The 114612-nt window shown below is 44.4% G+C and overlaps 1 protein-coding gene across 4 annotated transcripts; it reads right to left on the bottom strand.

Moving 5' to 3' along the window:
- Positions 1-21935: 21935 nt before the first annotated feature.
- Positions 21936-99504, bottom strand: abch1 (ATP-binding cassette, sub-family H, member 1). Of its 4 annotated transcripts, XM_041208924.1 has the most exons (19): positions 82990-83113; positions 82195-82354; positions 79792-79946; positions 77970-78077; positions 74362-74455; positions 65883-65957; positions 65632-65794; positions 56643-56739; positions 55985-56150; positions 48519-48619; positions 45581-45651; positions 37410-37459; positions 37250-37306; positions 35428-35498; positions 34226-34314; positions 33181-33284; positions 31198-31357; positions 29916-30020; positions 21936-24509 (listed from the first exon to the last, which is right to left on the bottom strand). In XM_041208924.1, the coding sequence occupies exons 1-19, from the start codon at positions 83109-83111 to the stop codon at positions 24403-24405; spliced, it is 2055 nt and encodes a 684-aa protein (XP_041064858.1). In that variant the 5' UTR covers positions 83112-83113; the 3' UTR covers positions 21936-24402. The 4 variants fall into 4 exon arrangements, with proteins under 4 accessions (XP_041064858.1, XP_041064838.1, XP_041064847.1 ...); XM_041208904.1 differs by lacking the exons at positions 77970-78077; positions 79792-79946 and adding an exon at positions 99323-99504 and having other exon boundaries at positions 82990-83139; XM_041208913.1 differs by lacking the exons at positions 77970-78077; positions 79792-79946 and adding an exon at positions 99323-99504 and having other exon boundaries at positions 82990-83136.
- Between the last annotated feature and the right edge of the window lie 15108 nt (positions 99505-114612).

The following is a 114612-nucleotide window of genomic DNA, read 5'->3' as shown; positions in this document are numbered from 1 at the left end:
ATCCACAGAAGCCTCTTCCCACCCCTTCTTCATCTCAGCTTATCTATTCCTTTCTCCTTCATGTGTTTATTTAGTTTTTCATTTACTTCAACCAGTCCCTAATGAGTTCCACATCCTCATTCCCTATCCACAAACATTCACTCCCTCCACCACTGACAAACAGTTGCAGCAGTGTGTACCATCTACAAGATGCACTGTAGGAATTCACCAAGGCTCCTTAGACAGCACCTTCCAAACCCACGACTACTACTAGTTAGAAAGACAAGGGCAGCAGATACATGGGAACACCACCACCTGGAAGTTCTCCAAGTCACTCACCATCCTGACTTGGAAATACATCACTGTTCCTTCACTGTCGCTGGATCAAAATCCTGGAACTCCCTAACAGCACTGTGATTATATCTACACCACATGGACTGCAGCGGTTCAAGAAGGCAGCTCAGCACCACCTTCTCAAGGGCAATTACGGATGGGCAATAAATGCTGGCCTAGACAGCGATGCCCCCATCCCATAAATGAATAAAAACATCTCCCCACTCTCTGGGTAAAGAAGTTTCTCTCGAATTCCCTATTGGATTTACTAGTGACTATCTTATATTGATGTTCCCTAGTTTTAGATTTTCCAGAACAGAAATGTTTCCTCTACCTTGACTCACTACATCCTGTCTTCTGGAATTCTGCTCCCAAACCACTTTGCCTTCCTAGTTCAAAAACTGTCCAAAATTCCATCTCATTGATAGTCCATGGTTTTATTCTGCCTTATTCCACCTTGCCATGCACTCTGAAATTGGATTGATTCTTGAAAAGGAGGAATAGGTAGGGCTATAGGGGATAGAGCAGTAGAATAGATTAATTAGACAGCTCCTTCAAAGAGCCAACAAGGCACACTGGCCGAATAGCCTCCCTCTTTGATTTATGACTCTCTCATTGTGATTTAGAGAGAGGTTCTGTTCTCCTAAGGAATCCAATGAAATGATGCAGAACAAAATGAATGGGAGCAGGGAGCCATGGTAACGAAACGTTTAGAGAATGGAATCCAAACATCTGTTTAACATACCTGTTCAGTTTCACTTATTTAGAGTGAGTTTCAAATATTTTGTGTGGAAAGGTAATTTATTAGAAAACCGCATCTATAATGTATCTCATTCCAGAGGATAAACAGTGTTCCATATATGAAGATGTTTGTCAAGTCTCACATTTGTGATCATACAATTTTCATCTTTAATAGTTTCCTGACATGAACAGCAATTCAATGCTTCAGCTTCTAAACTGTACCAGGTGCTTTGAGATCAAGGCTACAATGTGGTTGGTCCCAGTTCAGGGGGCTGGAGCTTGCAATGGGGGTTGGTTATTCTAAACCACATGTTGGAGTTGGTGGAGTTCATATGCAGAACACATGTGCCTGGAACAATAAGTGAGGTGCAAACTTCACCTTCAAATCTTTTACAAACCCTTAACACATCCAATAGTTCATTAGGGTTTGTCAGTGAGCCAGTCTATCGCTCTCTCTCATAATAAAAGCAAAAGCTCTGAAGAAGAGTCATACAAATTTGAAACGTTAACTGCTTCTCTCCCCACAGATGCTGCCAGATCTACTAAGCTTTTCCAGAATTTCCTCTTTCTATCTCTGTCTCTCTTTTTCCCTATAAACTACATTTATATTGCTGAAATGTCTCTTTCTCTCTCTCTCTTTGTTGTCAACTCTGGTTAGACATATTGCAGAAGATTTTATCACATGATCACACTCAAACTACCCAACCCCATGATCCCACCATTGGTCACCCAACATGGTCATCCTCTCACTCATTGGACAGTGAACAGACTCTGATTGCCAGTCAGGGAGATTCTTGTCTCAGTCAAACAGGCTTCTCTCCCACACAATCTGTTTGATACCTCTGTGGTTTACTCTCGGTGTTGCTTGCAGCAGTGTCCCAGAGATTAATCTTTCATTCCTGGAGACCCAGGAATAATCTGGGATTGAAGGCAACCTTGTCCCAAAGGAATTTAGCAGATTCACACGGGATTCCCGCCTTAGTGTTCCTTCCTGCTTTACACAATGATGATGTATGAAGCTCTTAGGGAAATAATTCTCTCGGAAGAATTTAAATATTCACTTCATCTTGTAGTTAGAATCCATGTTGAAGACCAGTAGGGTAAAACAGCTAGACAGGCAGCAAAAATGGCTGATGATTATGAACCGGTCCATAAATCTAAATCCTTTTTCTGTCATCCCCATAAACCTGAGAAGGATAGAAGATGGGAAGGTGAAAGAAAGGCAAGTAGTTAGGGAAGAGAAGGGGCCATTGGGAATTCTCAGGAAATGTCTCCTCAGACCAGAAAGGAAGGTACTGAAGGTGGAAGGGACATTCGAAAACCTAAGTGCTTTTATTGTAACAAGTTGGGACATATTAGGGCAGATTGCTGTAGGTTAAGTGGTAGACGTATTGCAGTACTGGGAATGCCAAAGAAATCCTCAGGAAAGGTAGCATCAGAAAAGGAAATGGTTGTTAAAACTGTAGCAGTGGTACAGGTGAAAGGTGTTCCCTCAAAACATACAGGAAAAGGGGATATGTTTCAGGATAGTCCAGAGAATTCTTCTTTGATTACTGGGGAAGGAATTCAGGCTAACAGAGGTTCTGGATGTTTGTGTCAAAAGGAGAAGTGTTCCCTTTCTCCTCCAATGAAATAAGCAAACAGATTAGAGTTTTGAGAGACACAGGGGCAGGTCAATCATTGATAGTGGCTGATGATGCAATTTATGTTCCAGGTAGTCTTATGAAGGAAAAATTATTGATGAGGTATTAATAGAATTTATGAACCTGTTTCTTTGTGTGAAGTTAATTTACAAAGTCACTTTCTAAATGGAATTGTTGTGGTGGGAATTATTCCTAAATCACCTATTGAAGGGGTGGATTTTATTCTGGGTAATGATTTGGCTAGTGGAGACAGTAATGTTGCAATGACTGTACTGCAGCAGGTGGATCATCATGCTAATCTTAACCAACTTCAGAAAACTACTGGGACCAAAAATGAGATGCTTATTGCCGATAACAAGCAATTGAAGGAAAACCTGATTAACATAGAAAATCAACTTTCATGTATGAAAGAAGAGTTTGCTAATTAAAGAAGAAAATTTGTGAGAACAATTGAGAATTAGTCATGGAAAGTAGAATCAGAAAATGATGGAAAAACTCAGCAGGTTTAACAGCATCTGTGGAGAGAAAAAAAACAGAGTTAACGTTTTGAGTCCTTATGACTCTCCTTCAGAGATAAGGAGAAATGAAAATGCAATGAAATTTATACTGTTTAAAGGGGGTGGAGCAGGTAAAGCTGGATAGAAGGCCAGTGATAGGTGGAGCAAAGGAGAGATTGCCAGAGATATTATGGACAAAAGGACAAAGGGTTGTTAATGATAGTGGTACTGGCTAAAGGAGGTGCTGATGGTCAGAAGGTCAGAAAGCAGAATGTGATAGTAGCAGGACAAGGGTAAGCACTCTGGAAAGAACAGATGGTCCTTGTGGGAGTGGGGTGAGGGGAGGGGACAGTGGTGGGAAAAAAGATTGAAAATAGGATGATTTCATGTGCTCTCATGCCCACATGTCCATCCTTGGCCTGCTGCAATGTTCCACTGAAGCCCAACGCAAACTGGAGGAACAGCACCTCATCTTCTGATTAGGCATGTTACAGTCTTCTGGATTTAACATTGAGTTCAATAACTTCAGATCATGAACTCTCTCCTCCATTATCCTTTTTTATCCCCTTTTTTATCCTTTCTTTTAACATTCATTTTCATTTTTTAACTTTTATTTTTTAATTTTTATTTTTTATCCACTTTTTTATATTTTTAATTTATTTTCATGTTTATTCATTGTTTTATCCCCACCTTTTATCCTATTTTCAATATTTTTTCCCAACTCCCCTCCCCCCACCCCAACAAGGACACTTGTTCATGTTGTTCTTTCCAGAGTGCTTCCCCTTATCCTGCTATTATCACATTCTGTTTTCTTACCTTATTGCTACCATCAGCACCTCCTTTAGTCAGTACCACTATCATTAACACTCCTTTGTCCTTTTGTCCCTGGCATCTCTGGCAATCTCTCCTTTGCCTCCGCCTATCACTGGCCTTCTATCCAGCTTCACCTGCTTCACCTCCCCCTTAAACAGTATAAATTTCACTACATTTTTACTTCTCTTTAGCTCTGAAGAGGAGTCATAATGACTCGAAACGTTAACTCTGTTTTTTTCTCTTCACAGAAGCTGTCAGGCCTGCTGAGTTTTTCCAGCATTTTCTGTTTTTGTTTCAGATTTCCAGCATCTGCAATATTTTGCTTTTACCTTATTATGGAAAGTAGAACACTTGACTGAGGACTTGAAATGTCTAAATGATAAACTTTTAGAAGCAATCTTCACAAAGGTCAATCTTCATTTGAAACTTGATGAACTTCAAGCATCGGAAGCTGCTATGCAACATTGTGGAAAATGCCGTAAATAAGAAAAGGAATGGTTGGTAAATCAGAATAATTGGTTGAATGCAGAATTAAAAACCAAAGCTAATGAACTGTTAGAATTTCATCGTGGAAAATGCTATGAGATTCTCAAACTTCAATGCAAACTGGAGAAGATGAAGGGGAAGATGTGTGATACGGGGTGTCATGGTTCGAAAGTTGTTCCTGTGAGTAAAAACTCTTTGCTGAATTGTGGTCCAGTTAAGCAAGGAACTTGACCCAAGTAAAATTATTGATATATCAACCCCAGTAATGGACAATATGAAAACAATTAAAGTGCCTGCAGAATTGGAAATCAAGAATTGCTAACAAAAAGGACTGAAAGAGCAAAAGGTTCTGGAAAGGACAATGACCAGAGACACTGATTTACAAGTGATTGCCGGTGATAATATACAAAATACAGCAGTTGGAATCCAGGCAAGTAGACAGTTTGCAAAAGACCATCCAAAACCTAGAAAAGAGTGGAATGATATAGTTTGTGGATTATGCAAAAGAATTGAAGGATTGGAATGAACTATGAAACTCCACGAGGAGAACATAATTGACACTGCTCAAAAAGACGTGGAAAAGACCTGTTTGAAATGGGATCTGGAAAAACAACAACGTCATAAAAAGTTGAAAGATCAAACCAAGCAGGAGTATGAAATGCTTTTGTATGAACATAAGAAGCTCTCAATAACATCCTTGAAACGGCAAAAAGAGATTTTGGCCAAAGAAGAAATGAGATATTAATGCACAAAAATGACATTTTGTCTTTGCTAAATTGAACTGAGAATTTACCACACTTGAGTTTGGAAAGTGAGCTTGAAGATGGACTTAAGCCGACAACAAATGAAAAGGATGATTGGGCTGTAGACTTAAATGAAACATTCTTTGCTCAATTAAAGACTGGGAATAAGAGGGAAAAGAAACATAAGAGTTGAGTTATAATAATACTATGATGTGCAAATTCTACTCATCTTATGACATTGATCGAATTTGTTTTGCTTAAATCTTTGTAGTTGTACAATATGATGTGTAGTTGTGAAACAAAATAAAACATTTATTTTGTATAGTATGTAATAAGCTATTGTTAGAAGTTTATGATGTTGAGTTTGTGTGAGGTGGGTGTAAAGCCATTGTAAAGAAACTTTCACTGTTGTGAAGCTTTCTATTCTCTAAAGGGGAAGGTGTTAGGAAATGGAGACAGTGTAAGTAAGATATATTTGTATTTTGTAGGTGTTAGGAATGGGTTTTAGCTTTAAAGTTTAAGTTTGATTTGTATTTCTGTATTTGTATGTTAAGAAAGGTCATATTGAGTTTTAGTTTCACTTTATAAGGTGCTTGCATTTCTGATGAGAGTTTTACGACTGTAAGCTAAGTTAAGCAAACAAGAGTAGAAAACAACAGTGCTGTTGCCCATCAACAGGGGTCCAGAGCAGCAGGTCTCTCCCACACACACACAGAAAAAGAGAAACAGTTGGTTTTGAGAGTACCTCTAGGAGAGACTGGAGCAAATGGGACAGATAGCCAGTCTCAAGCTAAAGAAAACAGGGGAAAAGGAACAGGGGAAAGTCTGAAGCAGACCTTCTTCTAAAAGGTAGGACAGGAACCTGGAAAAGGTCTTGTTAATGAAGTTAAGAGTGAAGGCCAGAGACAAAGTTCCAAGCTTCTGATTTAAAGAGACAAAAGCTGAAGATTTAAAGTGAGAACAGCTTGCAAGAGTCAGGAAATTCCAAAGAGACAACTGAAGGCCTGTAGCTCTTTGCTATGGGCACGTGAAGCAGTGGTGTACTGTTGGCTGAGTCAGAGAGAGTGTGTGGAAGACAGCTTGAACGTATGCAGGGACCCAGGGAAGTGAAACATTGGAAGGAGAGTTCAAAACCTTAGAGATGAACCCTTGTGGAAGGCATCTGAGAGAAAGCGCCAGTTTGGGAGAAGATTCCAAGGTGAGATCTTAGAGAGTGGAGATTGGAAACACCCATGTGAAAGATAGAGTGCAGTGAGATTGGTTGGCTCATGGTGTGACAAGAGTGTCAGGGGAGTTGTGGAGAGATCCATAACATCTGTTTGAGGTTGCACCTGTCACTTGGTTTCAGAGTGTGGTGTGTCTGACCACAGTGTGCCTATGGGTACGTGGACTGTTAACTTACTGTGGGCATTAAAATATAAGATAGCTTTTGTAGCTTGTGTTACCCTTATAAATCTGTATATATCTGTAAATGTATAGTTGTGGGTGAAGAGATATTTAATATAGTCCCTTTTTTCTTGTTCAATCATAAGATTGTTAAAAGTTCATCAGTTGACACCAGTGTCTCTATTCAGTAGACCCTCTCCACATATCAAAACAAACAAATAAAAGTTAGGATTTATCAAGCTGGGTTCCACCCTGGGATCAGGATTGTCCAGGAGTAACATCAGCTGGGGATCAGAACAGTGGAATGGGCAGACACATGGGAGGTGAAATTCAATGCAGTAAAGTCTGATACATTTTTATAGGAATAATAAGACAAGACAATACATGCTAATGAGTACAGTTTTAATAGGGTTCAAGAACAGAGACCTGAGGAGTGTTTGAGCAGAAATCTCTAAAGGTGGGAGGACAGATTAATAAAGCAGTTAAGAAAGTGTTTGGGATCCTGGGGTTTTTAAATAGAGACTAGAGTACAGAGTACAGAGCCCAGGAATTTTGTTAAACCTGTACAAGCCATTAGTTCAGGCCTAGTTGGAGTAATTCTGGGCAGCACACACCAGGAAGGACGTGAAGATCTTTGAGAAAGTGCAGAAGAAATTTCCTGGAATGGTTCAAGGGATGAGATTATTCCAGTTATGTGGAGAAGCTGGAGTTGTCCTTAGAGCAGAGGAAGCTTGGAGGAGGGTTTGCTAGAGATACTTCAAATCATGAGTGGTTTAGATAGAGTAAATAAAAAGAAACTGTTTCCAAAGGCTGGTGGGTTGATAACCAGAGGGCACAGATTTATTGATTAAAGAACCAGATGCAACATGAGGAAAACCTGTTATGCAACAAGTGGTTGTGATCTGGAAAGTGCCGCCTGAATGGGCAGTGGAAACAGCTTCAGTAGTAGCTTTCAAGAGGGAATTAGATGTTGCTGCACAACAGACATGTGAGCAAAGTTATAGTTCATGGAATAAAAGGGACGGTAGCAACATGGATACAAAATTGGCTGAGTGACAGGAAACAGCCAGTAGTGGTTAATGGATGTTTTTCAGACTGGAGGAAGGTTTGTAGTGGAGTTCCCCAGGGGTCAGTGTTGGGACCCTTGCTCTTCTTGATACATATTAATGACCTAGACCTTGTACAGGGCACAATTTCAAAATTTGTGGATGATACAAAACTTGGAAGCAATGTGAACTGGGAGGAGGACAGTGTGGAAGTTTAAAAGGACGCAGACAAGTGGATGGAATGGGCAAACAGATGGCAGATGGAGTTCAATGCAGAGAAATGTGAAGTAGTGATTCATTTTGTAGGAAGAACATGGAGAAGCAATATAAAATAAAGGGTACAATTCTAAAGGTGCAAACACAGAAGGACTTGGATGTAGTATATGTGCATAAGTCATTGAAGGTGGCAGGACAGGTTGACAGATCAGTTAATAAAGCATACAGTATCCTGGGCTGTATTAATAGGGGCATAGAGTACAACAGCAAGGAGGTTATGTTGAACTTATACAGGACACTTATTCAGCCTCAGCTGGAGTATTGTATCTAGTTCTGGGCACAGCACTTCAGAATGTGAATGCATTGGAGACGGTGCAGAAAAAATTCACGAGAATGGTTCCAGGAATGAGGAACTTCAGTTATGAGGATAGATTGGAAAGGTTAGGACTGTTTTCCTGAGAGAAAGAAGGTTGAAAGGGGGTTTGATAGAGGTATTCAAAATCATGAGGGGTCTGGTCAGGGTAAATAGGGATAAACTGTTCCCACTCATGAAAGGATTGAGAACGAGAGGGCACACGTTTAAAGTAATTGGCAAAAGAAGCAAAAGCGATATTAGAAAAAGCTTTTGCATGGAGGGAGTGGTTAGGTTTGAAAGGCACTGCCTGAGGCAGGTTCAATCGAGGCATTCAAAAGGGAACGAGACAGTTATCTGAAAAGAAAGGATGTGCAGGCCTGTGGGACGAAGGCAGGGGAATGGCATTAGATGAATTGTTCATTTGGAGAGCTGCTGCAGACACGATGGGCTGAATGGCCGTCTACTGTGCTGTAGCAATTGTGTAATTCTGGATAAATACATAAAGAAGAAAAATTGTAAGGATATGCAGAAAGATCAGGGGAGTGAGACTAACTAGATTGCTTTTAGAACGAGCTGGCAGAACTTGATGTGTCGAATGGCCTCCTTCTGTGCTGTCTGATTGTGTAATTCTATTCTATGAAATATAGTCACATTCCCATGTAGTTGGTGATGAGCGTAGTCAATGCTCAGCAACAATATCATTAGGTTGAATATTTCATGTCCAATGTATGTTTTCTTTTTACAGAACTCAGGTTACGTGACAGAGCTTATAGGGTTAGTTGATTAACATTATAGGCTGGGATTCTAGGGTCACATCATAAACAAAGGATGTTATGTCAACATCCTGCACAAAACGTTCCCAGTATTCCCAAGAAAGGGATCAAGTTGATAATTATTAAATTGTGTGGTGAGACAAAGCTGTCTCCTATAAACAGCTCTGTCGGAAAGCAAAAACATAAGAAAACAAGATTCAGACCAGCATGTGGCAAAAAGCAGAATCAAAATGGAGAGGATTCTTACCTTCTCTTGATCTTTTCATTGAGAACTGTCGGCGTGATATTAGTCATCTCAATTTCTCTGCTCCTCTCACCCATTCTAATCTGTCTCTCTCTGAACTTACTGCACTCCGTTCTCTCAGGTCCAACCCTGACATTGTCATCAAACCTGCTGACAAGGGTGGTGCTGTTGTTGTCTGGCGCACTGACCTCTACCTCACGGAGGCTGAGCGTCAACTCGCAGACACTTCCTCCTACCTCTCCCTGGACCATGACCCCACCACTGAACATCAAGCCAATGTTTCCAGGACTGTCACTGACCTCATCTCCTCTGGGGATCTTCCTCCCACAGCTTCCAACCTGATAGTCGCCCAACCTTGGACGGCCCGCTTCTACCTCCTTCACAAAATCCACAAACTATTCCGGAAGACCGATCGTGTCAGCCTGTTCCTGCCCCAGGGAACTCATTTCTCGTTATCTTGACTCCCTTCTCTCTCCCCTTGTCCAGTCCCTTCCCACCTACATCCGTGATTCCTTTGACACCTTACGTCACATCAACAATTTCCAGTTCCCTGGCCCCAACCGCTTCCTCTTCACCATGGACGTCCAATCCCTCTACACCTCCATCCCCCACCAGGATGGTCTGAGGGCCCTTAGCTTCTTCCTCGAACAGAGGCCCGAACAATCCCCATCCACTACTACTCTCCTCCGTCTAGCTGAACTTGTTCTCACACTGAACAATTTCTCGTTTAATTCCTCTCACTTCCTCCAAATAAAAGGTGTGGCTATGGGTACCTGCATGGGCCCCAGCTATGCCTGTCTCTTTATGGGGTATGTGGAACATTCCTTGTTCCGGTCCTACTCTGGCCCCCTCCCACAACTCTTTCTCCAGTACATCAATGATTACTTCGGTGCTGCTTTGTGCTCTTGTCAGGACTTGGAAAAATTTATTAATTTTGCTTCCAATCTCCACCCCTCCATCATTTTCACATGGTCCATCTCTGACACTTCCCTTCCCTTCCTTGACCTCTCTGTCTCAATTTCTGGCGATAGACTGTCCACCAATATCCATTACAAGCCTACCAACTCCCACAGCTACCTTGACCACAGCTCCTCACACCCCGCTTCCTGTAAGGACTCCATCCCATTCTCTCAGTTCCTTCGCCTCCGTCGCATCTGTTCTGATGATGCTGCCTTCAAAAACAGTTCCTCTGACATGTCCTCCTTCTTCCTTAACTGAGGTTTTCCACCCACGGTCATTGACAGGGCCCTCAACTGTGTCCGGCCCATCTCCCGCGCATCCGCCCTCACGCTTTCTCCTCCCTCCCAGAAACATGATAGGGTCCCCCTTGTCCTCACTTATCACCCCACCAGCCTCCGCATTCAAAGGATCATCCTCCGTCATTTCCGCCAACTCCAGCATGATGCCACCACCAAACATATCTTCCCCTCACCCCCCTGGTGGCATTCTGTAGGGATCGTTCCCTCTGGGACACCCTGGTCCACTCCTCCATTGCCCCCTACACCTCAACCCCTACCTATGGCACCTCCCCATGCCCACGCAAAAGATGCAACACCTGCCCCTTCCCTTCCTCTCTCCTCACTGTCCAAGGGCCCAAACACTTCTTTCAAGTGAAGCAGCATTTCACTTGCATTTCCCCCAACTTAGTCAACTGCATTCATTGCTCCCAATGCGGTCTCCTCTACATTGGAGAGACCCAAACCTCCCCGTCGCTTGCCATTTTAACACTCCACCCTGCTCCCTTGCCCACATATCTGTCCTTGGCTTGCTGCATTGTTCCAGCGAAGCCCAGCGCAAACTGGAGAAACAGCACCTCATCTTCCGAGTGGGCACTTTACAGCCTTCCGGACTGAATATTGAATTCAACAACTTTAGATCTTGAACTCCCTCCTCCATCCCCACCTCCTTTCCATTTTTTCCCCCTTCCTTTTGTTTTTTCCAATAATTTATATAGATTTTTCTTTTCCCACCTATTTCCATTATTTTTAAATCTTATATGCCGGACTAGTCTTTCCACCCCACCCCAACTAGAGCTGTACTTTGAGTGCCCTGCCATCCATTCTTAATTAGCACATTCGTTCAGATAATATCACCACCTTCAACACTTTGTTCCATTGTCTGTGACATCTTTTGATTATCTGCTCCTATCACTGCTTGCTTGTCCCTACAACCACACCCCCCCACTTCTCTCTCCCCCCCTACACCTTAAACCAGCTTATATTTCACCCCTCTTCTAAACATTCAATCAGTTCTGTTGAAAGGTCATGAGGACTCGAAACGTCAACTCTTTTCTTCTCCGCTGATGCTGCCAGACCTGCTGAGTTTTTCCAGGTAACTCTATTTTTGTTTAAGAGACTTCATGGTCTGAAGTTGTTGAACTCAATGTTAAATCCAGAAGGCTGTAACGTGCCTAATCAGAAGATGGGATGCTATTCCTCCAGCTTGTGTTGGGTTTCACTGGAACATTGCAGCACGCCAAGGATGGACATGTGGCCATGATAGCAGGATGGAGTGCTGTAATGGCGAGTGACAGGAAGGTCTGGGGCATGCTTGCGGACAGACCGAAGGCGTTCCAATTTGGTTTAATGGTCATTTTTATCCTGAATGTTTGACAAAGTAGAGTTTTAATATTTTAAATCAATGTTCCGATTGCTGAATAGTTAAAAAGGCAAAATATAAATCCAACTGAAGTGTCCTCATTAGAGGCAGACCTACATCACAATGAAATACTTCAAAATAAAACACAATAATTCCCTATACACTTCATTTCTCTGAAAAAAAGTGTTGCTCCTTTTGGTTTCACTGATCAGATACTTTTTAAATCAGACTGACTGATGTGTCCTAGCAGTGAAAATACTGGTACTTGGCAATCCCACTCATACTGGTATTCTAATTACAGCCTCAAATGAGATTAGCAGTTGTTTTCCCCTGGGAGTTTGCAAATCTCAGTCACATTATCTGTGGGAGGATGGTGTGAGATTACAAAGCATACTGTACAGCTCTCCATTTCTGCTGCAAACAGTTAAATATTTTCACAACAGATGGTGCAAGAACAGTCTAATTTTATCTAAATCCAGTTTGCTCCAATCTATAGGTTAAAGCAATTGAATTATCTTCAAGATATGATTCAGCTGTTTTTAGTATAATCATCAAAAATGTCAATCTATTGAAATTCATTTTTTTAAATCAAGAAGTACTAAACATGATCAGCTTAATTTCTTTGTAACTGTAACTCCAAAGGTTTTGAATATAAATTCTGTTACCTGACTTTAACACCAGCTAGCTCCACAGTTTGATTAGAGTTACCTTTAGGAGAAAAGTTGTTCCTCTTTTATCTATTCTTCCTTATAGGTACACCTTGTCCTCAAGCACTATACTCTAGCCAGGAGGGTGATAGTTTGGATAGTTGATTTACTTCCAGTACAGTTGTAACACTGACAATGGATAATTGCCCAGGTATGTCCTGTCCACAAAAAGCAGAACAAATCCTATCTGGCCAATTACTGCCTTATCAGTCTACTCTAAATCACTAGCAAACTGATGGAAGGGGTTGTTGACAGAGCTATCAAGCGGCACTTACTCAGCAATAACCTGCTCACTGGCACCCAGTCTGGGTTCCGCCAGGGCCACTCAGCTCCTGACCTCATTACAGTCTTAATCCAAACATGGACAAAAGAGCTGAACTCCCGAGGTGAGGTGAGAGTGACTGCCCTTGACATCAAGATAGGATTTGACCGAGTGTGACATCAATGAGCCCTAGCAAAACTGGAGTTAATAAGTATCGGGGGAAAACTCTCCGCTGGTTGGAGTCATACCTAGCACAAAGGAAGATGGTTGTGGTTGTTGAAGGTCAGTCATCTCAGTCCCAGGACATCAGTACAGGAGTTTCTCAGGATAGTGTCCTAGGCCCAATCATCTTCAACTGTTTCATCAATGACCTTCCTTCCATCATAAGGTCAGAGTGGGGATGTTCGCTGATGATTGCACAATGTTCAGTACCATTCGCGACTCCTCAGATACTGAAGCAGTCCGTGCCCATATTCAGCAAGACCTGGATAATATCCAGACTTGGGCTGACAAGTGGCAAGTAACATTCACGCAACACAAGTGCCAGTCAATGACCATCTCCAACAAGAGAAAGTCTAACCACCTCTGATTCCCATTGACTCCAGTTTTGCTAGGGCTCCTTGATGTCAAACTCAGTCAAATCCTGCCTTGATGTCAAGGGCAGTCACTCTTACCTCACCTCTGGAATTCAACTCTTTTGTCCATGTTTGGATTAAGATTGTAATGAGGTTCAATGGTATTGCTATTGCTGAATCCCCCATTATCAACTTCCTGGAGGTTACTATTGACCAGAAACTGAATTTGACCAGCCATACAAAAACTGTGGCTACAATAGCAGGTCAGAGGCAAGGAATCCTGTGGTGAGTAACTCACCTCCTGTCTCTCCAAAGCCTGTCCACCATCTACAAGGCACAAGTCAGGAGTGTGATGGAATACTCCCCACTTACCTGGATGAGTTCAGCTCCAACAGCACTCAAGAAACTCGACACCATCCAGGACAAAACGGCCTGCTTGGTTGGCACCACATCCACAAACATTCACTCCCTCCACCACTGACGCACAGTAGTAGCAGTGTGTACCATCTACAAGATGCATTGCAGGAATTCATCAAGGCTCCTTTGACAGCACCTTCCAAAGCATCGACCACCATCTAGAAGGACAAAGGCAGCAGATACTTAAAACACCACCACCTGCAAGTTCCCCTCCATGTTACTCACCATCCTGATTTGCCAGAAACACCTACATTCTGAATTTTTAAAAGTCACCATCAATATTATTCGTTGATTGGCCAGCAGGGAACATGATTCCAGGAAGTAAGTAAGAACTTGCATTCCTGTAGTGACTTGCACAATCTTTGGATGTCCATAAAATGAATCAGCACCATCAAAATACTTTTGAGTTGTTATCACTGTTGTAATGTAGGAGAAGGTGACAGCCTATTTGCTTACAGGAAACTCCACTGGAGAACAACCAGATTAAAAAAAAACAGATTACCTGATTTTGGTGGCTCTAGTTGAGGGATAACTGGTGACTGGGATACTGGGATAATGCCTCTGTTCTTCAAAATGTGCACCAGAGTGCATCTGAGATGCAGACAGGCCTCAGTTAACCATCCAATTCCCTTAATGCTGCACTGAAATACTAGCCTAGAGGACTCAAGCCTCTAGAGTCAGACTTGAACTCAGAATTCTCTAACCCAGAGTTGAGCCAAATCTGAACTTATCCCAGATTCCACATAATTAAATGAATTGTCCTGACAAAGTACTGAAGATGAACAGAGCTTGAGAAATTCTGGCATTAATGTGATGCCGTTGTGTCAGCATTAGGCTCCATGGGTAGGGGGAACAGGATAAAACCCATAATTCTCCACCCTGAGCTGCTAATCTTTGTGAGATTTTCAGGGAAAATGCTGAGAATCAATAAAATGGAGAGGCATTTTAAATAGAATGAGGGAGGTCAATGCAGCTCACTGCAGGCCCGGTTGTAAAATGGAATTGGGAGTGTCCAGTAGATCATAGGCCTCCCCTTGCTTGCCTCATATTGGGGAATGATGCATCCAGCAGAGAGGCCTGAGAGGAGTGAAGGCAAATCATGAATTGGATGGGGGAGATTAGGGGAGAAACTAGTCAGCAGCCTGATGACTAAGCAGTCAAATTGCTCAAGCTATCAATATGTCTGGATGGTCACTACCATTTCTGAAGCTTACTGTGTATTAAAATAATTTGGAAACAACTTAAAGCCCTAAGAAGCAGCAATTTAGCACTTCAGATAAAGTTACATGACTGAATTGCAGTTAGATACATGCCTGTGTTTACACCACACAGTTGCTCCAACAGATGAACTGAATATAACCAGTGTTCTTCATCACGTTGTTTTGGTACAGACTCTGATCTGTTGTCGTATCACCATGGATACAGTATCCAGGCAGACGGAATGTTTACATGCTGTTTTACACACTTAAAGCTTTGAGGAAGTGAAATGCCACTAGCTCAATTGCTGATGTATTAAAAACTGATAAATATGAAAGGTGCTGATTTCATTCTTCCAGTTGGATCGTTTAAGGTTAAGATTGATAACGCCTGATATTACTTCATAATGATATTACTCCATATTACTCCACATCCATATTACTTCATATTTCGTGTCTTTAAATTCTAACCACATATTGCTGGCAAATGCATCATCCCTTATCAAACATACCGACAGAGCAATAGGAACGTAAAACTAACAATCATTTACAGCAAACAGCCTGGGACCTGCTTCCTTCCCTGGTTAGTTAATATGAAGTTAAAATGTCTCAATTTTGTAATTTCACAATTGCTCTTTTATGATTATGCTATATGAGTGATAAATATGAAAAATTGAAAGGAGGAATATTTGGTGATGAGGTTTCTTTGTGGATCAGTGTCTGTAGAGTGCTGCTTTAAATTCATAATTCCCCAAGCATTAAGTTCCTGATCTTATGTTGGACCATTAAGGAGTGGTAGTGGCAACAGGAGATGAAGCATTTCCATAGAGAGTGGGGAGGGGAATCAGAGGCAAGCCAAGTAAGGAAGGTTAGGCTGGTGTCCAGTGACTGAGCAACAAAGGCTGAAATTGGCATTTCCTTATTGTGTGATGTGAGGGGGCAGAAACAAACCTGCAAAATGAAAACCTGATTGAATAGCATTTAATATACTCTAATGTATATCATTTCATTATAGTTATAAAAGAGCAAAGGGAGCAGACATCTTCAGTGTTTTAACACAGTTTAGTTTTTATGTCTTAACTTACAATCAAAGAATGAAAGCAGCTATCCTGCACTTATTTCAAATGGTGCAAATTGATGGGCAGATATGATGGTTTTGAAGATTGTAATTTTGTCCCAAATGAAGCATTTCTGTAATAAACTTGTACTGCAGGGCAAGTTTCTTGTAAGAAACAGTAAACTTTATTTACAGAGCTCCTGATGAAGCTACATGCTTGTTCCAAGATCGAGGCTAGAAAACTCCACCCCTAAGATTACCTGTGCTTAGGGCTGTTTAGTTTCTACAGTCACATGATCCCCATAACAGTATGAATATTCCCCTTAATATTATAAAAGATTCAACTTACAATTGATATATACCTCCCCCTTTAATTTTGTTTTACATCTCTTATTTACAAAAATATCTTAACACATATCACATACAAATATATACAGTTCATGCAATTATAGATTTAGTTTTTGAGGTGGTCCTCTGATTTGGTTAGAGCGACGCAACTCTACAACCTGAGATTCTTCCATTGGATCAACTTGACCAGGAGCTGCAGCATCTGTGACATCTTTAGACAATGACAGTTCAGAATTATTTACTTCAACAGTGACACCAGGTTTGTCTATTCTTTGCTGATCCAGCACCTCAGGGATCAAAGGTTTGATTTTGATTTCATGTGGATTAACTGGTTGTCAGAGTGTGTCTCTGACATCCAGGTGTTTCCTAACAATCCTTCCACTTCTACCTGATAAGATAAAGGTCCTATTTCAGAGACGATTGTACCAGGGACCCCTCTTGGTCCAGTTGCAAAAGTTCAAACAAAAACTGTCTCTCCCACAGTAAATTCTCAACCTTCACTGTGAATATCATGATTTACTTTCTGACTACTCTAGTTTTTCTTTACCTTCCCCTCTAAATTAGGGAATACTAGACTCAATCTTGTATGAAGTTGGTGCTTCATTAGCAATTCAGAAGGTGTTGAACCAGTGCTTGCATAAGGAGTTGTGTGACAACTGAATAGAAATCTTGAAATTCGTGTTTCTAACATTCCTTCAAATAGTTTCTTCATGCCTGTTTTAAAGGTTTGTACTGCTCTTTCTGTTAACCCGTTGGATGAGGGAAGATACAGTGCTGTTCTAACACGTTTAATCCCATTAGGCTCGTGAATCTTTGGAATTCTGTACTAGTGAAAGCAGTACCATTATCTGACACAATAACTTTCGGTAGACCGTGTGCACTAAAACATTGGCGTAGCTTTTCAATAGTTGCACACGATATAGATGATCTCACTTCAAACACATCCATCCACTTTGAATGTGCATGGTAACTAGAAATGAACCTACATAATCTATATGTAGTCTAACCCAGGGTCGACCAGGCCGCTCCCACAGATGCAGTGGAGCTGAAAGAGGAAACTTCTGTTGTTGCTGACAATGGAGACAGTGTTTCACCATTTTTGATATATCACTGTCCATACCTGACCACCAGATATAACTTCATGCGAGCACATTCATTTTCAAAATACCAGGATCAATAGCGGTTCTCTTCCTTGCAAAGGGACAACAACCCTTGCTCCCCATGACAAGATACCACCTTGACAACTCAGTTCAGATTTACGGGCATAGAATGGTTTTAATTCCTGAGAAACTTGTGTAATTGACCATCCTTGCAATACCTGTTCGCAGACTCTTGATAAAATTGGATCCTGGTTTGTCCAATTCTTTATCTGTCTCATGCAGATTGGTGAGGAGTCCAGGAAATTCAACACAAGTACGACCTCTTGAGTTACTGATACACGTGTAATAATGCCTGGCAAAGGGAGATGACTGAGGGCATCTACATTTGTTATATGCACACCCAGGCAATGCATAAATGTGTATTCATATGCTGACAAAATTAAAGCCCATCTTTGGAATCTGGCAAAGGTTATCGGTGGGATTGCCTTATCTTCACCAACCAAACACAATAGTGGCTTGTGATCTGAGATTATGGTGAAGTGTCAACCATGCAAATATTGATGGAACTTCTTTACTCCAAATACAATAGATAAGCCTTCTTTTTCAATTTGTGAGTGACCTTTCTCGGCTGCAGAGAGGGTTCTGGAGACATATCCTATTGGACTTTCAGATCCATCCTCCAACTTGTGTGACAATACTGCTCCCACCCTATCGGGAAATGCATCGTAAGTGAGTATTAATTCCTTAGATGTGTCATAGTGCACTAGCAGATATGACAAGTGTAAAAATTTCTTGACTGTTGAGAAGGCTTCCTCTTGCTGTGCCATCCAGGACCATCTGTGGTTCTTCTTCAATAATAAGTGTAAAGGGGCTAATACCGTAGATAGATTAGGCAAAAATTGACTGTAATAGTTTACACTGTCTAAAAAAGACTTGAGCTCCTAGCCTTCTGGGCCAAGACGTTGATAGGAGATGGTGTTTCCTTGATTGCCCTGACTTTCTCCTCTAATGGATGCATCCCTTGGACATTCACTTGATGACCCAGATGCGTGACTTCAGTTGCTTGGAAAGTGCACTTCAGACGAACTCCAAAAATCTCTTCAGAACCTCTTCTGGCTGACCAAATGTTCTGCTTCCATTGATCCTGTGATCAGGATGTCGTCCAGGTACATTATAACTCAGGGAAGTCCTTGAAGTAGGCTTTCCATGGTTCTTTAGAAAATCGCACAAGCAGATGACAAACTGAAGGGTAGGTGTGTATATTGGTACAGGTCCTTGTACATGTTGATGGTGACATACCCTCTTGATGTGTTGTCCAGCTCTAGCTGTTGGTATGCATGGCTCATGTCCAGTTTCGTGTAGGATCTTTCACCTGCAAGTTTAGCATACAGATCTTCAAACCTTGGGATTGGCCATTTGTCTAATGTTGCAGCGTTGTTCACTGTTAATTTATAATCTCTGCAGATGCGAATAGTTTGTTCTGGTTTCATCACAGGGACTATGGGTGCTGCCCATTCTGAAAATTGGACTGGCTGGATCATGCCACTTTCTCTAAGCGGCACAGTTCTGCACCCACCTTCTCCTTTAGGGTTTAAGGCACAGATCTGGCCTTAAAAAACTGGGGTGTTGCTTCAGAATTCACATATATTTTTAGCTTGTGGACCTTTTATTTTTCCCAACTCATCTTGGAATACTCTGTCATACTTTTTAAACAACTCAGCAACTCCTCCTGTTCTGACTTGAAAAATTTCTGACCAGTTGAGTTTAATTTCCTTCAACCAATCACGGCCCAGACAGCTAGGTCCTTCACTTGTTACAACAATTACTGGCAGCTGGGCTGTCTGTTGCCTGTAGGATACAGATACGGAGGTGATTTCTTTCACCTGTATTGCCTCTCCAGTTTACGTTTTAGCTGAACTATAGTTTACTTCAAACTCTGTGGTTGGGTACCTTCCCTGAGGTATTTAAAGGTGTGTTCTCCCATCACTGTGGCTGATGCTGCTGTGTCCATCTCCATGAGCAGAGACTTTCCATTTACTTGAAGAGTCATGGTGACTGGTTCAGCTTTCCTGGGCTTCGGATTGTATAGGGAACAGACATCAGCCTGTTTTACAACATGCCCTTTTTGTGACAGTAGTGGCATTCTGCATCTTTAAATCTGCAGGTTTCCGGTACATGATTACCCCTGCTTTGGTAATACTTTAATTTTGGAATTACTGGTGAGCTGCTTCCAGTGTCTCTTTTTGTTTTTCTAGCTGTAGGGACTGTGACCTGCTTCGCAGTTGCCTCCCTGGTCTTTGTGCTGAACGCAGAGGCAGGTTCCCACCCTAACTACAGAACAGTGCCATGTTGCACACTCAGCAAAGCCTGCAAGTCCCCCTCAGCACTGTTCATTGCTAACACTATGTCCATGGTGCACTTCCAGTCTATATTAACTTCTGCAAGTAAACAGTGCTGAATGGTGTCGTCGTGTATGCCACAAACCAAACGATCTCGCAACGTGTCGTTTAGCATATTACCAAAGTCACAGTGCACTGTTAACTGTTTTAACGTTGTGATTGATTCACTGGGGACTCTCACTCTAGAGTTTAACTTGAATCTTTGCATGATCACTTGGGCATGTTGTAAAACAGTGCAGGGTGAGATCAAGACAACCATTCAGACAGCAGGTCAAGTTAAATGACGTGCAATATAGATGAACCAGAAGCTAAAAACAAAAAAACTGCGGATGCTGGAAATCCAAAACAAAAACAAAAACAGAATTACCTGGAAAAACTCAGCAGGTCTGGCAGCATCGGCGGAGAAGAAAAGAGTTGATGTTTCGAGTCCTCATGACCCTTCAACAGAACTTGAGTTCGAGTCCAAGAAAGAGTTGAAATATAAGCTGGTTTAAGGTGTGTGTGTGGGGGGCGGAGAGAGAGAGAGAGAGAGAGAGAGAGAGGTGGAGTGGGGGTGTGGTTGTAGGGACAAACAAGCAGTGATAGAAGCTGCTGAGGCTGATGTCTGTTCCCTATAAAATCTGAAGGTTTAGGCTGAAAATGTGCCCTCACAAGGTTCACTAGCTCGGTAAAGTATCTGGAATCCAGCATGTTCTGAGCCGTCAGACTACGGATTAGTTTAAACGTTTTGCTCCTGCAGACACTTGGAGAATTGCCTTCTGTTCCTCCTCTGCTGCTATTTCATTCACTACAAAGTAGAAACCTAGTCCCTTTATTGCACTGACTCCAGTCCTCGATGGGTGAGTTGTACGGGTCAATTCTGCTGAGGAGAGGCATTGCTGGTGAGTATAATTTCTTACCTTAAAAATCGAAATACTGTCAGTCAAGACATGAGGTGTACTGTTGGAGCTATTTATCCTTGTCGCAAATTGTAATAAACTTGTAGTGCAGGGCAAGTTTCTTGTTAGAAATAGTAAACTTTATTTACAGAGCTCCTGATGAAGCTACACGCTTATTCCAAGACCAAGGCTAGAAAACTCCACCCCTAAGATTACCCGCGTTTAGGGCTGATTCACCTCTAGTCACATGATCCCCATAAGAGTATGAATATTCCCCTTATCAACATGAAAGGTTTAATTTACAATTACTGCAGTTTCCACTGAATCAAGCTACGTCACTCCTAAATTTAGAGAGCATAGTGCTGCCAAGAAAATATTTAAATCTTTGGAAACAAGATCTAAATTATGGATGCCTTCAGTTGCACAATTTTGACAGTGTAATATTGTGGTAGTTGCGAAATCTGGAATGTTTCTTGGAATCACTACACACACACACGCACAAACACGTGCACACACGCACAGATGCACACACACATGCATGCATATACGCCCCTCAGCTGAGTTTCAGTGAAAGAAACAGATGATTCAAATGCATTTTTAACCTGGCCTGAAGTCTTTATGTATACAGCTTATATTCCAGTTTGGCCACTAATTATCCCTCAACCAACTGAAAAACAGATTATCTGGTCATTTACCTTAATGCTGTTTGTGGGAGCTTGCTGTGCACAAATTGGCGCCATGTTTGGCTGCAATTTAGCAATAGCTAATCTTCACAAGTGACACTTTGATTGGAGTGCATTGTAATATCCTTGATGCCATATACATGCAAGTTCTTTTCTGTTAGAGATACCAAACACTCTTTCATGACGGCGTTACTCTTTAAATGTTGAACATGTGTGTGGTGTGTTTTCTAAGGGTGACAAGGATCCACATTGGAAGGAAGCGACTGGTTTACTGAAACAAAACTGAAATATTGATTAAGGGACTGACGCCTGGAGGCAGGATGAAAATTAGTTTGATAGTAAATCTTTCACATGAAACCACTGTACATAAACAAACAATTTTTCCTTGTGCTATCTGCAGATTTGAGGACTCATTTAAAGATTATTTTAACACAAACAGGTTTGCTTATAAATGTATTTATTGAATGAAGCTGCATGAGTGGATTTTCATCACTGGAATTTAACATTTATATAAAAAAGCGAGGCAATTTTCAAATCACTTCCAGTTTGTCAGGCATGTTGGCATGAATATAATTCAAAGCTTTTTGAATTACAGTTGCAGCTTGGTTTTGACAAATTGTCTTTTTTGCGTAGATGACATGCACAAAACTTGGGATGTGACGGCGGTCTAAATAATGATTAAAAATGGACTTTGAATTCCTGGTCACTCATATTTCAGAAAAGGACACCAATAAAGTTTTCTTTTCTTCCCATTTGCACTTTGCAAGCTACTGCCTCATTCAATTAACAAGGTGAGGAGAGCCTGGAGCCGTCATTAACACTCAATAACTTGACAATAGTCACCAGGCCGTACAGTTTCAGCTGCACCTTTTGATGTCAGTGTCTGCTGTTCCCTGAATAAAATCTCACTGCCTCAAGGCATTCCATGGAACAGCAGAATTCAGACCAAATGGTCAGAACTAAACTATAATTTATCCTGGGCACTACAGTCTGGAAAAGGCTGAATTAACACATTCCACTCTGTTATCTGAATAGAGACAGTAGACTGTAAAACTTTCCTAAAATTTCACTGAGTCAAAAGCTATCCAAAAGGCATGCTGTTATAACATTATTTACTATTTACTTAGCAACATAGTCTGTCTTACTAGGCAGCTATCTTAGCAACAGGAAGATGTTATTGCACCATTAATTTTTGCAGACATACCCAAAACTGGCAGTGAAATCATTTGTTTCAGAATTGTTTCATGACAAACTTTTTGGAAGATCCTCTGATTATGTCAAAGGAAATGGGAGCTTCTGTTTACATCAGAGTGAAGTGAGACCCTCAGATGAGATAGTTGAATAGTGAGGTGTGGTTGTCCCAGTATAACAGTGAACTCCACCTCAGTGTACATGTAACCTCCCCCATTACAACTCTTTATATTGCTCTAGTCTTACATTAGCATAATAATGTGCATCAGGCTGATGTGTCAATCAGTAGATTTAATAGGCTGTGCCATTTTGCTTTAGAACTCAATGTGTCATGGAGTTTGCATAGGCATGTAGGCATTATACCAGTTCCCTTAATTCTTTCAGTACCCAAAAATCTATCAACCTCTATACTGAATATACTCAATTACTGAGCTCCATAGGCTTTTGGGGTAGAGAATTCCAAAGATTTACAACCCTTTGAATGAAGAAATTTCTCATCTCAGTTTGGAATTGCCAACCCGCTTATCCTGAGACTGTGACCCAATGTTCTAGATTCCCCAGCCTTTCTCAGGAAATAGCCTGTCACGCCCTTTCAGAATATGATATGTTTCAATGAGATTACCCCATTCTTCTGAATTCTAGGGAATGTAAACCCAATCTACTCAATTTCTCCTCATAGGGCAACCCCTTCAAAGTGAATCTTCATTGCACTCCATTGAGGACAAATACATCTTTCCTTAGGTAAGGAGACCAAAAGTGTACTGAGTACGCTAGGTGTGGTCTCACCAGGGCTCTATGTAATTGCAGTAAGATATCCGATTGCTTTATAATAAAGTCTAGCATTGAATTTGCTTTCCTAATTGTTTGCTGGACCTGCTTGTTAACTTTCTCTGATTTAGGTACAAGGACGTCTAGGCCTCTCTGAATTCAAACTTTTCTCAGTCTCTCACCATTGACAATATTCTGCTTTTCTATTTTTTCTACCAAAGTGGATAACTACACATTTCACCATGTTATATTCCATCTGCCATGTTCTTTCCCTCTCATTTAACCTGCCCAAATTCTTTTGCAGCCTCTTTGTGTCCTTCTCATAGTTTAATTCCACCTAACTTTGTATCGCCAGCAAATTTGGATACGTTACACTTCGTCCCCTCATTGAAGTGACCATCTCCAACCAGAAACATTCCAACTTTTAGAATAACCCCGAGGCTCATAACTACAACCTAGTGGGTGAAAGTGGTGTGATGTTTCATTATTTAAAAGGCCACAGTGTTTTTGTTGCTTTTCTTGCAAGAGCTATGGAGTTTAAACTGGAGTCTTTAATAGCTAGAGCACAATGTCCAGGCATAAACCTGCCTGGATTTCTTTAGGAAAGGAAGCGCCTGATTGAAGGAAGAGGAATCTTGCTGACCAGAACATGCTATCAGGAAAAATCAGTTCAGCAAGTATAAGACGAGGCAATCAGATGTATTCCACAGATGTACGTTGTTAGAACAGCAACACTCATGTTAATTAAAAATAGTTTCCATCGGAGCATTTCATAAAAACAAAATCATGTGAAAATGGTAAAAGCAGCAGAATAATCATGAATTTTCACATTTGGAATCTAGCCAAAATTCAACTTAATGGCCATTCTCTGAGACGACCCCCTCAGCCCCTGGATGGTTCAGTTGCTTGGCAGCTGATCCACTCCAAAATGCAGACGTGGTAAATCACTCCTTCCTGTTGTTCTGTTGCTATTTTCTTATTTTCGTAATTATTGTTGCCAATAAAAGGAAAAATACATTCCAAGCCAGGGTAATTAGAAATCCACTCCACACCGGCCAGTGAGTGAAACCCCATCCTGCAATATTAAAGGAACACAGAGCAAATAAGAAAGACTGAAAAATCTTTATAACGCTTGATCAGCTTAATCCTTCTAACAAAGCTTTGTAGAGTTAAGTTGAGGGAGCTGACTTTTTCTAAACCTTGAGCGTTGAAATTTTCCACGATAAGCAACTTAGTCTTCTTGTAAAAGTAAACATGAATGGGATGTATATGATGTGGTAAAATGATGTCCTGCGCTCAGTAAGATGTTTGTATTATTTCAAACTACTTGACATTTGAAGGTTTTTTTTTAGTGAAGGTGATTTGGTATTGATGCAGTTACTGGTTCAATTGACAACCAGCACATAGCAGTAGGAAACAACTGTTGCAGCTGTTAAGTTGTCACGTTACAAAGCGATACCAGGCACCCTCTGTAATTAGAAGTGCACATTTTTAATTATAGAATCTGTAGCAGCCACTTTCCTACCCGTTGCTGCTTCTTCAAGTCGCAAAAACTATTCATTTTCATAACAAAAAAAAACTAAAAACGGAACTTCAGACATTTCTTTTGTAAAAGGCTGATCAACAAATAAAGTGAATACCCGATGCAGGTGTTTGAACAGGAAACCGCAGTTTAAAAAGGAAACAGACAAGTAAGTTCCTGCCCTTTGATTCATAATTCATTCACTTCATAAATGACAGAAATATATTGAGTAATCTCACGGGAAGAACATGGTAGGCTAGAGGTACCAACAGTCTTCTCTCTGAAATATGTAATTAATGGTTTTCTCTCTTCCCAGGTTTCCACTGAAATCCATATTCCAAACTTTCAAACACAAAGTTCTGCATTGAGCTACATTTTTTTTATTCTTTCATGAGATGTGGGCATTGCTGGCAAGGCCAGAATTTGATGTCCATCCCTAACTGACCAGCTTGTTCAGCGACACATTGCTGTGGATCTGGAGTCACTTGTAAGACCAGGTAAGGATGGCAGATTTCCTTCCCTAAAGGAGATTAGTGAACCAGATGGGTTTTTACAACAAGCAATGATGGTTGTCATGGTCACCATCATGAGAACAGCTTTATATTCTAGATTTATTAATTGAAATCCACAAGTTGCCATGGTGGGATTTGAACCCATCCCCCCAGAGCATTAGCCTGGGTCTCTGGATTACTAGTCTAGTGGCATTACCACTACACCACTGTCTCCCCCATTTTACTCATCTCCAGGTTGGCTCTGGTTACGTCTTATTTTTGATGTTCATAAGTTTAAAATTGGATCATGGCACAAGGGAGACAGTGCACTGAAGTTCAGGCTTGTCCGAGAAGGGAGAATTGGTTCTTGATCATGCTTCTCTTCATAACAAGACGTCTCAGTTAGGACAAGTGTGATGTGGTGATCGGTGTGGTGGAGAGAGTTTAACCTCATCATGTCAGGGAGAGAGATTAACCTCGTCACGTCAGGGAGAGATTTTAAACCTGTCAGGTCAGGGAGAGAGAGTTTAACCCTGGAAGGTAGAGAGAGTGAGTTTAACACTGGAAGGTAAGGGAGAGAGAGTTTAAATCTGGAAGGTCCGGGCGAGAGAGTTTAAACTTGGGAGGTTGACACTCATCACATTCAACACATAAATGACCATAAATTATGTTCTCACTGAGCTTTCACAATGAGATCGTTGTTTCTCCAATCTGGTTTCTTCCGCATCCCTGATTTAATCACTCCACCATTGGTGCTCTGGAGTTCTCTCTCTAAGCCTGTCTGCCTCTCTGCCTCACTTTCTTCCTTTAAGTTGCTCCTTCAAACCTACCACTTTGACCAAGCTTTGGCCATTGGTTGAAAGTTGTTCCTGTCACATCTTTTTGCAAGCTGTGTAACCACAGGCAGCACAGTGTTTGACACCATCAGTAGAGGTGTGCCAGGAGAAGGGTGAATGCAGACTTAATTTGACCAAATTCCTGATCTCAGCCCTCGCTGCTTCAGGAGGTTAACTGTCAGCTCTTTATAAAAAGGGAACCAAGACTAGAGAACGTTTGGGGGGAGGGGTGGGGTGTGGTTTGGTCTGGGTCATGTCCGAGCAGCTGCCTCAAGATTGTCTTTGGTGGCGACCTGTTCACAATGCAGCCACACAACTGCCTGATGCTGAAGGGACTAGTGAAGCTGGGGGTGGGGCAGGGGGGAGGGGCAAGTGGGAGGACACAGAGGGGAGGCAAGGTCTCAGAAGAGGAAATAACAAAAATGCACATCTGTGACTACGTTGGTAAAGGTTGTATGCAGTTGAACTGTAGTTTTTAGAAGCTCCAAGGCATGTTTACCCAGACGGTCAGGGGGTCTGCATTTGGTTTTCAGGTTACAAAGGAGAACAGAAGCCCGAGTTGTGTCCTGTTTACTGCCCAGTGAGCTCTGCCTGTTTTAAGTAGCATCTTAAAGAAGGACAGGGAGGTAGAAAGGAGGAGGGGTTTAGGGAGGGAATTCCAGAGCCCAGGGTCCAGGCAGTTGAAGGCACGGCCGCCTATGGCGGAGGGATTAAAATGGAGGAGATGAGCAAGAGACTAGGATTAGAGGACTGCAGGGATCACAGAGGGTTCTGAGGCTGGAGGAGGTTACAGGGATATGGGGGATGATGTCATTGAGGCATTTGAAAACAAGGATAAGAATTCTAACATCAAGGCATTGCTGAATTGGGGACCAGTGTAGGTCAGTGGGCACAGGGGTTGTTGGGGAATGGAAATGGTGACTTGTATAGATATCTTTTTTCTGGCTTCCATATTAGCCAGCAGGGTGAAGCTGTTGTTAAAGCCCTTTTAAAAAGTTTTAGAAATGGTGATCCATACTCTATAATATAAACACACAGGGACAGGTGGCTGACAGTACAGAAACCATCAAATGGACACGAATGTTGCAGCTGCAACTGAATGACACCTTTCTGTGATGTAAGTGGTTTTGTTTCCATAAAGCACGTAGTATATAAATTTACAAATGTTCTCGTTAACCCTAAATTCTAATAGCTAGTCAAATGGAAAGGAAGTTATGTTGTTTGCTTCTGGTGTCACTGACTGGGTCAGCAGTTCTTTTTAATCCATCATTTTCACTGATGTAGATATCTGAATTCCTGAACTCCGCATGTACCTTTGTAGGACACTGAAATTCTAAGAAATGCCTGGCTTTTCATAGTCACGGAGAATCCATGCCTTAGCCAAATTGGGCTGGGACCCAGGATCTGGAGGTCTGCCCCCATTTTCACCGGGTTGGGGATGTGATCCACATAAGGGGGAAACCTGAACCCATGCTGAGTTCAAACAGACTGCATTTTTGCTGGAGCAAAGTCCATTTCCTGCAGTGTGTGACCGACAAGTTTTAAAACTAGATGTGAATATGCATAAAAGGGGGATAAGGTATTTGGAACTGTCAAGCTGTCAAGTTATTTAAATCTCCTGCTCTTTAAATTTTGAAAAAAAAACACAGCCTGCCGTGGCTCCCAGTTGAAAAAATATCAGTGCTTGCAATTTCAATCACTGTTTGTTGGTATAAGCCTGAGGGCTATCATTACTCCTTGACTGCTTCCACAACCTATTATTATCACAGTGGGAAGTCTGTAAATTCACAGTTTTATGACAGCTGTGAGAGATTATCATAAGATTAGCTATCTTTGTTGTGGGGTTATGAATACAAAGGTTTGTTTTGATAAGGGATTATGTACTTGAAGAGATTTAAATGTATTAAATAAGTTTTTATCAAGAAAGTTTAATTTTATATGGTAAAGTATGTAATAGATACTTAGAACACTTTATTTCAGTTCAGCATGGCTCCTGAGGCCTGCCCACGGTGGATACTGGGTGAGTTGGCATGGAGCATGTAAGTGCAAAGGGTAGTGGGTAGAGGGGCACAGGTTGGCATGCATGAGGCATGGGGAGTGGGTAGGGGGCTGAGGGGGTGGTAAGCGGTGAGGGCTAGAGGACCTAAATGCTTTTGTAACAAAGTCTCAGAGCACCACGGCCTGCCTGTTAAACAGCCTGCCTTGGCACCCGACTGTCCCTGTGGCTGCCTCCGATCTATGTCCAGGAGCGGCAGGCCTGACTCCCCAAAAAGAAAACCCAGCCATTCGTGGTTTTTTCCCTCCCGAGGCTGTAGCGGCGAGCAGAATTTTTCCCGGCTGTGCACACCTGCCTCGGGAGCAAAAATCCGGGCCAAAGTTTCCAATGGCTGCTCTTGGGACAATCGGTATAATCATTGGATCTGGAGGCTGCAACATTAGTGTTGGAAATGAAGAAACTGTCACTTCAGTAAAATATAGCATTTCAGAAGATTTATACCATAGTGTCTGGAATGCTCAACCTGAAAGGATGGTGGAGCAGATTCAATCATAACTTTTGGAATAATACCTGAAGGGAAAAAATTTGCAGGGCTATGGGGAAAGAGCAGGGGAGTGGAACTAATTGGATAGCTCTACCAAAGAACTGGCACATAATCCAGGTTGACACTCCAGTGCAGTACCAACAGGGTACTGCACTCTCGGTGGTGACATCTTTCAACTGAGATGTTCAAGAATGATCCCTTCTGCCCTTTCACGTGGGCTCCAAAGATCCTATAGCATTATTTCAAATAAGATTAAGGAACTTCTTTCACCCCACTCGCCAGCCCCCCATCCCCAACTGCTTCCTGGTCAAAATTTATCCCTCAACCAAATTCATCTAAACGGATCATCTGGTCTGTTTGTGGGAGCTTGCTGTGTACAAATTGGCTGCCAAGTTTCCTACATTAAAACAACAGCTTCAAAAGTACTTACTTGGCTGCAAAGCACCTTGGGAAACCCTAAGGTAATGAAAGGCACTTTATAAATGCACATCTTTCTTTTTCTTTGTTAACAGGTACTTAAACAAAACTGAGAAGACTCTTTTCAAGCTCACGTTTTTTCGTAATGGCCACCCATTCATTTTTAGAGAAAAGCAGCAATTCTCAGATCTGAACCAGACAAGGTGAATAATCAGCTGCTGAAACAGATCATTATCTGGTCATTGCTGCATATAGGATCTTTGCTTTGGGAGTGGAAAAATGGAAGATATAGATTTTGGATAAGTGAAACCATTTTTATGATGGCCTTGTCATGTTTTCCCACCGTTTTATGCTTCAGGTAAATGTTTACTTCCACAGTGTTATCCGATTCACACTCTTGTGGTTACACGTTCGAACATAACTCTATAATCCAGAAAATTCCAAAATCCAGAAATGACTTGGTCCCAAGCATTCCGGATTGGAGATGTTACATTGTAATAGAAAAAACATACACAAAATATTCAGAAAATTCTACATGATCATGGCTCAAAATTAACGTTTTTACTTTTTAACTTTGAAATTAGTTTTCAGGTTTAAAAATTAGTTTTTAAAAGACTAACTTTTTCAAATGAACGGAGTGTGTGTGTTCTGAAGTGATTAAATCTGTCTTCTTACCTCGGTAAAGTATACCCCGGAGTGCTTCAGCTGCATACGTCTGTGGCAAGATTAAACTAAAACACCTCAGGGCGTAAGGGGTACTTTCAATTGGCCAGATGATTCCTGAAACAAAGGGAGGTGAATTTGGAATATGATTCAGCCGCCACTCATGCATCTCTGGCAAGAATAAGATGAACACGAGGAAAACATTTTCTTACAGAATGGGTTGTTGTGATCTGGAACCGCCCTACCTGAAAGGGGCGGTGGAAGCAGATGCAATAGTGACTTTCAAAGTGCAATTGAATAAATACTTCAAGAGGGTGAAGTTCAGAAACATCACCACCTGCTTTTATTAAACTGTCAATCCAACTGTTAACAGTTTACTGGAATTCCATAGGAAAAGACTTCCGGGAAATGATAAGGCACTGTTGTTACTGAGAAGATTATTTAGATTGTTAGGAGTTACACAACAGGAAAGTGAAATGGGAAATACATAAGGACACCAGATGCAGAGCAGGAAGTAGTGGAGACTATCAGGAACTGCCTCACTTTGGACAGAAGGTGATGACAAGCTGATGAGGACAAGTGAAGGTTAGGGCACCTCAGGGAGGACAGTCGTAATGTGCTGAGTTAAAGGTAGACCCAAAACTTCATTGGAAGTGGGATTCTGAAAGAAAAGCAATTCTGGATAACAGAAAGTGTTAATCTACAGCCATCCCCATGCACTTCTTAGTTATTTGATAGAATTTTATTTTCCACATAAATTAGAATTAAGTTCCTGAGCTGAATATTATTTGATTCTATTTTCTGATGTTATCCCATGTCCTAAATTGCACTAAGTACCCTTCTCCTATCAACCCTAATCCTAACCTTTCCCCTGTCAACCCTGTGGTTCTTGATCTACTTCTCAATTTTAAAATCTGCATTGTGATTTTCAAAGCTCTCCATAGCTTCACACCTCCCTACCTCTGTAATCTCTGCCACCCTCTGAGATATCTGCATTGCTCTACTTCTGGCCTTTTCAGCAAACCCATTTTAATCGCTGCACTATTGGTGTGCCTTCAGCTGCCTGGGCCCCAGCTCTGGAATTCCCTATCTAAACCTCTCCACCTTGCTTTCCTCATTAAAAATACTCTTTAAAACCTACCCCTTTGACCAAACTAAATCTGCCCTAACATCACTTTGTGTTGCTTAATGTCAAATTTTGTTTTATAATCACTCCTGTGAAGAACCTTGGGATGTTTATTACATTAAGGGTGCTATATAAATGCAAGATGATGTTCCGTTAAAACTCACTTACCACTCAGAACAATGTCTGGATAGAAGATACCCAATGCAACCTGGACTGCTGACTGCTCATCATCAAATGCAGCTGAGATAACGAGGCCCAGGGACATTCCAGTGATGCCTTGCATTACGATAAGAATTACTATCAGGAACAAGTTCCCTTCATTGGGAATCTATGGCAGAAAGCATGGATAAAAATGATTAGTTCAAGGCAATCAATTGTTCAATGTATTTTCTACTTGCACATCTCTTCCAAAACAGAGAGAACCAGTAAGTTTATATACACTGTAAACATTCACTCCCTCCACTACTGATGCACGGTAGTAGCAATGTGTACCACCTACAAGATGCACTGCAGCAACTCACCAAGACTCTTTCTACAGCACCTTCCAAACCCACAAACTACCAGCAAGTAGGACAAGGGCAGCAGACACATAGGAACATCACCACCTGGAAGTTCCCCTCCAAGTCACTTACCATCCTGACTTGGAAATACATTACTATTCCTTCACTGTCGCTGATTCAAAATCCTGGAACTCCCTCCCTAACAGCACTGTGGGTGTACCTACATGACATGGACTGCAGCAGTTCAGGAAGTCAGCTCACCACCACCTTCTCTAGGGATGGGCTATAAATGCTGGCCTAGGCAGTGATGCCCACATCCCATGATCAAATAAAAAAAAACTTATTTCAATTCCCTTTTTTTGGGATTAAATTTTATTTAAGAATAGGTATTGATGTAAAACAGTATTCGGTATAAATTGTGGTGTTATTGTGCTAGCAGCTGCTCTGATCTTCAGTTGGAAATTTGTTCATTAGATAGGCCTACATCGCACTGTCGAACTTCAATCAAGTGCTGACTGAACAAAGCAACGTGGCTTAGAAGAACCACTTATTCCAAAATCTGCCAAGTTCAAACATTGTTTGGTGGTAATTTGGAAATAAAAACTAGCACTTTAGAGTTGTGCAGCTTTAGCGTTGTTCGTGGAATAATATCTCTTTCCAAAGTTTGCAACATTCAACAAGGTATTCTCAGTGAGTAAGCCGGTTTAGCAGAACCTGTCGATTCACATTGACCAAAGTTAAAAACAAATATCAGAATTCAAGAAAACACACAGCAGTAGGATGAGGCTTCAAGCCCAGGATTCCCCGCAATTAAAATCCCAATCTCAGCCATTCAGGAGGAGATAACAAACAAATGTTGCTCTCCAGAAAGAGAGGTTAAAATTCTAAAGGCTGTTCACCTCGATTCTTCCTGCTCACTAGTAGCTGGCGGTGGAGCAGGGCTGTCAGCCCCTACTTGTGTTTGATGGTTCTAATGCATATATTTGTCAGGATCTTCCTGATGGCAGACTGGGCCCCCCAACCCCTACTGAAGCTGAAGCCTGTCAGATAGCTCACTGGCCGGGCGTGGCAGCAAGGCCTCCTTTAATATCCCACATACCCCACTCCTCAGGGCCAGGTCTGCCCGAGGGTCACAGCTCTAGCCAGAGGCTGTCCTGTAGAGGAGCTCCCCCTCCACAATGACCACCTGACAGCTGTGGCCACACCTGATTGTACTTTTTTGTTGAAATCTTCAGAGTGCGCTTCCATCTTGAGGCACCTTCATTCTCTCTCTCCTACATCAGCAGCTTTCACCTCCCCCGGTGGGAGTGCCAGCTGCAGAGAGGGCTATCGGATAGCGCTTCTAGAGGTGGCCTGTTAATTGGCTGCCTCTGGTAAGACCTCACAAGTGGACGGGCCTCAGAAACCATTGGAGCCGGGTTCTGGAAACAGTCCCATCCCCCATTTAAAAACTTAAGTGGTAATGATTCTGAACATTGTTCAGACGTCTCTATCCTTCAATAAACATGAGTTGGCGACAGGCTTGTATTTAACTGCCTGATCATAGCATTTATGTCAATAATATGCAGCCAAGCCGCAGGTTTCATAGATTGTGGGCAGACTCTTCAATAAATTCCCATTGGAAATTTCCATAGGAAAGTACAGAACTGACCTTGAAAACAAGGAATGTAAAGATGAGTAACAATGTTGTCTGAATAATCATAGTCAGCAGGTGGGAGAAGACATGAGCTAATATTATCTCCAGGGAACTAACACCTGAATAAAAACAATGAATAAAGATGTACACAAAAATATTTACTAACAAAAACAGAGTTAATCCAAGTTTCTTTCAAACAATAATATCCTACCTGGAATATGACTTAAAATTTTACTTCATAAGATACACACATAATGATGACTGTCCAGTTAACATCTCAAACCTGCACTTTATGAGTTATCCTCATGTTCTCAAATCCTACAACACAAACACCTTATTTATCTACATAACTTCCTTTAAAAATGATAACTATATTGTTTGTTTCTATATGTCAAGAATACATACTCAAATTCCTGCTGAAGTTGAGGGAGTTAATCAGTACCATGAAAATCCACAGAAATGATTGATCAGAGAGGGTGGTATCTTCAAGAACATGCTGAACTGTAAATCAGATTGTTTCAAGGATAATGGGATCTGTGGACACAAGCTGCAGCTAGGGGCCAGTTTATTCTGATTGAGTTTGGCAGATATAGTATTGTAACTTACACATCTTCACTGTAGGGCCAATTTATTGCCCAGTTTGCAAAAGTGGATATATTTCTGATATTTTCTCAATGAGAGTAGTTCATTGAGATGTCTCCAACACCTAACTGCTTGACGGGAGAGTTTTGTCAACGTGCAGATTCCTGCACTGTGTTACCCTCAAACTACTCATGCAGCAGCACAATGTTTATTCAATAACTAGTATGTGGCATGAAATGTAAACACAGCCAGTCCAATGTATGTTCTTCAGAATCACACCTGAAGTGTTACCCACAAGGTGCTCAATATGGTTCCTCTGTGAACAATACATGATCTTGTCAGAGATTATTACAATCAGATTTTAACAGCCTGTGATTTTAATCTGATCCACAATGTAATTTGAGGACTTGCAATGAATGGTTTTTGTTTGTTTAAGAGGTTATAGTTTAATTAGTCACAATAATCATGTCACACAAACCTGCTACCCAGCTTCTGTCCAGTAAACCTTCTCTCCGTTCTATTACAAAGGAGAGAGCAGTCAAACCAACAGCCAGGAAGAAAGCGATGCTGTGAAGATTTAAAGTAAGTATTTTGTTATAATGACATTCTGATGGTGTTTTGAATGTGTTCTGTACAGCAATTAGTGAGAAAAATACAACAATGTCACTCCGATGGCTCCATTTAAACACACTGGCCAATGTAGAGGTGGACATACAAAGCAAAAGGCTTGGGATTTGATCTTGTGTCCTTGCCAAGGCAGTGAGAGGAGCATCACGGGGTGGTGGTGGTGGTGGGCGGGGGTGGGGGGGGTTGGTGGGGGTGGGGGGGGGGAGGGTGGTTTAGTATCAGCATCAAGGGTATCTGGAGAGAGTGAAAGTAGCACCTACACAAAGACTTAGCTCTATTTCTATTGCAGCCAGAAATTAGAAATTAAAAAAAAAAATCAAAAATCAGAATTCCAAGATGCATAATAGAGAATGATTTTCCTATTGCTTTCTAAAACAAAATCCCTGCATTTGTGTAAAACATTTACAACCTTAACAGATACAATCAGGTATTAGGTCAATGAAATTATGGTGTTATTTTATTGATAGATTTGCAATAGGTTTATTATTGTTGATTACCATTCAGAATGTTAAATAATATTGAATCGTAGAAAATATTATTTGACAACAATGTAACTGTAAGCTGTATTGATTGATAATATTATAATTGTAAGCTGTATTGATTGATATTATAACTAAGCTATACTGTATTGATAAAACTGTAAGCTGACTGTATTGATATAACTGTAATCTGTATTGATTGTTAATATTATAACTGTAAGCTATATTGTATTGATAATATTATAACTAATCTGTATTGATTGATAATATAACTGTAAGCTGTACTGTACTGATAATATTATAACTAAGCTGTATTGATTGATATTATAACTGTAAGCTGTACTGTATTGATATTATAACTGTAAGCTGAATTGATTGATATTATAACTAAGCTGTACTGTATTGATATTATAACTGTAAGGTATTGATTGATATTATAACTGTAATCTGTATTGATTGATAATATAACTGTAAGCTATACTGTATTGATAATATTATAACTGTAAGCAATATTGATTGATAACAATGTAATTGTAAGCTGTACTATATTGATAGCATTGATTTTACAGTTCACCTTAGAATTATCCCAGGAGTAATGAATGTTGTAAAATTGAGATGTTTATCCCCATGAATTGGCTCTTCAATCTACAACAAAACAATGCTGTTATTAGCAGCATAATTATTTGTAATCATACATCACCTCAGAATCTCATACTGAACTCTTAGCATCAAATTTAATGTCAAAATTCCCCAAATAATGAATGTATTCTACTGACTTCAGAAAAACTTTCCATCTACAGCAGGGATACTATCATATGTCAAAACTTTAAAATGCTGGTAAGGAGGACATATTAAAAAAAGGATTACTTTCTTGATGAGTTTACTCTCTCTATAAGATACCTGAACGTGGTAATACTTTAAACTGTAGCTCCCCTCATGGTGTGGTGGGTAGGTGGCAGTGTTAAGTCATAGAATAACAGAGGGTCTCAGGTTCAGCTCATGCCCAAGTGCAGTTTGCTGATGTTAGCTGAGGCAGCAGTAAAGTGTCTACCATTGGGTTCAATGCCCCTGGGCTGAGACCAAACCATCAGGAAGGACTGAGTATGAACCGGTGGTCCATGTTAGAAAATAAACCAATGTGGAGAGCAGGGTCAGGCTGAGTCATAAAAACAGAATTACCTGGAAAAACTCAGCAGGTCTGGCAGCATCGGCGGAGAAGAAAAGAGTTGACGTTTCGAGTCCTCATGACCCTTCGACAGAACTTGAGTTCGAGTCCAGGAAAGAGCTGAAATATAAGCTGGTTTAAGGTGTGTGTGTGGGGGGCGGAGAGATAGAGAGACAGAGAGGTGGAGGGGGTACCCCCTCCACCTCTCTGTCTCTCTATCTCTCCGCCCCCCACACACACACCTTAAACCAGCTTATATTTCAGCTCTTTCCTGGACTCGAACTCAAGTTCTGTCGAAGGGTCATGAGGACTCGAAACGTCAACTCTTTTCTTCTCCGCCGATGCTGCCAGACCTGCTGAGTTTTTCCAGGTAATTCTGTTTTTGTTTTGGATTTCCAGCATCCGCAGTTTTTTTGTTTTTATCAGGCTGAGTCATGGTGCTTTTTATAAGATTTATAACTGTTAACAGTCCCAGTTCAGCCTCAAACACAAATGGCTGTCAGAGCAAAATTTAAGGTAGACAATTGTTTTATTGCTGGAATCTTCTAAGGTTGCAAATGGAAGTTGTACCTATCAGTTGAACTGGTGAAATATTTTCCCTCCATCAGCTCACAGTGGCATGGGAGAGGGAGCAGGCTCACTCTCTTGCCCTTGGGCCAGCCTCCTGCCTTCGGGAGAGGGCTGTGGGAGAAAGTGATGTTACTTTTAATACTAGATATGAAAGGTGAGGATTTGGAGTTTTGAAGGTCACAGCAGGCATGGTGAGTGTGCAGTGTCAGGGTGATCGACAATCACAGTGAGACAATGGACAGTGACTGGAGACCAATAGGAAACTGACCATCAAACATCAATAGCAAGTGACCAAACTACCAACTAGAACTGACCAGCATCAAACTCTCTCTCTCTCTTCTCTCTGATTCTGTGTGATTTTGAGTTTGTATGAGAATTTCAAGCAGATAATATTGATTCACTCACCAGATTCCCACTCCCAACTTCCAAATCCATTTCAAATCAATGGATTTGAAAATCCGTTTAAAGGATAACACAAAAACTTAAGGCATTAATAAAAATAAGAAATTCACACCGCAGGAACCTGAGTAGCATCAAATAATTTGATCAATTCTAAATGCTGGGCATGAATAGTTTTTTTTGTAACCACTGTCTGTGACACACTTACTTTGTGCTTAATTAAGTAAAGGAAGCTTTCTGATTAACAAATTCTTTTATTTACCTTTATTGGAACAGAAGCTAAGTATGAAAACGTTCCCAGGACATCCTTAACAAAATCCTATGATGAAAGATTCAGACAGAGGATTTAGAGTGTGTAAAATGTGGTCAAGTTAGACGGTGAAAGATCTGAAAGCTTCCACTGACATTTCCTCTAAAAATACCTCGAATGCTTCTTGTAGCTTGAGTTGGACGGTGATTGAAATTTCTGGGTCTAAAAGTAATTTAAAACATCAACATATCAATTCCATTTCATCAACAAGAAACCATAACTGAGTCACAGAGTCATAGAGTCATAGAGGTCTACTGCACAGAAAAAGGTCCTTCGGCCCATCGTGTCTGCGCCAGTCAAACAAGTACCTAACTATTCTAATCCCATTTTCCAGTACTAGGCTCATAGCCTTGTATGCCATGGCATCGCAAGTGCACATCAAAATACTCCTTAAATGTTATGAGAGTTTCTGCCTCTACCACCCTTTCAGGCAGTGAGTTCCAGATTCCCAGCACCCTCTCGGTGAAAAAATTCTTTCTCACATCCCCTCTGAACCTCCTGCCCCTTACCTTAAATCTATGCCCCTGGTTATTGATCACTCCACCAAGGAGAAAAGTACCTTCCTGTCTACCCTATCTATGCCCCATATAATTTTATACACCTCAATCATGTCCCCCCTCAATCTCCTCTGTTCCAGGGAAAATAACCCCAGTCTATCCAATCTCTCCTCATAACTAAAACTCTCCAGCCCAGGCAACATCCTGGTAAATCTCCTCTGCACTCTCTCTAGTACAATCACATCCTTCCTGTAACGTGGATTCCAGAACTGCACACAATACTCTAGCTGTGGCCTAACCACAGTTTTATACAGTTCCAGCATAACCTCCCTGCTCTTATATTCTATGCCTTGGCTAATAAAGGCAAGTATCCCATATGCCTTCTTAACCACCTTATCTACCTGTCCCGCTACTTTAAGGGACCGGTGACATGCACACCAAGGTCTCTCTGATCCCCAGTACTCCCCAGGGTCCTACTATTCATTGTGTATTCCAGTGCCTTGTTTGTCCTGCCCAAGTGCATCACCTCACACTTGTCCCGGTTAAAATTCCATTTGCCGCTGATCAGCCCATCTGACCAGCCCATCTATATCCTCCTGTAATCTAAGGCTATCCTCCTCGCTGGTTACCACCCCACCAATTTTCATGGCATCTGCGAACTTACTAATCAACCCTCCTACATTCAAGTCTAAATCGTTTATATATACCACAAACAGCAAGGGACCCAACACCGATCCCTGTGGAACCCCAATGGACACAGGCATCCAGTCACAAAAATACCCCTCGACCATCACCCTCTGCTTCCTGCCACTCAGCCAATTCTGGGTCCAATTTGCCAAATTGCCTTGGATTCCATGGGCTCTTACCTTCGTTATCAGTCTCCCATGCGGGACCTTATCAAAAGCCTTGCTGAAGTCCATGTAAGCTATGTCAAATGCATTGCCCTCATCTACACATCTGATCACCTCTTTGAAAAATTCAATCAAATTGGTCAGACATGACCTCCCCTTAACAAAACTGTGCTGACTGTCCTTGATTAATTCCTGCCTCTCCAAATGTAGATTAATTCTGTACCTCAGAGTTGCTTCCAATAGTTTCCCCACCACTGAGATTAGACTGACTGGCCTGTTGTTCTCTGAATTATCCCTTCCTCCCTTCTTGAATAACAGTACCACATTGGCTGTCCTCCAGTCCGCTGGCACCTCTCATGTGGCCAGAGAGGCATTGAAAATTATTGCCAGAACCTCTGCTGTCTCCTCCCTTATCTCACTTCACAGCCTGGAATACATTTCATCCAGGCCTGGAGATTTATCTACTTTTAAGCCTGCCAGACCACTTAGAACATCCTCCCTTTCTATGCTAATTCCTTTCATTATATCACAGTCCCTCTGCCTGATTTCCATACCCCCGTCGTCCCTCTCACTTGTGAACACCAACACAAAGGATTCATTTAGAACCCTACCTATGTCTTCCGGCTCCACACACAAATTACCACTATGGTCCTTAATGGGCCCTACTCTTTCCCTAATTATCCTCTTGCTCTTAATGTAGTTGTAAAATAACTTTGGATTTTCCTTTATTCTACCTGCCAATGTATTTTCATGCCCCCTTTTTGCTCTCCTAATTTCCTTTTTAAGATCCCCCTCCACATTCTATACTCCTCTAGGGCTTTCACTGTTTTGAGCCCTCGGTATCTGCCATAAGCCTCCCTTTTTCTCTTATCCAATCCTGTATATCCCTCGGCATCCAGGATTCTCTGGATTTGTTGGTCCCACCCTTTGTCTTTACTGGAATATATTGGCCCTGTACTCTCCCTATTTCCTTCTTGAATGAGTCCCACTGCTCTGACGCAGATTTACCTAAAAGTAGCTGCTGTGACCAAATCATAACTGATCTTATTAAAATCAACCCTCCTACATTCAAGTCTAAATCGTTTATATGTACCACAAACAGCAAGGGACCCAACACCGATCCCTGAGGGGCCAGCTGATCTCTGGCCAATCCTTGTCCTTTTCCATAATGACCTTGAATCTAATGGAGTTATGATCACTGTCTGCAAAATGCTCACCCATTGATACCTCTACCACTTGCCTGGCATCATTCCTTAAAATTAAGTCCAGAACCACCACCTCTCTTGTAGGAACTTCTACATACTGGCTTAAAAAGCTCTCCTGGATGCATTTTAAGAATTCTGCTCCCTCTAAATCTACCACACTATGACCAACCCAGTTAATGTTGGGGAAGTTGAAATCCCCCATTATTACTGCCCTATTATTTTTATACTTCTCTGATATTTGCCTACATATCTGCTCTTCTCTTTCTCTCCGACTGTTTGGGGGCCTATAGTACACTCCCAACAATGTGATTGCTCCTTTTTTGTTTTTCAGTTCTACCAATATGGCTTCAATTGAGGAGCCTTCTAAGATATCATCCCTCCTTACTGCTGTAATTAATTCCTTGATCAATATTGTGATACCCTCTCCTCTTTTACCTTCTTCCCTGCCTCACCTGAAGACCCTACATCCTGGAATATTGAGCTGCCAATCCTGCCCCTCTCTCAGCCATATCTCTGAGACAGCAAAAACACCATACTTCCATGTGTTAATTTGTGCCCTCAACTCATCTGCCTTATTCATCAGGCTCCTAGCATTAAAATAAATGCCATCCAATCTTGCCAAACTCCCTTGTGCCTTAACTGGCCTGTAATTTCTATGCCTTCCAGACTCACTTGCTCTCTTTTCTAATTTTGGCTGTGCATCTCCCTCTGCTGAACCTCCTCTCAGGATCCCATCCTTCTGCCAACTTAGTTTAAACCCTCCCCAACAGCACTAGCAAACCTCCCCGCAAGGATGTTGGTTCCATTCCAGTTCAGGTGCAACCCGTCCGCCTTGTACAGGTCCCACCGCCCCCAGAAGTGGTCCCAATGCCCCAGAAATCTAAAGCTCTCCCTCCTGCACCATCTCTCCAGCCACGCATTCACCTGGACTAACCTCCTATTTCTATACTCACTAGCATGTGGCACCGGAAGTAATCCAGAGATTACTACCTTTGAGGTCCTGTTTTATAATCAGCTTCCTAGCTCCCTAAATTCTGCTTGCAGGACCTCATCCCTCTTTCTACCTATGTCATTGGTACCAATATGCACCACGATCTCGGTCTGTTTGCCCTCCCCCTTTCGAATGCCCTGCGGCCATTCAGTGAAATCTGTGACCCTGGCACCAGGGAGTACACACACCACCCTACAGTCATGTCTACAGCTGCAGAAATGCCTGTCTGTTCCTAAGATGCAAGCTGCCTTCACAAATGATCAGTACTAAACTACTAAAGGGAGAGGGAAAATAGGGAACTACAGATCTGTCAGCCTTGCATCAGTAGCGGGGAAAAGGCTAGAACCTATTCTAAAGGAAGTGATAAATGGATACTTGGATAATCACGTCCTGATTGGGCATTGTCAAGATGGATTTGCAAATGGGAAATCATGTTTGACGAACTTGGAGATTTTTGAAGATGTTATGAACAGAGTTGATAAAGGGGAGTTGGTGAATGTTGTATACTTGGATTTTCAGGAGGTGTTTGATAAAGTTCCCTGCAGGAGGTTGGTTAGCAAAATTAAAGCACCTGGGATAGGAGGTAATATACTGGCATGGATTAAGGATTGGTTAACAGGCAGAAAGCAGAGAGTAGGATTAAACAGGTCATTCTCGCATTAGCAGGCTGTGGCTAGTGTGGTACCGAAGGGATCAGTACTTGTGCCCCAGCTGTTCACGATATATATCAATGATTTGGATATGGGGACCAAATGCAATATTTCCAAATTCATGGATGACACAAAGCCAGGTGGGAATGTGTGTTGTGAGGAAGATGCAAAGTGGCTTCAAGAGGATTTGGACAGACTTAGTGAGTGGGCAAGAACATGGCAGATGGAGTATAATGTGCAAAAATGTGAGGTTATCCACTTTGATAGAGGAACAGATGAGCAGAGTATGCCTTAAGGTGGGCGATTAGAAAGCGTAGATGTACAAAGGGACCTGGGTGTCCTCATCAATAAATCACTGGAAGCTAACATGCAGGTGCAGCAGGCAATTAGGAAGGTTTATGGAATATTAGCCTTTATCGCAAGAGGATTTGAGTACAGGAGTAAAGAAGTGTTGTTGCATTTGTATAGTGCCTTGGTTGGACTGCACCTGGAGTATTATGCACAGTTTTGATATTCCTTTACCTTAGGAAGGATATTATTGCCATAGAGGGAGGGCAACAAAGGTTCACCAGACTTGTTCCGGGGATGGTGGGTCTGTCCTACGAAGAGAGATTAGGAGACTGGAACAAAAACAGAATTACCTGGAAAAACTCAGCAGGTCTGGCAGCATCGGCGGAGAAGAAAAGAGTTGACGTTTCGAGTCCTCATGACCCTTCGACAGAATTTGAGTTCGAGTCCAAGAAAGAGTTGAAATATGAGCTGGTTTAAGGTGTGTGGGGGGGCGGAGAGAGAGAGAGAGAAGTGGAGGGGGTTGGTGTGGTTGTAGGGACAAACAAGCAGTGATAGAAGCAGATCATCAAAAGATGTCAACAACAATAGAACAAAAGAACACATAGGTGTTAAAGTTGGTGATATTATCTAAACGAATGTGCTAACTAAGAACGGATGGTAGGGCACTCAAGGTATAGCTCTAGTGGGGGTGGGGAGAGCATAAAAGATTTTAAAATATTAAAAATAATGGAAATAGGTGGGAAAAGAAAAATCTATATAATTTATTGGAAAAAAAAGGAAGGGGGAAACAGAAAGGGGGTGGGGATGGGGGAGGGAGCTCACAAATTTTGCTAACCAACCTCCTGCAGGGAACTTTATCAAACACCTTCTGAAAATCCAAGTATACAACATTCACCAACTCCCCTTTATCAACTCTGTTCAGGCCTAGGAGACTGGGCCTGTATTCTCTAGAGTTTCGAAGAATGAGAGGTGATCTCATTGAAACCTACAAAATACTTAAAGGGATAGACAGGGTGGATGAAGGTAAGATGTTTCCCTTGGTTGGGGAGTCAAGAACCAGGGGAAGCAATTTCAAAATAAGGGGGAAGACACTTAGGACCGAGATGAGGAGAAATTTCTTTATTCGGGGGTTGTGAATCTTTGGAATTCTCTACCCCAGAGGGCCGTGGAAGCTCAGTCGTTGAGAATGTTTAAAGTAGAGATTGACAGATTTCTAAATACCAGTGACTAAAGGGAAATGGGGATAGTGTAGGGGGGGAAAGGCATTAAATTGGATGATCAGCCATGATCATATTGAATGGCAGAGCAGGCTTGACGGGCTGAATAGCCTACTCCTGCTCCTATGTTCCTATAAGTAAATATTACACATTTCATCTTTTAATCAAATAAAATCTTTTTCAAACTTGCGTTTCTCTAATGCCTTTAACATACTAAAACTTCGAGGCACGTGACAGGAAGAATAAAACTTGACACAAGCCGTATAAGATGACAAAAAGCTTGGTCAGAGAGATAGATTTAAAGGAGGAGAGAGAGGGAGAGAGGCAGAGAGGTTTAGGAGGAGAATTGCAGAGCTCAGGGCCCCAGGCAGCTGAAGGCATGGCCATCAATGGTTGAGCAACTAAAATTGGGGATGCTCAAGAGGCTGGAATTGGAGAAGTGTAGATATCTGAGGTTTGTGGGACAGGGGGAGGTCACAATGCTCGGAGGTCCCTGATTTTCAATGCTCCATAGTTGGCGGCTGTGCCTTCAGCTGCCTAAGCCATCAGCTCTGTAATTCCCCCCCCTTAAACCTCTCAACCTCTCTACCTCCTTCTTCGCATTGTAAACACTTCTTAAAACCTACCTCACCTGTCCTAATATTTCCTTATGTGACTCAGTATCAAATTTTGTCAAAAGGTCTTGGGATACATTCCAACATTGAAGGTGCTGTCTAAACACAAGTAGCTGCTTTTATTAAAAACAAAAAAACTGCGGATGCTGGAAATCCAAAACAAAAACAGAATTACCTGGAGGGGGTTGGTGTGGTTGTAGGGACAAAATAAGCTGGTTTAAGGTGTGTGTGTGGGGGGGGGCGGTGTTTGGGTGGGGGGAGAGAAGTGGAGGGGGTTGGTGTGGTTGTAGGCTTGTTTGTCCCTACAACCACACCAACCCCCTCCACTTCTCTCCCCCCACCCAAACCCCACCCCCCACACACACCTTAAACCAGCTTATATTTCACCCCTTTCTTGGATTCACTCAAGTTCTATCGAAGGGTCATGAGGACTCAAAAAGTCAACTCTTTTCTTCTCCGCCGATGCTGCCAGACCTGCTGTTTTTCCAGGTAATTCTGTTTTTGTAGCTGCTTTTATTGTTGTTATGCTCAGACACACTAACACATCACTTCTCCTATACTTTCCCTACATTATAACAGTGACAACACTTCAAAAGTACTTCACGGCTGTAACACACTGAGTCTTCTTGAAGTTATGAATGGCGCTACATAAATTCAAGTCTTTCTTGTTTTCCATCAACGTCACCAGGGCTCAGAGGATAAAAGTATTTTATACTTTAAAATCCAAAAGGAAAAATAACATCACTTGTGTTGAGTATCACATGATTTATGATGATGCAGCCTGGACTTAGGTGATTTGATTATTTCTATAATGACCTTTAGGGAAAGAAATCTGACGTCCTTATCTGGTCTGGCCTACATGTGACTTCAGACCCAGAGCAATGTGGTGAACCCTTAACTGTCCTCTGAAATGATCTAGCAAATCACTCAGTCAAGAAGGCGGCTCACCATAGCTCCTCAAGGGCAATTAGGGATGGGTAAAACTCTGATGAACATATCAGTCATCACTGTGAGAGAATTAGATGTTTGCAACATTTACCTGAGGTCAGACTGTGACACTGAGTCACCGCTTGGGAATGGGAGGAGAAGGACCAGCAGGAGCTCTGGTTGATTTCATGAATGCTGGTATGACTCATCTCAAACTGTCTCCAGAAGACAAACAAGAGACTAAACACAGCCTGTTCTATTGTACTTTTAAGAAATAATAAATGATCCCTCATCACTAATAACTTACAGCAGTGTTGGTATCTTTCCCTGACTATTGCTGAGTCTGGGACAGGTATGAGTTGTACCAGTCTGACTGCGTCCATTGTGAGATCGCTGCAATCATAGAGTCACATCTTGTTTTCGGAAACATCTCAGATCTGGGGGGGACGTTTAGCAGAGGAAAGGTAACAGATAAGCTCCACATCTGTTTGTGTGTTAACCAGGGCCAGTGTTCAGTGGAATACTGAAGGCACAGGAATAGACAGGCGCACATATGGTGAAGCAAGTAACAAGTCCAGTGCCATGCAGCACCTAGCCGAATTGTCCAGGTAAGGTCCTTTTAATGGTGTAAATAAAAATGACACATGGCACAGTGTTCGGACCGTGTAGCTGTGCCGTATAAAGCTTGATGGACAGTGCTCCATAAGCGGGGAGCAAAGCCTCCAGGGACTAACACAACCAGTACAGGGCTTGAACCCACACTGTCAACATCATTTTACATCACACTCTAACCAGCTGAGCTAACCGACCCCCCTGCAAGCCAAAAGCAGAACTGCAAAACGTTGTCAAAACAAAGTCTTGTATAATCCACAGACTGGGCAACAGCAACAAGCTTCCAATTCTTGAGGATTTCCCTCCAGTTGGACAGTGGCTGTTCTGTTTGTGTATGGAGGTTGAGAAATAAAGGATAAATAAACTTCATGTTTCTAGCCAGTCAAACATTCTCCTTTGCCGCAGTGGGAAAGTTTTAATAAACTTACTCGTCATATCGAGCCAGACATGGATTGAACCCCCATCAACTACGCTTTGCTTCACTATCTTCTCATATATCCTAAAAGGAAACCAGAGACACATATTACTACAGAAAGACCAAGACAGAAACGGTATTTGAAGTAGAGTTGAGGTTACAATCAGGTCAGCCATGGAGCCAGGAGCAGGCTCGAGGGGCTGAGTGGCCTATTTCTGTTCCTAATTCCTATGTACATATGTTTGTGTACATATGTGTGTGTGTGTACATATGTGTGTGTGTACATATGTGTGTGTGTGTGTACGTATATGTGTGTGTGTGTGTACGTATATGTGTGTGTGTGTGTACGTATATGTGTGTGTGTGTGTACGTATGTACTTCCAGTAGCCCTTTAAATCACGAGGCCAGTTATCGGGAATGGTAGCATGGTGGTTATGTTAGTGGGCTAGTAGTGCCGAGATCAGAACTTAATGATCTGGAGTATCGGGGCAGAATATTGTGCTTGTCAGGTGGACGCGTGCCCGACCCGAATGAGCATAAAATTACGTGCGATGATGTCAGACGAGCGTCCCGATGTCATCATGCACTCGCCTGATATTTCAGTCGGCAGGTGCAGGCGGGAATGGGCAGTGCGCCCGCCGACAAATAACAGGCCTATTAAGGCCATTAAAGTTCTAACTAAATTAAACTTTTCGCTGCTTGTCCAACCTTACGGCTGGTGGGCAGGCGAAAAAGTCAAGCCGCCTTTGAATTCTTGCGAAACCTCATCCAGTGAGTAATAAAAAAATGTAAAATTTTCAAACTGATTCCTAACGTGTCCCTGCTCATGTGACTGAGTCACACGAGGGGACACGTTATTAACGTTTTTGAATTCTTTTTTAAGTTTTAATGCAAGCACCAGTGCACACTTCCACGCTCGCTCTCCTCCCACCCGCACCCCAGCAGCGCTGAGCGTTGCTGTACGTGTTTCATGCTGGCTGTTAATTGGTCAGCCAGCATGAAACCCATGTCGGGGTCCGATCGCGGGCAGCAGCCGGCTTTACAACCGCTCCCGGGCCTGCCCAATGCACCCGCCTGGCGAGGGCAAAATTCTGCCCACGGATTCAAATCCCACTGCAGCAATTTGGTTGATGAGGTACATCCGGAATTGTTACAGTCCCTGTAAAAACCGATAATTTTAAGAAATATATCTGAATTCCGGCGACTGACTGAAAATATTACTCAAGGCTTCAAGTTTTAAGACACCTACTAAAACAAACAAACTAAAAGCAACATTAGTGTTTAAACACTATTCAGGGGGCAAATTATACTCCAACCCCATTCAACTTTTAAAAGTGACCAAAAATCCCGCTCACAGAATCACAGAATGGTTACTGCACAGAAGGAGGCCATTCAGTGCCACAGATATACTTTACTCTGACTCTTAAGTGACTCTTCATTCTCCAGGAATCAGTCCAAAGCTATTCACAGCTTTTGGTCGTTTGCTTCCTTTTTCCTTTTCCAGCCAGATACCTTGTAATTCCAGAACTGACTTCCACAGCAAGGGTTACCCCTAAGATTCCTCTCTCTAGCCAAAGTTAGGCAAATCTTTCAGCCTCATTTAAACCTTCAAGAACTTGGTCTCTTCAAACCAAGCGTGAGTTCCCACCCACATTCAGCCTGATGAACAAAAAAAAACTGGCTGCCTCTATCTATCTGCTCGCTCTCTCTCTCTCTCTCATATCTTGCAGACTAACCTGTCTGTATACACCACTCGCTGTGCGTGGTGGTGGTCGAATTTGTTGAAACAGGGTGCGATGTGAACGCTTCTACCTTGGCCCCCAGGAGCTAATTGCAACTGGGCAACCTGGAAGTGCCTTAACAGACTTAGAACTGGTGTAGGTCGTTCAAAGGTGTCACTAAGCAAATGGGGATATACAACCAGCCCGACAACTTGTGATTGTGGAACTGAGCCACAGACTATGCAACATCTCCTGAAATGCCTATCGCTAGAGGAACCCTGCACTGTTGCAGATCTTGCTGAATTCAACAAGATGCAAAAATGTGTTCAGTTCTGGCTGGGCCATGTATAGACTGTCCGTGGACATGATAAGAAGAGGATCTGTCTGTGAGGCTCAGGGATATCTTAAGAAAACTCTGTAAGGCAATACAATGGCTTTCTATGGACTATTCCCCTCTCAAAGCCCCTCTCTATTGCAATGTGAATCACATGGGTCTTGAATCTGGGTAGAAATGCTGATTAACTAACTTTTAAACCTTTAACTTCATTCTATCTTGGCATTAAATAGACAGTTTTAATTATAACCATTTACAAAACTTGATATTCCTTACACCTCCTTGTGACATGGAGACTGGCAGTCTATCCACCATCAGCACAGCAGCCCTGGTCATCGTTTTCAGGTGTGAATACTGCATCTGTTTCCCAGTAAGACAACCTGGGCACCTCCCTTCAACCTTTAACAACCAGGCCACCCAAGCCTGTTGTCAGGCAGAATTCAGAGCAGGTCACATGACCCCCCTTCATTCCTCCGTTTTACATAAATTAAAGAGACAGCCCCAAAGCCTTACGATCTTACAAACTTCATATTTGTAACAAAATAAAAATCTAGCCTCAGTGATGGTGACCATGGAATTACTGGATTGTCGTAAAAACCCATCTGGTTCACAAATGTCCTTTAGGGAAGGAAATCTGTCATCCTTACCCGGCCTGGCAAGCATGTGTCTCCAGACCCACAGCAACGTGGTTGACTCTTAACTGCCCCCTGAAATGGCCTAGGGAAGTACTCAGCTGTATTCAAGAAGACGGCTCACCACTAACCTCTCAAGGGGCAATTAAGGATGGGCAATAAGTACTGGCCTTGCCAGCGATGCTATCACCCCATGAATGAATTAAAACTGGCCTTACAGTTAAGTTGCTCAAAATAAACCAACCTTCATAAATTTCAGTTTACCTTGAAAGGAAATCTTGTGAGAAGTTTGCTGCAAAGCCTATTACACCCCAATATTTACCATCTAATACTCCCTTAATGGCATCAAACTGGTTTAAGTGAATCTGTAAGATACAACAGCAAACAGAAATGCATTAGCTTTATGGGGATCAATAAAAGTAGCAATAAGAGTAGCAATAGCCATTTTGAAATATAGCCAAATTGCTGAACATGTAAAATCTTTTCTCCAAGGAATTAAGTTGCTTTCTTCAGATGAACAGCAAAGTAAAAATATTTCCAAAACCCTGTAATATTCCCCACATGGAGCAACAATCAATGGGAATGGAGATCAGAGAATTGGACGTTGGATTCCCAACATGCCCAAATCTTCCAGTAGGAGGGGAACCATGCAGAATTCACCACACAATATTCACCGTGCGATATTCTCCATGCAGTATTCACCATGCATTATTCACCATGCAAAAATTCACCATGCATTATTCACCATGCAGTATTCACCATGCAAAAATTCACCATGCAGTATTCACCATGCAGTATTCACCATGCAAAAATTCACCGTGCAGTATTCATCATGCAGTATTCACCATGCAGTATTCACCATGTAAAAATTCACCATGCAGTATTCACCCTGCAAAAATTCACCATGCAGTATTCACCATGCAGTATTCACCCTGCAAAAATTCACCATGCAGTATTCACCATGCAGTATTCACCCTGCAAAAATTCACCATGCAAATATTCACCATGCAGTATTCACCATGCAGTGTTCACCATGCAAAAATTCACCATGCAGTATTCACCATGCAGTATTCACCATGCAAAAATTCACAATGCGGTATTCACCATGCAGTATTCACCTGCAAAATTACATAAGAACATAAGAACTAGGAGCAGGAGTAGGCAATTCAGCCCCTCGAGCCTGCCCCACCATTCAGTATGATCATGGCTGATCTCATTTTGGCCTCAACTCCAATTTCCCACCCTCTCCCTATAACCTTTCAACCCATTATTAGTTAAAAATCTGTCTATCTCCTCCTTAGCTCTTTCCAGCGTCCCGGCATCCACTGCACTCTGAGGTAGTGAATTCCACAAATTCATGACCCTTTGAGAAAAGTAATTCCTCCTCATCTCTGATTAAAATCTACCACCCCTTAGCCTAAAACTATGGCCTCTCATTCTAGAATGCCCCACAAGGGGAAACATCTGCTCCACATCTACTTTGTCTATCCCTTTTAGCATCTTATATACCTCAATTAGATCTCTACTCATCCTTCTAAACTCTAGAGAGTAAAGGCCTAAATTGCTCAATCTCTCCTCATAAGACAAGCCCCACATCTCTGGAATCAATCTAGTGAACCTCCTCTGAACTGCCTCCAATGCAACTACATCCTTCCTCAAGTAAGGGGACCAAAACTGTGCACAGTACTCCAGATGCGGTCTTACCAATGCCTTGTATTCACCACGCAATATTCACAATGCATTATTCACCATGCAATATTCACAATGCATTATTCACATTGCAAAGTTCACCACGCATTATTCAGCGCACAGGATTCACCATGCAGTATTCACTGTGCAATATTCACCATCCGGTATTCATCGTGCAATATTCACTATGCAGTATGTGCTATGCAGTATTCACCGTGCAGTTTTCACTGTGCAATATTCACCATGCAATATTTACCATGCAATATTCACTGAATAGTATTCACTGTGCAATATTCACAATGCAACACCCACCATGCAATATTTACCATGCAATATTCACCGTGCAATATTCACCATGTGATATTTGCCATTGTATTACTAGATTTAACGAAAGTGAACAACCAGGAGAGATTGGCAGAAAATAAACCCCATTATGTATAATCCTAGAATTCTAATTGCACCTTATCGGTGGGAACACATTTCATTTTATCTCAATGACATGTATACAATTCTTAGAGGGTCTGACGGGTTAGGTGCTGAGATTCTGTTTCCCCTGGACTGGAGAGGCTGTAACTGGGGACAGAATCTTGCTCTCACCAGGCAGGCAGGTGGGAAGCTGCCTGCCGCCTGCGATTGGGGCTGGACCGCGAATTCACGCTGGAGGGCGAGAGCGCATGTTCATGCATGTGCGCGCTGGATAAGTTCCCTGAGGCACAGAGCTGCCTCAGAGAGATGAAGATTTTAAGAATTAAAAATAAACAATTTGAATTTGTTAAAAAAACACATCCCCTCATGTGACTCTGTCAGATGAGCAGGGACATGCTATCAATGAAATGTTTACATTTTTATTTTATTTTTATTTGCTGTTAGAAGCCTCATCCCGCCCGTGGATGAGGTTTCCTAAAAAGAGCAAAGGCCATTTGACCTTTTCACCCACCCGCTAAGCGCCGACTCCAGCGCGTGCCCACTGACCGTAAAGTTGGATGGGCAGCGAAAAATAACATGTAATTGGGACTTTAATAGCCTTAATAGGTCTGTTCATTGTCGGCAGGCGCGCTGCCGACTCTAGCGCATGTCTGCCAACCGAAATATCGCGCGAGTGAGTGATGACGTCTGGGCGCTCGCCCAACGTTATTTTACGCTCGAGCGGACCTGGCATGTGCCCGCCCGCTCAGCGAAATAATCCTGCCCTAGGGGTTATAGGACTGAATTTTGTCACTAGCCTGCTGATCCTGATGTGGGAGGCGAATTCTGGTCAGTGAAACCAGGGGAAGCGGTCATGGTGGAACATTAAGCACAATCTGCCTGGCTGCCTCCAGGAGCCCCGTCCAATCAGGGAATGACGGGTCATGTTCCTGCCTCGGGAGGTCCAATCAGCGCAGCCTGCCTCCGCCGGCAGCCTTGGCAGTGCGGGTGATACCAGACCATCAATGGGAGAGGCAGTGTCGTCTTTGGAGGGGCCTTTGGTGAGAGGGAGGTGGTTGCCATTGTAGCAGGGGCAGCGTTAAAGGAGACCTCAGTCTCCGTGAAGTGGCTGCCAGGGCTCATGCTGCCTGCGATGGACTCTCTTTGTGCCTTACTGAGAGAAAATAAATTTAAACCCTCAAATGCCTCACAGCTTGGAACCTCTCACTGTGAATTCACCTCTGCCCCATTTTCAGGCTCCTGACACAATGGGGGTGAGGGTGGGGGGGTGGGGGGGGGGATGCGGAGAGGGGCCCGTGCACCCCAGGGAAAATCTCACACGGTGTGGGAAAATTGCGGATTAGGGGCTCAGTACCTCAGTTAGACTCCCGCCGCTGTGCACAGCCTCAGGATAAGTGGCTGATCATTTAGGACAGAGATGAGAAATTTCTTCACTTAGAAGTTAGTGAATGTTTGGAATTCTCTACCCCAGGGAGCTGTGATGAGTCAATCATTGAGTATATTCAAGATACAGGTCAATAGATCTTTGAGCACGATGGGAATTAAGGAGTATAGGGAGTAGGTAGGAATATGGAGTTGAGGTAGAACATCAGTCATGATTGTATTGAATTGTGGAACAGGCTTGAGGGGCAGAATGGCCTCCTCTTGTTCCTATTCTTTATGTTTTTATGTTCTAATCATCCTGTTACCCAAACAGGATCCAAATCGTTTTATGGTTTGCCTAATTATTGGACTTAGAAACATACATAGAAAATAGGAGCAGGAGTAGGCCATTCGGCCCTTTGAGCCTGCTCCACCATTCAATATGATCATGGCTGATCATCCAACTCAATAGCCTGCTCCCCGCTTTTTCCCCATATCCTTTGATTCCTTTCACCCCAAGAACTATATCTAACTTCTTCTTGAAAACATACAATGTTTTGGCCTCAACTGCTTTCTGTGGTAGCAAATTCCACAGGCTCACCACTCTCTGGGTGAAGAAATTTCTCCTCATCTCAGTCCTAAATGGTCTACCCCATATCCTCAGACTGTGACCCCTGGTTCTGGACTCCCCCACCATCGGGAACATCCTTCCTGCACTTACCCTATTTAGTCCTGTTAGAATTTTAAAGGTTTCTATGAGATCTCCCCTCATTCTTCTGAACTCCAGTGAATATAATCCTAACCGACTCAATCTCTCCTCAAACGTTAGTCCCGCCATCCCAGGAATCAGTCTGGTAAACCTTCGCTGCACTCCCTCTATAGCAAGAACATCCTTCCTTAGATAATGAGACCAAAACCGCACACAATATTCCAGGTGTGGTCTCACCAAGGCCCTGTATAATTGCAGCAAAACCTACCTGCTCCTGTACTCGAATCCTCTCACTATGAAGGCCATCATACCATTTGCCATCTTTACTGTCTGCTGCACCTGCATGCTTACCTTCAGCGACTGGTGTACGAGGACACCCAGGTCTCGTTGCACATTCCCCTCTCAGATAATAATCTGCCTTCCTGCTTTTATTACCAAAGTGGATAACCTCACATTTATGCACATTATACTGCATCTGCCATGTATTTGCCCATTAACTCAGCTTGTCCAAATCACACTGAAGCATCTCTGCATCTTCCTCACAGCTCACCCTCCCACCCTTGTGTCATCTGCAAATTTGGAAATATTACATTTAGTTCCCTCATCTAAATCATTAATATTTATTGTGAATAGCTGGGGTCCCAGCACCGATCCCTGTGGTATCCCACTAGTCACTGCCTGCCATTTGGAAAAAGACCTGTTTATTCCTACAATTTGTTTCCTGTCTGCCAACCAGTTTTCTACCCATCTCAATACACAACCCCCAATCCCATGCGCTTTAATTTTACATGCTAATCTCTTATGTGGGACTTTGTCGAAAGCCTTCTGAAAGTCCAAATAAACCACATCCACTGGCTCCCCCTCATCAACTCTACTAGTTACATCCTCGAAAAATTCCAGTAGATTTGTCAAGCATGATTTCCCTTTCGTAAATCCATGCTGACTCTGTCCGATTCTGCCACTGTTTTCCATGTGCTCAGACTCCCGTTCTCTTTTTGAACACATGGGGCAGGATTTTTAGGTCGACGAGCAGGTGTGACCAGCGGGCCTGGTAGCGGCCAGGGAATGGACCAATGCCAGTGATCGGTCCCTGACCGTGATTTCATGTTGGCTGGCTGACTAACGGCCAGCCTGAGTGAAAGGTGCGCTGAAATGTGCAGCGCTGCCAGAGTGGGTGGGGGGGGGGGGGGGGGGGGGGGGTGGGGGGCGGTGGGAGGAGGGCGGGTGCTGACCTAAGCGCGGGGGTGGGGGCAGTGTGGAATGAAAGCTCCCTAAAGGCAGGGAGCTGTTTTGGGGGAAGCTGAATAACTTAAAAGCAATAAATAAAGATTTTAAAGTCTGGAAAAAAATGTCGACGTATCAGAATCAGTCACCTGAACGTATACATGGGGCGGAATTTTGCCCTAGGCGGGCAGGCTCAGCAGGGTTGGTCGGGAAGCTGCCTGTTGCCCACGATCAGGGACCGGACTGCGATTTTGCGCGGGTGGGCTAATTAAGGCCCATCCAGTGTGAAACGTGAGCGGCAGCACTACGTGTGCGGGCAGGGGGAGGAGGGCAAGTGGGCTGGGCATAAACTCCCTGCATGGGCGCGAGTGAGCGCTTCATAATCTCCCTGAGGCACAGAGCTGCCTCGGAGAGATGAAGGGTTTTTAAGAAAGAAAATAAAAATGTAATAAAACATGTCCCCACACGTGGCTCTGTCACATGAACAGGGACATGTTATTAATGAAACTTTAAGACTTTTATTTTATTTTTATTTACTGTTGGAAACCTCATCCCACCCGGGGATGAGGTTTCCAAAATAAAACGCAAAGGCCGCTTCACCTTTTCGCCTGCCCGCCAACCGTTAGGTTGGGACGGGCAGCGAAAAATTTAATTTAACTTATTATATAATGGCCTTAACCAGGTGTTTCAATTGTTGGCAGGCGTGCTGCCAACTCCGGCGCATGCCCGCTCACCGAACTGTCGTGCGTTGACATCTGCACGCTCGACCGACGCCAATGCACATCATTCCACACTCGAGTGGGCGGGCCATGCACCCACCTGCTGAGTAAAAATTTCTGCCCGTGATGAAAATTCTGTCCATACATTTTTCTAAAAATTTAATAATTGGAACCTCATTCCCCCCTCAGATGAGAGTTCATCAAAAAATGCCAAGTCCACCTGGCAGATTCGCCCATACGCCAATTGCAAGGTCCGAAGGACCATGAAAAATTCGGGACAATTGGAACTTTAATGGGCTTAGTTGCCCCCTTAATTGCTAGGAGGCACAATATCGCTTGAGTGCAGGATGACATCTGGATGCTTGCCTGACATCATCATGCGTTATTTCATGATCAAGCGGGTTGCGCATGTGCCCTCCACATTAAGCTAAAAATTCTGCCCATAATGTTTCAGATGCTCCCCTTATAACAACACAAGAAACAGGGGCAGGAGGAGACCATTCTGCCCGTCAAGCCTGCTCTACCATTTAATACCATCATGGCTGATCTTGGGCTTCAACTCCATTTTCCCACCCATTCCCCATATTCCTCGATCCCCAAGGCACCAAAAATCTGTCTATCCGAGCCTTAAATTTGTTCAACAATGGAGCATCCACAATCCTCTGGGGGAGAGAATTCCAAAGATTCACAAGCCTTTGAGTGAGGTAATTTCTCCTCAGCTCAGTTCAAAATGACCGACCCCTTATCCTGAGCCTGTGTCCCCTGGTTCTAGATTTTGCAGCCAGGGATAATAACCTCTCAGTGTCCACCCTGTCAATCCCCTTCAGAATCCAGGTCACCTTTCATTCTTCTAAACTCCCGAGAATATAGACCCAATTTACTCAGCCTCTCATCATAGGGTCATCCCCTCATCCCAGGGGCCAATCTAGTGACATTCACACCATTCACTGGCCTAATGTTAAGAACTTTCAACAACAACAACCCCACCCCCCCACCCCCGACTTGGTTTCTTTGTAAAATGAAGTTGGCTCAATCTTTCAGTCACCAGTCTTATTAACAGCAGCAAAAAGCTCACAACGGCTATTTTTATTAATGATTCAGCAAGATCGTTAAAGGTTTAATAATGTCCTCAAATTTGAGATTAGCCCTTGTAGTTCTCTTAACAAAAGGAATGTGCACACACACACACACGCACTACACACACACACGCACACGTGCACACACACATGCACACGCCCGCACACACACACACACATGCACTACACACACAGACACACATACACACATGCAGACAAACATATGCACACACAGACATGCATGTACACAGACACGCAAGCACACAGACACACACACAAAACTTGTTTACCCAGAGAGCGGTGAGAATGTAGAACTCATTACTACAGCAAGTGGTTGAGGTGAATAGTTTAGATGCTTTTTAAGCTGTTTAAACACAGGAGGGGAAGGGCAATAAAAGGAGATGATGAAAGGGTGAGGTGAAGAGGTATGGGAAGAAGCTTGAGTGGAACATAAACACCAGCAGAGACCAGTTGGGCTGAATGGCCTGTTTCTATTGTGTAGACTCGATGTAACATGGAAATAACCTGGGTAATTGTGTTGTCAAAATGTGACAAAAAGATCTGGCTCATGGCTGGTTGTCCTGTGTCATTGTTCACCACGGCAACAGGCAAATTCTCTGGAATGCCTCCAATGCAAAGGCATACGAGTGAGATCTGAATCACTGGCAGTAAGAACTGGAAAACAAGAAACCTGTGGAACAGAGAACATGATGCTCAGCAAAAACAAAACCACTGAAATGATCTGTAGCCTCCCAAATATTTTACATTTCTGAATACAGGGCATTTGGTTACGGTGAGTGGTTGGTGTATTGAACACTATTTGAAGGTTGTTTTAACATCATACAGTGGATGTTAACAAGTCCAGTGGTGAAGTTGTAACACAGTGATTCTGTGTCTGCACAAAATTATACTTTAAATATAATCATGTTGATTTATTCCTCCCTTCAACTCATTACATGAAACTCATTAAATGAACCTTTTATATAGTATTCACATCTGAAATAATCTCTTCCTGTTGGAATTTCAAATGTAGGCTTATGTAAGACAACCTTGAAATGGATCTTACAATATTGATTAATTACATCACTGATTAATTACATTGCAGGTTAATTACATAATTGATTAATTACAGCATTAATTGCCACATAGACAAATTATCTTGGAAAATAAATGCAGAACTTACCCAGGCATCCTCCTGATTCTAATGAATGTTTTAATCACTAAAGCCATGATATTCCTCCATCGAGGGACCATGCTTTTCAACAACAAATTCCTGTCCACTAGCAAAGAACAGATAAAAAGGAATTAGACATTAAACTTCAAACAAAACTATTGTGAACAATTTAGAACTGAGATATTACATTTGTGACTAATACTACAATAATAATGATCTTTCTGCTCCAGAGTCAGGGACAATTACAAAAGTGGATTACATTACTATGCAGAAAAAAGAAATTCCAGATTTTAATTTCAAAAAGGGCCTTTTGCAGCAGGACTGACAGTAGCAATACATAATATTGAGACTGACAGCAACAATACGTAATATTGAGGCTGACAGCAACAATACGTAATATTGAGGCTGACAGCAAAAATACATAATATTGAGACTGACAGCAACAATACGTAATATTGAGACTGACAGCAACAATACGTAATATTGAGACTGACAGCAACAATATGTAATATTGAGGCTGACAGCAACAATACGTAATATTGAGACTGACAGCAACAATATGTAATATTGAGACTGACAGCAACAATACTTAATATTGAGACTGACAGCAAAAATACATAATATTGAGACTGACAGCAACAATATGTAATATTGAGACTGACAGCAACAATATGTAATATTGAGACTGACAGCAACAATATGTAATATTGACACTGACAGCAACAATACGTAATATTGAGACTGACAGCAACAATACGTAATATTGAGACTGACAGCAACAATACTTAATATTGAGACTGACAGCAAAAATACATAATATTGAGACTGACAGCAACAATACGTAATATTGACACTGACAGCAAAAATACATAATATTGAGACTGACAGCAACAATACGTAATATTGACACTGACAGCAACAATATGTAATACTGAGACTGACAGCAACAATATGTAATATTGAGACTGACAGCAACAATACGTAATATTGAGACTGACAACAACATTATGTAATATTGAGACTGACAACAATACGTAATATTGAGACAGACAACAATACGTGATATTGAGACTGACAGCAACAATACATAATATTGAGATTGACAACAAGAATACATAATATTGAGACTGACAACAATAAAAATATTGAGATTGACAGCAACAATATATAATATTGAGACTGACAGCAATAATATATAATATTGAGGCTGACAGCAACAATATGTAGTATTGAAGCTGACAGCAACAATATATAATATTGAGACTGACAACAACAGAACATAATATTGAGACTGACAACAACAGAATGTAATATTGAGATTGACAGCAATAATAATATTGAGACTGACAGCAACAATACATAATATTGAGACTGACAGCAACAATATAAAAAATTGAGACTGAGCAACAATATTTACTATTGAGACTGACAACAACAGAACGTAATATTGAAACTGACAAGAAGAATACATAATATTGAGACTGACAGCAACAATATATAATATTGAGATTGACAACAAAAATAGATAATATTGAGACTGACAACAATAATAGTATTGAGATTGACAGCAACAATACGTAATATTGAGACTGACAGCAACAATATGTAATATTGAGACTGACAGCAACCATATATAATATTGAGATTGACAACAAGAATAGATAATATTGAGACTGACAACAATAATAATATTGAGATTGACAGCAACAATATGTAATATTGAGGCTGACAGCAACAATACGTAGTATTGAGGCTGACAGCAACAATACGTAATATTGAGACTGACAGCAACAATACGTAATATTGAGACTGACAGCAACAATATGTAATATTGAGACTGACAGCAACAGTACGTAATATTGAGGCTGACAGCAACAATATGTAATATTGAGACTGACAGCAACAATATATAATATTGAGTCTGACATCAACAATACGTAATATTGAAGCTGACAGCGACAATATATAATATTGAGACTGACAGCAACAATACGTAATATTGAGACTGACAGCAACAATATATAATATTGAGACTGACAGCAACAATATGTAATATTGAGACTGACAGCAACAATATGTAATATTGAGACTGACAGCAACAATACGTAATATTGAGACTGACAGCAACGATACTTAATATTGAGACTGACAACAACGATACGTAATATTGAGACTGACAACAAGAATACGTAATATTGAGACAGACAGCAATAATAATATTGAGACTGACAGCAACAGTATGTAATATTGAGACTGACAGCAACAATACATAATATTGAGATTGACAACATGAATACATAATATTGAGACTGACAACAATAATAATATTGAGATTGACAGCAACAATATGTAATATTGAGGCTGACAATGGCAATACGTAATATTATGACTGACAGCAACAATACGTAATATTAAGACTGACAGCAACAATACGTAATATTAAGTCTGACATCAACAATACATAATATTGAATCTGACATCAACAATACGTAATATTGAAGCTGACAGCAACAATATATAGTATTGAGACTGACAGCAACAATATGTAATATTGAGACTGACAGCAACAATATATAATATTGAGACTGACAGCAACAATATAAAAATTGAGACTGACAGCAACAATATATAATATTGAGACTGACAGCAACAATATGTAATATTGAGGCTGACAGCAACAATACGTAATATTGAGGCTGACAGCAACAATACTTAATATTGAGGCTGACCGCAACAATACGTAATATTGAGGCTGACAGCAACAATATATAATATTGAGACTGACAGCAACAATATGTAATATTGAGACGGACAACAACAATATGCAATATTGAGACTGACAGCAACAATATGTATCCAAACACACTGACTGAAAGATTTCGGCTTCACTCCTAATCTGTATTGACTGAACTGATCTCAGCGTCTGGCACAGACTCAATGGGCCAAATGGCCCACTCCAGCGCAATATCTTTCTATGCATTAGTTTCATCAACTTTGAAATAGGAAGTGAAAAATAAACTTTGATTCCAAGTTCCAGTTGATACCCAGGTGACTGTGACTTGAAAGGACCTGGATGGAGACCAGGGGGTTAGGATTGAGCTCAGGTTTCTTGACGAGAAGAAACTATTTACCAAATAGATCAACATTTTTAAGAATGTACAGGAAAAATAATTTTCCTTTTATTGGTGCTGGGGCATGAATATCAGATTGTTTAAACTCTTCAGATGTGTCTTCTCTCATTCAGAAGTTTACTTTTTGTAATCTTTACCTCAACCAGAAAATTGCGATTCGAAACAGTAAAGGGCTGGAATAAAAGGAAGAAGTTTATTCCCTATTCCTGTCAAAAAATAATTATTTAAAGATTTTGTCCTTGGGACTAAATCTCAGCTGACATTTACAAATTAGCTTTGGCCTCACACTGTTTAATGTCGCAAAAACTGAAAATGCTGGAAAAGCTCAGTCGGTCTGGCAGCATCTGTGGAGAGAGAAACAGAATTAATGTTTCGAGTCCGAATGATTCTTCTTCGAAGCTCACACGAGACTACCCCTCACACACCTGGCTGAGCTCTGAAGAAAAGTGATACGGACTCGCAATGTTAACTCTGTTTCTCTCTCCACAGATGCTGTCAGGCCCTCTGGGTTTTTCTGGCATTTTCTGTTTTTGTTTCAGATTTCCAGCATCTACGGTATTTTATTCCTATCTTAGTGTTTAATGCAGCCCTGTGTTACTCGAGTTTGGATTAGCAAACCCTGCAAAGAGCTTCAATGTTCTAACACACGTGAAAATAAAAAGCAGGATTCCTCGGTGCAAGCTTTTCACGTCAGATTTGTCATTGAGTAGGGAGTCAACCTCAAGCAAATGGTGAGGGAAAGCAAAGAGAAGGAGGTAAAGAAGTGGTTTGGTCATGTAACTCCCAGTAACAAATGGCTTTCCCTGGTCTCCAGGTCTACCCAGCACATCCTGGTTTAGCCTGGATTATGGTGCTGTTACATTAGCATGTGAATGTCAATGTGTGATCCACTGCACATGTGAATGTCAGTGTGTGATCCACTGCACATGTGAATGTCAATGTGTGATCCACTGTACATGTGAATGTCAGTGTGTGATCCACTGCACATGTGAATGTCAATGTGTGATCCCCTGTACATGTGAATGTCAATGTGTGATCCACTGCACATGTGAATGTCAATGTGTGATCCACTGCACATGTGAATGTCAATATGTGATCCACTGCACATGTGAATGTCAATGTGTGATCCACTGCACATGTGAATGTCAGTGTGTGATCCACTGCACATGTGAATGTCAATGTATGATCCCCCGAACATGTGAATGTCAATGTGTGATCCCCTGTACATGTGAATGTCAATGTGTGATCCACTGTACATGTGAATGTCAATGTGTGATCCCCTGAACATGTGAATGTCAATGTGTGATCCCCTGTATATGTGAATGTCAATGTGTGATCCACTGTACATGTGAATGTCAATGTGTGATCCCCTGAACATGTGAATGTCAATGTGTGATCCCCTGTACATGTGAATGTCAATGTGTGATCCACTGTACATGTGAATATCAATGTGTGATCCACTGTACATGTGAATGTCAATGTGTGATCCCCTGTACATGTGAATATCAATATGTGATCCCCTGTACATGTGAATGTCAATGCGTGATCCACTGCACATATGAATGTCAATGCATGATCCCCTGTACATGTGAATATCAATGTGTGATCCCCTGTACATGTGAATGTCAATATGCGATCCCCTGCACTTGTGAATGTCAATGTGTGATCCCCTGAACATGTGTGATCCCTTGAACATGTGAATGCCAACTTGTGATTCCATGTACACGCTGTTAAAAACTAAACATAGTTTAAGTAACTTGCATTCATATTTGTGGGTGATAGGAATAAGCTATGGTTTTAAGCTTAAGTTTCAGTTTAATGCATATTTTTTATTTGTGGGTTAAAAAGGTGAAATCTGGGTCCAGTTTCATTTTAGAGTGCAGAAAGCATCTCTGGAGCTATTTATATACCTGCCTTTTAATGAGGTTTTTTATGACCCTTGAAGTGGAGAACTGTGTTATCAAGGGAGGGGATAGTGGTTTAGGGAAGTTAAAACAAAGTAGAAAAAACTGGTCTGTTGCTTAGCAACAGGGGACCTGCATAGACACAGGGAGAAACAGAATGTGATTTAATTCATAAATAGTTGTTTGGTGGTACAGAACTTGAGTATTGCTGAAAAAGAGACATGTCAAAGCTTTTCATCTTGTACTCATCAGGACACTTTGCAAGAATACCAATATAAAGGAAAAACAACAATTTATAATGTATTTGAAGCCGGGGCTGATTGGTTGGCAACTGGACTCTGATTGGTTGAGGCATTGCCATGGAGAATGCACCAGTGATGGTGACTGACAGTTAACTGCCAAAAACTGCCATGAAATTTAAACCAGGCAGCTTGACCCTGATTGGTCAAGGTGTTGCCCTAAGGAATGAGTCAGCGAATGGCTGTCACTTATTTTGTTTAGCTGAAACAGGCGCAATGTGTGTAGATGTTCTTTCTGTCTGCAAAGAACAGGGCCCTGTGTATTAATATACGTAGCTTTCAGTACACAGGCATGTGCCACACTGCGAGCCCGAGTGACAATCTTAAATTGGTCGTCAGCGTAATTCTTAGCACATTGAAGTTCATTTAGCAAATGTTGTCCAATTGTGGATTTATACATAATGTTGGACACTGTGTTCTGAGTTTTGCAAGCACAGGCTGGTTGGGTACAGTCTGTAACCTGCACACTGTGAACAGTGGCTGGGACATGCTGTTTGATATGATCCATCAATCTTTGGGACATATGGCCTACGTACCTAGCATCACATTGGCACTGAAATTCATACACCACATTACTCATTTGTGTGATAGGCCGAACGTCCTTTTGGCTTGTCGGCAACATCCTGTTAGTGGTGAACACCACTCGTATTGATACGCATAGTAGCAGTGTGAAACAGCTAGCTTCGCCTGTTGCTCAAACTTTTGAGATACCTTAACAAAAACAAAAATACCTGGAAAAACTCAGCAGGTCTGACAGCATCTGCGGAGAGGAACACAGTTAATGTTTCGAGTCCGTATGACTCTTCAACAGAACTAAGGAAAAATAGAAAAGGGGTGAAATATAAGCTGGTTTAAGGGGAGGGTGGGACAAGTAGAGCTGGATAGAGGGCCAGTGATAGGTGGAGATAACCAAAAGATGCCATAGACAAAAGGACAAAGAGGTGTTGAAGCTGGTGATATTATCTAAGGAATGTGATAATAAAGGTACAGATAGCCCTAGTGGGGGTGGGGTGGGGGGAAGGGATCGAAATAGGCTAAAAGGCAAGGATAAAACAATGGATGGAAATACATTTAAAAATAATGGAAATATGTGGGAAAAAAAATCTATATAAATTATTGGAAAAAAGGGGGATCGGAAAGGGGGTGGGGATGGAGGAGAGAGTTCAAGATCTAAAATTGTTGAACTCAATATTCAGTCCGGAAGGCTGTAAAGTGCCTAGTTGGAAGATGAGGTGCTGTTCCTCCAGTTTGTGTTGAGCTTCACTGGAACAATGCAGCAGGCCAAGGATGGACATGTGGGCATGAGAGCAGAGTGGAGTGTTGAAATGGCAAGCGACAGGGATGTCTGGATCATGCTTGGGGACAGACCGAAGGTGTTCTGCAAAGCGGTCACTCAGTCTGCGTTTGGTCTCTCCAATGTAGAGGAAACCGCATTGGGAGCAGCGAATGCAGTAGACTAAATTGAGAGAAGTGCAAGTGAATTGCTGCTTCACTTGAAAGGAGTGTTTGGGCCTTTGGATGGTGAGGAGAGGGGAAGTAAAGGGGCAGGTGTTGCATCTTCTGCAGTTTCATGGGAAGGTGCCGTGGGAGGGGGTTGAGGTGTAGGGGTTGATGAAGGAGTGGACCAGGGTGTCCCAGAAGTAACGATCCCTGTGGAACGCCACCGGGGGGTGAAGGGAAGATGTGTTTGGTGGTGACATCATGCTGGAGTTGGCAGAAATGGCGGAGGATGATCCTCTTCATTCTCTCAGTTGCTTCGCCTCCGTCGCATCTGTTCTGATGATGCCACTTTCAAAAACAGTTCTTCTGACATGTCTTCCTTCTTCCTTATCCGAGGTTTTCTACCCATGGTGGTTGACAGGGCCCTCAACCATGTCTGGTCCATCTCCCGTGCATCCGCCCTCACACCTTCCTCTCCCTCCCAGAACTATGATAGAGTCCCCCTTATCCTCACTTATCACCCCACCAGCCTCCGCATTCAAAGGATCATCCTCCACCATTTCCATATTACAGTATCTTTTTGTTTTACATGTTGTGACCAAAGACCTTCAATTCATCTGCAAGTTCGTTAAAGTTTGCAGTCTTCATTAATTAAGTCAATTAGTATCAGTAATTCTCCCACTGTTGACACCTGAGTGTCCCCAGTATCTCCTGCTATTTTGACACTATCCTCCAAACCAATACATACCTGTTATTTTCTGCCCAAGAGTTAATTCTTTATCTAAACCCACATTCTGCCCTGAAAAACTTACAGCTTTGAGTCTATTTAGAGACATTTGTGTGGAACTTTAACAAATGCCTTTGGCCTATCACGATGCACATCACCTGGAGCGGAATTTTAGGACCTCGTCGTGGCGGGGGAGGGGGTGGGGCTGGGGCGGCGAACTGCTCAAAATTCCATTGGCTTCGGCAGGACCGTAAATCCTGCCGGCCTAAAATCCTGCCCCAGTTTACCAAAATCAATTTGAAGCTTAGTGAGGCAGGATCTTCAATGTCTAAGGCATTCTGTCTGCTGCTCAATCACTTACTGTTGTATAGATAACTCTCAAGTTTTCTCCTGAGCATCACTTTATTATTTAACATGTAATGACTAACAGTTTGTAGTTATTGGCTTGGCCACTTGTTATTGAATATTGACCCCTCATTACTTTTAATTTACCAGCTTCTCTGGTGGCTCTGTCACGGCAATTGTCAATGCCTCACTAACCGTCCTGCTCATCTCTCTCAATATTCTGGGATAAAAACCATCCAAGGCTGGGAAATTGTTTTAAGTGTTTTCAGCTTGAATGACACTGTGTCCTTTAAATTGAAGTATGGAATTTTGCCTTTGAGCATTTCTTTAATGGGGGCTCATTGATTATGCGAAACAGCAGGTGAATTTGCAGAGGAAGATGAAAAGAGTGAGAAACACTCCTAAGAAAAAAGAGACAGGCACACGGAGGGACAGAGGGACGAAGCGGCAGAAATGAGTCAGACTTGGTGAAGTGTGAGCTACATGAGACCAAACTGATGATCAATGGATATTGGATTTCAGTAATCATTATTTTGTCTGACTTGGCCTGTGCTGCCATTGAGATCTCCTCCGCCTGGCTCCTCAGAAAGGGCTCGTTTTAAAATAAACACTGAAACGTACCTTTCATCAGTGACCATGAGGGTCACACCTATAGTCACCAACTTTACCAAGGGGTCACTCTAACAGGCAATCGGCTTTTAATGAACCCATTCCAGTGACCTAATGAGGGTCACGGGGTCAGGGGTCAATCTGCCAACGTATTGGCCCCACCTGCTAATTTCATGTGGCCCATTTTCGAATTTGGACACAGGAAAAACAGGCACATTACAGAGCAATTCCTACACCAGAGGCAGACAGAATGGACATCATACAGAGAGAGTGAGCGGGAGGGAGAGAGTGAGAGTGAGAGAGAGAATGAGAGTGAGAGAGAGTGCAAGAGAGTGAGTGAGAGTGTGAATGAGAGTGAGTGCAATAAAGTGAAAGTGAAAGAGGAAAAGAGAGACAGCGAAAGAGAGAGAGAGTGAGAGTGAGATAGAGTGAGAGAGGGAGAGTGAGATGAGAATGAGAGTGAGAGAGAGAAAGGAAAAACAAAGAAAGGGAAGTGTGAGAGGCAGACAGAGTGAGCAGCAAACAACAAGTTTTATATCTCACCTCGGAGTTTGGGTTTATTGTAAACATCTTCATGAATTTGAATTGGAATTTGCTCATTGTTCTCTCCAGGGTTTAGGTTCGTCTTTTCACCAACAGCAGAGATGGGTTTTGCAGACGACTGATCAGAAGCATTACACAGATTTAGAAACACTTTCTCCAAGGTCTAAAATATATAAATGTAAAAAAAGTTATCAGTGTGTTATAGTACAACTCACATAATGGTAATTAAATTACAAATCATCATTACTTACAGATACATCATGGAGCCTCATTAACTCGTCAGGTGGAGCTTCTGCAAGGAGATGACCATCCCTCATTAATCCAACCTGAGTGACAGAAGGAGTACTTTAGATAAAAGATACAAATGCAGAATTTATTTGAGGTATTTTGGTGCTAGAAAGCAGGAGTGTACCTGAGACAGTCCCACAGGGAGGTAGATCAAAAGGAACCCTTCTTGTTAATCACTGTCTGTACATGGGTTCTCAGTCCTAAGAGGGTCATTGTTTGAAGAAATGCCAAAGAGAGGAGAAACCCTTATCCAGAGAAATCAAATGCAGGGAAGAAGGGAATATAAAGGAAAACAGACTCTCAAACACCTTTCAGTAAACAGCTTTGTAACAAAACTCACACAATTCTGGGAATAACCTGTGCTGTTTGGTTAGAGAACATGAGTGTCACATGTTTCAAAACCACCAGCAAAAGTGGGATAAATTAAAGAACAAGGAAGATGGTTGTGGCTGTTGAATGTCAATCATCTCAGCTCCAGGATATCACTGCAGGAGTTCCTCAGGATAGTGTCCTTGATCCAACCATCTTCAGCTGCCTCATCAATGACCTTCCTTCCATCATAAGGTCAGAAGTGGGGATGTTCGCTGATGATTGCGCAATGTTCAGCATCATTCGCAACTCCTCAGATGCTGAAGCAGTCCATGTTCATATGCAGCAAGACCTGGACAATATCCAGGCTTGGGCTGACAAGTGGCAAGTAACATTCACGCCACACAAGTGCCGGCAATGACCACCTCCAACAAGAGAGAATCTAATCATCATCCCTTGACATTCAATGGCATTACTATCACTGAATCCCCCACTATCAACATCCTGGGGGTTACCATTGACCAGAAACTGAACTGGACCAGCCATATAAATACAGTGGCTACAAGAGCAGATCAGAGGCCAGGAATCGTGCGACGAGTAACTCAACACCTGACACCCCAAAACCTGTCCACCATCTACAAGGCACAAGTCAGGAGTAAGATGGAATACTCCCTGCTTGCCTGGATGAGTGCAGCTCCAACAACACTCAAGAAGCAGCCCACTTGATTGGCACCACATCCACAAACATTCAATCCCTCCACCACCGATGCACAGTGTGTAGCACCTGCAAGATGCATTCACCAAGGCTCTTTTGACAGCACCTTCCAAACCCACGACCACACCTTCCAAACCCACGACCACTACCATCTAGAAGGACAAGGGCAGCAGATAGATGGGAACTCCACCACCTGGAAGTTCCCCTCCAAGTCAGTCACCATCCTGACTTGGAAATATATCGCTGTTCCTTCACTGTCGCTGGGTCAAAATCCTGGAGCACCCTTCCTAATAGCATTGTTTTTTTTTAATTCATTCATGGGATGTGGGCATCGCTGGCCAGGCCAGCATTTATTGCCCATCCCTAATTACCTTTGTTCAAAGGGCATTTAAGAGTCAACCACATTGCTGTGGGTCTGAAGGCACATGTAGGCCAGACCAGGTAAGGATGGCAAATTTCCTTCCCAAAAGACATTATTGAACCAGTTGGGTTTTTACAACAATCGGCAATGGCTTCATGGTCACCATCAAACTTTTAATTCCAAATTTGTATTGAATTCAAATCTCACCATCTGCCTTGGTGGGATTCGGGCCCAGGTCCCGAGGCCAGTGACAATACCACTATGTCACCACCTTGCCTGTGGGTGTACCTACACCACAGGGACTGCAGTGGTTCAAGAAGGCAGCTCACCACCACCTTCTCAAGAGGAATTAGGGATGGGCAATAAATGCTGGCCTTGCCAACAATGCTCATATCCTGAATAAATACATAAAAAAAAATAATCAGAATTAAATTGGCTTGCATGGTTTTCTCATATTTGTTATTAATTGTTTAAGCAAGAAACTGAAGTTCAAATGGAAACTGGCCCACAACAGTGTCTATATTCAAAAACAACACCATAACTATCAATAAACAGAAATCAACAGAATGAAAAAATCTAACTGCAACAAACTGCTCAACTCCTTTGAGGAATTCATGTCCAAAACATGGAGGCTATCCCAGGAACAGGGAGTCTGTCCCGAGATAAATGGAATCTGTACCGAGAACGTGGAGTCTGTCCTGGGAATGTGGAGTCTGTCCCAGGAATATGGAGTCTGTCCCAGGAACATGGAGTCTGTCCCAGGAATATGGAGTCTGTCCCAGGAATATGGAGTCTGTCCCGGGAATATGGAGTCTGTCCCGGGAACATGGAGTCTGTCCCAGGAATATGGAGTCTGTCCCGGGAATATGGAGTCTGTCCCAGGAACATGGAGTCTGTCCCGGGAATATGGACCTGAATTTTGTGCTGGTTGGGCAAGGGCGATCGGTGGGCCCCGAAGCAGACCCGAAATACGCTTCTGTCAGCGATTGGCCCCCAAGCACAATTAGAGAAAGGCTTGGCACTGCCTTTGGGGGTGGGGAGAGGGCAGGCGCCGGTGTCACCGCGGGTGCAGATGGGCGCTTCGAGAGAGCTTCCTGAACGCAGGCAGGATGCCTCGGGGAGCTGCTGACCTCCAAATATTAAAAGAAAGTCCAAAAATGCTGCAGAAAGTGTCCATGCAGCATTACCAAGCACCTGAAAGCAGACCTCATAAAAATGACAATCCTCCGATATTTATTTTTATTTTAAATCCTAACGGAGATTTCATCCCTCCCTTGGATGAGGTTTCACCAAAAACATAAAGGCCGATTGGCCCATCTGCTGACCGTAAAGTTGGACGGGCCACGAAAAGTCACTGACAATTAATGGGCTTAATTACCCTCTTAATTGTCAGCGGGCGCTCTCCCGACTTTTGTGCGTGCCCGCCAAGCGAAATATTGCGCATGTGCACGATGGCGTCGGGATGCTTGCCTGATGTCATCCCACGTGATGTCGGGTCAGGTCTGGTGCCAGTCCCACAGGACGTAAAATCCTGGCCCTCGGAATCTATCCCAGGAACACTGGGGGGGACTTTCCGCACGCCCGACCCGACCAAGCGTAAAACGCCGCGTGATGATGCCATCGCGCACTCGCCCGATATCTCAGTCGGTGGGCATGGGCTGGGGTCGGCAGGTGAAAAGGCCAAGCGGTCTTTGGGTTTTTTGTTTAGGAAGCCTCATCCATGGATGGGACGAGGTTTCTAGCGGCAAATAAAACGAAAATAAAAGTTTTTAAACTCATTAATAACGTGTCCCTGCTCAGGTGACAGAGTCACATGCAGGGGGACATGTTTCATAACATTTCAGAAATCTTTATCTTTAAATGTTTTAAACTCTTCACCTTCCTGTGGTAGCTGGGTGCCTCAGCGCGCTGTCCCTACGTACACACACGCACATGGGCGAGCTGGCGTTCTTGCCCTCCTCCCCTCACGCACACACATACATACACACACACACACACACAGGCAGTGCTGCAGCACGCATTTCACAATGGGTGGGCCTTAATTGGCCCGCCTCAAATCGCGGACCGGCCCCCCCCCCCCCCCATTGCAGGTGGCCTCCAGACCACTCCCGCCCGTCCCCACCGAACACGCCCTGCGAGGGAAAAATCCTCCCCATGGAGTGTGTCCCGGGAATGTGGGGCAGAATTTTCTTGTTGGCGTGCGGGGGCCCTGCATGTGAGAGCGTTAAATAACGCGTCGGGCGAGGGTCCTGATGTCACCGCGTGCCATTAAGATATTTCGTTGGACGGGCATGCGATGATACCTGATGCGTGCCCGCCATTAAGTAACCGGCCACTTAAGGCTCTTGACTCACTAATCGATGCCAACTTTTCAGTGCCTGTGCAATCTTCAGGTCGGCGCACGGGTGCAAAGGGCAGGACACATTTGTATAAACCTCATCCACGGGCGGTATAAGAGAGCTCAGTGGGATCACGAGTGTGCTTTGTCAAATGTTGATTTCTTTAAGTTCCTGATACTTGCCTGTGTGATTTGCAGTACTTCAAAACACATACCAGCTTCTTGGTCTGGACTCACAACCTTCAGGTCAGCACTCTGCAGTGAGGAACCCTTTTTGGGCCTGCGGGTTTCAGGAAGCCTTCCCTTAGCCTGGGAATGGGAGCTGAACTCTCCAAGGGAAGCACCTCCTCTGAGGAGGAAGGAAAGGTTGTAAGGAGGAGGAGGCCAGGAGTGCACATTCAGCCTCCAGGGCAGCTACCTTAGGGAGGCAGGTACAAGGGGTGCAGGGCCAAGAGGTAGTCCAAGGTGGAAGGGGCCTCAGAAGACACCACTATCCTGCTGACAGGGTATACAGGTAGCGAAGCAGCTACCTCAATATGTCTGAGGTGCAGTGCCGAAGGAGGCTCCATCTCTCAAGGAAGACAGTCAACTATATCTGTCAGATGATTGGGCCTGAGATCTCTGCTGTGTGGGGAGAGACGCCATGCCAGTGGCTCTAAAGGTCACAGCTGCCCTCAATTTCTATGCCTCTGGCTCCTTCCAGGGCTCAGTGGGTGATCTTTGCGGTATCTCCCAAACAGCTGTCCGCATTTGTGTCAAGCAGGTGACAAACGCTCTGTTCAGGCATTGACCTTCATCCTCTTCCGTTGGGACCAGGCAAGCCAGACACAGGGAGCCAGAGGTTTCGTGGTGATTGCTGGCTTCCCCTGTGTCCAGGGTGCAATAGACTGTACACATGTGACCATCAAGGCGCCAGCAGGTGAGCCCGGTGCCTTCGTCAACAGGAAGGGCTTCCACTCCATGAATATGCAGAAAGTGTGTGACCACAGGATGCTGATTCTACAAGTCTGTGCAAGGTACCCAGGCAGCTCCCACAACGCCTACATCCTCAGACACTCCCAGGTGCCGGGGCTCTTCACTGCTTCAGCCCAGTTTGATGGATGGCTGCTGGGTGACAAGGGTTATCCCCTCAGAAGGTGGCTCATGACGCCTCGCTGCCATCCAAGAGCAGGAGCTGAACAGCGGTACAATAGGAGCGATGCCTCCACAAGGGCTGTGGTGGAGAGAACCATTGGTCTTCTCAAGATGCACTTCTGATGCCTGGACCACTCAGGGGGCGCACTCCACTACCCCCCCAGATCGTGCCTCAGTGATAGTGGTTGCATGCTGTGCTCTGCACAACCTTGTGCTGGGAAAGGAGGATGCAGTGGACGATGAAGACATCGACACAGTGTCTGTGGCTGCATACAATGAGTCCAGCAGTGAGTCCGAGGATGAGCACACACAGGGAAATGCTGAGGGGGTAGACACTGACCCAGGCATACTCCAGGGAGGCACAGACAGCCGGGAGGCTTTAATCCAATGAACCTTCAGCTAACACACCACATATGGACCTCCAGGACAAGCCTGGCTGTAGGCTCCATACTCGATACCTAAGTGCAAAATCTGCCTGGTTAGGAACATCAACTAAGGTCCTTGTTAATAAAGCTGAATGTTCCACAAAACACTCATAACATTTTTGGAAACCATCCACCTGCAGAAGAAAAGAGGCACCCTCAACCATGGTGACATGTCTGAATTTAATGTCAAGCAAACCAAGTTATTCCAAAAAGAATACAACTGTGTTACAAATCAAAACAAATCATAAGGACCTCATTGTGGCCAACACAAAAGCACCAGTGATAACCCCGTGTTGTGCCTAAGGTGCCTTATGTTTATGTTTGCGGGTGCTACATCTCGGTGCTGACCCCTCGCTGGGAGTGGCATCTGAGACACCTGCTGACTCTGCTGTCCTGTTGGCCTCGATGACCTTGGCTGTTGTCCTCTGGCCCCTGGAGCCTGTGTTGGCACCGCCTGGGAGTGAGCTGCCAGTTCCACAGCTGGCATCTCCCCAGTCGTCGCAGCCTCACCAGATGCTATGGTCACTGGGAGAGGAGCAGAGGAGATGCTGCCCTCATCTGGAGCGCCCTGAGAGGAGCCCACAGAGACGACAGGCAGCTGCTGCGCCAACGTGAGGTCGCTTCCAACCTCCCTGCTCACTGTGGATGGATGGGCACTGAGCTGGGAAACTTGGTGCCCAGACCATCTCCTACACTGGCACTGACCAGCTGAGGTCAATGCCGATGTGAGGGCTTGCTGGTCAGAGCGCATCCCCAGGAAGCCCTGATGGGTCTCCTGGAGGAGCCTCTCCACGAGAGTTGCCACTCTTTCCATGGAGGATGCATGGCGCTCGGCCATGAGGCTCATTGCTTCAGCAAGCATCTGTGTAGACTCCTCCACCACGTACACCAAGCCAAGCATAGCCTCATGTATCTCTCCCAGATGCTCCCGCACACCCGGCCGCATTTCCTGCATTGCTGCGTCGTGGACAACTCCAGAGGCACAACATCAGGCACCGACTGAGCATGTAGCTGGTCCCCTGCAGCCCTCCAACTGCTGGCGCCATGGGCACTCTCTGTCTCTGCCAGCTCCTCCAGCGACTGTGAAGTGCCCTCTCCACTGTGCCCTGGGACACTAGCCGATGTTCTAACTCCCACCCAGGTGCCAGTATCTGTGCTGGTGCTTGCCTGGCAGAGATGGTGTGACGCTGGTGAGACTTCAGGGCCCTCAGGTGTAAGATGGGGCATCTGCTGCTCCTGCTCCCAGCCCTGCTCCGCTGATGCTGAAAGGAAGAACAAGGACATTGGATCAGTTAACATGGAGACAATGTCAATGTTCATCCCTGTCCCCCGGATCATTATGCGCTCATCCTTCAATAAGCAATGGTCAAGCCATGTTGCAAACTTCAATCACTGAACATTCAGCACTGCAATGGCTGTTGGGAGAACAATGCTGACCTCACTACTGGCCATACATACCTGACTGTGGCACTCCAGCCTCACCGACACCAGTGGACCTGGGTGCAAGGCGCCTCTCCAAATCCAGGGCCTCCTGGTTGAAGTGGCTGAGAATGGCTAACTGCCAGGCTGCCAGTCCTCACCTGCTCGGCGGCATTATGAGCATTCTTCACCTGAAAATGAGAGAAGAGCATTGATTGGTGCTACTTGTACCTGGAATCTCTTCGCGCACGGCCCACCCCAACCAGAGTGGGACATATCAGGGCTCCAGTGCCTCCTCACCCCGCTGCTGCTGAACACACAAAAAGATGCTAGGCCTGCTCCCCACCCCCCCACCACCCCCCACCGCCCCCTTGGACACATGCTGCCTACATCACATTAGGCACCACACGATATATCCTTCCATAGCAAGGAGGCGCAAGCATGTGGAGCACAGAGGGCAGCAGATAGTTCACTGCCACACCCCCTTGAAGCTCCCCTCCCAGCATATCATCACCCTGACTTGGACATGTCCTGCAGTTCAAGCACAGCGTTTAGGTGCAGCTCTTCCAGGTCGCCCCCAACAGTCATGTGGGTCTCAGTGTACCACATGCTGCGGGGGCAGAACCCATCTCTTCACCACCCTCTCAGGGTGACCTCGGCATGGGCAATATCTGCTGGCCTACCCAGCAAAGGACACGTGCCATCAATGATTCAATGCAGTCACTACACACAGACTTGGGGTGGGTGGGTGCTGTGCACCGGGGGAAGGCCTACCTGCTGGGTTAAGTGACCAATAACAACGTGGTGCTCACCCTTCCTAAGCGGAACAGGTCGTTGAAGCGCTTGCGACACTGGATCCGGAGCTCGATGGCCCTACCCTCCGGCCTGCCCTGCCCCGATGCCCTACCCTCCGGCCTGGCCTGCCCCGATGCCCTACCCTCCAGCCTGGCCTGCCTCGATGGCCTAACCTCCGGCCTGGCCTGCCCCGATGGTCTACCCTCCTGCCTGGCCTGCCCTGATGGCCTACCCTCCGGCCTGGCCTGCTTCAATGGCCTAACCTCCGGTCTGGCCTGCCCCGATGGCCTAACGTCCTGCCTGGCCTGCCCCGATGGTCTAACCTCCGGCCTGGCCTGCCCCGATGGCCTGCCGGCTCTTAATTGGCCCGCCTGTGAAAATTCCCACCCGTGCCCACCCACTCCCTCTCCCGACCCCCCCCACCAACCAGAAAATTCAGCCCCATGAAATCTGTCCTGGGAATATGAAGGCTGTCCCAGGAACAAAAGGCAAATATTCAAATTAATTCAAAGCTCTGGGGATTCAGTGTGATTGGAGAAGGGATTGGGGAAAGGGATGTGAAAGATTAAAGAATTATTCGTGTGGTTTGGTTAGGTTCGGAGTGGGTGGAGAGTGAGAAATATCTGCTCAGAAATATCTGCTCAGAAATCTTGGAATTTTCTGCACAATATTGCAACATTTTGGACACAGCTTTGAGCACAGACCCACCGACTGTATACACTTGCTGATGTCCGGTGCGATGACACCCTACAAAAAATAATTTGTCCTCATCAATATAAATTTATGAATGAGGCTGTGCAGGCTGATTGATTTCATTCATTCACACACTTTTCAGTTTATGATATGGAATAAGTTTATTTAATAACACTGTTGGGTAATTCTAATTAATTCAGACATTCACATAAAGGTAAGTATATTGTCAAAGAGCAGGAAAGACAAATCCTACCATGTTGGCTTGGCTTGCTTCTTCTATGTAATGAGTTGTTATGATCACTGATACTTTTTGATCTTTTACCACATCGGCCAGATGTTGCCATATCCTCCAAATATAAAGGGGCAAAGTTAATAAAAAGAAGTTCAAAGTATACACCAAGTACATTCATTTATCATTTGTGATATTTCTTAATACTTGATAAAGAACTACTGAACTATCGGAAACAGCATTTTCAGTTAGAAACTCCAGCGTCCATTTCCTACATTAAGTTTGGTCCACTCCTAACTGGAGAAATAGTGAGGTTTTAAAGGGAGTTCCTCTTTCTAAATTCTGGCACCTATTCTTCCCCGATGTACTTCCCTGTTTCTGTGAAACAGGTATCCCAATTGTGGGTGCCCAGGCTCATTGTGTGATGGGGTCTGGTTCACTGTGAAATTAAATGACATCAGCTCATGAAGACAGTGAGATTTCCTCAGCTATTTCAATATCCCAGAAATAGGGGCCAGAAATTGAACAACCAACTGAATAAAGATTACATTGAAAGTTTCACAATGTATTTAATATCAAGCTGTTGTTGGAAATGGCGACACCTCCCGTGGGCTGGCATACACCACCACCATGACCAGCGGCTACAGCAACTTGGCAACAGGTGTCAACACCAAAAACAACAGCCCACAATGCCACCTGGTAGCTTCATATGTGGCACTTGTAGCAGAACCTGTCTCTCAAGGATTGTCCTTTTCAGCCACAGCAGACGTGCACCATATGAAGACACCCCAATGAAACGGATTGTTTGCTGCACATCCACCATCTTCTGTAGATGGAAGGATGTCGGACAATACTCTTTTGGATGCTGAATGAACTGATGTGCATTTTAGAATCAGAGACTGATATAGCAAAGGAGGATGCCATTCAGCCCATTGCATCTGTGCTGGCTCTTTGAAAGAACTATCCAATTAATCCCACTCCCCTTGCTCTTTCCCCATATCCCGTAAATTGTCCTTCTCAAGTATTTATCCAATTTCCCTTTGAAAGTTATTATTAAATCTGCCTCCACTGCCCTTTAAGCAACGTGTTCCAGATCACAACAATCTGCTGCTTAAAATAAATTCTCCTCATCCTCTGCCTAGGTTTGAGATAAAATGTTCTATTTTATTATATACAATATGTTTCTGCTTTATTCCTGTTTTAAGTGTAACTGTTGTGTGGCAATTTTCCAGGATGCTGACTCACTCTCTTGAACCTGGCTCTACTTCTGACTGAGTTTCACATTCAGCTTATCTATTTTAGCAGCTACCCCCTCTAAAGTGACGACGTGTTTTATTTATCAGTTCTTTGTACTGAAGTGTTGATCACAATTCAACACCCACTCACAGCGGAATATTAATGCTGAAAAGGAGACTTTAAAATAGATAATAAAATCAGGCTGCATCAAGCTGTTAAACCCAGAAATCAAGAAGCCAAAATGTCCTGGAAGAATTTTCATACAACGGTGAAAACACGAAGAAAGCTGAATCCCAGTATAGATATTTCAATATATAATTCCAATTAAATACAAATATTAAACATACAAGAGCAAAACATTGCAGTTGTTGAAATAAAAAAAACTGAAAATGCTGCAAACATTCAGCAGGTCAGGCAGCATCCGTGGAGAGACAGACAGAGTTAATGTTTCAGGTCAATGACCTCTCATCAGAATTGGAAAAGGTTAGGGAAGTAACAGGTTCTATGTAAGTACAGAAGCAGGGAAAGGGTGGCAGGTTCCCATCTTGTAAAACAATGCTTTGTGCCCTGGTGGTAAACTCTGTGCCTGGTGTGGCTCAGGAGGCCCTGCTCTGATGTAGCGGTCTCTGCTGCGCTTGCTGCAGAGGAAGACAGTGGGCGGAGGAGGTGCACAACTTGCTGGCCTTTGTTTTCTCTGGGCCCTCTTAGCCAGTTGAGAGTTTTGCTTCTGTTCCCTGCTTTCCATGCCCTTCCACCAGCCGGCCTCCAGAGGGCCTTACCTAAGAAAGGATATACTTGCCATAGAGGGAGTGCAGCAGAGGTTTACCAGACTGATTCCTGGGATGGCAGGATTGTCGTCTGTGGAGAGATTGGGCCGAGGAGGCCTGTATTCACTGGAGTTTAGAAGAATGAGAGGGGATCTCATTAAAACATAAAATTCTGACAGGGCTGGACAGACTGGATGCAGGGATGATGTTTCCTCTGGCTGGGGGGTGTAGAACAAGGGGTCACAGTCTCAGTATACGGGGTAGGCCATTTAGGACTGAGATGAAGAGAAACTTCGTCACTCAGAGAGTGGTGAACCTGTGGAATTCTCGACCACAGAGGACTGTAGAGGCCAGGTAACTGAATATATTTAAGAAGGAAATAGATTTTTAGACTCTAAAGGTGTCGAGGGGTTTGGGGAGAGAGCGGGAGTACGGCATTGAGATAGAGGATCAGCCATGATCATATTGAATGGTGGAGCAGGCTTGAAGGGCTGAATGACCTACTCCTGCTGCTATTTTCTATGTTTCCATGTCACAGCCATCAGCGACTGTTGCCCTGTTGGCAGTATCAATATCCGCCACCTTCATATCTCGCTTGCAGGTGTCCATGTTGCAGAGAAATGGACACCCAGGAGGTCATGACTCAGAGGTAGTTCACCGCACAGAAGGTCTGTGTGTATACGACCGTCATCCATCTGATGAATGTGGCCGAGCCAGAGCTGATGTCGTTGGCTTAGCAATGAGTGTATGCTGATGGAATCAGCAGACTCCAGGGCCTCTGAGTTAGTGACCTTGCCCTGTCAAGAGAGGCTGATGATATGTCGAAGACAGAAAAGGTAGAAACTGTTCAGCCTTTTCTCCTGCCTAGTATATGTTGTCCAGGTCTCACTACTGTAAAGGAATGCAGTGAAGATGCAGGCTTGGCTGACTCAGGGTTTGGTGCTCTCGGTCAGATTGTTGTTGTTCCACACTCTCTTACTCAGCTTGGACAACAACTGCAGCTTTTGCAATTCATGTGTTGATTTCAGCATCAAGTGACAGATAAACTGCTGCTTGTGGAGCTTGGATATGTGAAGCTAACAACCTCCAGCATCACATTGTCAATGCTGATAGATAGGAGGGCAACATCCTGGAGCACATGTGACTTGTTATCAAATGTTGTTTGATAATTGCTCCCGTAAAGCTTCTTGGGATGTTTTGCTTTGTTAAGGTGGCTACATAAATGGAAGTGGTTTTTGTTGTTATTATAAACATCTCAAGTTCCTGTTAAGCTGAATATTTTCCTGGGCTATTTAGGATCTGTTGCCTGGTAACCATCTATCATTGGGCTGATGCTTTCCTCAGTTATGCATCACTGGTTAGTTCCCAGCCACAGCAGCAGCTCCAGCAATACTGACTCAATGGGAGGTGAGTCTAATGGGTGTCCCAGATAGGTCTGTGTCCAACAGCTGATAGACACAAAGACTCCCAACAAAGACACTTGCAACAGGCAGTTTTAAGATGTAATTCGCTACAAATATTTAATTTTCTCCCAAAAATTTCCACACAAGTAAAAGTCGATGAGAGGAAACTGCATTTTGGCTTCTCAGTAAAAGCTCCAGGTTGGATAATCTGGCTCCTAATTAATACCTGGCTCGTAATATGGGATCCACTCCAACAGTTGGTTCATCCAGTAAGAGGAGCTGGGGTTTATGGAGTAGAGCAACTGCCAACGATACTCGCCGTTTCTGACCGTCACTGAGAAAAATCAGAACCCACTGATCAATCAAACCATTTATTATTGATAATTAGAGCGAGTTTCTGATAGAAAACTCCTTGGAGATAAATGCCAATGTAAATGGATTCTTACAACAACATGACAGGCAAGTGGCTACATGTTAAATATAAAACATGTTGACTGCAAAAAAGCTTCCCAAACCTTTAACCAAACTCGGCTCCATGGAAACGTCAGTGGATTTCCTGCCATGGGCGGGAGTTCGAGTTGGGGAGGAGGTCAGTGTTAATTTTAATATCAAATCTTCCACATGGATTTCACCACAACACTTTGGAAATGTGACAGCAATTCTGCTATCTTCACTTTTTAAATAATGTGGAACTTTAATTTCTGCATTTAGGTATCAGAAAATGTATAAATTGATGATTATTCGGATGGCAATTTGCATGTTTTGAAATTTAAATGAATGTTTTGGTAATCCAGACCAGAAGCATCTCTTTGGTGTCAAACTGCTGACACACTCTCCTTCCTTTCCTCTGGGTACTGCAGCTGAACAGATTAACAATCTTACACCAGAACTTGCTGCTTTGATAGAGTTTATACCCATCAAATTCTCCTCCACCCCAATATTCCACCTCCCATATTTACCTCTTTATAGAAAGCCTGACTAGGAGTGAGCAGGTGCACACCCCACCCCCCATCCTCCCATCCCTGTCCTCTCCGCCTCATCTGCATCCCCTCACTTCCCTCCCTGGCTTCCCTCTCCCCCTCCCCTCCTCCCCTCCTCCCCATCACCTCACTCCCCTCCCCTACCTCCCTCTCCCCCTCTTCTTTCCCTTCCCCTCCCCCTATCGCCTCAGTCCCCTCCCCTCCACTACCTCCCTCTCTTCCATCTCCCCTCCCCCACATCCCCATCCCCTCACGCCCCTCCCCTACCTCCCTCTCCCCCACCTCACCCTTCTCTTCCCCCCTCCCTCCCCTACTTCCCCCTTCCCTCCCATCCTTATCCCCTCATCTACCACCCCCTCCCCTTCCCCTCCCCACAACTCCCCCTCCCATCCCTCTCACCCATTACCTCTATCCCTCCCTTCCTTCCCTACCCCACCTTCTCTTCCCCCACCCCGCCTCATCCCTCTCCCCTCACCTACCTCCCCTCCCCTTCCACTTCCTATCCCTCTCCTCTCCTCTTGTTTCCCCCCTTCCATCCCTCTCACCCACCTTCCTCTCCCTCTCCCATCGCTCTTCCCTCACCCACATTCCCATCACCCTCCATCCCTTCCCCCTCTCCTCCAGTTCCCCCTTCCCTCACCCACCTCTCCCACAGCCGTCTCCCCTCACTCACCTCTCCCTATCTCCCTTCCCTCACCTACCTCTCCCGCATCCCTCTCCACTCCCCCCTCCCTCCACCTTGTCCTCTCCCCTCCCCCCTCCCAGATGTAATTGAAATGTTTTTTCTAAGTTGCCTCCTCTTGTTCTTCATTCTGAGAGTGAAGTCAGGAAAAATGTGAGAGTATATCATTTCAATCCCTCGCTTCCCGGAATATTAAAGGTCATTAGATATTTAGTTGAAATTTCATATAAACCACAATTAGTACAAGGTGAGGTTTCACTGCTAATTCTATGGGATGAGATAGGAACTTGTGGAAAGACAAAGTCACAGGTTGGAGCTGGGGGTGTGATGGGTACACTCCTCCCCGAGGAGCTGCTGCCTCTTTAATTCAAATACACTTATCATACCTGAGATGTTTGACAAGTTGATTCTTGTCAGGAAGATTGAGAAACTTAACAAGGAATGAGAGACGACTTTCGATGTCTTTGCTGTTCAGGCCATGTATTCGCCCAAAGAACCAAAATGTGTCTGTAATGCTGAACTCATTGTATAACGCTAATTCCTGTTTGAGGTCAAACCAAATGAGTATTTATTGATATCATACAGGAGCAATTTGGAACAAAGAAACTTCATAGGATCATACAATAGTACAGCACGAAAGGAGGCCATTCAGCCCAGCCAGTCTGCACCAGCTCTGTTAGAGAGTGTTCCAGTTAATCCCACTCCCCCACTCTTTGTCTATCTCCCTGCAATCTTTTTCACCTTTAAGTATTTATCCAATTCCCTTTCGAAGAATACATTGAATCTTCACCATCTTAACAGGCAATGCATTTCAAACCCTAAACACTCTTTGTGCAAAAGGGATTTTCCTAGTGGTTCTTCTGCCTAACACCTTAAATCAGTTCCCACTGCTTATCAGCCCTTCAGCCATTGAAACAGTTTCCCCTTATTTATAAAAACAAAAAAACTGCGGATGCTGGAAATCCAAAACAAAAACAGAATTACCTGGAAAAACTCAGCCACCGATGCTACCAGACCTGCTGAGTTTTTCCCCTTATTTACTCTATCTAAACATTTCATGATTTTGAACGCCTCTATCAAATCTCCTCTTGACCTTCTCTGCTCTAAGGAGAAGAATCCCAGCTTCTCTAGTCTCCCAGTCCTGTAAACCGCTCTGTTCTTTCTTCACAGCTTTCACATCCTTCATAAAGGGTATTGCTCAGTGTTGTTCATGACACTGTACAGTGTACACAATGAGTGTTTTAAAAAGGTTTAATTTAACTCTTTGGTTTTTGTCCTTTTTGCTGATGTTTATTGTGCTTTATAAGGTGCTTTATAAACTGGTCTATTAACTTGTCCTGCCTGCTTCAAGAACTTGCACTCAAACACCCCCAGGTCTCTCTCTCTCTTGCATCTTTAAAATTGTTACCCATTTGTTTGTATTGTCTCTCCTCACTTTTCCTATCAAAATACATCACCCACTTGTATCTGCGCCCACCAGAGTCACAGAATGGTCACAGCACAGAAGGGGGCCATTCGGTCTGTCATGTCTGTGCTGTGCCACTCCCCACACTTCTCCCCTGAGCCCTACACATTCTTCCTTTACAGATAATAATTCATTCCACCTTGAAAGTCTCTGCCTCCGCCACAATCTCAGGCAATGCTTTCCAGGTCCTAACCACTTCTTCTTCATGTTGCCATTGCTTCTTTTGCTAATTACCTTCGACCTGTGCCCTTGTGTTCTCGACCCTTCCGTAAAAGGGGGCAGTATTTCACTATCTACTCTCTCTAGAACCCCCTATCAAATCTCCTCTGAACCTTCTCTTCTCCAAGGAAAACAGTCTCAAACTCCCTAATCTATCTTCATAACTGAAATTACTCAACCCTGGAACCAGATTCTCGTGAACCTTTTCTGCGCTCTCTCTAATGCCTTCACATCCTTCCTAAAGTGCGACATGAGAATTGGACGCAATACTCCAGTTGAGGCAGAACCAGTGTTTTATACAGGTTTAACATAACTTCCTTGCTCTTGTACTCTGTGCCCCTATTAATAAAGCCCAGGATGCTTTAACCATGCTGTCAACCTGCCTTGCCACCTTCAACAACTTGTGCACAAAAATACCCAGGTCCCTCTGCTCCTGCATCCCTTTTAGAATCGTACTCTTTATTTTATATTGTCTATCCATGTTTTTCCAACCAAAATGAATCATTTTCCATTTCTCTGCATTAACTTCATCTCCTACTTGTCCTCCCATTCCACCAACCTATGACCTTTTGAATTTTTACAATATCCTCACAATTCACAATGCTTCCAAATTTTGTATTGTCCTCAAATTTTGAAATCATGCCCTGTACACCAAGGTTTATGTCATTAATAAACATCAGGACAAGCAAGGGTCCCAACACTGACCCCTGGGGAACTCCACTACAAACCTTCCTCTAGCCTGAAAATCTTCCACTAACCATTACTCTCTGCTTCCTGTCACTCAGCCAATTTCGTATTCATGTTGCTACTGTCCCTTTTATTCCACGAGCTGTAGTCTTTCTCACAAGTGTGTTGTGTGGCACTTTATCAAATGCCTTTTGGAAGTTCATGTACACCACATCAACAGCATTACCCTCATCAATCCTCTCTGTTACCTCTTCAAAGAACTTAAGCAAGTTAGTTAAACGTAATTTTCCCTTAAGAAATTCAAGCTGGCTTCCCTGTTTTATGAGTATTTTCTATAACAGAATATATAATCATTGGCTGTCTGAGCCACTGAAACTAATAACCTTTTCAAAGTTTAAAGACACATGAAGATTTGTACCTGAGGCATGTATCCCACCATCCTGCCTGGTACCTCATGTCCTGGGAATGCTGGAGGTTTTCCCAGGACTGTAATTGTTCCCTTTGAGATGCATAATCTTCCCAAAGCACAACGCAAAAATGTTGTTTTCCCACAGCCACTGGGACCCAACAGTCCGTATCTATGTGAAACAGATTTATCAGTGCACACACTTCATACACATTCTGCATATCCCTGCTAACTCACTAGAATACGTTATACTGTTCACCATAACCTGGGATGCAACATGTTATGTCTTTAGACTCTTTCTGTATTAAGAGGTTTAAATAAAACATCACCACACTTCCTCTCTGCTCCTTAACTTTGGAAATGCTCCAAGCCTGAAAAAAAACGTCAACAGAGCTAGAAAGGGGGAGAAATTCCACCTCATTTTGACATGTTTTCTGGTGTAAAATGAAGGGAAAAAACTTATCCTCATTGGGCTGTGATTTCCTGTGCCTGAGCTACACCTGAGGTGTAGTGACCTCCATATTGAGCTGGGCATGCATAATGGCTCAGAGCCCAGGTGAAGCAGGTTTGATACAAATGGGACTAACGTCTCAGGCACTGACCCAGGACACATTGTTCAGCCTTTCCAGCCTGGAATGCCCCCCATATTGGATGCTTATGTGCCTGAATTACATCAGTAGAAAAAGGGGCAGAGAATGAATTTTGAAGCCAGAACTTCTAGGTCAATTAACTGAAAGAAGTTTCTTAAATAAATTTGTGATAATGCAACAGCAATCCTTTCAGATATAACCCAGCAGCAATACTTACATCTTCCCCTGTGACAGAGTGAGGTTAAGGTTATTGAGCACATTCAGCTTTCTATAGGACATACAGACTCCCCTACACTCAATAACAGGCTGGCTGATGTCATTGGTTGCGCCTGGATACATTGGCATAATGTCCTGTTCATCAAAACTGCTAAAGTAAAAAAGAAATTAAAGATAAATTTCAGTAGAACTGGAAACAAATTAAAACATAAGGAAAGATTGTTTATGTTTCTTAGCAAGCATAAAAATGTGTTTTCAATGCAGAGCAGTGAATCAAACCTGCACATTAAAGCTCAAATTGTTAATGGTCAATTATCCCATCACCTCAGATCCATAAAAGAAAGTTAAAGATCCAGCGATAATTGTTTCAATTGTTAGGGCAACTTCATTTTTAAATTTTTTACACATTCATTGACTCAGTGACTGATTGTAGTTATTGCACCAATTACATGGGGCTACATCCATCTTTCTGCATTCTGTAACATCACAGAATCACAGAATCTCACAGTGCAGAAGAGGCCCTTCAGCCCATCGAGTCTGTACCAACACGTGAGAAACACCTGACCTACCTACCTAATCCCATTCACCAGCACTTGGCCCATAGCCTTGAATGTTATGATGTGCCAAGTGCTCATCCAGGTACTTTTTAAAGTATGTGAGGCAACCCGCCTCCACCACCCTCCCAGGCAGTGCATTCCTGATTGTCACCACCCTCTGGGTAAAAAAGTTTTTCCTCACATCCCCCAAACATCCTGCCCCTCACCTTGAACCTATGTCCCCTCGTGACTTACCCTTCAACTAAGGGGAACAGCTGCTCCCTATCCACCCTGTCCATGACCCTCATAATCTTGTACACCTCGATCAGGTCGCCCCTCAATCTTCTCTGATCCAATGAAAACAACCCAAGTCTATCCAACCTCTCTTCATAACTTAAATGTTTCATCCCAGGCAACATCCTGGTGAATCTCCTCTGCACCCCCTCCAGTGCAATCACATCCTACCTATAATGTGGTGACCAGAACTGTACACAGTACTCCAGCTGTGGCCTCACCAAGGCTCTATACTACTCCAACATGATCTCCCTAGTTTTGTAATCTGTGCCTTGACTGATAAAGGCAAGTGTCCCATATGCCTTTTTCACCACCCCACTAACATGCCCCTCTGTCTTCAGAGAGCTATGGACACACACGCCAAGGTTCTTTGTTCCTCAGAACTTCTTTGTCAAATTACTCCTTCCAAAGTGTATCACCTCACACTTTTCAGGGTTAAATTCCATCTGCTACTTATCTGCCCATTTGACCATCCTGTCTATATCTTCCTGTAGCCCAAGACACTCAACCTCACTGTTAACTACCCGGCCAATCTTTGTGTCATTAGCAAACATACTAATCCTACCCCCCACATAGTCGTCAATGTCGTTTATATAAATGACGAATAATAGGGAACCCAGCACAGATCCCTGTGGTACGCCACTGGACACTGGCTTCCAGTCACTAAAGCAGCCTTCTGTCATCACCCTCTCTCTCCTACAACTAAGCTAATTTTGAATCCACCTTATCAAATTACCCTGTATCCCATGTGCATTTGCCTTCTTTATAAGTCTCTCATGTGGGACCTCGTCAAAGGCTTTGCTGAAATCCATATAAATTACATCAACTGCACTACCCTCATCTACACACCTGGTCACCTCCTCAAAAAATTCAATCAAATTTGTTAGGCATGACCTCCCTCTGACAAAGCCATGTTGACTATCCCTGATCAAACCTTGCCTCTCCAAGTGCAGATAGATTCTCTCCTTCAGAATTTTCTCCAATAATTTCCCTACCACTGAAGTGAGACTCACTGGCCTGTAGTTCCCTGGTTTATCTCTACAACGCTTCTTAAATAGCGGAACCACATTAGCTGTTCTCCAGTCCTCTGGCACCTCCCCCGTGGCCAGAGAGGAATTAAAAATTTGGGTCAGAGCCCCTGCGATCTCCTCACTTGCCTCCCTCAGCATCTGGGACACAAATCATCCAGACTTGGAGATTTGTCCACTTAAGCCTGCCAACACCTCCAATACCTTGTCACTCCCTATGTCAATTTGCTCAAGAACCTTGCAGTCTCTCTCCCCGAGTTCCATACCTTCATCCTCATTCTCTTGGGTGAAGACGGATATGAAGTATTTGTTCAACACTCTAGTGATGTCCTCTGGCTCCACCCATAGATTGCCCTCTTGATCCCTAATGGGCCCTACTCTTTCCCTGGTTTCCTCTTCCCATTGATATACTTATAGAATATCTTGGGATTTTCCCTACTTTTACCAGCCAGAGCTTTCTCATATCCCCTCTTTGCTCTCCTAATTGCTTTCTTAACATCCTGGATGTTATAAATATGGGTATAGGGTGAGAAAGTGTAGTTATGGGAGAAGATCAGCCATGATCTTGTTGAATGGTGGAGCAGGTTCAAGGGGCTCCTCCTTCTCCTATTTTTTATGTTCTTAATTCAAATCCAGTGCATTTATTGTCAAAGGGCCATTTCCACCATTTAACAGGGCAGAAATCCAGTCTGTAGCATCAACACCTCATTCTAATCAGAGAGGGAAAGGGTCAGTGTTACTGTTGTGAGCTATCTCCCTACTGACAGCTCCACCAAGTCAAAAACAGAATTACCTGGAAAAACTCAGCAGGTCTGGCAGCATCGGCGGCGAAGAAAAGAGTTGATGTTTCGAGTCCTCATGACCCTTCGACCGAGTCATGAGGACTCGAAACGTCAACTCTTTTCTTCTCCACCGATGCTGCCAGACCTGCTGAGTTTTTCCAGGTAATTCTGTTTTTGTTTTGGATTTCCAGCATCCACAGTTTTTTTGTTTTTGTTTTTAGCTCCACCAAGTGGTTTGATTGCCTATTGCATGTGCAGCACTCACATATTCTGCAATTCATGCTCATTTTCATTTTTCGTTTCGCAGCGGCCCACGCCTTCTGTTCTCTCTCTTCTGCTGACCCTTCACCCAGTTTTACAGAGCCTATCAGAAACTGCAAACAACCTGCACAACAGGGAGACAGTTCCTCAGTGATATGGAGGAATCAAACCACAGACAATGCTCGACTTCTCCAGGCAAAGGGTTTTCTCCTCTTACACAGCCTCGGGAGCTGCTCAATCCCTCTCTGGTGCCACTCATATTCTCAATAGGGGCATTATCAAGCGGTTGTAACCAGGACTACGTGATAAGTGGCACACTAAAGCTTGGAGCAGCCACTGCAAAGGCTCAGTGGGGAAAGGTCACAGTGTAAGGCTCACTCACTAGGGTACCCTGAGGGGCTGGAAACCGGTTAATGCCCTCAGGCTGCAGGCAACAGAGATTGCCTGATATGAAATATAAATGAAAGTTGTAAATATAAGCTGTAATTGTTAGTGTAATGAGGCAACTCAGAGAGTCACATATAGAGAGAAGTTGAACTGTATCGCATTTGATGTAATGTCAAACTTGAACTGGTCTGTAATGTACTTTTACAAGTTTTATGAATAAAGTATATTCTTTGAAGAAACTATTATCTTGTGACTGGAAGCTACTTCATAAATCCAGAAATATTTTAAACTGATTATTTGCTTTTAAGAAAGATTTTGAAAATGATATTGTTGGTTGATAATCACCTATCCTGCACAGACTCTCCTGAACTCACTCAAGTTCGGCATGTTACTGAGGCAAAACAGCTTCACAAAACCAGCCAAGTATCTGCCCAGGAATTGTTTCTTCAAACCCAAGATTGAGAATTCAGACTCTGTTTAGAAATCTGTCCAGAAATTACTGGTGTTGATCTTCATGCAAAAATTATCTTATTTACGACCCCATTTCACCCAGCTCACAATGATCACTTCCAAATCTTTTCTCTGTTTTAGTCTCGGGTGAAATCCTTCAGCTCCTCTTATTTCAAATGTTTTGCTGTGTTCATTAATCTTTGGGGGAATTAAATGTTTCTGTTTTTTTTGATTTTATCTGACTCCTTGGACGGTTCCCAGAGAACTGAACCAGGTAATATTTCACTGAGAACTCATGGTCACTGCTGCAGAGGTAGATGCCAGTACAAGCCCTTCACTCTCCCGTTCATGTACTCTCACCCCCTGGGTAGGCCCTCCCTCCACATCATGCTTTGTTACTCAGCTCCTTACTCTGCTGATGAAATGGCGCCATCCACCTGGTATCCTTCCGACATTGTAAGAAAAAATGTGCTTACGACAGGTGTCTGGTAGAAAATACAATTTGAGAACCGAGCTGAATATAGAAGGTTCAGAAGGGATGTGCAAAAACAAATACGAGAAGCAAAGAGGGATTATGAAAAAAGACTGGCAGCTAACACAAAAGGAAATCCCAAAGTATTCTATAAGCGCATCGATAGTGAAAAGGTGGTAAAAGGAGGAGTAGGGCTGATTAGGGACCAAAAAGGGGATTTACACAGAGGTAAGAGGCGTTAAATGAATCCTTTGCATCTGTCTTTACCAAGCAAGTAGATGCTGCCCAGGTCATGATGACAGAGGAGGAAACTCAGTCACTAGAAGGGTTTAAAATGGATAAGGAGGAGGTATTGGGTAAGCTGTCGGTACTTAATCTTGATAAGGCACTGGGACCTGATGAGATGCATCCAAGAGTACTGAAGGAAGTGAGAGTGGAAATTGCAGAGGCACTGGCAATAATCTTTCAATGTTCCCTGGATTCGGGGGAGGTGCCAGAGAATTGGAGAATTGCAAACATTACGCCCTTGTTCAAAAAAAACTTGTAAAGATCTGCTCGGCAATTACAGACCAATCAGTTTAACTTTGGTGGTGGGGAAACTTCTAGAAACAATTATTTGGGATAGAATTAAGAGTCACATGGAAAAATTTGGATTGATTCGGAAGAGTCAGCATGGATTTGTTAAAGAAAAATCATGTCTTACTAACTTGCTGGAGGTTTTTGAAGAAGTAACAGATGGTTGATGAGGGCAAGGCCATTGATGTGGTGTATATGGACTTCCAAAAGACATTCGATACTGTGCCACACAACAGACATGTGATGGAAGTTATAGGTCATGGAATAAAAGGGACAGTAGCAACATGGATACAAAATTGGCTGAGGGATAGGGGAAATAGAGAGTAATGGTTAATGGGTATTTTTCAGGCTGGAAGAAGGTTTGTAGTGGAGATCCTCAGAGGTAGGTATTGGGACCCTTGCTCTTCCTGATATATATAAATGATCTAGATCTTGGTGTGCAGGGGACAATTTCAAAGTTTGCGGATGACACAAAACTTGGGAGAATTGTAAACTGTGAGGACAGTGTAGAACTTCAAAAGGACATTGACACATTGATGGAGTGGGCAGATAGGTGGCAGATGAAATTCAGTGCAGAGAAGTGTGAGATGATACACTTTGGTACAAAGAACATGGAGAGACAGTGTAAAATAAAGAATACTATTCTAAAGGATGTGCAGGAGCAGAGAGACCTGAGTGTATATGTACATAAGTCATTAAAGGTGGCAGGACAGGTAGAGAGAGCTGTAACTAAAGCATACAGTATTCTAGGCTTCATTAATAGGGCCATAGAGTACAAGAGCAGAGGGATGATGATGAACTTATATATGACACTGATTACTCATCAACTGGAGTAATGTGTACAGTTCTGGGCGCCACACTGTAGCAGGGATGTGAACACATTGGAGAAAGTGCAGAAGAGGTTTACGAGAATGGTTCCAGGGATGAGACACTTCAATTATGAGAAAAGATTGGAGAGGTTGGGACTGTTTTCCTTGGAGAGGAGAAGGCTAAGAGGAGACTTGATAGAAGTTTTCAAAATCATGAGGGGCCTGGACAGAGTAGATAGTGAGAAACTGTTCCTGCTCGTAAACAGATTGAGAACCAGAGGGCACAGTTTTAAAGCGTTTTGCAAAAGAAGCAAACACGAGGTGAGAAAAAACTTTTCCACACAGCGAGTAATTAGGGTTTGGAATGCACTGCCTGGAAGTGTGCTGGAGGCAGGTTCAACTGAGGCTCTCAAGAGGGCATTGGATGATTATTTAAATAGAAACAATGTGCAGGATTACTGGAGAAAGGCAGGAGGTTGGCACTAAGTTAAAATGCTCAGAGACATGATGGGCCAAATGGCCTCCTTCTACACAGTAACAATTCTTGGATTCTGTATCTATTGGACAGTTACAGTGGCCCAGAGGATTACCTGCAGCTGTCAGTTCCCCTCCCCCATCCCTTGAATAATCCTCGACCCTCCTTCCACACAATCCCTCTGTCTGAACTCTCGTATTAGAAAACCACTTCCTGCAGAGTCCAATCCACAATCCTATCTGGTGTGGGCAATTCCTGTTTTTGCACAGATATGCAACAACTTGCGTTTATATAGCACCTTTAATGTAATAAAACACCTCAAGGTGCTTCACGGGAGCAATTATCAACCGGGCCACAAACGCTTGGTCAAAGAGATGGGTTTTAAGGAGAGTCATAATGAGCTGAGCGAGTGGCGGGGGGGGGGTGGGGGTTAGGGGGCGGCGGTGTGCGGGGGGGTGTGTGCAGGGGGTGGTGGTTAGGGAGGAAAATACAGAACTTAGAGCCCAGGCAGCTGAAGGCATGGCTGCCAGTGGCGGAACAATTCAAATTGGGGATGCTCAAGAGGCCAGGACGAGAGTGTGGATATCTTGGGAGGTTATGCGCCTGGAGGTGATTACAGGGAAAGGGAGGGGCGAGGCCATGGAGGGATTTGAAAACAAGGATGAGACCAGGTGTAAATTGTGGTGCCCATGGAAACTCTGAGGGTTCAGGAGACAGGCAAACATATGAATTAAGAGGAGTAGGCCACTTGGCCCCTCAAGCCTACTCTGCCATTTGATAAGACCATGTGGCCTCAACTCTACTTTCCTGTCATTCATGATGACTATTCAGACTGCACACACGCATCAGCAACCTTCCCTCTGCTGTCAGCCCTTGGCATTCACCTTTTATTTTAATGATGTTAATCTGAAATCGCACTAGCACCAAAATGCTTGCAAGACACATATCATTTCACATGGCTATTAACTTAAGGGAAAAACATTCCTGTTTGGGAACACCTTAAGATTTGTGTGAGGCTAAACATTGGTTATTGACAGTCTCACACTGACACAGTGGACGGGGGCTGAGATTCCCACTTTGCTCAAATGTAGAACAGCACAGATATACCACTGGAATACAGAACGAGCCTTGTGAGACACGACTGACACTGGAAGACAGGGCTGACACTGGAAGACAGAACTGACACTGGAAGGCAGGACTGACACTGGAAGACAGGACTGGCACTGGAAGACAGAACTGACACTTTTTACAGGACTGGCACTGGAAGACAGAACTGACACTGGAAGACAGGGCTGACACTGGAAGACAGGACTGACACTGGAAGACAGGGCTGACACTGGAAGACAGGGCTGACACTGGATGTCAGGGCTGACACTGGAAGACAGAACTGACACTGGAAGGCAGGACTGACACTGGAAGACAGGACTGGCACTGGAAGACAGAACTGACACTGGAAGACAGGACTGACACTGGAAGACAGGACTGACACTGGATGACATAACTGACACTGGAAGGCAGGGCTGACAATCAATGACAGGGCTGACACTGGAAGACCGCACTGACACCGGATGATGGGGCTGACAATCGATGACAAGGCTGTCTCTGGAAGACAGAACTGACACCAGATGACAAGGATGGCACTGGAAGGCAGGGCTGACACTGGATGACAGGGCTGACACTGGAAGACAGGGCTGACACTGGAAGACAGGACTAGCACTGGAAGACAGGACTAGCACTGGAAGACAGGACTGACCCTGGAAGACAGGACTGACACTGGAAGACAGAACTGACACTGGAAGACAGAGCCATTCTTATAAGACAGGACTGACCCTGGAAGACAGGACTGAAACTGGATGACATAACTGACACTGGAAGACAGGACTGACACTGGAAGACAGGACTGACACTGGATGACATAACTGACACTGGAAGGCAGGGCTGACGATCAATGACAGGGCTGACACTGGCAGACCGCACTGACACTGGATGATGGGGCTGACAATCAATGACAAGGGTGTCTCTGGAAGACAGAACTGACACCAGCTGACAAGGATGGCACTGGAAGGCAGGGCTGACACTGGATGACAGGGCTGACACTGGATGACAAACCGACACTAGATGACAGGCCTGACAACTTTGTTCTCGCTAAAGCAGATCACTGTCATGTTATTCGAGGATCTACTTCTGTAAAATTCCTGTGACAATGAACTGACTGCTGGGGTAGAACAGGAATAGTTCTGCAGAATGTCACAGAAACAATTGACAGTTTGAATACAGTGCTCACTGAGGACATTAAAATGCTGCTGACCTTTGACAATTATATCCTGTGTCACCTCAAACAGCAGGAGAATTGCTCATACAATGAGAACTGCTGATATTCATCTGGATAGATCTTCCATGGAAAACCCCATATTGTTTCAACCAGCAGGAGCTGATGACATTTGTCTGGACTTTGCGTGGAATAAACTAAATAGACATTGGAACAACAGGAAGTATGTTTTGACATGTCTGAATTAAATTATTATAAAAGTTGAGCAGCTCTGAGTATCTGGGCTACAGTTGGAAGGAGGGTCAGGGCTGGACTCAGGCCTACATTCTACACCGAACAGACCAGCCATGTTGGGGATTGTAAGTTTCAGCCATGTCATAGTGATATTGGTTTGAGAGTTTGGTGAAGGTTTTGGGCATAAACTTGGTGTTTTTTGCAGGTACCTTATAACTTGTTTCAGCTGTATCTTGGTGATATTGGTCTGAGGATGTTTTCTTGAGGTTTCAGGACAGGACGTGGCGTTTTGCTTGTGTTTTTATAAGTTTAAACCCAAGTCGGGGGGATTTTGTGTGGCGTAAGCATTTTTGTAAGCTTAACAAAGACTTTCTGTCTGGGAATAGGACGTTTTAAATTTTGTACTGTGGGGTTGTGGGTGATTCAGTAAAGCAATTGTGAATATTCAGAGGAAACTTGTCTCACTGGTCATTCTGTTCGAGCCATACACTTGTGAATCTGGTGTCACGAACTTGTGTGTGGGGAGGGTTGATGAGGGAACCCCTAGAACAACTTCCCTCAGTTCTATGTCTTACTCACAATCTATATTCTCCCGCTCTGGTTTCCTGTGCATTCTCTCACTGCTAGCAGATCCTTCTGGGACTCACTTTGTAAACCTTTTTGTTGTCCTGCATCTCTCTCCACCTTAAAAAGCCTCCTAGAAGCCGATGATACAACTGCACTCTCCACTTTCCCCTCCAGTCTTCCTCCTTCCACCTCGTCACAACTCTGAAGTACTTGAGAAAGACTTCTCTGTGCTAAAAATATGATAATTATTGTAAAAGGAATTGAAGAAAACCATTGTACTTTTATTGAAGCACATTTAATGTCCACTTATAATCTCAGTTTTTTGGGAAAGGCTCCTTCTGCATTTACTTTCTTACTGAAATTGTTTTATTTCAGAAAGCCTTCAGCTTATATTTTGTTTTCTCTGATTCAGAGCTGATGCCCAATATTATTTTATTTGCAATCATTTCTAACAAGGGAGATTTTATAAATTATCCTCAATTTCTTCCTGTGCATCCAATGGAGGTATTGCTTCAAGAAGTTGATTTTGCTCTACCACTTTGCCTAGTACAAAGCCGCAGAGTGACATTTAACAACATTCTGGACCTCTTGATTCCCGATATTCATCACTCCACCATTGGCGGCTGTGCTTTCAGCCGCCTGGGCCCTAAGCTCTGGAATTCCCTCCCTTAACCCCTCGGCCTCTCTCTCCAAATCTAAACCCTTCATGATTTTAAACACCTCTATCAAATCTTTGCTTAACTTCCTCTGCTCTAAGGAGAACAACACCAGCTTCTCCAATTCATCCATGTAACTGTAATCCCTCATACCTGGAACTATCCTAGAAAAGGCAGGAGTTTTTTTATCATCGAAGGAGAAGAAAAGAGTTGATGTTTTGAGTCCTCGTGAGCCTTCAACAGAACTGGGTGAATCCAAGAAGAGTGGTGAAATATAAACTGGTTTAAGGTGGGGGGAGAGAGAAGTGGAGGGGGGTGATGTGGTTGTAGGGACAAGCAAGCAGTGATAGGAGCAGATAATCAAAAGATGTCAGAGACAAAAGAACACAGAGGTGTTGAAGTTGGCGATATTATCTAAAAGAATGTGCTAATTAAGACTGGATGGTAGGGCACTCAAGGTATAGCTCTAGTGGGGGTGGGGGGGCATAAAAGATTTAAAAATAATGGAAATAGGTGGGAAAAAAAAAATCTATATAAAGTATTGGAAAAAACAGAAGGAAGGGGGAAGAAACAGAAAAGGGGTGGGGATGGAAGAGGGAGTTCAAGATCTAAAGTTGTTGAATTCAATATTCAGTCCGGAGGGCTGTAAAGTGCCTAGTCGGAAGATGAGGTGCTGTTCCTCCAGTTTGCGTTGGGCTTCACTGGAACAATGCAGCAGGCCAAGAACAGACATGCGGGCAAGAGAGCAGGGTGGAGTGTTAAAATGGCAAGCGACAGGGAGGTTTGGGTCATTCTTGCGGACAGACCGCAGGTGTTCTGCAAAGCGGTCATCCAGTTTACGTTTGGTCTCTCCAATGTAGAGGAGTCTGCATTGGGAGCAACGAATGCAGTAGACTAAGTTGGGGGAAATGCAAGTGAAATGCTGCTTCACTTGCAAGGAGTGTTTGGGCCCTTGGACGATGAGGAGAGAGGAAGTGAAGGGGCAGGTGTTGCATCATTTGTGTGGGCATGGGGCGGTGCCATAGGTGGGGGTTGAAGAGTAGGGGGTGATGGAGGAGTGGACCAGGGTGTCCCGGAGGGAACGATCCCTACGGAATGCCACCGGAGGGGGTGAAGGAAAGATGTGTTTGGTGGTGGCATCATGCTGGAGTTGGCGGAAATGGTGGAGGATGATCCTTTGAATGCGGAGGCTGGTGGTATGATGAGTGAGGACAAGGGGGACCCTATCATGTTTCTGGGAGGGAGGAGAAGGCGTGAGGGTGGATGCGCAGGAGATGGGCCGGACATGGTTGAGGGCCCTGTCAACGACCGTGGGTGGAAAGCCTCGGTTAAGGAAGAAGGAGGACATGTCAGAGGAACTGTTTTTGAACAGATGTGATGGAGGCGAAGGAACTGAGAGAATGGGATGGAGTCCTTACAGGAAGCGGGGTGTGAGGAGCTGTAGTCGAGGTAGCTGTGGGAGTCGATAGGCTTGTAATGGATATTGGTGGACAGTCTATCACCAGAGATTGAGACAGAGAGGTCAAGGAAGGGAAGGGAAGTGTCAGAGATGGACCACATGGAAATGATGGAGGGTGGAGATTGGAAGCAAAATTAATAAATTTTTCCAAGTCCTGATGAGAGCATGAAGCAGCACCGAAGTAATCATCGATGTACCGGAGAAAGAGTTGTGGAAGGGGGCCGGAGTAGGACTGGAACAAGGAATGGTCCACATACCCCATAAAGAGACAGGTATAGCTGGGGCCCATGCGGGTACCCATAGCCACACCTTTTATTTGGAGGAAGTGAGAGGAGTTGAAGAGAAATTGTTCAGTGTGAGAACAAGTTCAGCCAGACGGAGGAGAGTAGTGATGGATGGAGATTGTTCGGGCCTCTGTTCAAGGAAGAAGCGGAGAGCCCTCAGACCATCCTGGTGGGGGATGGAGGTGTAGAGGGATTGGACGTCCATGGTGAAGAGGAAGCGGTTGGGGCCAGGGAACTGGAAATTATTGATGTGACGTAAGGTGTCAGTAAGGTGTCAGAGGAATCACGGATGTAGTTGGGAAGGGACTGGACAAGGGGAGAGAGAAGGGAGTCAAGATAACGAGAAATGAGTTCCGTGGGTCAGGAACAGGCTGACACGATATGTCTACCGGGACAATTCTGTTTGTAGATTTTGGGTAGGAGGTAGAAGCGGGCTGTCCGATGTTGGGCAACTATCAGGTTGGAAGCTGTGGGAGGAAGATCTCCAGAGGAGATGAGGTCAGTGACGGTCCTGGAAACAATGGCTTGATGTTCATTGGTGGGGTCATGGTCCAGGGAGAGGTAGGAGGAAGTGTCTGCGAGTTGACGCTCAGCCTCCGCGAAGTAGAGGTCAGTGTGCCAGACAACAACAGCACCACCCTTGTCAGCAGGTTTGATGACAACGTCGGGGTTGGACCTGTGAGAATGGAGTGCAGTAAGTTCAGAGAGAGACAGATTAGAATGGGTGAGAGGAGCAGAGAAATTGAGACGACTAATGTCGCGCCTATTGTTCTCAATGAAAAGATCAAGAGAAGGTAAGAATCCAGAGGGAGGGGTCCAGGTGGAGGGAGAATATTGGAGGTGGGTAAAAGGATCCGTTGAACGGGGAGAGGACTCATGCCCAAGGAAGTGAGCCCGGAGACGAAAACGGCGGAAGAAGAGTTCAGCATTGTGTCGAGCCCGAAATTCATTGAGGTGAGGGCGTAAGGGTATGAAACTAAGTCCTTTGCTGAGCACTGAATGTTCAGCGTCGGAGATGGGAAGGTCAGGGGTATAGTGAATACACGGCTGGGGCTGGGATTGGAAGATGGGGTGGGGACGGAGGGGCAGGCCGGGGTGGAGGGTCCTAGATGGGTGTTGGTGTCGATGAGTTGTTGGAGCTTGCGTTCCTTAGCACTTGAGAGAAAGAGAAAAAGTTTCTTGTTGAGGTGTTGGATGAGACGAAGAATAAAATGAAACTGGGGGCACGTGCAGCTTTGAAAAAGGGTACGGTGGTGCTGCTGGAGGGAGAGGTCGAGTGTGTTCATATGGCGGTGCATGGCACTGAGTGTGGATCTCAGAATCTGATGGGAACAGCAGTCCGAGAAACGTTTTATGTCCCGGAGATACCTATAATCCTGGGTGGGTTCGAAACAAGAGGAATGGAATTTCAGTTGAAATCCACGTGGGGTAAGTCGGAGACAGAGACAGTCACTGAGAAAGGAGATATGGCTGTGAAAGCGGGTTTTAGTAAACACCTTGTCAAACACTAGGAGAGAAATGGAAAGCAATGAAGGTGAACAAGACAAAAGAGAGATACGGAAATCTTGCCGCAGAGACGAACAAAACTTCTTCAAGGTAGGCATTTCTTGAAGAGGAGTGGCAGTCAATTAAACAAAGAGGTCTGAGGGCCCTTAGCTTCTTCCTTGAACAGAGGCCCGACCAATCCCCATCTACCACTACTCTCCTCCGTCTGGCTGAACTGGTTCTCACACAACAATTTCTCCTTCAACTCCTCTCACTTCCTCCAAATAAAAGGTGTGGCTATGGGTACCCGCATGGGCCCCAACTATGCCTGTCTCTTTATGGGGTATGTGGAACATTCCTTGTTCCAGTCCTACTCCGGCCCCCTTCCACAACTCTTTCTCCGGTACATTGATGATTACTTCGGTGCTGCTTCATGCTCTCATCAGGACTTGGAAAAATTTATTAATTTTGCTTCCAATCTCCACCCCTCCATCATTTTCACGTGGTCCATCTCTGACACTTCCCTTCCATTCCTTGACCTCTCTGTCTCAATCTCTGGTGATAGACTGTCCACCAATATCCATTACAAGCCTAACGACTCCCACAGCTACCTCGACTACAGCTCCTCACACCCCGCTTCCTGTAAGGACTCCATCCCATTCTCTCAGTTCCTTCACTTCCGTCGCATCTGTTCTGACGATGCTACCTTCAAAAACAGTTCCTCTGTCATGTCCTCCTTCTTCCTTAACCAAGGTTTTCCATCCACGGTCGTTGACAGGGCCCTCAACCATGTCCGGCCCATCTCCTGCGTATCTGCCCTCACGCCTTCTCCTCCCTCCCAGAAACATGATAGGGTCCCCCTTGTCCTCACTCATCACCCCACCAGCCTCCGCATTCAAAGGATCATCCTCCACCATTTCCGCCAACTCCAGCATGATAAACACATCTTCCCTTCACCCTCCCTGGCGGCATTCCGTAGGGATCATTCCCTCCGGGACACCCTCGTCCACTCCTCCATCACCCCCTACTCCTCAACCCCCACCTATGGCACCTCCCCATGCCCACGCAAAAGATGCAACACCTGTCCCTTCACTTCTTCTCTCCTCACTGTCCAAGGGCCCAAACACTCCTTTCACCTGAATCAGCATTTCACTTGCATTTCCCCCAACTTGGTCTACTGTATTCGTTGCTCCCAATGCGGTCTCCTCTACAATGGAGAGACCAAACGTAAACTGGACGACCGCTTTGCAGAACACCCTGTCCTCAAGAATGACCCAAACCTCCCTGTCGCTTGCCACTTTAACACTCCACCCTGCTCTCTTGCCCACATGTCTGTCCTTGGCCTGCTGCATTGTTCCAGTGAAGCCCAATGCAAACTGGAGGAACAGCACCTCATCTTCCGACTAGCTACTTTACAGCCTTCCGGACTGAATATTGAATTCAACAACTTTAGATCTTGAACTCCCTCTTCCATCCCCACCCCGGTTCTGTTTCTTCCCCCTTCCTTTTGTTTTTTCCAATAATTTATATAGATTTTTCTTTTCCCACCTATTTCCATTATTTTTAAATCTTTTATGCCCCCCCCCAACCCCCACTAGAGCTATACCTTGAGTGCCCCACCATCCATTCTTAATTAGCACATTCATTTAGATAATATCACCAACTTCAACACCTCTGTGTTCTTTTGTCTCTGACATTTTTTGATTATCTGCTCCTTTCACTGCTTGCTTGTCCCTACAACCACACCACCCCCCCTCCACTTCTCTCCCCCCACCCAACCCCACCCCCCCCTCCCCCCCCCCACCTCCCACCTTAAACCAGCTTATATTTCACCCCTCTCCTTGGATTCACCCAGTTCTGTTGAAGGGTCATGAGGACTCAAAATGTCAACTCTTTTCTTCTCTGCCGATGCTGCCAGACCTGCTGAGTTTTTCCAGGTAATTCTGTTTTTGTTTTGGATTTCCAGCATCCGCAGTTTTATGTTTTTATCTCAGGAGTTTTTTTTATCCTGTCCATGACCATGTTCTACAGCAGCAAGTGTGACACACTGAAAATCTATTATTTAATTCAAGCAACAAATCAGTTAAACACTTCCACAAACCACAATGACAGATAATACAGGTCAGTTTCCATGAGAGAAGAGAGTTTTCAGATTGGGGTTTATATCTGTCTTTGGAACTATTAACTCAGTCTACACTGCTCCCTGAGCATACAACAGATTATCTGCTCACCCACAAAACAATGTGTAAAACAATGCTTCCTTTGTCACTTGTAGCTGTAGAATATATCAACCACAGCTTCTAATTTAGCAACTACTCTGGACATTTCTCAGTTCCTCCATAGTTTCACTCAGACACATCACCAACTTTAAAAAAAATTCAGACTCTATCTATCTACATTATGTTAATAAATAAAGCATAGTTCATTCTTCTTGTAGCATCTATTGGGAAAATTAACGTGAGGTTTTTGTCAAAAGTTTTTGAGAATTCTAAATATACAAAGTCTGACATCAATAAGCAACCTCTTTACTTCCTTAAAGAATTCAACCCAGTCTGTAAAACATAACCTGATTCTGATTCGTAAACTGCATGTCTAATAATAAATCCCTGTTATTAATAACATAATAATTCCTTCTCTGCCAGCCTGGGAGCACTGAATAGCAAATGACGGGTGGCAAATTTCCTGGTTTTAAGTGGGTTGCCCTTTTTGAATATCTGAACAGTATGAGTCTCCCTTCAGTCAACAGGACACTCCCAGGCTCCAGTGAAGTGGTGGATGTTGGAGCAAGGGGTGAACCCTAACACAGCTCCCGTGACTTCAGTAATCTCGGTCCACCTAATCTGAGGCTTCTTATCCTGTGCCAGATTAGATTTGCATCTACTTTTACATTTACAACATTGTGGTCATTATGCATCGCAGTGACAGTTACAGAATAATGGTACAGGGGAACCGACTGTAAACTAGTGCCATTTAAAACTCCACCTGAAACTGTCCTGATGAATCTTTTAACCCTCTTCGACTTCCAATATCAATGAAAAATGGCTTACTAATCTGTCAGATTCTTTGACTTGATCTTTTCATTGCTCTAAAAGTAACTTCTCATATGTTAAGGTGAGTAACATTTATATTATCTTGAAAATTTGCTTTCTTTTCACCCGCAAATGTATTTCTCCTAAAATCTGAGCAGTTATATTTAACAAGATGACTGCTGAGCACTTGTCAGATTCTTTCACACATTTTCTTTCCTGTTTCATCATTTATCACAAATAATGGTTTGGTAAGTGCAAGAATTACACAACTTCATAAATACCATTGGTGCACAACATCTGCAGTCGTAGGTAGTCACTGGACACAGGCTTATTCCGTTGTTTGCACCTTAACAAGAATCCAGGCTTTGCAATACTCAGGACTTTGGATTTTAAGCCCCGTGATGGTGTTTCTCAGAAACTTCAGCAGCTCCAGTGAGATTCCCCCTGTGGAGCTGCTTTGCTCTGTTGCCTCCACCACAATAAGACCGGGCCCGGAACAGGAACTCTCACTCATTCAGGTCTAAGCTTGTATGCATCACAGGATACACTCTGATATTGTGTGTGTGTCTTATGTCCTGTGGATCCTATTTCACAGGTGGTTTAACTCTAAGCAGCAGAGTTTCAGCATTTCTCAACTGCAGGACACAATTTTAAACAGCAAACGTGAAATAATTATACTGAGAGGGAGTTCACCCCTTCACCGGCTAATGTTGATGTGCATTAACTCTATCTGTGCCTTTTCAGTTTGTCTTTCTGAGGACACCAAGCTACCTTCTGCTCGAGAAGTGTTTGCAGCCCAGAATTCCAAAAGTGGCAACTCACAGAAATCATTTTCATAATGGCTGCAGCTTTTCTATAATTTTTGTACCAGCCTCAAACATTTCATGCCAACAAAATTCAAACAAAACTTGACAGTGGGACACACAGTAGGAGAGGAAACCAAGAGTTTGGTCAAAGAAACAGGTTTTCAAAGTGAGATCGATAGATTTTTGGACACTAAGGGAATGGTGGGAGATGAGGTGTAGGATCAGACGTGATATTGAATGGTGAGACAGATTGGAGGGGCTGAATGGCCTACTCCTGCTCCTATTTCTTATGTTCTGAAGGAGTATCTTAAAGGAACAGGTAGAGAGGTGCAGAGGGTTAGGGAGGGAATTCCAGAGCTTAGGGCCCAGGCAGCGGAATGCACGGCCGCCAATGGTGAAGTGATCAAAATCGGGGATGCTCGAAAGGGCAGAAGTAGAGGAAGGCAGAGACCTCAGAGGGTTGTAGAGCCAGAGAAAATTACAGGAATGGGGAGGGGCCGAGGACAAAGATGAGAATGTTAAAATCGAGGCATTGCCAGACAGCGATCCAGTGTAGGCCATTGGATACAGGAGTAATAGGGGAACGGGACTTGGTGTGCGTTGGGACATGAGCTCAAGTTTACAGAAAGTCGAATGTGGGAGGGCAGACGGGAGAGAATCGTAATAGTTGAGTCTGGAGGTAACAAAGGCAGGAGTGAGGGTTTCAGCAGCAGAGGAGCTGAGACAGAGTCGGGCAGTGTTTCAGATGTGGAAATCTGTTGTGAAGAGAGTACACAATCACTCAGCAGGCAATCTAACTCAGTTTGCATTGCATCACTTGGAGATTGAATCAGGAATGACCTACCTTAAAGTCTTTCTTTGAGAACATAAATAATCAAAACACAACTCACAAACTGATGTTAGAGATCTGTTTCAACTATTTTGCTACTTTATTAAAAGCTGGAATTTTAGTTGGTGACTGCAAGAAGAGGGACAAAATGTCAATATACAGCATGTGAGGGACTCAGTCCCTGCAGAGAGAATTGGTTATTTCACTTCCTCCGGTTTGACAAGCATCCTCCAGTGTTAAGATGGATGGAGATAATCTGGGTTTTTACAAAGAAACATCTGGAAAACCAGATTGTAAACCATTGGGTGACTAGAAGGAAACCCATAAAAACAGAGCAGTCCGTTCATTCTATTCTACTAAAAAAAAGAAAAAGAAAGTCTTGCATTTCTATAACATCTTTCAAGACCACCAGATGCCCCAGAGCGCTTTACAGCCAATGAAGTATTTTTGAAGTGTGTTCATTGTTGTAATGTAGGAAATGCAGCAGCCAATTTACACACAGCAAGCTCCACAAATAGCAATGTGATAATAACCAGATAATCAGTTTTTTTGTGATGTTGAGGGGTAAATATTGGCCAGGACACTGGGGGTGACACTGCTGCTCCTCTTTAAAATAATGTCTTGGGATGTTTTACACCCAGCTGAGAGAGGGTGGTTTAAACCATTGGTTTAATGTCTCATCTGAAAGATGGCACCTCTGACAGTGCGGAACTCCCTCAATACTGACCCTCCAACAGTGCAGCACTCCCTCAGTACTGACTCTCTGACAGTGCAGCACTTCCTCAGTACTGACCCTCTGACAATGCAGCACGCCCTCTGTACGGACCCTCTGACAGTGCAGCCCTCCCTCAGTATTGACCCTCTGACATTGCAGCACTCCCTCTATACTGACCAACAGTGCAGCATCCCTCAGTACTGACCCTCTGACAGTGCAGCACTCCCTCAATACTGCACATGAAGTGTCAGCCTGGTTTTTTATGCTCAGTTTCTGAAGTGGGTGTTGAACACACATGCTTCTCACTCAGAGGTGAGTGTTGCCTATTAAGACACATTGACACAGTTACATCTCACCAAACCTTCAGTCACAATCTTCCTGGGATTAAACATTGAATTTGTCCTGATGATAGTTTTAGAGAATCGGTCAACACAATGACTGGGCAAATCTGTTCACACTCTTGCTGGTTTCTTGATTAAAACAATGATGAGGAGGTATTTCATTCCCGAGATTCAAGACAAAATACACCTCTTTGTATCTAGGAAGGAGAAAGATCTCTGCCTCTCTCCTCTGACCAGTAGAAAAGTCACAAATTATTTATGAGCTTCTTAAAGAACAGAAGGTTATCATTCAAATTCCTGACTGTGATACCAGGAGGAAATAATTAACGGTCTCAGTATTATGATCACATCAGGGAAACAAAGTAGCCCAGAGGTAAAAGCTAGACTTAATTTCTACCACTGTTCAGCTTAATGGGTGGAATTTTCTGCTCCAGAGACTGTGGTGGTGGGTGGGATAAGTGGTGCATTTCCCACTGGGCGGCAAGGAGGGTCATTGCATCCAATTTTACACTTGGAAGTTTGTTAGTTATACATTGGTGAGCATTGCTCTGAATCACGAGGCGGGGTGGTCACTGATTCGTCCACCCAACCATCCCCTAATGGGGTCGAAGGTCCTGATGCCATATTTAAACACGAGCCGAACACACACAGTCACTCTCTACAACCCAACTGTGTGATTGCCACTTCCTGAGATGGCTCCCAGGACAAAGGAGACGGTAGCCCCAAGGGTCAGGCACAACCCCCTTGAAGCTTTCATCCAAGGCCATCGCCAATGCTGGGATGTCCTTTTCCCAAGGGATGGAACCAGGAGGTCCACCAATCTCACCCCGCCGGCAGTTCCAGAGGAGGCCTGTGCCCTGGGCAACCAGCAACGAGCTGCCCTGCCATGCAGGAAGAGGGTGAATGATCTAATCTGCTCCGTCAGGGTAGGTCAACCTTCTGCTCGCTCCAAACTCACCCACACACATCAGGCACTCAAAGGTTTACACTACTCAGGGATCTCGCACAATATTAACGTGGGGGTGCACATCAGCACTGATTGTCTCATGGGTACTTGAACATCGCCAGCATCTCATCAATCATGCTGCACAAACTCCACCCTCAGCCCTCACTGGCGAGTGCTCAGCACACATAGCAGACACGCATGCTTCCCAACCTCTCCTCCATCCCTTCTCATCACGTTCCACCCATTTGTGTTCATGCAGGCCAAGCTCACCCACAATAGGAGGGAAGATCCCAAATGGGAGGAGGGAACATGGACATACAGGAGCTCCGTCAATTTGGGGAGATTGCCATTGAGTTGGCAGGGGAGGATAGGGATCATTCCTGTGGGCAAAGGTGAGATTGGCCTCTAGCAGCAAGCCAGGTGGAGGGCTCATGTTGTAGATTATTTGGATGACATTCTCGTGACTGGACTCACTGAAAACGAACATTTGATGAACTTGGAGGAAGTTCTGAAACGTTTTTCACAGGTTGGAGTGAGATTGAAAAAGGAAAAGTGCACATTCCAGGCAATAGAGTTAACTTACCTAGGTCACAAGGTAGATTCACATCCAGTTGAAGAGAAAGTGGAAGCCATTAGAGAAGCCCAGCACCAAAGAATACCTCCAAACAGAAATCATTCTTGGGGATGGTCAATTACTATGGACGTTTCTTGCCTAATATGTCACTGAACTGGCACCACCCTATTACTTGCTCAAGAAATGGTCTTGGCAAAACTCCACAGGAAGAAGCTTTCACAAAAGTGAAAAAGTTGATACAATTGTCCAAGCTGCTAGTACATTTTGACTCAAAAAGAGAGTTGATATTAACGTGTGACGCATCACCTTACGGAGTGGGAGCAGTGCTATCCCATCGAATGGATGATGAATCAGAACGACCTATAGGATATGTGTTGAGAGCACTTAGTACTGCAGAGGAAAACTGCTCACAAATTGAAAAAGAAGGCCTGGTGATCGTTTTCAGTGTTAAAAAGTTTAATCAATTTGTACATGGTTATCATTTTACTAACATAATGAACCACAAGCCATTATTCGGACTTTTCAGCGAAGACAAGGCTATACCCGCTGTAGTATCAGCTAGAGTCCAAAGATGGACATTGATCTTAGCTTTTGAGTATACTTTTATTCATGGACTGGAAGTCAAATTGCAAATGCAGATGCACTCAATCGTTTACTCTTGCAGGTAAAAGATGAGGATGTTCCAATTCCTCAGGAGTTCGTTTTGTTGTTGAGGTTCCTGGACACATCACCGATATCTGCTAAATAAATTAAAGATTGGACGAACGTCTTATCCAAATTGAGGAGTCAAGTTCTTCATGGTTGGTCACAACACAAGAGTCTGAAGAAGTGAAACCGTATTTCCGGAGAAGATACCAGATAACCAGCCAAGAAGGTACCCTGTTGTGGGAAGCTCGAGTGATTGTTCGTCCAAAAGGACGAAAGCCTTTGTTATCTGAACTTCACAGTGCACATCCCGGAATTTCCAACATGAAGGAATTTTTTTTTCTAATAATTCATGGGATGTGGGCTTCGCTGGCTATGCCAGCATTTATTGTCCATTCCTAGTTGCCCTTGAGAAGGTGGTGGTGAGCTGCCTTCTTGAACTGCTGCAGTCCATGTGGTGTAGGTACACCCACAGTGCTGTTAGGAAGGGAGTTCCACGATTTTGACCCAGTGACAATGAAGGAGTGACAATATATTTCCAAATCAGGATGGTGAGTGACTTGGAGGGGAACTTCCAGGTGGTGGTGTTCCCATGTGTCTGTTGCCTTTGTCCTTCTAGATGATAGGGTCATAGTTTGTGGAAGGTGCTGTCTATGGAGCCTTGGTGAATTCAATTGCACGCAGCTATATATGGTGGCTGGGAATATGTAATGTACCTTTAAGACATGTATTGTAATATAAGGTCACATGATCTTAATACCCAATAGCAGAATAGCATGGGCCACCTCACTGGGGGGAGTCTTGAGTTAGTCACTGATAAGTGAATACAGAGTTTTGAATTGTGAGCACATAAGTATAGCTACTATAGCTTAGTTTAGTTTGTAAATAAACAGGATGTGTTTATTCTAATGACAATCTCCTGATGTTCTCTGTCCCTGTACCAACTTGGTCACCCGGATTTAAGCGTGCGACTCGGATCCTTTAGCCCAACAAACCTAAGGGCATTGGATCCAACATAAACCTTGCCACAGAGTGCACCATGTTGTATCTCTCCTCTGAGGCACTTTGAGGGCAACACACAGGGTATGATGAGCCATCTCTTCAGCGGGTGCCCCTTATCTCCAAGCAGCCATCAATGGAAACGCTGCAGCCCTGGGAGTGACCCAGGGTGCAGGAGTTGTGAGAACTCCCAGGTTACCCAGGTGATGGCAGACCAGCTGAACGTTCAGGGAGTGGGAGCTCTTTCCTGTCACTGAAGATCGGGAGCGGCTGCCACTGAGCGCTCAATGCCACACTTGTACAATTAATCGCTCCCTGCACTCTCGGTAAGCCAGGGATTGCTGCAAATGCCAGAAATCTAGCAGCCTGGCCCGCTTCACCCATTGTGAACTTTCTAAGATGATGAGCCTTACTGCAGGAGGCATTCACCACCTTCTTTGTATATTGATGTGTGGAGGACTGAGAGATGCCGCATAGGTTTTCTGTGGATCCCTGGAACGAGCCGCTTGCAAACAAATTGAGTGTGGTGGTGGCCTTCAGGGGCATTGGCAGATGGTGGTCTCCAACTCCAGCAGTGCCAGACCCTCCAGCAGCATGTGGCAGATATCAGCCACCACATCTCTTGACAAACGTAAACATGCGCGGCAACGTCTCTCGCTCATCTCCAAATAGGAGGGGCGTCTTCAGTATACCCTTGGTCACACCAGTCACCTCTGTGTGATGGGTCTGACCCCGTCAGCCTCAGGGGTTCCCCTGAGTCATGCACCTCAGGCCGGGGCTCCACTCGAAGCTGTGCAAGACAGCGCTGGGCCCTTCTTCCCCTCCTCAGTCTGAGCACTGACATCAAAAAGGCTGCGCTGACTGCAGCCTCCATTCTGCAATCCTCCTCCTTCCTGCAGACAGATAGATCCAACAGACAAATGTATCTCAGCCAACAATTACAGACCTCCCACTCCCAGCCAGAAAGCCACTGTCATGCCCTGGGACTGTACTCGGGCTAGCTGCCTCCCCCAGTTCCAGCCCTGTCGCTGAGGCGCTCTCTCACTGATCATAGATGTCTAAGAAGCCACCCCAACAATTTGACATCTCAATCCCTCGGACGATAGAAGAGACTTCAGGGCAGCCATGTACTCATACGCTGCCTGATTAGGATTAGAGATCACCACTGCCTGGCACATTTGGAATGACTGGAAGCCTTGGGGCCAGTGACCCATGTAAACTGGACAATGCAATTTACAGGGTTTCAAATAGAGCATCTTGCACATACCCAGCAGGTGTGTTCCCTTAATGGCTGACTGTGTCATCCCTTCTCCCATTGCTCTGACAGTTAAATGCTCAATGAGGCCACCTCTAATGTGACCCCAACGCCTGATATGGTCTTGCGAAAAACACACCATGAGTTACAGGTTCCAACTCTAGCTTTTCAATGAAGTCTTCATGTGTTCTCTCAGCTGAGCCTTCACCTCCATGTTGAAATTCTAATAAGTATGAAGCTACCCCTTCACAGGGCCCCAGAGTCCTGCCTCAGGCCCCTCCCGCACTGCCTCAGACCCCCCCCGCACTGCCTCAGGCCCCTCCCGCACTGCCTCAGACCCCCCCCGCACTGCCTCAGGCCCCTCCCGCACTGCCTCAGGCCCCTCCTCTGTGGATTGTTTTCCAGTTTCAGGTTTAAATTGCCTCCTTGCTTCAGGGTCTCCACACGGTGGTGTGACACTTGTACATCCAGACCAGCTTCAACCCTCGTCCTGTACCTATTCACGTCCCTCCAACCATCCTGGAAGCCCTCGATGAGCAGGTAGACCTCCCTCTGGTCATTCTCCAGCCACCACCCCCTCACCCTCCCGTAACCCTGGAGCCCATAGCTATTATTGTGGACATTCCTGCCCTCCCCACTGAACCCATCACTGTGGATGTTCCCCTGCCCCATGTGGACCTCACGCTTCCCCATCTTGAGGCTGTGTGCATGGTCACATACAGAGGCTCCACCCGCCCCACCATGAGAGCTTCGAGTAGCCCCCACTTAATTACATTTCCCCCATTCACAGGCTGCAGATACCCTCCCCGACCATGACTATACCGCCTGCAGCCCAGTACTGGGCCTGCCATCCCCAAGCCCACCATGTGTGAGACACTGACCATGCCCTGCACAACAAGCTGTGCACAACCCCATTGAGCAGACAGGCCTTGACCCTCCCTGGGCCCTGACCATGATGTGTGTGGCCAACATAGTCCTGTAGCCTGGTCCGCAAGGCCCCAGGACTGCATTTAATATCTGAATCCGACCATTTCAAGGAAGATTACAGCCCCCAAACCTGCCCTGTTCCCTTCACCCTCATGTCTCTGTAAACACCACCGTGCAGCTATCAATTAACACTCCCAAAGCTGGTATCTGTTGGGAGAGTGCAGCCCTATCAGAGACCCTCAGCACCCATTACAAACAGCCGTATCTAAAACTCTCAGAAGCCATTACAAACAGCCATGTCTGAGACGCACAGCACCCATTGAAACGGCCCTGTCTGAGAACAACTGCACCCATTGCAAACAGCCCTGTCAAAGACCCACAGCACCATTGCAAACAGCTTGTCAGAGACAAACTGCACCCATTGCAAACAGCCCTGTCCGAGACCCTCAGCACCCGTTACAAACAGCCTTGTCTGAGAGCCTCAGCACCCGTTACAAACAGCGGTGTTTGAGACACTCAGCACCCAGTGCAGACAGCCCGGTCTGAGACCCTCAGCATCCATTACAAACAGCCCTCTCTGAGATCCACAGCACCGACTAAGGAGTCCTGTCTGAGACCCACATCACCTGTTACAAACAGACCTGTATGAGAACTACAGCATCCATTACAAACAGACCTGTCTGAGAACTACAGCATCTATTACAAAGAGGCCTGTCTGAGACCTTCGGCACCCATTACAAACAGACCTGTCTGAGACTCATAGCACCCATTGCAAATAGCCCTGTCTGAGACCCTCAGCACCCATTAAAAACAGACCTGTCTGAGACTCATAGCACCCATTAAAAACAGCCCTGTCTGAGACACACATCACCCATTACAAACAGCCCTGTCTGAGACCCTCAGCACCCATTGCAAACAGACCTCTCTGACACCCTCAGCACCCATTGCAAACAGCCCTGTCTGAGACCCACAGCACCCATTGCAAAAAGCCCTGACTAAGATCCACATCACCCATTGCAAACATCCCTGTCTGAGACCCACATTACCCATTACAAACAGCCCTGTCTGAGACCCACATCACCCATTTAAAACAGCCCAGTCTGAGACCCACACCATCCAATAAAAACAGCCCTGTCTGAGACCCACACCACCCATTAGAAACAGCTCTGTCTGAGACGCTCAGCACCCATTGCAAACAGACCTGTTTGAGACCCTAAGCACCCATTGCAAACAGCCCTGTCTGAGACCCTCAGCATCCATTACAAACAGCCTTCTCTGAGATCTACAGCACCCACTGAGCAGCCCTGTCTGAGACCCACAGCACCTGTTACAAACAGACCTGTATGAGAACTCCAGCATCCATTACAAACAGACCTGTCTGAGACCCTCTGCACCCATTACAGCAGCCTTGTCTGAGACCCACAGCACCCATGGCAAATGGCCCTGTCTGAGACCCTCAGCATCCATTGCAAACAGCCCTCTCTGAGACTCACAGCACCTGTTATAAACAGCCCTGCCTGAGCCCTCAGCACACATTGCAAAGAGCGCTGTCTGAGACAGTCAGCATCCAATGCAAACAGCCCTGTCTGAGAACCACATGATCCATTACAAACAGTCTTGTCTGAGACCAGCAGGACCCAATACAAACAGCCGTGTCTGAGACCCACAGCACCAATACAAACATCCCTGTCTGATACCCTCAGCACCCATTACAAACTGATCTGAGACCCACAGCACCCATTACAAATGGTCCTGTCTGAGACCCAGAGCACCCATTGCAAACAGCCCTGTCTGAGACCCACAGCACCCATGGCAAAAAACCATGTCTGAGCCCCTGAGCATGCATTGCAAATATCCCGGTCTGAGACGCTTAGCACCCATTGCAGATAGTCCTGTCTGTGACCCTCAGCACCCATTGCAAACAGACCTCTCTGACACCCTCAGCACCCATTGCAAACATCCCTGTCTGAGACCCACATCACCCATTACAAACAGCCCTGTCTGAGACCTACACCACCCATTAAAAACAGCCCTGTCTGAGAGCCACAGCACCCATTGCAAACATCCCTGTCTGAGACCCACATCACCCATTAAAAACAGCCCTGTCTGAGACCCACCGCACCCATTACAGACATCCCTGTCTGAGACCCACATCACCCATTACAAACAGCCCTGTCTGAGACCCTCAGCAGCCATTGCAAACAGAAGAGTCTGAGGCCCTCAGCACCCATTGCAAAAGGCCCTGTCTGAGACCCTCAGCACCCATTTAAAACAGTCCTGCCTGAGACCCACACCACCCATTAAAAACAGCCCTGTCTGAGATCCACATCACCCATTAGAAACAGCATTGTCTGAGACCCTCAGCACCCATTGCAAACAGACCTGTTTGAGAGCCTCAGCACCCGTTACAAACAGCGGTGTTTGAGACACTCAGCACCCATTGCAGACAGCCTGTCTGAGACCCTCAGCATCCATTACAAACAGCCCTCTCTGAAATCCACAGCACCCACTGAGCAGCCCTGTCTGAGGCCCACAGCACCTGTTACAAACAGACCTGTATGAGAACCACAGCATCCATTACAAACAGACCTGTCTGGGACCCTCTGCACCCATTGCAGACAGCCCTGTCTGAGTCCTTCAGCACCCATTCCAAAGAGTCCTGTCCTCTGCACCCATTACAGCAGCCTTGTCTGAGACCCACAGCACCCATTGCAAACGGCCCTCTCTGAGACTCACAGCACCTGTTATAAGCAGCCCTGCCTGAGCCCTCAGCGCACATTGCAAAGAGCCCAGTCTGAGACAGTCAGCACCCAATATAAACAGCCCTGTCTGAGACCCACATGATCCATTACAAACAGTCTTGTCTGAGACCTGCAGGACCCATTACAAACAGCTATGTCTGAGACCCACAGCACCAATACAAACATCCCTGTCTGATACCCTCAGCACCCATTACAAACAGATCTGTCTGAGACCCACAGCACCCATTACAAATGGTCCTGTCTGAGACCCACAGCACCCATTAGAAACAGCACTGTCTGAGACCCAGAGCACCCATGGCAAAAAACCATGTCTGAGCCCCTGACCATGCATTGCAAGTAGCCCTGTCTGAGACGCTTAGCACCCATTGCAAATAGACCTGTCTGTGACCCTCAGCACCCATTGCAAACAGAACTCTCTGACACCCTCAGCACCCATTGCAAACAGCCCTGTCTGAGACCCAGAGCACCCATTGCAAACATCCTTGTCTGAGACCCGCAGCACCCATTACAAACAGTCCTGTCTGAGACACACAGCATCTATTACAATGAGCTGTGTGTGAGATCTACAGCAGCGATTACAAACAACACTGTCTGAGACATTCGGCTCCCATTGCAACCAGCCCTGTCTGAGACCCTCAGCACCCATTACTTACAGCCCTGTCTGAGACCCTCAGCAACCATCACAAACAGCCTTGTCGGAGACCCTCAGCACCCATTGCAGACAGCCTTGCCTGAGACCCTCAGCACCCATTGCAGACAGCCTTGCCTGAGACCCTCAGCACCCGTTACAAACAGCCCTCTCTGAGACCCACAGCACCCATAACAAACAGACCTTTCTGGGAACTTCAGCATCCATTACAAAGAGACCGGTCTGAGACCTTCAGCACCCATTACAAAAAACCCTACTGAGACTTTCTGTACCCATTACAAACAGCCTTGTCTGAGACCCACAGCACCGATTGCAAATGGCCCTGTCTGAGACCCTCAGCACCCATTGCAAACAGCCCCCTCTGAGACCCAAAACATCCATTGCAAACAGCCCTGTCTGTGACGCACAGGACCCGTTATAAACAGCCCTGGCTGAGAAACACAGGACCCATCACAAACAGCGTTGTCTGAGACCCTCAGGACCCATTACAAACAGCTGTGTCTGAGACCCATAGCACCAATACAAACAGCCCTGCCTAATACCCTCAGCACCCATTACAAACAGACCTGTCTGAGACCTCGAGCAGCCATTACAAACGGTCCTGTCTGAGACCCAGAGTACTCATTGGAAACAGCCCTGTCTGAGACCCTCAGCATGCATTACAAACAGCCCTGTTTGATACCCTCAGCACTCATTGCAAACAGCCCAGTCTGAGGCCCACATAACCCATTGCAAACAGCCCTGACTGAGACCCTCAGCACCCATTGCAAACAGATGAGTCTGAGGCCCTCAGCACCCATTGTAAACAGCCCTGTCCGAGACCCTCAGCACCCATTTAAAACAGCCCTGTCTGAGACCCACACCACCCATTAGAAACAGCCCTGTCTGAGATGCTCAGCACCCATTGCAAACAGACCTGTTTGAGACCCTAAGCACCCATTGCAAACAGCCCAGTCTGAGACCCACAGCACCTGTTATAAACAGCCCTGCCTGTGCCCTCAGCACACATTGCAAACAGTCCAGTCTGAGACCCTCAGCACCCAATACAAACAGCCCTGTCTGAGACCCACAGCACCCATTGCAAACAGCCCTGACTGAGACCCACATCACCCGTTAAAAACAGCCCTGTCTGAGACCCACAGCACCCACTCAGCAGCCCTGTCTGACCCACAGCACCCATTACAAACAGACCTGTATGAGAACTACAGCACCCATTACAAACAGACCTGTCTGAGACCCTCTGCACCCATTGCAAACAGAGCTCTCTGACACCATCAGCACCCATTACAAACAGCCCTGTCTGAGATCCACAGTTCCCATTGCAAACAGCCTTGCCTGAGACCATCAGCACCCATTGCAAAAAGATGAGTCTGAGGACCTCAGCACCCATTGCAAACAGACCTCTCTGACACCCTCAGCACCCATTGCAAAAAGCCCTGTCTGAGACCCTCAGCACCCATTGCAAACAGCCGAGTCTGAGGCCCACAGCACCCATTACAAACAGTCCTGTCTGAGACCCACAGCATCCATTACAATGAGCCGTGTGTGAGATCCACAGCACCAATTACAAACAACACTGTCTGAGACCATCGGCTCCCATTGCAACCAGCCCTCTCTGAGACACTCAGCGCCCATTACTCACAGCCCTGTCTGAGACCCACAGCACCATTACAAACAGCCTTGTCTGAGACCCTCATTGCCCATTAAAAATAGCCTTGTCTGAGACCCACAGTACCTATTACAAACAGCACTGCATGAAACCCTCAGCACCCATTACAAACAGTCTTGTCTGAGACCCACAGCACACATTGCACACAGCCCTGTCTGAGAACCTCAGTACCCATAGCGATTCGTTCAGCCTGAGACTCCGAGCACCCATTGCAAACGGCCCTGTCTGAGACCCTCAGCACCCGTTGCAGACTGCCCTGTCTGAGACCCACAGCACCCATTGCAAACAGCTCTGACTGAGAGCCACATCACCCATTAAAAACAGCCCTGTCTGAGACCACAGCACCCACTCAGCATCCCTGTCTGAGACCCACAGCACCCATTACAAACAGACCTGTATGAGAACTACAGCACCCATTACAAACAGACCTGTCTGAGACCCTCTGCACACATTGCAAACATCCCTGTCTGAGACCCACATCAGCCATTACAAACAGCCCTGTCTGAGACCCTCAGCACCCATTACAGCAGCCTTGTCTGAGACCCACAGCACCCATTGCAAACGGCCCTCTCTGAGACTCACAGCACCTGTTATAAGCAGCCCTGCCTGACACCTCAGCACACGTTGCAAGAGCCCAGTCTGAGACAGTCAGCACCCAATGCAAACAGCCTGTCTGAGACCCACATGATCCATTACAAACAGTCTTGTCTGAGACCTGCAGGATCCATTACAAACAGCTGAGTCTGAGACCCACAGCACCAATACAAACATCCCTGTCTGATACCTTCAGCACCCATTACAAATGGACCTGTCTGAGACCCAAAGCACCCATGGCAAAAAGCCAAGTCTGAGCCCTGAGCATGCACTGCAAATAGCCCTGAGACGCTTAGCACCCATTGCAGATAGCCCTGTCTGTAACCCTCAGCACCCATTACAAACATCCCTGTCTGAGACCCACATCACCCATTACAAACAGCCCTGTCTGAGACCCTCAGAAGGCCTTGCAAACAGCCCTGTCTGAGACCCATTGCACCCATTGCAAACATCCCTGTCGGACACCCTCAGCACCCATTGCAAACAGCCCTGTCTGAGACCCTCAGCACCTGTTACAAACAGCCGTGCCTGAGACCCTCAGCACCTGTTACAAACAGCCGTGCCTGAGACCCTCAGCACCCATTGCAGACAGCCCTATCTGAGACCCTGAACACCCATTGCAAACAGCTGTGTCTGAGACCCAGAGCTTCCATTTCAAACAGCCCTGTCTGTGATCCACAGCACCCATTGCAAACAGCCCTGTCCGAGACCAACATCACCCATTAAAAACAGCCCTGTCTGAGAGCCACTGCACTCAATGCAAACATCCCCATCTGAGACCCTCATCACCCATTACACACAGCCCTGTCTGAGACCCTCGGCAGTCATTGCAAACAGAGGTGTCTGAGGCCCTCTGCACCCATTGCAAACAGCACTGTCTGAGACCGTCAGCACCCATTAAAAAGAGCCATGTCTGAGACCTACACCACCAATTAAAAACAGCCCTGTCTGAGACCCACAGCACCCATTACAAACATCCCTGTCTGAGACCCCACAGCACCCATTACAAACAGCCCTGTCTGAGACCCTCAGCAGCCTTTGCAAACAGACGAGTCTGAGGCCCTCAGCACTCATTGCAAACAGCCCTGTCTGAGACCCTCAGCACCCATTAAAAACAGCCCTGTCTGAGGCCCACACCACCCATTAAAAACAGCCCTGTCTGACACCCTCAGCACCCTTTACAAACAGCGGTGTTTGAGACACTCAGCACCCATTGCAGACAGCCCGGTCTGAGACCCTCAGCACCTGTTATAAACTGCCCTGCTTGTGCCCTCAGCATACATGCCCTCTCTGAGATCCACAGCACACACTGAGCAGTCCTGTCTGAGACCCACAGCACCCATTACAAACAGACCTGTCTGAGAACTACAGTATCTATTATAAAGAGACCTGTCTGAGACCCTCTGCACCCATTGCAGACAGCCCTGTCTGAGACCTTCAGCACCCATTACAAACAGCCCTGTCTGAGAACCTCGGCACCCATTACAAACAGCCTTGTCTGAGACCCTCAGCACCCATTGCAAACAGCTGTGTCTGAGACCCACAGCACCTGTTATAAACTGCCCTGCTTGTGCCCTCAGCATACATTGCAAACAGCCCAGTCTGAAACCCTCAGCACCCAATACAAACAGCCCTGTCTAAGACCCACATGACCCATTACAAGCAGCCTTGTGTGAGACCATCTGCAGCCATTTCAGACAGCCCTGTCTGATACCCTCAGCATCCATTATAAACAACCCACTCTGAGATCCACAGCACCCACTGAGCAGCCCTGTCTGAGACCCACAGCACCCATTACAAACAGACCTGTCTGAGATCTAGAGCATCCATTACAAAGAGCCCTGTCTGAGACCCTCTGCA

Source organism: Carcharodon carcharias, chromosome 2 (genome assembly GCF_017639515.1).
Source record: "Carcharodon carcharias isolate sCarCar2 chromosome 2, sCarCar2.pri, whole genome shotgun sequence".
NCBI lineage: Eukaryota > Metazoa > Chordata > Chondrichthyes > Lamniformes > Lamnidae > Carcharodon > Carcharodon carcharias.
This window is presented reverse-complemented; position numbering and strand designations above follow the sequence as displayed.

Bases quoted from the DNA above. Each gene is read 5' to 3' on its own strand.
- abch1 (XM_041208924.1), bottom strand. From the start codon at position 83,111: ATGTATCCAGGCGCAACCAATGACATCAGCCAGCCTGTTATTGAGTGT. The intron at 37,307-37,409 runs GTATTTTTAGAG...CTTTCATCATAG, and splicing joins AGCTACAAGAAGCATTCGAG to GATTTTGTTAAGGATGTCCT. The intron at 30,021-31,197 runs GTAAGTGAGTTT...CCTTTGTTTCAG, and splicing joins TCCAGACATTGTTCTGAGTG to GAATCATCTGGCCAATTGAA.